Source organism: Globicephala melas, chromosome 10, assembly GCF_963455315.2.
Source record: "Globicephala melas chromosome 10, mGloMel1.2, whole genome shotgun sequence".
In the NCBI taxonomy this organism is placed as follows: domain Eukaryota; kingdom Metazoa; phylum Chordata; class Mammalia; order Artiodactyla; family Delphinidae; genus Globicephala; species Globicephala melas.
The window spans coordinates 63,598,855-63,741,005 of NC_083323.1; the positions used below are offsets into that span (position 1 = coordinate 63,598,855).

At 42.8% G+C, this 142,151-nt stretch overlaps 4 protein-coding genes and 3 non-coding genes across 19 annotated transcripts; 6 read left to right on the forward strand and 1 right to left on the reverse strand.

The window, feature by feature from the left end:
- Nucleotides 1-8,664: 8,664 nt before the first annotated feature.
- ADCY6 (adenylate cyclase 6) lies at nt 8,665-30,087 on the forward strand. Of its 7 annotated transcripts, XM_060305834.2 has the most exons (23): nt 11,653-12,008; nt 12,753-12,804; nt 14,347-15,208; nt 18,789-18,938; nt 19,317-19,438; nt 19,533-19,644; nt 19,807-19,934; nt 20,451-20,609; nt 20,686-20,827; nt 20,942-21,070; nt 21,342-21,367; nt 21,566-21,752; nt 21,956-22,053; nt 22,231-22,318; nt 22,473-22,589; nt 22,855-23,013; nt 23,309-23,487; nt 24,370-24,405; nt 24,488-24,617; nt 24,926-25,189; nt 26,007-26,211; nt 27,064-27,188; nt 27,415-30,087. In XM_060305834.2, exons 3-23 carry the CDS (start codon nt 14,351-14,353, stop codon nt 27,538-27,540), a joined length of 3,540 nt encoding a protein of 1,179 aa, XP_060161817.1. In that variant the 5' UTR covers nt 11,653-12,008; nt 12,753-12,804; nt 14,347-14,350; the 3' UTR covers nt 27,541-30,087. The 7 variants fall into 7 exon arrangements, with proteins under 7 accessions (XP_060161818.1, XP_060161819.1, XP_030691091.1 ...); XM_060305835.2 differs by lacking the exons at nt 11,653-12,008; nt 12,753-12,804 and adding an exon at nt 8,665-8,767; XM_060305836.1 differs by lacking the exons at nt 11,653-12,008; nt 12,753-12,804 and adding an exon at nt 8,972-8,994 and having other exon boundaries at nt 14,350-15,208.
- A 570-nt stretch (nt 30,088-30,657) lies between these two features.
- SPMIP11 (sperm microtubule inner protein 11) lies at nt 30,658-53,850 on the reverse strand. Its single transcript, XM_030835012.2, has 4 exons — nt 53,772-53,850; nt 33,351-33,473; nt 31,136-31,280; nt 30,658-30,706 (listed from the first exon to the last, which is right to left on the reverse strand). Exons 1-4 carry the CDS (start codon nt 53,848-53,850, stop codon nt 30,658-30,660), a joined length of 396 nt encoding a protein of 131 aa, XP_030690872.2.
- A 6,256-nt stretch (nt 53,851-60,106) lies between these two features.
- On the forward strand, nt 60,107-88,682 carry CCNT1 (cyclin T1). Of its 2 annotated transcripts, none has more exons than XM_030835240.2 (9): nt 60,107-60,395; nt 63,925-64,006; nt 70,400-70,528; nt 72,637-72,697; nt 74,316-74,378; nt 76,151-76,196; nt 77,360-77,523; nt 77,686-77,756; nt 87,220-88,682. In XM_030835240.2, exons 1-9 carry the CDS (start codon nt 60,235-60,237, stop codon nt 88,624-88,626), a joined length of 2,184 nt encoding a protein of 727 aa, XP_030691100.1. In that variant the 5' UTR covers nt 60,107-60,234; the 3' UTR covers nt 88,627-88,682. The 2 variants fall into 2 exon arrangements, with proteins under 2 accessions (XP_030691100.1, XP_060161729.1); XM_060305746.1 differs by lacking the exon at nt 60,107-60,395 and adding an exon at nt 60,471-60,620.
- An 8,937-nt stretch (nt 88,683-97,619) lies between these two features.
- KANSL2 (KAT8 regulatory NSL complex subunit 2) lies at nt 97,620-117,069 on the forward strand. 6 transcript variants are annotated; one of them, XM_060306237.1, is made up of 10 exons: nt 97,620-97,693; nt 98,253-98,511; nt 99,309-99,487; nt 99,998-100,112; nt 104,660-104,827; nt 105,039-105,201; nt 106,534-106,630; nt 110,562-110,815; nt 115,554-115,673; nt 116,363-117,069. In XM_060306237.1, the coding sequence occupies exons 2-10, from the start codon at nt 98,261-98,263 to the stop codon at nt 116,492-116,494; spliced, it is 1,479 nt and encodes a 492-aa protein (XP_060162220.1). In that variant the 5' UTR covers nt 97,620-97,693; nt 98,253-98,260; the 3' UTR covers nt 116,495-117,069. The 6 variants fall into 6 exon arrangements, with proteins under 6 accessions (XP_060162220.1, XP_060162223.1, XP_060162224.1 ...); XM_060306240.1 differs by having other exon boundaries at nt 110,562-110,713; XM_060306241.2 differs by having other exon boundaries at nt 97,641-97,693; nt 98,253-98,322.
- LOC115841455 (small nucleolar RNA SNORA2/SNORA34 family) lies at nt 106,721-106,857 on the forward strand. The gene has a single exon (XR_004034826.2). It is a non-coding gene; the product is annotated as a small nucleolar RNA SNORA2/SNORA34 family (small nucleolar RNA).
- Nucleotides 114,242-114,373, forward strand: LOC115841448 (small nucleolar RNA SNORA2/SNORA34 family). Its single transcript, XR_004034820.1, has one exon. It is a non-coding gene; the product is annotated as a small nucleolar RNA SNORA2/SNORA34 family (small nucleolar RNA).
- LOC115841447 (small nucleolar RNA SNORA2/SNORA34 family) lies at nt 116,006-116,142 on the forward strand. Its single transcript, XR_004034819.1, has one exon. It is a non-coding gene; the product is annotated as a small nucleolar RNA SNORA2/SNORA34 family (small nucleolar RNA).
- Nucleotides 117,070-142,151: the final 25,082 nt, after the last annotated feature.

Genomic DNA, 142,151 nt, shown 5'->3' on the forward strand with positions numbered 1-142,151 from the left:
ATATAGCTTTCACCTAGATTCAGTGGTTGTTACAGTTTCCCCACATTTGTTATGTAGCATGTGTTTTTGCTGAACCATTTGAGTTAGTTGCAGACAGCAACTTCATTCCTAAATAATTCATCACGTATTTACCAAGAACAGAGACATTTCTACATAACCGCAAAACATTGTCACACTCAGGAAATTTAACATTGTTACAATATTATCTAATATATAGTCTGTTGAAAATTTCCCTAATTGTCCCAACAATGTCCTCATGACTAAAACAAACAAACAAACAGACTTCCCTGGTGGCGCAGTGGTTAAGAATCGCCTGCTACTGCAGGGAACACAGGTTTGATCCCTGATCCAGGAAGATCCCACATGCTGCGGAGCAACTAAGCCCGTGCGCCACGACTACTGAGCCTGTGCTCTAGAGCCGGCGGGCCACAACTACTGAGCCCGCGTGCCACAACTACTGAAGCCAGCGTGCCTAGAGCCTCTACTCCGCAACAAGAGAAGCCACCACGATGGGAAGCCTGTGCACCGCAACGAACAGTGGCCCCCTCTCGATGCAACCAGAGAAAGCCCGCTTGCAGCAACAAAGACCCAACACAACCAAAAATAAAATAAAGAAAGAAAATTTTAAAAACAAACAAGCAAACAAAAAACCCCAAAACCCCTGGGATCCAATCAAGCATCATGCATTACATTTAGTTATGTCTCTCTAGTTTCCTTAAAACTGTAACATTTTCTCGGCTGCACTTTTTTTTTTCTGGCATAACATTGATATTTTTGAACAGTACAGGCCAATTGTTTTAGAAATATACCTCAATTTGTCTCCTTGGGATCAGATTCAGTTTAAACATTTTTGGTAGGAATACGACAGGTGACATAGTGTCCTTAGTGCATCCCGTGGGGGACGAGTGATGTCAGTTTGTCCCATTTTTGGTGGTCACCTGGTTAAGGTGGCGTTCATGGCATTTTTCTTAATCAAGGAGGATGTTACCTTAGAGAGGAGGAGAGGAATGAGGAGAGCTGGAGGGAAGAGTGAGGAGACCAAAGAGAAGAGGCCCAGAAAGGAAGGGCCATGATTGGTCATCATTTTTCCTGGGGCCAAGACTGGGCAGAGACTCGGTGCTTCCTGCTCTCTGCTGCGGAGCCTTGGAGCCAGCCGGAGCCAAGCCAGCAGTGACTGAAGTGACTTTCTCCCATCCCTTCCCTTAAGCCCAAGTCCGGAACTAAGGGCTGAGATTCACCTGGGTCAAAACCAAGTTAGAAGAGAATCCCTGTCTTGAGTATCTGCCCCCCCCATGTGTATGACGGTGCTGGCAATGAGCAGAGCAATAACTGATTCCTGGGAGTTGGTTCTCCGTCCTGGGCTTTCTCTGGGATCGTTTCTTTTGATCTTGATCTGATCTGAAGGATCAAGCACAATACAGAAGGGGAAATGCCGTATGATAAACACCACCTTTTTTTTTTTTAATTGATGACAATATCTATAAGTCAATGACAACCACCTCTACCCCACATCCTTCTGTTCAGGGTTGATAGAAGAATTTGAATGAATTTGTATATATCTATGTACATATATTTACAGCCCGAAAATGGGAGCCCCCGGAGGCTTATGAGATGAGGAAGTTTGATATTTATTAAGCATTGTTCCTTTTAGTCCGTCTTACCTCTTATACACATATATTGTATTGGCCAAAAAGTTCATTCGGAGTTTTCCATATGATGTTACGGAAAAACCCGAATGAGATTTTTGACCAACCTAATATAAAGCTGACTTCCTGGACCGTTTTTGGCAAGAGCAAAGGCAACTTTTTCCATAGTAACTACTTAGACAGGGATTTTGGGAAAAAATGGGAGAATGGCCTATGACTCTCTCCTTACTACTCTAGATTATTTTAAAGAAAAGTGTGGGCATAATGATATTCTACCACTAAAAATTTCAGTAGTATTTGTCAAAAGAACATTTTCTTATTTTATAACACCAAAATAACATTATCTTCCCAAAACAACTAAAACTATTCCATGTAATACGCAGTATATCAAGCTTCCTCATTTGTAAGAAAGGTTGATTTTGAAGAGCTTGGGTTGAGGAGGGACTTGAAAAGCCCTCAAGAAGGAAGTGGGATTCTGGGACTTCCCTGGCGGTCCAGTGGTTAGGACTCTGCACTTTCACTGCCGTGGGCCTGGGTTCAATACCTGGTCAGGGAACTAAGATCCCACAAGTCGTGTAGTGCGACCCACTGCCCCCCCACCCCCCGAAAAAAAAATAAGGAAGTGGGATTCTGAAAAAGGACTGGAATTATACCTAACAGCTGTCTCATTATGGCAGGCCAACTCCAAGCAGACCCCAAATGATCTCCGTCTTCTGGTATTCATGCCCTTGGGTAATCCACTCCTATGGCTATGGGCTGACCTAATGACTTGCTTCTAGTTCATAGAACACAGTAAAAGTAATGAGATGGCCCTTCTGTGATTAGGCTACTGGAGCCTGTGACTTGCATCTTGCTAGCAGACTCTCTTCCTCAGGCTTTGATGAAGTAAGCTGCCATGTTGGAGAGATCCATGTGGTAAGGAGCTGAGACCTTCAGTCCAACAACCTGCAGGAACTGAGTTCTGTCAATAACCACCTGAACTTGGAATTAGAGTCTTCTTCATTCAAGCCTCAGATGAGACACAGCTAAGCCACGCCCAGAGTTCTGATCTACAGAAACTATGAAATAGTAAACATGTGCTGTTTAAGATGTTAAATGTGTAGTAGTTTGTTTTGCAGCAAGAGACTAATAAACTTATGTAGTAAAACAGCCTTGCATATGAAATTCATTATCATCCCTTTTTACCAAGGAGGAAACTAAGTCTGAGAGACGCTTGATCAATTGTCCAGTGTACCTGTCATCTTCTTGGTTGCAAAAGCAGAAACAGACTCCAACTACTGTGAACAGAAGAGACATTTATTGGGAGGGTAGGGAATTACTTGCTCATAGAATTGATGGAAAGGCCAGAGGACCAGGCTTAAAAAACAGGCGGGAACAAAGGGAAATTAGGCAGTAGGAGCCATGGAAGAGTCCGGTTCGGGGGGGGGGGTCCTGCCACTGTCACTGGCTGCACTGTCACTGACAGAAGAATGAATTCTCGAGTGCTCTCGCTTCTTCACATCACCAGCTCCAGACTCACAGCCCTTGGTGGGAGTGCCTGATCATCTGAGCTTGGGTCAACTCTGCACATCTTGGTGGCTGGATAAGCACACAGATGTTCAAAAATAGTGTGTTCAACTCATAAACAAAAGATGAATCTGGCAATAGATGGAGGGCGCCTCATGTCTCTGAGTCTCAGAAACTGACGTGGCCCTTTGCCTTAATGCAATGACATTCCCAGCCCTTCCCAGAATTTTTAAATTTCCCATACTGGCCCCTGCCCCGCCCCCAGCTTGGGTTGTAGATTGTAAAGCGACAAGCCGGGGAGATTAACTATGGGCTGCAGTATCAGGAACATGACACCAGAGGGCACAAGAGACTCAGAAATCTAAGGGAGACTGAGGGTATTGGGGCAGCAGAACCGGGTGGTAGAGAAGACTGAGAAGTCTGGCTTGATGGCGGCTCTGGTAGGTTGGGCTCTGGGAACTCTGAGAATGATGAGCAGTGGTGTGGGCACCAACAGGTTTCTCTTGTCTTCATGGCCCTGGCTGCATCCTCTCCCCACTGTTGGAGCTTTGGGCTCTCCTAGTCTTTGCTCTGAGATCTTGGGAGGACTTTGGACTCTTTTTTTATGGCATCAATTGTCCAACTGTAAACACCCCCCCCCCCCATCAACTCCAGCTTAGCATTGGAGTAGAGTGCAGGGGTGGGGTGAGGGATGTGCCTATGGCCCTGAAAATGGGGCAGGGTTAGGGATGGGCAGTAGCTTCCCCAACCCAGAGCTGGCTATGGCAGTAGGACAGGAGAAGGTGGGTTTGTCTTCTCTGGATGGTAACTTCCAGGCACAGTGCCTGGCATGTAGTAGCTGCTCAATACATATTTGTCAGTTTTGGATTATTATTTGTTGCAGATAAACCATGGAGAAGGAACCAAGGCAGGTCATTAGGGTACTCCAACTCCAAAACATTTTCTGAGTCCTTCCACTTCTCAGTAGCCCACTATGACCATCCTTGTCTAAGGCACGGATCTTTTCCACCTGAACCACTATAATAGCGTCCTAAGTGGTTTCCCTTGCATCCCTTGATCCCTTGATTTATTCTCCATCCGGCAGCCAACATGATCTCTTAAAAGCATAAATCAGATCATGCCGCTTCCAAGCATAACATCTTCCAAAGGTGCTCATTACACTTTGAATGAAATCCAAACTCCTCACCCTGGCTTACGAGCTTCTGCACCAGCTAGGGCATAGCTCCCTCCCTGATGTCATCTTTAGGCTCTTCCTCCAACACACTGGGCTTCAGCCTCCCTGACTTGCTTGCTGTTTCTTGAACACAGTGAGCTTGCTTTTGCCCTAGGACTTTTGCATTAGTTGTCCCCTCTGCCTGGATGCTCTTTACTCATATATTTTGCATGGCTGATTTCTTGTCATTCAGGTCTCTATGTAAACATCACTTCCTCAGAGAGGAAGTTGCTTCCTATCTGTCCCCTTTTCTAATTGCCATCATCGCACCTATCACCATCAACTATCTTCTCATGTATTCATTTGTTTTTTGTCTCCTCCCACTAGAAGGAAAGCTCCATGAGAATAGGGATCCAGTCTGCTGCGACTGTATCCCCAGCACCTACGAAGAGAACAGTACCTGGCCTTAGTAGGCACTTGCTAAATATTTGTGGAAAGAAAGAACGAATGAATGAATGATGGGGAGCTAAGGGGCTTCCCTGGTGGCGCAGTAGTTAAGAATCCACCTCCCAGTGCAGGGGACACGGGTTCGAGCCCTGGTCCGGGAAGATCCCACATGCTGCGGAGCAACTAAACCCCTGTGCCACAACTACTGAGCCTGCTCTCCTGAGCCCTTGAGCCACAACTACTGAGCCCACATGCCACAACTACTGAATCCTGCGTGCCTAGAGCCCACGCACCGCAACGAAGAGTAGCCCCCGCTCGCTGAAACTAGAGAAAGCCTATGTGCAGCAACGAAGACCCAGTGCAACCAAAAATAAAATAATATTAAAAAAATTAAAAAAAATAAAATGGTTAATTAAAAAAAAAAAGATGGGGAGCTAAGGAATGAGGAAGTTTGTATCCATCTGGAGTTTAGAGTCAATCATTTCATTCCCATGGGTGATAGTGGTTCTGGGACTCGTGGTGGCCAAGGCCTCCTCCAACCTGGGACCTAGAGGAAGCCAAGAGTCTCGGGGTAGTGGTGGTGTCAGCAGCCATGTTAGGAGTGGTGAAGTGGACAGGGGATATACAAATGTGGGTTGTCTTTACACATTTTTCTTACTTTCCAAAAATGAAATGCACAGAAATCTGATCTTTAAGACAGAAAAGTCAGGGAATGATTATTTGCACCGTAAAAGGAATCTTTACCTTGTAAAAGGGAGTAAGAAAAGTGTTGCTTAACTGTTTCCCGAACAACCCAGGGAAGGCTCAGGGGACTCAAGCCCATCCATTAGTTATGTTCCAGGATGTTTCAAGCATTGTCCAGATACACTTATGGGTATATAGAAGTTGCACTTACATATAATGCATTCTTCTCCTAGGAATTTCCTCTTTCTGAAAAATGAGAGGTTGATAATACCTGTGACCGTGACTGTGGTCTGTATGAGAAAAACCACAGTCATTGAGATCAAGCTAGACTTGGAGCAATAGAAACAGCTCATGCCAGCTGCCTCCCTCTCTCTCTTTTTTTCTTCTCTTTGTCAGGGTTAAAACCTTCCAGCTGATCCCTGACTTGCTGTTTATTGTCCAGCCTGGGATAGGAGGTCCTTTCTGAATACTTCATTTATTGTAGTGGTTCTCAAACCAGGTTCAGCAGGGCTGGTGTTCCCCCAGCTGGATCAAGGTGTTCTGCCATGAAAATTGAGTAATAGCCATCTTATTGTGGTTCAAAGAAAAATAAAATAAAATAAAATTTTCTCAATTTTAAAGTTTTCCCAATATTTTTTTCTAAAACGTTGGTGCCTGTGATTCTAGAATCTGTTAGATCTGGTATAGTACAACACTATGGTTTTTTTCTTTTCGTTATTTATTTATTTTTTTTGGCGGTACGCGGGTCTCTCACTGCTGTGGCCTCTCCCGTTGTGGAGCACAGGCTCCCGACGCGCAGGCTCAGCGGCCATGGCTCACGGGCCCAGCCGCTCCGCGGCATGTGGGATCTTCCCGGACCGGGGCACGAACCCGTGTCCCCTGCATCAGCAGGCGGACTCAACCACTGCGCCACCAGGGAAGCCCCCAACACTATGTATTTTAATATATTAATATTTCACCATTAATATATTAATATTTCATCATATTCTGCTAAGAGTACCATTTCTTCTAGGAGCTCAGGGGAAGTGTGAGAACCACCGTCTCCGAGATTCCATGTTTCCTACCAAGCTGCTCACCCACAAGCTCTTTTAAACAGCCTTGGTGCATTTCAGAGGGACGTGATCTGACTGAAAAATGTACCGCACGTGCAACCTTCTCTCACGAAGGTGCTGGTGGAAGGCCCATACTCTAACCCATGGTCTAACCTGGAGTCCCTGGCCCTCTACAGTTGGTCACTAGAGGCAGGTCTCACTCTTTTTGGGTCAGAAGCTACAGATTAAGGGCCCACTGTCCCTATCCTTTAATGTACTCCCCACAGCCAAAGGGGAGAAGAATGTTGCCACCTGTCAGCAGAAGAATGTCTGCTTCTGAGGGAACATCAGGGAAGGACAGGCACAACTCACATCTGTGATACATACAGACAGAACCATAGTGAAGCTGAGTGGAAAGAGAAACAAATTGGGTTTCTGATCCACCTTCCATCATCAATCTGCTGCGTGATCGTGGCCAAGTCAATTCCCATCTCAGGCGCTTGGTTTTCCATAGTCAGTAGAGCACAGTGGTGACACACACAGACTCTGAAGCCAGAGAGCATGTGTTCAGAATCTGGACCTACCACTTTCTGACGCTGGAATTATTGACCCTCTCTGTGTCTCATTTTTCATGGGAAAAGTGAGGTACATCCTCACTCCAAGGTGAGGACGATAACAATAGCATCATGAAGTTATGAGGATTAAATGAATTATTTTATGTCAAGGGCTTAGATGACTACTCAGCACCGAGTAAATGATATATAAGTGCTTGCTTTTTAAAAATTAATTAATTAATTAATTAATTTCTGGCTGCGTTGTCTTTGTTGCTGTGCGTGGGCTTTCTCTAGTTGCGGCGAGTGAGGGCTACTCTTCGTTGAGGTGTGCGGGCTTCTCATTGCGGTGGCTTCTCTTGTTGCAGAGCACGGGCTCTAGGCGCGTGGGCTTCAGTAATTGTGGCCCTCGGGCTCAGTAGTTGTGGAACGCGGGCTCTAGAGCGCAGGCTCAGTTGTTGTGGCATACTGCGCGGCATGTGGGATCTTTCCGGACCAGGGCTCGAACCCGTGTGCCCCACATTGGCAGGCAGATCCTTAACCACTGCGCCACCAGGGAAGTCCCAGTGCTTGCTATTTTGATTACTAAAAGTATAGCAGCTGAATTAGATAATCTTTATGACTTCTTCCTACTCTAATATCCTATAGATTAAAATTTTAATAACTGAATATTCCCCATGTGCCTAGCAGTAGGTCATGTTTCCTATCTGTAAAATAAAGGGCTGGAATCATTTTTAAGGCCCCAATAGTGCTAGAAACAGACCCTCAGTGTAAGGTGCTGATGGTGGGGATCAAAGAAAGGTGATGATGGCAGCCCTGCCCTCCAGGAACCAGAAATGGAATTCAGGAGGCCAGACTAACACACCAGCCATACACTAGGGTAGAGGAGGCCAGTATGACTTAAAGCACCCAGAGATGGATCCCTAGCGTATTTCTTCGGCTTACTTGGTTGGTGTCCAAATTTTTTTTTTATTCCAAAATAAAATGAAGGACAAAGACTTCCATTCCAGAATATAAAATTTCATAACACACCCATTTCTTTTCCTCAATTATCTTTTGTATTTTCCCCTTACAGCCCATAAACATATTATTCTAAGAGATAAATGGTACATAATGGTTTCAGACTGGAAAGGAAATTTTGCCTGGCTACCTGAAGGGAGAAATCAGGCAAAAAGGCCCCAAAGTTAAAATTACAGGCCACGCCTGCACAACTGAGACTCATACATGGCAGAATAAACTATCCATTTTTCATTTTCATTTCCCATTTTCAAACATTTTAACCAACATTTTTCTAGCTCATCCTGAAAATCCTGTAAGAAAGACAAGACAGATAGTTTTATCCCTATTTTATAGATGAGGCTCCAAGAGAGTGAGTGATGATTTAGCCAAGGTGGATAGTTTGCAATCATATATGCCTGATAAGGGATTGAAATGGATTTTCTTAATTCTTCCCCTCACTTCCCTGCCTCCAGCTCTGGCCTGGGCTTAGGAGTCCCAGTAGGGGCTTGGCGTGGACCAGAGCTGGGCCTTGAAGGACTAGAATACCGGCAAGGCTGGGTTTGAGGGAGCAGCCTCAGCTATCTAGGCTGTGGGACCTTGGGTGGGGAAGGGGCTGCCAAAGGAAGGAGGAGCTACAGGTCTGGATGAGGCGACAGGGAGCGCACCTCCAAGGGAAGCCAGATAAGCTGCCCTCTTCCCAGCTCTGAAGGACTGGCATCCCCTCTAAAGTCAGAATCACTTGCATCCTGGGTGAGTTTATTAACCTTCTTCTCCTTTCTGGCTACACCATCTTTCTAACCCTCAAAGGGTTAAAGCAGCTTCCACGAGATTTTCCCATCACCCAGGTAACTGGGGCCGCAGCTCCGTGCTTGAAAACGTGGGAAGTAAAAGCCCCAAACAATTTCTCGGTACCCTAGCAATGCACCCTCTCTCCACCCTCCACACTCCGCAGGGAAGCACAACCCTTTGGGTAAAAGGTGCGGGGGGTGGGGTGGGGGGGAGGAGACAGGGAGGGACTCTACACGTGGGCAGGTGCTGGAGGAGTTCCCCAGAGAGAGAGGGGCCGGTGGGCAGCGTGGAGAGTGCCCCTTCCCTCAGGCCCCCTTCTGGGCTCAGGGTGTAGGAGGTTTGCTTGGGGCCAGCGCCCCGGAGGGTTGGGGGAGGAGGGAAAAAGCGGTGTGTGGGGAAGCAGGCCGCACACACCTGGCGCCTTGTGGAATGAAATCTTAATTAATTATTAAACTGAGTTCCCTCGTGGCGGGGGGGAGCAGGGCCGTGGCAGGCGGGGCGGGAATGGCAGGGTGGGGGCTGGGGGAGGGAGATGGGGAGATGGGGGTGAGGAGTGGGTGCTGGGCACCGGTTCAGCTTAGGGGACCCCGCCAGGAAGGAAGCCGACCCTCGGTGTGCTGGGCGGGAGGGGGGTGGTAATCGCTGCTAGAGGGTGGGTTTGCCCGGCGCCTTTGGGGACCCCTGGGGTGAGGGTGGGAAGAGAATGCTGGAGAACGCAGCCCGGGGGTGGAGAGAAGGGGGAGCGGGCTGGACGGCCCGCTCCTTCCCGGGGTCTTGATCCCAGAACAGTAGCCGCTTGTTTTCCCAAGACTGGGGGAGGGAGCGGCCGGAGGAGAGGAGGGGGCGCGCGGAGGGAGGGGTTCCATTCTTCGGTCTCCCCCACCCCTACCCCGTTCCTTCGAAGGGGAGCCGGCCACCCTGCCCGGCGTCCGGGGAGGGGGAGGGGGTGTCCAGACAAAAGGAGCTTGTGCCTTTAAGGCGGGGAGTCCGGGAGCCGGCGGGGAGGGGACTTCTGGATCCGGGGTAGAGGGCGGCTGCGCTGGACAACAAGGGAGGGGGCGAGGGCCGGGCGGACTGCGGACGGCGGGAGGGGCGGCCGGGACGCGCGGGCACGGAGCAGGACCGCGGGACGGCCGGCCGGCCGGCCGGAGCCCGCGGCTGCGGCGCGGCGGAGGCCCCGGGGAGGCGCCGACCCCAGCCGGCAGGTGAGACAGCGCGGAGGAGCGTCTGGGGAGGCGGCGGCGCCCGGCGCTCGGCGCTCGGGTCTCCGTGCGGCTGGCAGACTCCCGCGCGGCTCCCAGGAGTTTTGTGGTCCGGGCGGGGAAGCCGGCGCGGGGGGAGCCCGAGGCCGTCGAGGCTGGCGGGGGGAAGTCCGGGAGGTGATGGGGGATCGAGGAGTCCTGGGTCCGGGGCTCAAGGCTCCCACCCTCACTCCCTGCCCTGTGCTTCCCTTCCTCCACCCGGGGCGAGTTCCCGGCTTGCTGGGAAGAGGGGGAGAGGCATGTACTGGGGGAGGGGCTGTCCTGAGGTTTTTGCAGCGGGGCTGTGGGTGAGCCTCCGAGTTTGAGGTAGAGTGTGATTGTGTTTCGGGGAAGGGGAGGCAGCCTGGGCGGAGGGAGGGATGCCCTCTGTCTGCAGGAGTCCCCCTCCCCTCACCCCAGACCTTGGGAATGAAAGGGCTGGTGTCCAGGCCCGCTGCAGGGTGGGCAGGGTGGGCAGACTTTATTCAGAACAGGCTCTGGGGCCTGACTGAAAAACTAGAGGTGGAATCAGGCTGTGGACTCTTTTCCTATACCCTCTGCTTACCGGAGTACCCCTGTGACTGGAGGGCCCTGGTGGGGTTTGTATGGTTGGGGTGGAGGTGGGACCTCAGTGCAGTCTTTAGGGAGACCAAGGGCTGGGGAAGGGAGGAGAAGGGTTGATGGACCTCCAGATACAGGTCCTGGGGAGGTTTCTCTACATCTGGACAGGCCTGGAATTGAGGCCCACGTCCCAGCCTGGTGGGCGGTGCTGGCACTGAAGTGCCCTGCCTGGGCAGTGCCTTCTTCCATGAACTTTCTGAAGTCCTTTTAAATCCCCTGGAGCCTCCTTTTGCCACCTTTTGGGAACAGGAGGTGACTAGGAAGAGGGTTTGGGCAAAGCAGCGCGCAGAGCCATCCTTGCGGCTGGGCCCTGGCCTGCTTCAGACTCTGGGTCTCAGGCTGGAGGATCCAGGTTCAGGAGGGACCTGGGGTCTGAGAGACACTGGACCTCGGTCTGCCAGGCTGAATGGACATGGTTCCATCCTTGGGAGCCGGTGGTGCCTGGAGTAGCAGATCTGTGAGAGAGAGCAAAGAAACCAGGACCCAGGGAAGGAGGGGGTCGGAGGCACAAGCTCAGGAGCCTATCTCTGGGGAGGAAGGAGGTGGTCTGTGGTTCATAGTGATGGGTTCCTGGACAGGGAGGGTTGGGGCCCCATATAGGGAAGTTTTGTGGCTTTGAACAGTGCCCTGCCCTGTTCCCTGCCGTACCAGCCTGGCGTGGGGTGCCAGGAGTAAGTTCTCCAAGATGGGCAGTGCCTGGAATGGAGCCCAGGGTGGGATGGTTGCAGTTGGTTGGACAATTACAGATCTCTGAAGCTATCCACTTGTGGGGTCAGAGTGTTCTTGGGAGGGTCATGCATTCCCCTGGACAGTGTACGCGCCTTCCTCTGCGGGTACGAGCCACGTGCTAGGCTGTGCTTCCAGGGAGCTGGGAGCATGGCCAGAAACAGGTCCTTTGGGAACAGAGGTCTGGCCAGTGGGGTGGGGGCGTGGTGAGGACAGGTCAGGGGACTGGCGAGGGGGAGGAGGCTGAAGCAAAATGTCATGGGGGGCAGTGAAGAAACCTGCTTACTCTGGGCTCTGTCTCACGCAGCTCTCGGGACTGACAGCCGAGGACACAGGGACTGATAGGGCCAGGCGTCTGACTGGCTGGGGAGGTGTGGGTTTTTGCTCACAATTTTCCTGTCTTTTCATCTCTTGGACGCTGGCAGGGTTTTTGGGTTCAAAGTGGTGTAGAGTGAGGAGAAGAGCTAGTGTTTATTGAGTGCGTACTACACGCCTGACAGGGGCTGTTACCTTCTTTCCTCGCAACTCTTATTGTTCCCATTTTACAGGTGAAGAAAGTGACATAGAGAGGTGAAGTAACTTGTCCAAGGCTGCGAGGCTAGCAAAGAATCACAGTAAGGTTTGAAACGTGGTCTCGCTCCAAAGATCTTGTTTCTAATGAAGTGTTTTGAAGAGCCAGACTTTCTCTGGTGACTTTTGCCAAATGTCAGCCTGACCAAAAGTCTTGGATTTTTGATCTGGCCCTCCAGATGGTACCGTTGGTGACGTTAAGGGGTTGAAGGGCCTGCTGCTCCGTGGGATATAGGAGAAGGGATGCCAAGAGAACTTAGTGGAGGGTGTACCAGAGATGGGGGTTTCCCATGTGCAGAGAGATCCCCAGTCCGCCTTCTGCTTGGTGGGCCCCTGGGTGTCTGCTTGGAGCACTGCTTCTGTGGCTTGAGCGTCTGGTCCTGTGGCCACCCGGGGCAAGCTCTGGATACTCTCCCCCTTGTCCCCTAGTGAGTACAAATGTCAGTGCTGCTAGCTCTGCAGGTTTAAGTACGAGGAGCCCCTCAGGGTGCCCCGTGGGCATGGAGGAGGGTGGCCCTGGTGGGGATGCAGGCATCCATGGGTGGCAGTGCTCTCACCCTCACCTCCTCCTGAGCTGGGCTCAGCTGGGAGACACATTGAGGGTGTTGTCATGGAGTCCTCCCCTTCCCCCAGGTCAAGACACTTCCCTCCTGGAGACGTGAGATTATGGGGCTGACTTGATTACTTGTGTTCTCTAGAACTTGGGCCAGCTGTATAAAATTACCGTGGACCTCAGTTCTTCTTCTTCTTTTTTTTTTTTTTGCTGTCAAATCTGTCCTGTGCCCCAGATGGCCACAGGACGAGCCTCACAGGGTTCTGGTGAAGATCAGATGGACTTAGGTATGTGAAAGGACCTCGAAAAGTTTCAAGCAGAGGGAAAGTGCATGGGAGTGTTATCCATCCATCCACCCACCTACCTGCCTATCTACTCAGCGAACATTTATTTAGACCCTACCAGTTGTTGCAGATGTAGCAGTGAGCAAAGCACGCCAAAATCCTTGCCCTCATGAAGTTGACATTCCAGTTAGGAGAGACAGACAATGAACAAATAAGAAAAATATATAGAATGGTAGCTGCTGATAAGAGCTGTGGAGAAAAATAAAGCATAAAGCTCGGAAGAGAGATACGGAGCTCCAGGAAAGGGGGTTGCTATTTTAATAGAGTGGTCAGGGAAAGCGCACTGATAAGGGGACACAAGAGCTGTGACCTGGAGGAGCTCTTATTCTAGGCAGAGGGAACAGCAAGCCCCGAGGTCCCAGGCTGTCCCGTGCACGGTGTGTTGGGGAGCAGCAAAGAGGTTAAGAGGACTGGAGTGCAGTGAGAAAGATGAAGAGTCATATCGTTATTATTATTTCACGTTAGCTTCTTTATACCAGTGCTCTTGAGCTTGATTTCTTTCTCTCTTTTCAACTCATAAATTGGTTGAGTTCCTACTGTGAGCCAGGCTCAGTATTGGGGGTACCTGGGGTGGGGATAAAGCGCTGAGCAAAATAGATACCATCCCTTCCCTCCTAACATTTATAGTCCGAGGGGCAGAGTCACACATTAAACAAGGGATGATTTAATGATAATGGTGGTCAGTACCATGGAGGAAATGTATGGAGAGTGAACAGGGGACCAAACTTAGTCTGGGTGGGGGAGCTGGGACACCTTCCTGAGGAAGTTTTGTTGAAGCTGTAACCGGAGGGACGAGTTGAATTGAACTCTGTGAAGTGTGCACAGTGTGTGAGTGTGATGGGGACGGATGTGGAAAGAGATTCCCTGTGGTACAGAGGTCACCGATTGGCAGCTCACAGGCTGAATTCATTCCGTAGATGTGATTTATTTGGCTTGCAGTGTTGAAAAATGTGAATTACTTGCCAACGTTTAAAAGTCAGGAGATGTCATGTTAAAGCCTCCATTTTTTAGAATTCAGCTTCTGTTGAAAACTCAGAGGATCAGGTTCCACTGGGACACCAGTGGCAACACTCTGCCGGTGCGGGGTGGTGCTTGCCCCTGCCTGGGCTGTGCTGTCTCTCTCCTGAGCTGGGCGGCTTTTCTCATTGACAGGCACTCGAGTGGGTCTGTAGCCACCAGGAAATCAGTGCCTGTTAGGGAAGAGGTGAATGTTTAACTGAATCGCTTTGGAGTCAGACACATCTGGGTTAGAATTTTGGTTCTCACACTTGTATGGCTGCTTGATCTCGGGCAAGTGACTTCACCTCCCTCTGCCTCAGTTTCCTCACCTGGTGGCTGGGGATACCCTGGTCTTTCTCAGAGTCATTTCAGGAGGAGGATGTGTCTGAGGTGCTCAGCTTGGTAGCGGGAAGTGCTCGGTTAATGAAAGCTGCTGGTGGCGGCAGTAACGGTGGTATTGACACCACCCCATTCCTTTCCTCCCAGCAGGATGTCATGGTTTAGTGGCCTCCTGGTCCCCAAAGTGGATGAACGGAAAACAGCCTGGGGCGAGCGCAATGGGCAGAAGCGTCCACGCCGCGGGACTCGCTCCAGCGGCTTCTGCACACCCCGTTATATGAGCTGCTTTCAGGGTGCACAGCCACCCAGCCCGACCCCCGCAGCCACGCCTCGGTGCCCCTGGCAGGATGAGGCCTTCATCCGGAGGGGTGGCCCAGGCAAGGGCCTGGAGCTGGGGCTGCGGGCCGTGGCCCTGGGCTTCGAGGACGCTGAGGCGACCGTGGCGGTCGGGGCCGCTGAGGGGGCCCCCAATGCAGCCGCCAGGAGCAGGCGAGCGTGCTGGCGCCGGCTGGTGCAGGTGTTCCAGTCGAAGCAGTTCCGCTCGGCCAAGCTGGAGCGCTTGTACCAGAGGTACTTTTTCCAGATGAACCAGAGCAGCCTGACCTTGCTGATGGCGGTGCTCGTGCTGCTCACGGCCGTGCTGCTGGCCTTCCACGCCGCGCCTGCCCACCCTCAGCCTGCCTACGTGGCCCTGCTGGCCTGCGCTGCCGTCCTCTTCGTGGCGCTCATGGTGGTGTGCAATCGACACAGCTTCCGCCAGGACTCCATGTGGCTGGTGAGCTACGTGGTGCTGGGCATCCTGGCAGCCGTGCAGGTCGGCGGCGCCCTGACAGCCAGCCCCCGCAGCCCTTCCGTAGGCCTCTGGTGCCCCGTGTTCTTCGTCTACATCACCTACACGCTTCTCCCCATCCGCATGCGGGCCGCTGTCTTCAGTGGCCTGGGCCTCTCCACCCTGCACTTGATCTTGGCCTGGCAACTCAACCGTGGTGACGCCTTCCTCTGGAAGCAGGTGGGTGGTCGGGGAGGTAGGCGTGGGGGCACCAGTGCGGGCATGAGAAGGGGTCTGCTAATCGAGGGTGGGAGAGTCACGGGTGGACACGGGAGAGGGACGTCTGGCTGTATCTGCGAGGAGGGGTGGGTCTCCATTTGGGATCTGAGGCAGAAGGCACTGCTAAGGGAAGGGAAGGCTCCAGAACCTAAAGCCTGTGCTCTGTCCCCGTGGGCTGCAGTCTACAGCTCTTTAGCCTGAGGCCCTTGAAATAGCATAATCTGTAGAGACCCAACGTGAGGCTGGAGGTGGGCAGGTGACGTTCAGCCCCGGGGTTGGGGCAGGGCTGAGGGGGCTGGGTAGGCTACATCCAGACTTCGGCACCTCTGGCCCCAAGTTGACACTTGAGACTCAGGGCCTGGTGCCTTCCCTGCAGGGCAGCTCTAGGTGGCGATCTGGAGGGATCGAGTAGGTTTTGGATGCAGTTAGCAAGGGAGGAGTTGCCTCTCTCCTGGACTGAGGCCAGCTCCGGGAGGACAGGGAAGGCGATGAGTGGGTCAGTTCTGTCCTGGGCCGGGAGTAGTTTGGGGCTGGACTGTTGACGAGAGGGGCTTTAGGCTCCGACCGCATCCCGCCCTCTTCCCACTGGGCACCAGGGCTCTGGCAGCCTGCCTTGAGGCTCTCTGCCCCTGTGGGCTTCCACCTCTGGCTTCAGAGTGGTGTGTGAGGTGAGGCTGTCGCAGAGACTTGGCTGCAGGCAGCCCTGGTTGTCCAGTGGGCTGCATTCTTCTCTGTGAGATCCTAGACAGCTAACCTTGCCTCTCCCAGCCTTCGTTTTCCAGTCTGTAAAACTGGGATAAAAATAGTAGCTACCTCATGATGCTGCTCTCAGGGCCCCACCCTCTCTGAGTGGAGTAAAACCCGACAGGGTACCGCTCTCACCTGGAGGCAGGGAGCTGCGGGGATGCTGTGGGGATGGTTCCCAGTGAAGGGACTTCCGGATGTCCCTTGCAGAGAGATGTGAGCTGGTGGTGTTGGCTGTCTTGTGTCATCCCCCTGACCAGGGACAGGGGCTCTTGCCCAGCTGATCCTTTAGGGGCGGCTGTAGGCACAGCCGCCCGGCCAGCACACCTCGAGATCCCTCCATTGGCACCCTGGTTGAGATGGTGCTGTCCTCTGTCTCGCTCCAGGTTTGAGGGAGCCAGCCTCTGCCTTGCCCAGGGCTTATGGCCTATAGCCCACCCCAGCCCCACCTACAAAGAGGAAGTTGCCTGGGGCTCCCAGGGTTCGAAGCTGGGTGCTCTGGCGTGATGCCCTTCCCTGCCCAGCCTGTGGAACAGAATGTACCTTTTTAAGAGTAACCTTATAGCCAGTTTGTTTGTGGAGCACATACCCGCAGGGCACTGTCAGATCTCTTAAAGGGCCAGGGTCCTTCTGCCACTGCTAGCCCCCAATTTCTCTCCAGGGTAGCTGTCACACTGGGCTTTGGAGCTGGACTGCCCTCTTGGGGAAGGAGGAGCTTGGAGATGGTGCCTCCCTTCCCCTATCCTCTCTGGCTGGCTGGGGTAGGTGGGTGTCTCTTCCCCGGTCTCAGCTGGCATGGTGCCCAGAGCCAAGCCCAGGGCCTGACTGGGGACGCGCAGTCCCATGGAGGCCAGGACGATACCAGTCTCCTGCCTCTCCGGGGCACCCTGCTGCAGCCTCACTCAGTGGGCGAGTGGAGAAAGGGGCCCCTGCCCTGTGCCAGTCCTTGGGGCCGGGGAGGCCCCGTACCACTTCTCTGAGCTGAGAACATGCCTCGATTCTACATCCAGTTGGCGTACAGGCTCTCTGCACCCAGCTGGCTTACAGGTTTCTGGGTAGGGTGGGGCTGTGGCCTCCTTTCTAGGCTCCTTGGTCAGCCCCTTCCCGGATCCAGCCCCTTCATCCTCCTATGACCTGCTCACTCAGACACACTGAGCAGTTTCACCCAGTGCCCCAGCCCAGCCTGGAGTCTCCTCCAGTGCCCTGACATCCATTTTTTCTCACAGTCGGATAGGGGTCTGTGTACAGATCTATTTCAGTCTCTTGTCCCCCTTCCCCTTCCCTCCACCATGACTCACATTTTCCTCTTGGGCTCCTGGGGCCAGGAAGGGAAGTTGCCTGGTTTGCCCCCCTTTCCTTCTCCCCCACTGGGGACTATTCTTAGAAACCCCCGGGGGAGATAGTGTGCCCCCCTCTTCACCCCTGCTGCTGGGAGGGGGGCCCCTTGTGAGCTGGACTGAGAAGGGAAGCTGGGAGGCCAATCCTAGAGGACGGGAGCTGGAGTTGGCTGGGGGTTCGCCGGACCCCTCCATCTTACCCAAGGAAAATGAAACCAAGGTCCCAGAGACTGAGTGACATGCCCAAGTTTGCAGGACTAGTTCTGGTTCCGGGAAGAGCCCAGAACTCCTGGCTTCCAGTTGGTGCTCTTGCCCTCCCTTCTCCCCAAACCAGAGCCCTGCCCCAGCCAACTCTGGGGTGGAGCCACAAGTTCCAGGTTAACCCCTGAATTTCCAGAAACACTGAGGTCAGCTTCCCTTAGACTTGCTCTCCAGCCAGTGCTGCTGCTGACGACTGAGGGCGGAACATCCTAGGATCGGGGTCCTAGGGCTTGGGGCCTGGCTGGGCCGAGTGTCGGGGCTGGCCAGGCACGGTGGCACCCCATCCCAGTTCCGAAGCGTTCTTTGTGTCAGTAGAATTGATGATTCCCGAGCCTGGGTTCTGAGGCTGGGCCTCAAGAGCTTAGGTGAGTGGAGTGAGTAGGAATCCTGGGAACCTGGAATGTAGTTTACCGTAGGGTTAGGACACAGCTTGGGAGTCGACTCTCCTGGACTCAAGCCCCACACTGGCTGCTACCAGCTGTGTGATCTTGGGCAAGTTACATAGCTTCTCTGTGCCTGAGTCCCTCACCTTTCAAATGAGATAGTGCTACTGATTTCATAGAGTTGTAAGAAGTACATTCGTTAACATACGGAGGACACCTATAGAATCTAGGCACATTTGTAGGCAGCCAACAAATTAGCTCCAGTAATGATAATAATAACATTATTATGTTAATTTATGTGAGGGCAGGGAGGGACCTTGGAGATCTTATTCTCCCTCTCCAGGTTCTAGATGAGCAAACAGGCCCCTAGAGACGAGGTGACGTGTCCTGGGCACTCACAGGAAGATGTAGAGCTCAGATCTCCTGGGTGTCGTCCTGTAAGGAGAACCACGTATGCAGAAGGAGCATCATTTGTCTTTTTTTATTTTTTCTCATCATTGGTCTTTTGTTTGGGGTGTTTGTGGAGCAGGGAATCATAGTGTGCTGGGCCCAGGCCCTGTGACCTACCTGGCCCTGGTGGGTGCTTCTGCTCCCAGGAGCTGTGAGAAGATCACATTTCTAGCCATAGAGTGATCCAGGCAGGGAGCTGGAGTCCTGTGGGGATGGGGAGGTATTGCAGGGGTGGGGACAGCTTGGGAAAGACAGGGCACAGGATCCTGGCTTCCTCCCCAAAGCAGTGCATCTGCAGAGAGCCTAGCTAGTTGCACCTGTGTGTGTTGGGGGTGGTCACCGTTTGCCTCTGCCACCCCTCTGCAGCTCGGTGCCAACATGCTGCTGTTCCTCTGCACCAATGTCATTGGCATCTGCACACACTACCCGGCTGAGGTGTCTCAGCGCCAGGCCTTTCAGGAGACCCGTGGTTACATCCAGGCCCGGCTGCACCTGCAGCATGAGAATCGGCAGCAGGTGGGGCTGCCCCCCCTGATCACGGCCTTCCCCCATCTCACCTGCGCATAGCTTGCAGATTGGATCTGCCCCCTCATGCAACTCCATGGAATAGCGTGAATGGTTCCCCCTGATTGTGTATCACAGAGGCCCTTTGACACTGGGGTTCCTGTCCTGTCTGAGGGTGGGAGGGAGTAGATGGAGTGCATCTGAGGGGTTGAGTGGGGTGTAGTCAGAGAAGGCTGAGGACTCTAATGGGGGAGAGTCAGGCCACGGTCCAGAAGGGAAGCTCAGGTCTCCAGAGAGGTCTGGGAGGGTTTGGGGGATGTGGAGGGACCAGGAGGGATTAAAATGTGAGGCCAAGAAGATAGGGGTCCTCTGTTGAAACCACTGGTCTAGGAGCGGCTGCTGCTGTCCGTGTTGCCCCAACATGTTGCCATGGAGATGAAAGAAGACATCAACGCAAAGAAAGAGGACATGATGTTTCACAGGATCTACATCCAGAAGCATGACAATGTCAGGTAGGGTGGGGGTGGGGAGGATGCCGGGAGAGGTGCGGGATCTGGGAGTCTTTGAGGGCCACATCGCCCTTCCATCTTCTGCCGTCGTCCTCAGCATCCTGTTTGCGGACATTGAAGGCTTCACCAGCCTGGCATCCCAGTGCACGGCGCAGGAGCTGGTCATGACCCTGAACGAGCTCTTTGCCCGGTTTGACAAGCTGGCTGCGGTGAGGGTGCTAGGGCTTGGGGGTGGGGCCGACGGGGTGAGGGCAAGCCTCATTGGCAGCGGCCTTGGGGGATGGGGGCCGATGGAATCTGCAGTGAGGGTAGTGGGCCAGGCAGGCTGGGCCGGAGTAAAGGTGGCTCTCCCCCGACTCTTTCTCCTTTAGGAAAATCACTGCCTGAGGATCAAGATCTTAGGGGACTGTTACTATTGTGTGTCAGGGCTGCCGGAGGCCCGGGCAGACCATGCCCACTGCTGCGTGGAGATGGGGGTGGACATGATCGAGGCCATCTCGTGAGCACCGTCCCCTCCCAGGCTTCCTGGAACTGAGGGTGCCCCAACCTGCTCCTGCCCTTTGATGTGTCCTCGGGACTTTTTCTCAGTCTTGGCTGTCTCCCTGTCTTGGAGATCCATCACTGGGGAGGGGAAAGGGTCTTTCTTCAGCCTGTGTGAAGACCCATGTGCACCTTAGACTACAGCCAGCTGGGATGGGGCAGGGGGAGCCAGGATGAGGGGGATTTGGGCTGGAGAAGATGCCAGCTGAGTAGGCCCAAAGGGAGGGTAGTGATTCCTCCTCTCCTGGCTCAGTCCCATGAGATGCTGCTGGGCCCCTGCTGGTGAACAGGGCTCCCAAACATTTGTCCTTGGGCCCCATGCAGCCTCTTGCCCGTGTCCTGCTGAGGGGGTGCCGTGTGCCCTGCGACTGGGTCTGTCCTTGCCCACTTGGCTCCAAGGCGAGCACAGGGCCGGGCTCTGGGCTGGGAGTGGGGAGGACCGTGCCGGGAGCTAAGCCAGGCCGCCTCCTCCCAGGCTGGTGCGCGAGGTGACAGGTGTGAACGTGAACATGCGCGTGGGCATCCACAGCGGGCGCGTGCACTGCGGCGTCCTTGGCCTGCGGAAATGGCAGTTCGACGTGTGGTCCAACGACGTGACTCTGGCCAATCACATGGAGGCCGGGGGCCGGGCCGGGTGAGCGTGCGTCCAGGGGGCGAGGGACGGGAGCGCCCCCGGCAGAGCAGGGGTCTCACCCTCCTGTCCCGCGCAGCCGCATCCACATCACTCGGGCCACGCTGCAGTACCTGAACGGGGACTACGAGGTGGAGCCGGGCCGTGGCGGGGAGCGCAACGCCTACCTCAAGGAGCAGCACATCGAGACCTTCCTCATCCTGGGAGCCAGCCAGAAGCGGGTCAGGGCCGGGGCGGGGCGGGGGTGGGCAGACGGGGGGGGGGCCGATGGGGGGAGCTGGCAGAGGCCTTCTCCGGGCCACTCTTCCCAGCCTGTGCCCATGCTGCCCACACAGAAAGAGGAGAAGGCCATGCTGGCCAAGCTGCAGCGGGCGCGGGCCAACTCCGTGGAGGGGCTGATGCCACGCTGGGTGCCCGACCGCACCTTCTCCCGGACCAAGGACTCCAAGGCTTTCCGGCAGATGGTGAGGGGCCCACGGCGCTGGGACCTGGGGCCTCGCTTTCCTGTCTCCCTCAGCACTCTGTGTCCTCCTTGCCTCTTCTGCCTTCCTCGTCATGGCTGCCGTCTCCATAGTTTCTGGAATTGGGGATAGAGGGATGATTTCACCCCAGAGGTCCCAATCCCCCCAGAGTCTATGGGGAGAGCCGTCAGCGCAGTGCTGGGTGGGGAAGGGATTGTAGAGGTGAAGGTCGCCTGCCCTTCACCTCACTCGCACACTCTGTCCCTTTCTCCAGGGCATTGATGATTCCAGCAAAGACAAGTAAGTCAGGTTGTTGAGTAGGGAAGAAGGGCTGGGTGAAGGCATTTGCACCCTGGGGCGGGGTTGCGGGGAGCCAAGATCCCCCTCTTCCCTGGACCTTAGATGTGTCTTACGGGAGCGGGTGCCACCCACCCTGCTCACACTCCTTCTTTGAGTGCTTCCTGTGCCCCTCCCTTCTCATCGCCTGTCACATGGCAGTGCTCAGGCACCTGGTGAAGCCATGTCCCCTGCCCTCAGCCGGGGTGCCCAGGACGCCCTGAACCCTGAGGATGAGGTAGACGAGTTCCTGGGCCGTGCCATCGATGCCCGCAGCATCGATCAGCTGCGCAAGGACCACGTGCGCCGGTTCCTGCTCACCTTCCAGAGAGAGGATCTTGAAAAGAAGGTTTGGGGGATGCAAGGGCAGAAGGAGGAGGGCTGGGGGAGGAGGGGAGGCCCTGGCAGGGAAGTCTGAGCACAGGTGAGGTTTCTGGGGAGTGGGGAGGTGACCACAGGGCACAGCGGGGATTCATATCAACTGGGCCAACTGGTAGTGCCCTGCCTTCCCCAGGGCGGAGCCAGCGCCCAGCTCAGTCTCCTCTCCCCCAGTACTCGCGAAAGGTGGACCCCCGCTTCGGAGCCTACGTGGCCTGTGCCCTGTTGGTCTTCTGCTTCATCTGCTTCATCCAGCTCCTCGTCTTCCCACCGTGAGAGCCCTGTCCCTCCTTGCTTGGCTTCTCTTCCCGCTACCACTTCCCACAACCTTCCTAAACGTCCTCGCAAGCACACAGTCCCTGGGGCCCACGTCCTGCCTGCCCAGGGGATGGGATGAGGATGTCCAGATCTCCCGGAGTAACATTTTCCCTGGCCCTCTTCTGCCCCAGCTCAGCCCTGATGCTTGGGATCTATGCCAGTATCTTCCTGCTGTTGCTGGTCACCGTGCTGACCTGCGCCGTGTACTCCTGTGGCTCTGTACGTGGGGGGCCTTCCAGGGCTGGTGGGGGAGGCCAGGCCAAGGGCGGGGAGGGAGGAGAAGGCCGCACCTCTGCCATTGGGCCCCATCCCTGGGGGACCTTACCCGTTGGCTGACGTGGCCTCCGTCTCTCTGTCTCCCGCCTCCCGGCAGCTGTTCCCTCGGGCCCTGCGACGTCTGTCTCGCAGCATCGTCCGCTCGCGGGCACATAGCACTGCGGTTGGCATCTTTTCCGTCCTGCTTGTGTTCGTCTCTGCCATCGCCAACATGGTAAAGTTCCAGTGGGAATTTTTCTGCCCCTCCTCTGTTCCAAGCACTCTGGGTGCTGGGGGTACAGAGAGGAATGAGATGCATTTCCTGCCCAAAGCAAGGGTGAGGTTAACCCCTGTCCTCTCTCCTTGCTCCCCCCTACCTCTTGTCATCCCTCAGTGAGAAGTTGGGCCCCTGGGGTATAGGGCCCCTGGGTTATAAGGCACGGCCCTTGTAACCCCTCCGCTCCCCAGTTACCCTGATACACCTCCCCCGACTTTTGCAGTTCACCTGTAACCACACCCCCATACGGACTTGCGCAGCCCGGATGCTGAATTTAACACCCGCTGACATCACCGCCTGCCACCTGCAGCAGCTCAACTACTCACTGGGCCTGGATGCTCCCCTGTGTGAGGGCACCGCACCCACTTGCAGCTTCCCTGAGGTGTCCAAGTGGCGCTCGGAAGGGGTGGGGGGGGTCCTGATCAGTTCCGGTTATCGACTCTTCTGTGCCAGGCCTGGTGATGGGCACTGGGGACCCAGGATCTCACCAGAGTCTCCAACTCCAGGAGCAGCCCGGGGCCCTGGTGTGCTTTAGGGGTGTGTGGAGGGTGAAGGAGGTTTGGGTTTGAGGTTGTGGAGGGGAGCTTGGGTCAGGCGGGGGCGTGCAGTGTTCTCCCTGCACGGGAGCGCCACGGCCTCTGCCTTCACCCAACACTGCCTCTGCCGTTGCTCCCCAGTACTTCGTCGGGAGCGTGTTGCTGAGTCTCTTGGCCAGCTCTGTCTTCCTGCACATCAGCAGCATCGGGAAGCTGGCCATGATCTTTGTCCTGGGGCTCATCTATTTGGTGCTGCTTCTGCTGGGTCCCCCGGCCACCATCTTTGACAACTATGACCTACTGCTTGGCGTCCATGGCTTGTGAGTTTATCTGCAGCCCCTTTAGTCCCCCAGGAGCCTCTTGACCCTGCTGGGTCACCGTGAGCCCCCTGTGCCCTTGGAATGCTACCACTCACCCATCACATGTGGGGGGAAAGGAGGCAGCAGATGACCCCCAACAGTCACCTCAGGGAAACCCCAGTCCTGGGAAGTCCCTTGGTCTTTAGGCTAGACATTAAAAAAAAATTCCCTCTTGCATTTGCATGTTGCTTTCATATCCACTCTTAACTACCTGTAGGTCACACAGCTGCTTGGTGGTAGAGCCCTGGCTAGGAAAGGAACCAAAACTCTGACTCCCGCTTGAGGGCTTTGCCTGGGACAACACACTGGCTTTTCCTCTGCAAAACCTCACCCCTCGGGGTATGTGGTAGAAATATATGGTGCGGTAGAAAAAGCCTCTGGAGTCTGCTGCTGTTTGAATTCCTACTCTGCCACTTATTAGCTGTGTGTCTTTGGATCGGTGAATTAACTTCTCTGAGCCTCAGCTTCCTCATCTGTAAAACGGCAATGCTATCTATATCACAAGGTAGTTGTAAAGATTATTATAAGTAACGTTTATCGAAGGCTTGCTGATGCCAAGCGCTCTGCTAAGCCTTCTGCATGCATTATTTAGATCTGATCACTCATCAATTGATGAGGAAGCCGAGGCTTAGAGAGTTAAGCAACTTGTTCCAGGTCACATAGCTGGTGAGTAGAGGAGCCAGGAGTGGAACCTCTGCTCTTAATGAGTTAATAGAAGGAAAAGCCTTGGCCTAATGCCTGATTTATGGTGCTCAGTAAATGCAGTTTCTGTCTCCCCTTCCATGCCCCGACCCGGCAACCCAGGAAGAACCGATGACTCTGTCTCTTGTGTCTTCCTGCCAGGGCTTCTTCCAACGAGACCTTCAGCGCGCTGGACTGGTGAGTGAGGGCTCTAGGGCAGCAAAGGGTGGGGCTGCCAGATGCCTCCTTCAGACACTGAGCTTGCCTCTGCTTCCCTCAGCTCAGCCGCAGGGAGGGTGGCACTCAAATATATGACCCCTGTGATTCTGCTGGTGTTCGCACTGGCGCTCTATCTGCATGCCCAGCAGGTGGAATCAACTGCCCGCCTGGACTTCCTCTGGAAACTGCAGGTGACTGGGTGGGCCTCGGGGGTGGGGGAAGATCCTAGGGGCAGAGCCTGGGCCACGCCAGGCATCTCTTAGGCTGGCCAGGGCTCAGGCTGCCCCGAGCCCACCCTGGCTCCATGCCTTCTCTGTGCCCGTCCCCTATCCCCCGCCTCATCCTGTCCCTGCCCCCTCTACTTCTTTGCCTGTTCTTTAGGCCTGTCCATGCCTTTCTTCTTCCACGTGGTTCCCTCTGATGCCCGTCTCCAGGTGTTGGCCGCTGCACCCACGCCTTGTGAATGTTGGGCAGTGGGTGATGGGTGTGGTGTCCACAGGCAACAGGGGAGAAGGAGGAGATGGAGGAGCTCCAGGCATACAACCGGCGGCTGCTACATAACATTCTGCCCAAGGACGTGGCCGCCCACTTCCTTGCCCGGGAGCGCCGGAATGATGAGCTCTACTATCAGTCCTGTGAGTGCGTGGCCGTCATGTTCGCCTCCATTGCCAACTTCTCTGAGTTCTACGTGGAGCTGGAGGCCAACAACGAGGGTGTCGAGTGCCTGCGGCTGCTCAACGAGATCATCGCCGACTTCGATGAGGTGCTTGTCCAGCCGGCTGGTTGGTGCTGGCGGAGGGTGGGGAGACTTGGGCACCAGAGGAGTGGGGAGAACTATGGATAAGAAGGCCAGGCTTGCAGGGGATGGTTGGTACTGGGAGGAGGAAGGGAGATCTGATGGGACCCAGAGATGTCAGGGGTAGGAGTAAAGGTAGGTACAGTGGAGTCAGGGACAGGTGCTCACGAAGGTGTCACAGGCAGCAGGCTCAGCCCCAGTGGGGCAGGGTCATCACTGTTGGGGAGCAGAGGGGGACGTGAGGATCTGTGGAGGGGCCAGGATAGGTGGCAGGTGGGGGTCATTGAAGAAGCCGGTAATCTGTAGATTATGGCCCCATGAGGCCAAGTAAGCAAGGTGATCCCCTGAATAGAGAAAATGGAAGCAAAATATGAAGAAGTGACCTGAACATCCAGGTCAGGAATGGGTTGTTCCCTGTTCTGGAGGGAAGGCACTTTCTCAGCCTGGGACTCAGTTTCCCCAAAGGTGAGAGTTGGAATCACTGATGCCTGATAGCCCTCCTGTGGTTCTGGGTTCTGCAGCAAGCTGTCGAAGTTGACCTGGAGCTGTGCGCTCCAGTCCTGGCTTGGGTTTTGACGGCTGCCCGGTGAGGGAGGCCGTTTTCCCGGCTCCTTAGTCCTGCACTGAGAGCAGCGGCTGGAAGCGGGGCTCACTTACCCAAAGGAGGGGAGTGTTGAGCCAGGGAAGTGGAGAAGGGGGCCAGGGCATGGCAAGGATTGAGGCTTGAGGCAGGGCTGGGTTTGGCCTGTCTGCCTTGACAGCCAGGTCCCCCTGTGCTGTCCAGATCATCAGCGAGGAGCGGTTCCGGCAGCTGGAGAAGATCAAGACGATTGGTAGCACCTACATGGCTGCCTCTGGGCTGAATGCCAGCACCTATGATCAGGTGGGCCGCTCCCACATCACTGCCCTTGCCGACTACGCCATGCAGCTCATGGAGCAGATGAAGTACATCAATGAGCACTCCTTCAACAATTTCCAGATGAAGATCGGTGAGAGGGCCCGGGTGATGGCAGGTTCTCCCAGGGCCGTTTCTGGGTGAAGCTGAGGCAGCAGGCTGGGGATGGCGTCTCATATTCCCCGTCGGGAGTCCTGTGGGGCTTTCCTTTTCTCCCACCTCCTATATTGTCCGATAGTAAGAACAGAGATCATTTATTGAAGGCCTGCTCTGTGCTAAGCACTGTCCCAGGCTTTTTTTTTTTTTTTAAAAACACATATAAATCGTCACGTTATTATTCCCTTTTACAGATAAAGAGATGGACTCTCAGAGAGAGTAAATAACTCAGCCAAGGTCATACAACTAGTAAATGGCTGAACTGGGATTCAAGACCGGGTTTAGCTACGCTCCAGTACCCGTGTCCTTTTCTGTGGCCAGTCTGATAAGAGGCGCTTCCTCTCAGATGAACTGGTGGATGGGAATGGTTAATAGCATGGGTTCTGGAGTCAGACTGTCTGCTTTGAATTCTGGCTGTTCCACTTAACTGGCTTATTTAGCAAGTTGTCTAACTTCTCTAAACTTCAGGTATCTTTTCTGTGAGGTGGGAATGATGGTACCTACCTTTTGGGGCCGTTGAGAGGATGAGATAGTGTAAAACGCTTACAGGGTGGTTGGCACAGAGCACGCATTGGTAGATTAGATGCTGTGCTAGCATAGCCGCCTTGCCTCAGGGGAGCTCCTCAGCTGATATGCCCGCATCTTCCATTCTTTATGACTAGGAGGCTTGTCCCTTTTCCAGTTTCTTCCCTGGGTCCTTCTGAAGGTGCCAGGAGGGGGGTGCCTCCCTGGGCCGACTGCGGAATAGCCACTGCTCTCGATTTCTTACTGCTGTCCCCACCTACCCCAGGGCTGAACATGGGCCCAGTTGTGGCAGGCGTCATTGGGGCTCGGAAGCCGCAGTATGACATCTGGGGGAACACAGTGAACGTCTCTAGCCGCATGGACAGCACGGGGGTCCCCGACCGAATCCAGGTGAGGGGGATGTGAGCAGAGGCTGGGAGGGGTATGGTCCAGAGGGCTTCCGCAGGGCCCTCTCTGCAGTCAGCTAGGACAGGGGAAGGGTGGTGCTGTTCTCTGGTTGGTGGAGTCGGGGTTGGGGGAGGGGAGCTGGCATGAGCAGAACACCCCTGGACTCCTGCAAATGTAGCAGGAAGGATCCTGGGCTAAGCAGGTTCCCCTCCCCCCCCCACCCCCCCAGGTGACCACGGACCTGTACCAGGTTCTAGCGGCCAAGGGCTACCAGCTGGAGTGTCGAGGGGTGGTCAAGGTGAAGGGCAAGGGGGAGATGACCACCTACTTCCTCAATGGGGGCCCCAGCAGTTAGCAGGGCCCAGCTACAAATTCGGCTGAAAGGACCAAGGTGGGCATTTGAGTGGACTCTGTGCTCGCTGGGGGAGGCTGAGCCTGCAGACCCTGCTGACCGCAAGAGGGAACACCCCAGCAGGCTGTACTTGGACCGCGCTCGTCTGCCCTCAGGCTGGTGAATGAGGGGATACCAAGAGGATTATGCAAGTGGCTTTCTTTCTTAACTGGGGTAGGGCTGTTTTCTCTCCTTTTCCCCAGCTTTTGGGAGCAGGGGAGGGGGCAGCAGCAGAGGCAGGGGGACGTCTCCTGCCTCAGAGATTGAAATGGAAGCTTGCCACGCCCGCCCTTTCCCTGTCTGTCTGGGCACTTGGCTCAGGGCTGGGCCCTTCCTTTCCCTCTTTTTCCTGGGAACATTTTTATAAAGACTGGGGCAGGCTTGAAGAGTGCCTATTCCATCCTTGCCTTCCTTTGCTATGCCTGCATCCCCAGCATGGGTCCTGGGCACTCCCTACCCCAGCCAGGTCTCCCTCACAGACACAGGGCACGGGAGGGAGATGTTCTGGGGACCCAGCTCTGTCCAAATTTCAGGGGAATGTTTCCATTTGCCAAATCCTAGTCCCATGATCTGTCCCCAAAGGGGAACAAAGGGACTTCTGCCAGCTCAGATTAGCCCCGTTTCCTGCACACCTCCAGGGAAAGGGGCATCTGGTCTCACTGGTACTGTGAAAATGCCCAGCCGGACAGCAAGCGTGTGCGTGGGGATGTCAGAAGATCAGGAGCTGGATGTTCGCCTGCAGGTGCCAGAGAGCGCAGGCCGGCCAGGGACGGGGGTGGTGCCAGACCGAGAAGGTCAGGATCAGGCCACTCTGCCCCAGTGCTCTCTTGCTGTCTGATGCAAGGGGGCACGGAGCATCTCTACCCTTTCTGTTGGCAAATAGGAAAGGGCCAGGGCATGGAGGAAGGTGGCCCTGATCCCAAACCTGTCCTCCCACGCCTCTGGCACTGGGGAGGGCCTGCGTGTGTGTGTAACCGTGCGTGCGCGGTGGTCTGCGTGTGTGTGTAACCATGCGTGCGCGGTGGTCTGCGTGTGTGTGTAACCGTGCGTGCGCGGTGGTCTGCACGTGTGTGTAACCGTGCGTGTGCGGTGGTCTGCGTGTGTGTGTAACCGTGCGTGCGTGGTGGTCTGCGTGTGTGTGTAACCGTGGGTGCGTGGTGGTCTGCGTGTCTGTGTAAGCGTACGTGCGTGGTGGTCTGTGTGTGTCTGTTTTCCCGGTCTGTGTGTCTCTGTGGTCCTGCTCCTTGGCTCTCCACCCTGGGTTGCCTCTTTCCTGTGGGCCTCTGTCTTCTGGGAATAAGGCAGGATTTCTGATTTCAAGGGATGGAGAGAGATGCCCCTGTTGCACAGGAGTGGGATGGGGTGTGGTAGCAAGAGGGTGGCCCTGGGGAGAGGAGTCCTTTTTGTGCCAAATCCCTAAGTGCCGTTTGGGGGCCACGTGTGCAGCACGACTGTCTCCCTGCCTGGGGCAGGGACCCAAGCGCCTGCTTGAGGCCCACAGTGCTCCTTGCACTTGAACTGTCTGGGCTTTGGTGGGCAGAGGCTCAGGAGTTGCCTGGGCTCCCCAGCTGGTGTCCTGGGATGTGGTATGCTTTGGGGCTGGGGTAGCATGGGATCCCTCTGAGGACCCAGATTCTGGTACTAAGGGCTAAGGGAGGGGAACCTGGACCTCAGCCTTCCCCAGCCTTCAGCTTGAGCCTAGCGTGCTCCGGGCTCCCCAGTCCACACGAAGCCTGCAAAAGCTGGCAGGAGGGTTAGGAGGGCTGGACCCTAGATTCCCTTCCTGTCCCTGCCTGCCTTTTACCCACTTCCCTGCAACCTCCTTGCCTCTGGACTGAATTAGTTGGTGCCTTGGTTTCTCTGTCTGTACCTATTTAAGCCAGAGGCATTAGCCAGGATTTTGCTTGAAGGTCGCTTTGTCTTTGAGGCGTTAGAGAGGCAGAGGAGAGGGTCCCAGAGTTGCTGGGTTTGGGGTTGGAAGGGGCAGGTCTTGCCCTTTCTCGTGTCCTTTCTGACTCTAGCTCCTCGCAGAAGCCTGGTTTCTGGCTCGTACTGCCTGCTTTGGGGGATCTTCATGCATCACCCAAATGGGCCATCGGTCACTTCATTAGCCAAGGCAGGAGAAGGGGAAAAGACTAGTTGGTCCAGGCAGAAAGTCAACTCCCCTTCCCTCAGCCACATCCCTGGACAGGAAGGTTCTGCGTGGGGTCCTGGGGTGGGGATGAGGCTGTAAGGAGACCAGAGTGGGAAGACTGCAGTCTTGGGTGACTTGTCTCTGCTTCTTGCCAGGTGGGAGGGACCTGTCCACACCCTGGCTCCCTGTACCGCAGTGCCAGCCGTGTGCTTCCCCCGGGCTGACGTTGCCCCCTTCCTCGCCAGTTGGGGTGGGGGAGTCAGTGGATGGGAGGCCCATGGACTTTGGTTTTATAATGTAGCCAGTGTGTGTTTGTAGGGGGGGAGGGTGTGTATACCATGTATTTCAGTGAAATATTTAATATATTTAAATATCAATAAAAGTCAAACTCTTTGTAAAATTCCCTGTTCTCTGCAGCTGTTCTGGGCTGTGGGTTGGGTCAGAAGTGGCAGAGCCTGGCGTAGGAGGCAGGCCCCAGTCTGGGGGCTCTGTGGACCTCTCTCGTCTGTGGTCAGAGGGCTCCCTCTGGTTTTCTTCTTGCCAAGGTGAAACGGCAGCGTCTTCACAGAGCATGACTACTCCAAGACCTGTCAGCATCACGAGGGGCAGGGTGTCTTCCGAGATTTGTCACTCCGACCCCTGCCATGCATGAGCTCAGGAACCCCTGTGGTGGTCTTTCCAGTGCCCTGGCCCCTCCCAAGCCAAACACCAAGTTCTGGCTCCTTCAGGAATCTCACACAATCCTGATCTCCCAGGAATTTGGGTATTGGAATAATTTCCCTCCCCCTCACTTGCAGTGCACACGAGTGACTTCTAGTCCAATCTGTTTATTCCGTGTTCTCAATCCCCTCCTCCCATTAGGCAGCCATTGGAACCAGCACACCTCCCTCTTTCCCTCTTTGCCCTCCATCCAGAGTTTATCTTGTCCTTCTGCAAACACATCCTGCTCAATATAGACTGAAGTTTCTGTCATTGAGAATAGAGTGATCTATAAACCTGGAAAAGAGAGGTAGGGTCTCAGATTCAGCCAGGTTAGGCTGGATGGGGGCGGGGGTGCTCAAACCTAGAATGGGCAGAGGTGGTGATGAAGAAGTGGGGCTACTGCCAATGGATGGTGGTTAGAGGGGTGCGAGGTGGCAATGAAGGGAGCTGAAACACCCCGGGCCTCCCACAGGAGTGCTGTAGATCCTTGTGTCTATTCAGAAGTCATATCCGTAAGGCAAAACGCAAAGACACAGACCAATCTTTAGTTCCTTTGAATGCCAGCACTGCCCAGATTCTGGGGCCAGTTGTCCCTGGTAAGACCAAAACTTCCTATTCCATTTCCCAACTCTGACTAGAAATGCAAGAGTCTCCCAAGGATTTCAGTGAGGGGAAGGAGTAATACTTCCCTTGATCTCCCCACCCTCACCCTTCCAGCCTAACCTGGTCATTGGGCTTCTGATGAGGCAGTGGCGGGGGCTCCGGATCCATGGCATGGTGTCCTCTGGGCGCACTCCTGGACTGTGGGACCGCCAGAAGCTGAAGTTCTGAGCATCAGTCAGGGGGACTCTGAAGACCTGATTGGGGACTGAATGGTTGGGGGAAGGGCAGGTTATCCAATTTCTTAGAGTTGTTTGCTCCCTTTTGCGCCTCAGGGCATCACAAGCCCAGCCTAGCAACTGGGCCTGACCAGGTGCTGAGAAGTCCTGGAAATGTGGTCACCACACTGAGTTCCACTTCTGGATTCCAGCATCTCTCCAGCATCTCGCACCCTTCATGGTCAGTGGAATCAGTCTTGGTTCTTCCTGCTTCTGCTATAAGCCCATCTCCAAGAGAGCTTTCCCCAAGTGCTAAGGTGGTGGAAAAACAAGTGGTCAACCCACTTGGTTTGTTTTCTTTCTTTCTTTGACCGTGCTACACGGCTTGTGGGATCTTAGTTCCCCGACCAGGGATTGAACCCGGGCCCTCGGCAGTGAGAGCACAGAGTTCTAACCACCCAACACACTTGGAAAATGTGCAAGGTGAGTCTACTGGTTCTTTTTTTTTCCCTCTTTGCTCATTTCAGGTAATTCTCTGAAATTTAGCAGTGATACTACCTCATGTTTGGATATTACTAATAGATATCATTTATCAAGCACCTGTTATGTTCTAAATGTTGTATTAGGTATTAAGTGTTTTTAAAATTTTGAAATAATACCAGACTTACCTAGATTTTCTTTTTTTTTGGATTTTCACTTTTTATTTATTTGAATAAATCTATACCAGTGTATAAAAATTATATATATATATATATATATATTTTATTCTTTTTTGCTGTACGTGGGCCTCTCACTGTTGTGGCCTCTCCCGTTGTGGAGCACAGGCTCCGGACGCGCAGGCTCAGTGGCCATGGCTCACGGGCCCAGCCGCTCCGCGGCATGTGGGATCTTCCCGGACCGGGGCACGAACCTGTGTCCCCTGCATCGGCAGGCGGACTCTCAACCACTGCGCCACCAGGGAAGCCCATAAAATTTGTATATTTTTAAAACAAAAAATTATAGCCTAATATTCTAGCTGTATGGTCTTTATAATCATTATTATTTTTTAAATCCCTAATATGCTATTGAGTAGATGTTATATTTTTCACTTGTTTTCCTATTAATCGATAAAAAGCTTTTAAAAAGTTTTGCTCGTAGAAATAACAGATATTCCTCTTCATGCGTATCTTTTTTAGTTTCTGAAAGTATTTGTTTTTTTAAATTAAACTTTAATTTTGAGATAACGATAGATTCACATACAGTTGTAAGAAGTGAAAGACAGAGATCTTGTGTACCCTTTAGCCATGTCCTCCCAGCCCCCACCGAGGTAACATCTTGTAAAATTATAGCACTTTATTACAACCAGGGTATTAACATATTGATACAGAACGGTTCTACCACCACAGAATCCTGGAGTTGCCCTTTTATAACCACATCCTCCTCCCTCCACTCCTTGGTAATCAATAATGTGCTCTTCAGTTCTATAATTTTGTCATTTTAAGAATGTTATGTAAATGGCATCATACAGTATGGGATCTTTTTTGGGATTGGCTTTCTTTACATAGTAGAATTCCCTGGAGATTCCTCAGTATTTGCATGTTTCAGTAGGTTGTCCTAGGTGCTTTTTTAAATGTACATTTTCTCTAACTTTCACAAAAAATGCGGCAGTATAATTCCGATTTTCAGATGATCCAGAGAGATTAAGTGGTTGAAGGAATTTCCCCAAGGTCACACGGCTTATTTGGAGTTTAAACTCAGTTCAAATTCCAAAGCTTTGATCCTCACAACAATTCTGTAAGATTGGTAGAGTAGGCATTTTCTGGTTTTTTGTTTTGTTTTTTTAAATAAACGAGGAAGCAGGTTACAAAAGGATAAGTGATTGCCCAAGGTGAGACACTTAAAAGAGACAGAAATAGTACTCACACCTGGATCTTCTGCTTCCAAGTCTGATTCAGTTTTTATTTTATCTTTCTTACCCCACCATTCAAGTCTACTTTCTCCTTCTTCTTCTCAGTCTCTTCTTGGCTCTTTTTGCCCCCATCCCCTGCTCTATAACAATGCCCCACCACATCCCAGCCATTCTTTACGAACTCAGACACATCATTTCTGCCCCTAGCAGGTGACAAATCCCAGATACTTACATGTCTTTAACAACACCTTCCGTACAGCTTCCTGGTACCTTGTGTGGCTATTCTGGTGCACGGAATGATTCCCATCTTCTGAGATAATAGGGGGAAGCCTAGTGGGCTCTGGTTCTTTCTGGTCTGAAACGAGAGCAGACTTGCTCTGAGTACTTAGCAAATGGGGTTATTTGACTTTCTGAGTCTCTGGTCTCCATGCCAACCAGGCACAGGGCAGGGATCTCTCCAAGCCACTCACATCCGATTCTCAGGATCTCAGGAGTCAAATCAAAATGCCTGTGACAGAGGGGAGGGAGGGAGAACAGGGATCAGACCTTCCTCACTACTCTCTTGCTCCTCCCTGACTCCTGGTTTTGAGTGGCCTCCTGCTAGAATCAGGATATTGACAAATACTTAGGGTTAGTGTAGGTGAAAAAGGCCCCTTGTCTGGATGGATATTCCTTTCCTGAGATTGGCATATTTGCAGAGCTTCAGTTGGTCTAACTGGAAGTTATGTTTAAGCTAAGTATTGGAGGATAAGAAGGGATTCATGGGACATAGTAGTATCAGGAAGAGCATTTCGGGCAGCAAGATATCAAGTGCGTTAGAAGCGCTAGAGAGGTCTCAGCTTGCTGTTGACTTAGAGCTGGACTAGTGCTGGGTAAAGTGGAGAGGGACGGGGCCGGCAGCTGGAAAGGCAGTGTAAAGTAGGGTAGTGTAGACTTAGCATTCTTATGGGAGTTTAGGAATCTCCTCTGAGGCAAAATCTGTATCTTACAGTGACTGAAAAAACCAGACCTTCCTTCCTCAGTGCTATGGTCTGAATGTTCCCATCCCCCCCAAATTCACTTGATGAAAACTTAATGCCCAAGGTAATCGTATTTGGAGGTGGGGCCTTTGGGATGTGATTCATGAAGGCAGAGCCCTCATGAATGGAATTAGTGCCCTTGTAAAAGAGACCTGAGAGAGCTTCCTTGCCCCTTCTGCCATGTGAGGAAACAATAAGAAGTGTGCAACCTGGAAGAGGGCCCTCACCTGGCATCCTGATCCTGGACTTCCAGCCTCCAGAAATGTGAGAAATAAATTGCTGTTGTTTATCAGCCACCCAGTCTATGGTATTTTGTTACAGCAGCCTGAATGGACCAAGACACCCAGCCTCTTGTGTAGCGAGGCCATGGGCAAAGAGTTTTGGTAGGCCAATCAACACATCTTCTCCAGATTTTGAATCAAAGATTGGGGTTGCAAAGAAGCTGGGACCATGTAAAGTCTTTTTCTGTTGATGGAAGTTGGGGCAGTGAAGCTGCATCTTGTTTCGAGCAGCAGTATCCGGGGCCCAGTGTCCTTGGTGTCAGCAGTGCCCACCACAGCATCGAATGCAGTGGCGTCTGTGCCCAGCCAGGTCTGCAGCATGATTCTGAACATTGTTTCTGGTTACCCTCTGCCAAGCTTTGTTCCCTGTTCCTTCTACAATTTTTATATGTTTCCCAATATTCCTTTTTTTATAAACTACTTCATTGTATAACAGAAAAAGTTGTATATATTTAATATATACAGCTTAATGAGTTGGGAGATAAGTATACACCTGTGAAACCATCACCACAATCTATGCCACAGACATATACATCACCTCCAAAAATCTCCTCCCACCTTCTTTGTTTATTGTTGTTATTATTTTTTTGACAAGAACATCTAACGTAAGCTCTAACCTCTTAGCGAAGTTTTAAGTATATAACACAGTATTAACTATAGGCTCTGTGCTGTATAATAGATCTCTAGGACTTATTCATCTTGCATAACTGAAATTTTATACCCTTTGATTACTACCTCCCTGTTTCTTCCTCCCCCCAGCCTCTGGCAACCACCATTTTATTCTCTGCTTCTATGAGTTTGATTATTTTAGATTCCTCATACAAGTGGTATCATGTAGTATTTGTCCTGTGTCTGGCTTATTTCACTTAGCATAATGTCTTCCAGATTCATCCATGTTGTTGCAAATGGCAGGATTTCCTTTTTTTAAGGCTGAATAATATTCCATTGTATGCATATACCACATTTTAAAAATTCAGGGACTTCCCTGATGGTCCAGTGGTTAAGACTCCGCCCTCCCAATGCAGGGGGCCAGGGTTCAATTACCTGGTCAGGGAACTAGATCCCTCACGCCGCAACTAAGAGCCTGCATGCCACAACTAAAAAAGATCCCGCATGCCGCAACGAAGATCTCGCGTATAGCAACGAAGACCCCGCGTGCTGCAACTAAGACCTGGCGCAGCCAAATAAACAAACCAACATTTTAAAAAATAATAAAATTAAAAAAAATAAAAAACCCATTCATGCGTTGATGGACATTTATGTTGCTTCCATGTCTTGGCTGTTGTGAATAATGCTGCAACGAATATGACAGTGCAGATATCTCTTTGAGGTCGTGATATCAGTTCCTTTCAGGATATCTATTAGAAGTGGGATTGCTGGATTATATGGTAGTTCTATTAATTTCTTGAGAAATCACCTTACTGTTTTCTATACTGGCTGCACCCATTTGCTTTCCCACCACAGTGCACATGGGTTCCCTTTTTTCCTCACCAATGCTGGTTATCTCTTGTGGGTTTTTTTGATTATAGCCACTTTAACAGGTGTGGGGTGACATTGCGGTTTTAATTTGCATTTCCCTCATGATTAGATGTTGAGCATCTTTTCATATACCTGTTGGCCATTTGTGTGTCTTCTTTGGAGAAATGTCTTTTCAGATCCTCTGCCCATTTTTTGTTGGATTTTCTTTTTTTTTTTGCTGTTGAGTTACAGGAATTCCGTATATATTTTGGATATTAACCCTTTATCAAATACATGGTTTGCAAGTATTTTCCCCCGTACTATAGGCTGCCTTTTCATTTTGCTGATTGTTTCCTTTGCTGTGCAGAAGCTTTTTAGTTTGATGTAATCCCACCAATATTCTTTTAATAAATTCATGTTCTGCTTAAGTAGGCTAGATTTGGCTTGCATCTCAGAATCCTGGGCTTGTCAGGAACTGGGTCAAAATTTGCCATTCTCTCTTGAAATTGTTAAGATAGCTGACTCACCTCTGGTGGATGGTGGGGATGCCCCCTCTGTTTTAATTAATTAATTAATTAATTTTTGGCTGTGTTGGGTCTTCGTTGCAGTGCGCGGGCTTCTCATTGCAGTGGCTTCTCTTGTTGCGGAGCAGAGGCTGTAGGCTCGCGGGCTTCAGTAGTTGTGGCTCACGGGCTCAGTAGTTGTGGCTCGTGGGCTCTAGAGCGCAGGCTCAGTAGGTGTGGTGCACGGGCTTAGTTGCCCCGCGGCATGCGGGATGTTCCTGGACCAGGGCTCGAACTCGTGTCCCCTGCATTGGCAGGCAGATTCTTAACCGCTGTGCCACCAGGGAAGCCCCCCCACCTCTGTTTTATAGTCCTTCCCCAGCTCCTGCCTTTCCCCCTTCATCCTGCTTGGCCCCACGCATTCGTCATCATCTGTCCCTCCACACTCCCTTTTGCACTCTAGTGGAAATCTCCTTTAACATTCTCTGAGACAATGACATTACCAGAGTGGGACACTGTTTGAATCCCCTCCCTTGACAGTTGAGGGCTTGGGCAGGTGGAAGCCTGGACTGAACCAGGGGCTGAACTTACTTCATCACAGTTTATAGCAATGAGGGGCCATTTCCTAGAAGCAGTGTCATTTGAGTTTGGTCGTTTGACTTTGGGCTAAGTGAAGGTGTCACAATGTCTATGGCCAAGTAAGTGTAGACTGAGGAGAAAGAGCAAGAGCATATTCCTAGTAGGCAGTGGGACCTGGACTACAAGTAATTATTGGTCTGGGTGCAGGTGACAGTGGGAGCTCTTTATCGGGTCCCGAGGCCTCAGACTGTTCTTTAGGGTACAGCCAGATGATGCTCTCTATTATCTCAGTTTCCAAGTGGTAGTCTTCCAGCTTCCTGTATGGGTTACTGTGTGCTTGGAGGTGTATTGGACAGCATCACCCACTTGGATGCCTTCCTCTCGACTCAAGCACCAGTTGGCATATTCCTCGGATCAGTATTTGGTGAGCTGGAAGATATTTTTGGTAACCCGTAGCTTCTGCAAGCTGCCAAGTTTTGGAAGCCACTTGAGGTGAAGGGTGGTGCGGGGTAGGTGAGAATCATGCCACAGCTACTTGTGAAAGGGCATGTTCTGGGTAGAGGGATGCAATGAACTCTTTATAACTCCACCATGGCAAGGTAGATGAATCCATCATTTTGTTGGTAGATGGTATAACACAGGTTCTTCGCTCACCCAGTTAATACTATACTCCATATGTTTTTTTGTGATAAATAGATACGAAGGAAGGGCCCTGACAATTTCTTCTAGAGCCAGGCCATAAATTAGGAGTTGCCATAAGACCAGATTTAATGCTTTGAATGGACCATGAAGGACATACGGGGTAGTGCAGAAGTACTTGGGTGGACCTTCTACTTTTCCAAATTTATGTTGCAGATTTCTCAATAGTATAAGCTTCCCAGAGCCACTGGGATGGTCACAAAATCTTAGTTTTCCACTGCTTTGCCCATTGCCTCTGTTCGCTGGAACTGGGGCTGATTGGCCGCAATGTTTTCAGGCTGAAGAATTTTTAGAATGGGTCTACCTCAGTGGCTCCCAGGATTCTGACTTTCAGGTTAGGGTGTTTGCCTGTCTGTTCCAGATTCTGAGTACATGGTGGTGATAATATCTAACAGACATTACTTGCAGTTGTCTTGAAGTTGGTGTCACTGCAAGCAGAGTAATACCACCCTGACTAGAAATTTATACAAGATCAGTTTGAGAGAAAATGTTGTGGTACTGTACATAAAATATGACTCCTGTCTAAGAGGTCGTATCAGCTGTGGGGCATTAATCCCTCAAAGTTGAGTGGCGCGTTAACATGGATTGAAATTGGCTAAAGTATGTTTTGAAGGCTATCTTGCACTTATTGTCTTTCCTGAGATAAGGAAATAGTCAGTGCTTTGGGAGGAAGTGGACAAGAGCATAAACCCAGAGAGCCAGACCAATTCCCAGGGCACATTTTACACATGGGGACAGTTCCTTTGCCTCCAAAAATATCTTCCTCAAAGTGGTGCACTTGTTACACAGGGGAGGTGGAGGGGGCATGAGATAACAGAGAGGCTTACTGCTGGTTGCAGACTGCTGATGTAAAATGGACTACACGGATATTCTAGAGATAACAACAATAAAAAGGGCTAATAATTAGTGAATGTGCTCAGCACAACTATAAAAGGTAGGTACTGTTACTATCTTATTTTGTAAATGGAGAAACAGAGGCCCAGAGAAGTTAAGTGATTTGCCCAAGGTCACATAACCAGCGTATGGCAGAGACATGAGTTTAACCCAAGCAGTTTGGCTCCAGAGCCCATGCTCTTAACCACCGCATTAAACTGGCTCTTGAAATCATCTCATCAGGCCTTCCAGGAAAGACCAAGGACTAAGGAAAAACATGAACTGATAGAACTAGCCTCTTAATGGGCTCCCCTGTGTACAGCTCAACGGGGGCCCTGTCAAGGGTGTCTGCTCAACTTGGAGAAGCCTTGAGTTGGGAGAGAGACATGATGATATCACCTTGTTCTAGAGGCAGATCCCTGCCTCCCTGAGATTCACTGAATTGTGGAATATCGTTTCCTATGGCCAGCATCGAGGGAGCAGAGAGGACTGGAACCTGGGGCGCCAGTCTTCAGTGGATTAGATCAGTCCCAGTGAGGACAACCAGTGGGGAAATGCCAAGCCCCTGTGGAAAATGTGGTCTATCTGCTGCAATACAGACACAGTCATCCACCTTGGAGGTGCCCACTCCCTAGGCTTTGACAGATTGTAGCTGTGAGTAGCTTGAGTACCTTCTCCCTTCTGGTTTCAGGTGGATGGGGATGATGGTCTATAGCAGCTATGAGACATATGAGTGTTTCCAAAATACATTTCTGTAACTTCAGTATGTTTATCCATTTAGAAAGGCAGAGGGGCTCCGAGGTTTTGGCCAGTTCACTCTTGGCTGAATTGTGCCATTCATGCTCCTGTTTGAAAAGCCAGAACTACAGTGCCCTCTGCTGGAGTCTAAGTGGCATCTCCAGCTGTCTCCTAATAGCGGGTCACCAAACAGGCAGCCAGGAGAGGTCAGGAGAACTAGGAGACTGAGCAGAGGACATTCCAATCAGGGTGGGAAAAACCACCTATGGGACCCCTTTGACACGATCCAGAAAATGAGAGTACAAGTGATATATGCTCGGCTTTTACCAAAAATGTGAGATTTACTTTTTCTTTGAAGAGATTCATTTGGAAGTAAGAGCAACTTGGAGGACTCATTAGTGAATTCCTCTGGGAGAAGGAATGATAAAGGCAGCAGTGGAGGAAGATGGAGTGAGGCCCTTTGGATGTGCGGAGCTTGGAGGTCATCGTGTCTGTGGCTGGAGGGCAGTCACTAGAGAGTCTGGCAGGGAGAGGTCATTCGTTTCAAGCCAAGAATAAGCATAAGCACTCTTAACCACCCACCCCCATCGATTTGCCTCTGAGACACCTGTCAGTGGGCAACGCCCTGAGTGTAGATTTGTGTTAGGATGATGCCTAGCTTGACCACGGGTTTTCATATAACGAGGCAAGGGAGTTAGTTGTCTCAGCAAAGGGCCAGAAAAAAGGGAATTTTTCTGAAATTCTGACACTCCTGGACCAAGAGGAGTGTCCAGGTATGACGCTAAGAGTAGGTGGGAGGACAGGGTTCAAAGCAGGTGGTGAGACAGATTCAGCAAAGAAAAAGACAGATATATGGCCATGCTCCCCTGGGCAGGACAGAGAAGGGAAAGCTTAGGCACTCAAGGTGAATGAACACAGGAAGCTGGGCTGAACCTGCAGAGGCAACTAGTAGTATTATCAGGAAGGGTGAGTCTGGGAGGGGCAGGAATCTACGGATTAGTAGACAAGAGAGTTCTGGTCACTGGTCAGGGATGCTCTTCTGTGGGTGGCTGCAATTGACCAGGCTCTTTCAGGGCCTGGATGAGCTATCCTTTGAAGCCAGCTAGCATTTGTTGCTTCTCAAGGAATCTTATGGTTAAAAATATTGCTTTCCATGGGAATTCCCTGGCGATCCAGTGGTTAGGATCATCACTTTCACTGCCAAGGGCCCAGGTTCAATTCCAGGTTGGGGAACTAAGATCCCACAAGCTGTGCGACCAAAAAAAAAAAATGTACGTATATATGTGTGTGTGTATATGTGTGTGTGTGTGTGTGTATTGCTTTTCAGGTACCCTGTCCTGGCAAGTATGTTTTGAGTAGCAGGACAAAGATATTCCAGTCAGAGGAAAGGTATATATTCCATATGTAAATAATAACTTACTTATTATGATTTATCACTTTTCTTCCAATCATCTGTTGTACAGTTTTATGTGCTAGGTCTTAGCTGTATTACATACATTATATAATTTAATCTCCACAACAAATCTATAAGGAAGGCATTATTATCTCCATTTACAAGTGAGGAAACAGGCACTCTGAATTTGCTTAGCGAGTTAGCTCCATGAATCTGAATAACTTTGAGTACCTGATAAAAATGAGTTTCTGAAGTCAAGGATAGACCAAGGTATGCTCTCCACACTCAGTTTTCCTCCTTGGTTTTTCTATTTTGGTTCTTTATCAGGAGGAAAAGAAAGGAAGGAGGCAGAGACTGGCAGAATAGTTACCTGTGTTGACTCATGTCTATGAGTTTTCATTATGACTATAATAAGGAAAGCTTGAGTGGACCCTCACATCTACTAGAAGGGAAAAAAAACTTTCTTCAAAGAAAAATTGTGAATGACTTAAAAATATTATAGTATGTGTTAAGAATGAGAAGTGTTCATAAGTTCATTTTAATGGTTGCTGTTAAAACCCTCATTGAAGGGCCAATTAAGAGTGCGGTTGATTTGAGCATGGAGAACAGGTTGAAGTGCTAGTACAGGGGGACAGAAAAAGGTCAAGCCACTTGAGTGAATGTATTAACAAGGTGAAATCAGCCAGAAAGAGAGCAGGGCCAGAGAATCATTCTGAAGACAAGTGTGAATGACAAATTAGAGTCCTGCAAGATCACATGGAACTAAGGGTGAGCACAGTCAGGAACTGTGTGTTCCTTGAATTAATGAATGTAGAAATAGGGATTAGAAAGACTTGGGTAAGCAAGGTGGATGGATGTTGTTTTCTAAGAGTCAAACAGAATGCTGTATTTTCTCCATACATACTTTCCCAAACCAGTTCTGAAGTAATAGGAAGGTATGAGCCAAGTTCCCCGTTACGGTGGTCCACATTCCCAAATCTCTGCCAGCTGACATATTTCAAGCAACCTCAGCAGCACCAGGATTCAGAACCAGGTGAGCTCTGTTGCACTTTCCTGTTGATATGTTAAATAAGATGAGAGCTAAGAGCCTCAGTGACGCAACTACTGAAGCCTGTGCGCCTGAAGCCCGTGATCCGCAACAAGAGAAGCCACTGCAATAAGAAGCCCGCACACCGCAACTAGGGAAAGCCCACGCACAGCAACGGAGACCTAACGCAGCCAAAAATAAATAAAGAGGATATTACACTTGTTAACATATATGCACCCAATATAGGAGCACCTAAATATAAAACAAATACTAACAGACAATAAAGGGAGAAATTGACAGGAATACAACAATAGTAGGAGACTTTAATACCTCACTGACATCAATGGACAGATCTTCTAGACAGAAAATCAATAATGCAACAGAGATACTAAATGACACAATAAAACAGTTGGACTTAATTTATATCTACAAGACACTACATCCAAAACAAAACAAAAACAAACAAACAAAACAAACCCAGAATACACATTCTTTTCAAGTCACATGGAACATTCTCTAGGATAGACTATATAAAGGACACAAAACAAGACTCAACAAATTTAAGAGGAGAGAAACTATTTCAAGCATCTCTTCTGACCATAACAGTATGAAACTAGAAATCAACCACAGAAGGAAAAATGAGAAAAAATGGCTTGTCAGAAATGGGAGATGAGTTACAGGGTTCTGGCCGGGATGCAGTGAAAGCAGTCTGTGATCAAAGTGGGAGTTGGAAGTGCTTTGTTATGGTTTTAGCCTTGAATTCCTTCTAGATTTTGAAATTTGCTCTTATGAGGATGAAGCTCTTGCCTCAGCTCTACACATGGCTGGCTCATTCTCATTCTTCACGGTGTGGCTCAAACATTACCTCCTTGATTACTGTCTAAAGTGGGCCTCTCAGGCTTCCCTGGTGGCACAGTGCTTAAGGATCTGCCTGCCAATGCAGGGGACATGGGTTTGAGTCCTGGTCCGGGAAGATCCCACATGCCCCGGAGCAACTAAGCCCATGCACCACAACTGCTGAGCCTGCACTCTAGAGCCTGCGAGCCGCAACTACTGAGCCTGCATGCCACAACTACTGAAACCTGCGTGCCTAAGAGCCCATGCTCTGCAACAACAGAAGCCACCACAGTGAGAAGCCTGTGCACTGCAATGAAGAGTAGCCCCCGCTCGCCTCAACTAGAGAAAGTCTGCGTGCAGCAGTGAAGACCCAACGCAGCCAAAAAAAAATAATAATAATAAATAAATAAATAAAGTGGGCCTCTCCAAGTTACTCTCCATCATGGGATCTGCAAACTCAGTTGCCTATAAGAGTCAGGCAGATAATGTTTATGAGTAAAACAACTAAGAAACCTGTCCCATCTAAAGGGGCAGCTGCTACTTTGCTCTGGTCAGCTGTGGTCATGTGGGAATTTAGGGCCAGTGTGGCCAGTTCTAATTTTTAAGAGAAGTCAGAAATGTGGATTTTACATAAAACCTCCTGATTTTTAGATGTGCGTCCAAATTTTTTAAGAAATCACTCTGCAGGCTGAGTCCGGCCCTCTGGCCAGCAGTTTATAACTTCTGATCCATTGCATCAACTCTCCCACCCTATATCCTTCCCAGTACTTGTTATATTCTGTGAATATCTTGTTTGTTTATTTACCTGTTTATTGTCTGTGTTAGTCACTGTTGTATTCCTAGTGCCTGACACAGTGCCTGGCACCATCAGTTCCCAATAAATAATTATCTGATGTTGGATGAGAAGGGGAGTCTGGATTGGTGCCTTACTTGGGAGGTTTCTATGTATTCTGAAATTATATATATAAATTATAAATATGAATATATATATGTGTGTGTTTATATAGAGGTGTGTGTATATATGTATATACGTAAATATATGTGTATACACACACACACACACACACACACACAAACACCTGTATATGGCAAATCTTTTCTCTTAGTCTCTCTTTTATTTATCTATTTATTTTGGCAGTGCTGCACGGCTTGTGGGATCTTAGTTCCCAGACCAGGGATCAAACCCAGGTCCTTGGCAATGATAGCACAGAGTCCTAACCCCTGGACTGCCAGGGAATTCACCTCTTAAGTCTCTTTCTTGCCTTTTAACTTTATGATGTCTTTCGATACAGAATTATAACTTTTATTTAGGAAAAATTGTCAATCTTTTCTCTTAGGCTTCTGGGGCTATGTCCTATGGGAAAGTTTTCCAAATTAACTTACAAAGTGTTCTCTTTTTTTTTTTAATTTTTAATTTTATTTTTGGTTGCATTGGGTCTTCATTGCTGTGTGCGGGCTTTCTCTAGCTGTGGCGAGCGGGTGCTATTGTTTGTTGAGGTGCGTGGGCTTCTCATTGTGTTGGCTTCTCTTGTTGCGGAGCACGGGCTCTAGGGTGCACAGGCTTCAGCAGTAGTGGCACACGGGCTCAGCAGTTGTGGCATATGGGCTTAGTTGCTCCGCAGCATGTGGGATCTTCCCGGACCAGGAATTGAACCCGTGTCCCCTGCATTGGCAGGAGGATTCTTAACACCTGTGCCACAAGGGAAGTCCCTATACTTATTTATTTTAAATCTGCCTTGTAATCCAAACATTTACCAAAAAATCTTCTTTTCACTTACTTGATAGTGACCTTTTTTTTTTTTTTTTTTTTTTTTTTTTTGCGGTATGCGGTCTTCTCACTGTTGTGGCCTCTCCCATTGCGGAGCACAGGCTCCGGACGCGCAGGCTCAGCAGCCATGGCTCACGGGCCCAGCCGCTCCACGGCATGTAGGATCTTCCCGGACCGGGGCACGAACCTGTGTCCCCTGCATCGGCAGGCGGACTCTCAACCACTGCGCCACCAGGGAAGCCTGATAGTGAACTTTGAAGCACAAAAGTTTTAAATTTTGATGGAATCCAATTTATCTGTCTTTCCTTCTGTCACTTACGCTTTTGTTGTCTTTTCTTAGAAACCACTGCCTAATCCCAAGGTCATGAAGATTTTTCTCCTAAGAGTTTTAAAGTTTTAGCTCTTACATTTATGTCTATGGTCCATTTTGAGTAAATTTTTGTATATGGTGTGAGGTGGGGTCCAATTTCATTCTTTTGCATGTGATTATCCAGTTTTTGCCGCACAATTTGTTGAAACGACTATTCTCTCCCATTGAATTGTCTTGGCATTCTTGTTGAAAATCAATTGACCATAAATTAAGGGTTTATTTCTGGACTCTCAATTCTGTTTCACTGATCTATATGGCAATTCTTATGCCAATATAACACGGTCTTGATTATAGCAGCTTTGTAGAAGATATGAAATTGGGAAGTATGTCCTCCAACATTGTTATTCTTCAAGATTGCTTTGGTTATTCTGGGTCCCATATATTTCCATATGAATTTTACGATATCTTGTCAATTTCTACCAGATATCATTATCTTTGGGAGATATTTCTTTTTCAAAAAAAATTGATATATAGTTTACATAAAATATTATGTTAGTTTCATTTGGGTGATATTTCACTACAAGGAATTCTAAGCATCTAAAATGTGTCTGGAAAGGGATCTCACATTTATTCCCCCCCTGCATCCTAACTCACATACTGAATTTGGCAAATATTCAGGAATCTCCAACTTGGTCCGGGACACTTATCTATGTTTTTATCAGTAATCCTTTAAGGTACCCTAGTTTCTTTTTGTTTTTTTGGCCGTACTGTGCAGCATGCGGGATCCTAGTTCCCCCACCAGGGATCGAACCCATGCCCCCTGCGTTGGGAACGCGGAGTCTTAACCACTGGACCACCAGGGAAGTCCAAGGTGCCCTAGTTTCTTGATGTATTTTAGACTATTAAGTGTGAATAGCTCAATATTATATATATAGTAGAAGCTCTTCTAAGGAAGCTCCATTGAGGGTACTTCCCTGGTGGTCCAGTGGGTAAGACTCTGGGCTCCCAATGCAGGGGGCCCAGGTTCAATCCCTGGTTGGAGAACTAGATCCCACATGCATGCTGCAACTAAGAGCTCGCATGCCGCAATGAAGATCCCTCATGCCACAGTGAAGATCCTGCATGTTGCAACTAAAGATCCTGCATGCCGCAGATAACATCTAGCGCAGCCTAAATAAGTAATAAATAAATAAATAATAAATATTAAATAAAAGAAACTCCATTGAATAGACTTGCTAGATTAATTAATGTTCTCCATTTCCTCTGAAAAACATATTAAAAAATGCCTGCAACACTCCAGTTGCAGCCAAGAGCTACTCTAGAGTACACCTGCACACTTACGCTCCCACTGGAGTTGTGTGCACACCAAGGGCCAGCTGTGGTTCTCCTCCCCATACAATTCATGCCAGGTTTATTCTGTAATTGCAATATTGCAATTTAATGATATATTATTTCAACTAATAGAATATGTATTTTTCAAAAAAGAGCAGTGAGTGCCTCCATGAGATTTACCAGGGGCACCCAACGCAAACAGTCCCAACCTTTCTACATAAAATGTAACAAGCAAGCATGAAATAAATTTATGAGATATTAAAAAAAAAGAGCAGTGGTTTGTATAAAAATGAAATTGAATGCTTTGGAAAAACTCAAACTTCAAAAAATTACACTTTAAATTCAAATGGATGTGATTTAGAAAAGTACCATTTTGCAACTATCATAGAAATAATTGAACCATCACTATATACTAAAACTAGTAAGCGAGAGTTTGATGAAGAATAGGGTATTTACATTTTTTCAAAGTATCTTCCTGGTAATTATTACTAATTACAAAACAAAGATAGTAACTTGACAGTGGAGAAAACTGGAAAACACCACCTTAATCAAATGGTCAAAGTTAACATCACCAATAATGGGACAAAATGACATCACAAGCCTCCTGATGTGATGTATTGAAGACATGATATTGCTTAGTCCTGCCAAAAATATTTAAACCTAATCTAATCTTGAGAAACATCAGACAAACCCAAATTAAGAAAAATTCTATAAAATATCTTGCCTGTACTCTTAAAATTGTCAATGTCATGAAACAAAGCATCAGAGGAATTGTTCCAGATTAAAGGAGACTAAAGAGACCTGCCAACTAAATGCAATCCTTATTGGATTGATTTATCAATAATTAATTAATTTAATTGGTTAATTAACCAATCAAATAATTGATTAACCAATTATTTCTATTTCTATGATCAGTCTTATCCTTAATTTTATCCTAGAAGGAAAAATTTTGTTCTAAAGGACATTAATGGGACAATTGGCAAAATTGGAATATAGACTATAGATAATTAAATAGTATTGTATTGGTGTTAAAATTGCTGAGTTTGATACCTATACTGTGGGTTGTTATCTAAGAAAATGTTCTTATTCTTAGGAAATACAAACTGAAATATTTGAGAGTAAAGGGTATAATATGAGCAGCTTATTCTCAACTAGCTGAGAAAAAAAGAGATGTTTATATATAGATATGTAAATATATAAATTATATATATATGGAGAGAGAGAGAGCAAGCAAATGTGGCCAAATATTAACAATTGACTAATTTGGGTTAAGGGTATAGGGAATTTCTTTTGTACCAGTCTTACAACTTTTCTATAATTAAAAAATATTTATTTATTTATTTTTGGCTGCATTGGGTCTTTCTCTAGTTGCCGTGGCTTCTCCTGTTGCAAAGCATGGGCTATAGGTGCATGGGCTTCAATAGTTGTGGCAGGCAAGCTCTAGAGCACAGGCTCAGTAGTTGTGGTGCACAGGCTTTGTTGCTCCGTGGCATGTGGGATCTTCCCAGACCAGGGCTCGAACCTGTGTCCCCTGCATTGGCAGGCGGATTCTCAACCACTGCACCCCCAGGGAAGCCCTCTATAATTTTGAAATTATATCATGAAAATACATTATTTATTTATTTATTTTCAGCTGCGTTGGCTCTTCGTTGCTGCACGCGGGTTTTGTCTAGTTGCGTTGAGCAGGGGCTACTCTTCATTGGGGTGTGCAGGCTTCTCATTGCAGTGGCTTCTCTTGTTGCGGATCACGGGCTTCAGGCGCATGGGCTTCAGTAGTTGTGGCTCGTGGGCTCTAGAGTGCAGACTCAGCAGTTGTGGCACACAGGCTTAGTTGCTCCACAGCATGTGAGATCTTCCTGGACCAGGGCCCAAACCCCTGTCCCCCGCATTGAAAGGCGGATTCTCAACCACTGCGCCATCAGGGAAGCACTCTATAATTTTGAAATTATGTCATGAAAATACATTTTAAAGATGGTTAATTAACCATAAAGTTTATTTCCTTTCCCTCCTAAATTTGCTAAAATCACATCAAAATAACAACAACAATAATGGCATTAACCTTCAAGGTCAAAGAGAGAGCAAGGATACAATAGCAAGATGATATATTTCAGTGGAAATATCTTTTGAAAAATGGAAAGTAGAGAGAGGGGTAGTAACAAATTTATCAGAATAGGAAAAGTTTTAACTTAAGTTTCTGCAGTGAAGGATACATGCAGAATTGAGCTAATTCATTTGGGAGGCTCAAACCTTAGAACGTAGCAGGTACCACAGAAGGTACAGGTAAAGACTAGGTCCGAAAACAGGAAGGTGGTCACTGAAACTCTGTCTACAGGGCATGTGGCACAACCAGGCAAACCACCATGCCCCAACAAGGAGATAAAAGATTTCTCTGTCCAGCAATCCCACTTCTGGCTATATATCCAAAGGAAGTGAAAACAGGGTCTTGAAGAGGTATCTTCACTCTCATGTTCATTGCAGCATTATTCACAATAGCCAAGATATGGAAACCTAAGTGTCTGTCAATGGATGAATGGATAAAGAAGATGTGATGTATATATATATATATATATATATATATATATATATATATATATATATATATATGCCATGAAATATTATTCAGTCATGAGAAAGAAGGAAACCCTGTCATTTGCAACAACATGGATGAAACTTGAGGGCATTATGCTAAGTAAGATATGTCAGACAGAAGAAGACAAATACTGTATGATCTCACTTAGACGTGCCATCTAAAAAAGCGGAACTCAGAAACAGAGTAGAATGGTGGTTGGGGGGTGAGGGGATGAGATGTTGGCCAAAGGGTATAAACTTCCAGTTATAAGATGAATAAGTTCTGGGGATCTAATGTACAGCATGGTGATTATAGGTAATTATACTGCATTATATACTTGAAAGGTACTGAGAGAGTAGATCTTGAATGTTCTTCAAGAAATGGCAATTACGTGACGTGATGGAGGTATTAGAGCTAATACTTGGGTAGTTATCATCTTGCAATATATTTTAAGCGTATCAAATCAACATATTGTACACCTTAAACTTACACAATGTTATACGTCAATTATATCTCAATAAAACTGGGGAAAAAGAGAAAGATTTCTCTGGAGGAACTGAATCTTGGGGGCACTGCACTCCTGCACAAGATTTACTGTGAGGGACGGCATATGGTGCAAGACTAAAAATACGATGAATAAGTGAAAATCGAGATCCTCAAAGGTGAGACTCAGTGCCCCCTTCACCTGTCTTGATCCCAGTATGCTAGCAGACAAACATGTAACCAATCCCCAGAGAAGCAATTATAGTGTTCTTCCCTGGAGAAAATGTAGAGATCCAGAGGAAAGCTCCCAGTGAAGCCCACAGTGGCTAACTACCCCTGCCCTCCAGGCTTCTAGTCAGCTTTTCAGTTCCTCACTCTTAACTTACAATGGAGAGCCAAGGATCACCAGTTATTTGACAATAGTTATCAATGAGGAAAATAGAGATCAAAATAAACTCATAGGAAAAAGGGTGCAGAGGAAACAGAGCTAATGCAGAGAACAGAAGAGAATTTCAAATAAAGTATAATATCCCTAAAGAAAAAAGAAGACATGGAAAAGGAAAACCAGAGGACCAAAAACAGCCCTTGGAAATTAAAACTATAGTAACCAAAATAAAATGTTATGATACAAAGGTATGGTGATTTTCCTGTAGGTCCACAACTTCTTTATTACCCCTCCCCTTGAGTGTGGGCTAGATTTAGTAATTCTCTTCTAACAAACAGAATAAGGTGGAAGTCACAGTCACTTCTGGGACTGTCATAAAAAGGCATTGCGGCTTCCTTCCTCCTCCCACTCTCTCTCACTCTCTGATCACCTGCTCTGAGGAAAGTTAGCTGCCAAGTGAGAACACTCAGGCAGCTTATTGGAAGGCCCACGTGGTGAGAAACTGAGGTGTCTTGTCAATAGCCAGAGAGGAACTGAGGCCTCCAGCTATGAGATGACTGCAGCCCCTGCTGACATCCTGTCTGCAACCACAAGAGAAACCCTGAGCCAGAACGAACCAGCTAAACTGCTCCTGGATGCCTGATTCACAGAAACTATAAGGTAATAAATGTTCGTTGTTTTAAGCCTCTATGTTTTAGGGTAATTTGTTACACAGAAATAGATAATTAACACAGAAGGTTGGAAGATAAAAGTGAGGAACGTCCCAAAGAGTAAATGTTTTAAAACCCAAGGGAAGCATAGAGAAAGTTTAATTAAGTTACAGGACCAGTTCAGAAGGTTTTAGAGCTGACAAATGGAAGTTCCAAAAAGAGAGGAGAGAAAATAGAGAATAAATTAATAAAGAAATAATAAAGGAAAATTTGTCAGAAATAGAGTGCACAAATTTCCAGATTGAAAAAGCTCAGGGAATGCCTATCACAGTGAAGGAAAAAAGATCTACAGCAAATTCCAACATTATGAAATTTCAGAACACTAGGGAACAAAAAGAAAATCAAAAGTTTCTGGAGAGAAATACATCATACACAAAAGAATCCAACTGGAAGTTAGAGGACAATGAAGGTATAACTTCAAAATTCTCAGAAAATGATTTTCGACCTAGAATTTCATATCTGGAAAAACTTGACAATCAAGTGTGAGGGTAGGGCTTCCCTGGTGGCACGGTGCTTAAGAATCCTCCTGCCAATGCAGGGGACACGGGTTTGAACCCTGGTCCAGGAAGATCCCACATGCTGCGGAGCAACTAAGCCCGTGGCCACAACTACTGAGCCTGTGCTCTAGAGCCCGCATGCCACAACTACTGAAGCCTGTGCGCCTGAAGCCCGTGATCCGCAACAAGAGAAGCCACTGCAATAAGAAGCCCGCACACCGCAACTAGGGAAAGCCCACGCACAGCAACGGAGACCTAACGCAGCCAAAAATAAATAAATAAATAAATTCATTAAAAAAAATGTGTGAGGGTAGAATAAAATCATTCTTCACTCAAAAATATACCTCTTACACATTCCTAGAAAACTATTCAAGGATATATTCCAGGAAAGGGAGAGAGTAAACCAAGAAAGAAAACATGGGATCCAGGAAATAGGGAATAAAACTTTGGAGAGAGGCAAAAGCAAGTTTCAGGACAAGAGCTATGCGCCAGGAGTAGGAGAAGGCAGAGTATAGGAGTAGGAGAGAGAAAGTTTGGGAAAAAAGGAATTGGTAGATTATTTGTTGTGTTTTGGTAGATTGTTTGTTGTGTTTTGAGTGATTGGAAAAAATATCATTGGGCATTTAATAGAGCTGTTGAAGTAATTTGTGGAAAAAAGTAACAGTAGTTACCTGGAGAGCTAAGCAAGTGAAAAAATGGTGGCAATCCTTAACTCTAGGGATGAACAAAAAATTGAACAAAAAAGTTATTATAGTGACATTATTTGGCTTAGCAGTGAACAATTTTTACATATTTGTAAGACTACAAGACTATAGATTTAAACTTGTATGTTCTATTGTTACATCCCAAATCATCAAATTTAGTGGCTTAAAACAACATCCACAGGCTTCCCTGGTGGTGCAGTGGTTAAGAATCTGCCTGCCAATGCAGGGGATGTGGGTTCGAGCCCTGGTCCAGGAAGATCCCATATGCCATGAAGCAGCTAAGCCTGTGCACCACAACTACTGAGCCACAACTACTGAGCCCGCGAGCCACAACTACTGAAGCCCGCATGCCTAGAGTCCATGCTCTGCAACAAGAGAAGCCACTGCAATGAGAAGCCTGCGCACCGCAACAAAGAGTAGCCCCCGCTCACCACAACTAGAGAAAGGCCGCGCGCAGCAATGAAGACCCAACGCAGCCAAAAATAGTAAAAAAAAAAACCCCAAAACAAAAAAACAACATCCACTTACTATCTCACAGTTCTGTAAGTCTGGTAGTCTCTGCTTAGTCTCACAAGGCTGAAATCAAGATGTTGGCTGGGCTGGGGTCTTATGTGGAGACTCTAGGGAAGAATCCATTTTCAGGTTCATTCAGGTTATTGGCAGAATTCAGGTTTTTCTGGTTATAGGACTGATGCCTTGCTGACTGTCAGCTGGGACACTCTCAGCTCCTAACTGCCACCCACATTGGCATGGAGGCCCCCTGCATCTTCAAAACTGCACATGCTTCCAATCTCTGAATTCCTCTTTTGCTGTTAACTGGAAAAAACCACTCTGCTTTTAAAAGGCTTGTGTGATTAGATTAGGCCCACTCACATAATCTCCTTTTTTCCATGTAAAGTAACAATCACCAGAGTGTTATCCATCATATTCTGAGGTTCTGCCCACATTCAAAGGGGAGGGGATTATATAAGGGCAAAGTTCATTGAGGGTCATTCTTAGAATTTTGCTTACCACAAACCTAAAACTGTGACATAACTATACTGGAAAAACTAGGATGAGAGAGGGGAAGCACACAGTATAGTATAAGAAAGCTAAATTTTCAACTCTCGTAACAGGAGGGCAGTATGTAATAACCCAAAATGGAAGAAGGGAAATTTGTGGGTTAGGCCAAGTGTGTTTCTCTGAGAGAGGGTGAAGAACTCCTAATTTGGAGACAATAGCATCCCTGTGGCATAATGCCAGGACCCAGCTGGGTGGGGGCAAGCAGGGGAGGGCTGGTGTAGGCCTATTAAGGGATTCCTAGTGTCCATTAGTGGGAATGTGTGAAACAGAGCTGAATACGTGAAACAGAGCTTCTCTGAAGGTATTAGAAAGAGAACAGAGTGTGCCCAATGGAGGCCTGTACAAGATCAGTCCTTCTCAATCTTAACGTTACTTTATTTTTTCCCAGTTATCTCCTCCCTTTACCCCAACGCAACTTTTGCTTTAGTACCTGCCCACGCTTAGTTTCCTTCACATGGGTTCTCCATTCTGCCTAGAATACCCTTTCTCCTTCATTTCTGTGCTTTCAAGCAATTCATCTTTTAAGACCTTAATCTTGTCACATTTCCTGTAAACCCTCCCTTTAGAATTAGTTTTGTCACTCAGTATCACTTATTCATTCACTCACCCTACAAATATATTTGTCAAACCTCTATTATGTGAGGTACTGCTAGGTATTGTGGATATAATACAGGTCTGATACATACTCACTGCCTACTAAAACTCCTTCAATGGTTCCCTATAAAGTTAAAAGGTTTAGCATGGCTAACAGTATACTCAGTTATCTGGCCCCTGCCTAGCTTTCAAGGCCTGCTTCTCACCTCCTGTCTATGCTTTATGTGTACCCAAGGACTTGGAGTTCACTTAATAAGGTTCTCTCGATTCTCTGTTCCTTTGTCTGTGCTGTATTCCCTTGTCATCTACTTGGTGAACTCCAATCATCCTTTAATGCTCAGTCCTGGAAGCATTTCCTGTGTGAGGTCTTCTCTAAAGGATCCCCCTATTCTCATTTCAAATCCAGTAGCATCAGGTACTTCCTCTTTTGTGGTTCCATAGCATTCCATATTTAATTGACTCATACACCATATTGCAAATTTTTTTGTTTGCATGCTTATCTTCATCTGATGGTCAGCTACTTTATGGCAGAGAGAGGTCTAATCCTATCCATCTTTGTAACGCTAGTCACCAACATAAAGCCTGACACATAGTTGGTGCTTAATAAATGTTGACTAAATGAGCAAATGAATAAGAATACACTTATTCGGTTGAACAAATTGGGTGTCTTAATAAGGATATTAAATGACAGGAAAGGGAATGGATATCTTCCGTATGCCATAATTTTAACTAGTATAATTGTTAATCTTGGGGGATAAAACTCTAACCCAAAGTAGGAAAAGAAATGGCTAAGAAGTGGCCCTTCTAACCCTCTATTCTATGTTCCCCTTACATGTTTCTTCAGTTGTGTCCCTTTTCTTGTTCCGAAAGGCATTTTGATATCCTAATAGATATAAGTTGAAGAAGGCCATCTTGGGTCCTCCCTGTCCTCTTCTGGAATGTTCAGGTGGGAGCTCTGGAGTCTGTTTGGTAACCATGGTAATGTCCTGAAGAATCACTATGACTGACACTCCCTTTGTCTAAGGAGGCACAGGATTTATGAGTTCACAGTGGGGCTGGAGTGGGCTGGAGTGGCACAGGAAACAAGAGCCAGTCACCCTTTTGCTTGCCCTAGTCTTTTTTTATTTTTTAAAAATGTATCTATTTATTTATCTATGGCTGTGTTGGGTCTTCGTTTCTGTGCAAGGGCTTTCTCTAGTTGTGGCAAGCGGGGGCCACTCTTCATCGCGGTGCACGGGCCTCTCACTATTGCGGCCTCTCCTGTTGCGGAGCACAGGCTTCAGACGCGCAGGCTCGGCAGTTGTGGCTCACGGGCCCAGTTGCTCCGCGGCATGTGCGATCCTCCCAGACCAGGGCTCGAACCCGTGTCCCCTACATTGGCAGGCAGATTCTCAACCACTGCGCCACCAGGGAAGCCCTGCCCTAGTCTTATTTGCAGAAAGCAGTGAGTAGAAAGAGCAATGACCTGGGCTTAAATCTTAGTTTTGCCATACTCTAAGTGTCTGACTTTGAATTGATTAAGCTTCAGTTTCTTAATTTAAAAAAAAGGGCGGATATCTAGTTCATAGAGTTATGAGAATTAAATGAGATAATGTGTGCAGATTTCCTCAGCATAGTGTTCTGCATATAATGGAACCTTATATATGTATATAATGCATATAATAAATCTGAATATGGTACTTTCAAAGTTATTTCAAGCAGCAGTGTGCTGAGCCAGTTCATACTGACTTTTGAGAGCTACTTGCTAAATTTTCAGGCATTTTGCAAGCTGGTTGTTAAGCCATTATTATTATTATTACAGATAATTTGTCTAAACTTACAATTGAATAAAATATATTTATTAAAAATAAAGGTAGTGAATACTAAAAACTCATCTTTTCCTAATTATTTTTATTACATTTTACTATTATCTATGTTCACGAGGTTATTTACATCTTTGTATCTAGATATTCTGTTCTGCTGTTTTCATTATTTTTCCTCTTTGCTTTTCAGTTTGGGAAGTTTCTATTGACATATCTTCAACCTCACTTATTCTTTCCTTCATCATGTCCAGGGTACTGATAAGCCCCTCAGAGGCATTTTTCATTTCTGTTACAGTGTTTTTGATTTCTAGCATTTCCTTTTGCTTCTTATCGAGTTTTCATCTCTCCGCTTCCATCACTCATTTATTCTTGCATGTTATCCACTTTTTCCATTTGAGTCCTTAGCATATTAATCATAGTTTAATTCCTAGTTTTATAATCCCAAAGTGTTTGCCATATATGAGTCTGGTTCTAATGCTTGCTTTGTCTCTTTAGACTGTGTTTTTTGCCTTTTAGCATGCCTTGTAATTTTTTTATAGAAAGTGAGACATGATATATTGGGTAAAAGGAACTGAGGTTCTATGTTTATCTGGCTGGGAGTTAGGCTGTGTTTCCTGTTTGTTATAGCTGTAGGTGTCAGAGGCTAAAATTTCCTCTGATGTCCTTGTCTTTGTCTTCCCTGTTGTCTTTGGGTTTCCCAAGAAACTCCTTCTTTAAAAAAAAAAAAAAAAAAATTAATTAATTATATTTTTGGCTGCATTGGGTCTTCGTCACTGCACGTGGGCTCTCTCTAGTTGCATCATGTGGAGGCCACTCCCACGTTGGTTAGGCTCTGTTAAATAGTTTCCCTTGAGGGAAGGTCTTTGTTAAGGAGAATGGAATGCTGTGGTATATTTCAAAATGGCTACTTTTTCCCTCTCCCTGCTGGAAGGATGAAGGGATTTTTCTCCAATCTTCATAGTAAGACCTGTGGGGCTCCTAGAGGTAAAACTCATGAAAATGTGGGCAACCCCTTAGGCTGGGCCTCCAGGAGTTTTTAAAAAAAATCTTTCAATCTAGTTCAGTCTCCACCAATTAGTCAATTGCCCTTTAAGTATTCCTGTCAGTTGCTGGTTCCAGTAGTAGTTTTTGCTCCTAGTAAGCCATGATTCTGTGTTCTGCCTGTTCTGATATTGCCTGTCTCTCTAGTTTTTGTGGTGGAGATTTGCCCTGTCACTTCAATTCTCTGATGGATCTAAGAAGGGTTATTGATTTTCAGTTTGTTCAGTTTTTTTGTTGTTGTGAGAACAGGAGTGATAATTTCCAAGCTCTTTACATGTCAGATGGGAAACCAGAAGTCCCTGCCTATTGCACCTGTATGGAGGAAATACTATGTGATGGTATGTTCATCTCTTCCCAATTTCATGATCACTGATGTCATATTGGTAGTTTGAAATTTACCACGGTGGGAGAGTTTACACTATAGAAATTGGCAAATACTACAAACAAGGTCTTAATTTGTTTTGTTGATTGTCAAGAAAGTGATCAAGAAAATGTTAATAATGTAGATTAAGTTTAAAAGTGTATCATATCTGTAGCCATTACATTGTCAAAAGCACAAAAAATTGAAATATTTTTGCAGTATTCAAAAACTGTTATCCAATTCAGCAAAGATGTTGCTCAAGTCACTAACAAATAAGTGAAGTTCCAACATAAGTCTCATTGTTTCACTTTCATCTTATTAATGCAAATGAAAATGTCAACCAGAAATCAAAGCTATACAGGCATCCCTCATTTTACTGAACTTTGCCTTACTGCACTTTGCAGATACTGTTTTTTACAAATTGAAGGTTTGTGACAACACTGCATTGAGCAAGTCTACTGGCTCAGACTTTTTTCCAACAGCATCTGCTCACTTTGTGTTTCTGTGTCACATTTTGGTAATTCTCGCAATATTTCTTTTTCATTATTATTATATTTGTTATAGTGATCTGTGGTCAGTGATGCTACTATTGCAAAAAGATTACAACTCACTGAAGGCTCAGATGGTGGTTAGCATTTTTTAGCAACAAAATATATATATATATATATATTTTTAATGAAATCCTTTAGTTTATTTATTTATTTTTGCTGTGTTGGGTCTCCGTTTCTGTGCGAGGGCTTTCTCTAGCTGCGGCAAGCGCCACTCTTCATCGCGGTGCACGGGCCTCTCACTATCACGGCCTCTCTCGTTGCGGAGCACAGGCTCCAGACGCGCAGGCTCAGTAGCTGTGGCTCACGGGCCCAGTTGCTCCGCAGCATGTGGGATCCTCCCAGACCAGGGCTTGAACCCGTGTCCCCTGCACTAGCAGGCAGACCCTCAACCACTGCGCCACCAGGGAAGCCCCCCAAATATTTTTTAATTAAGATGGTAGTTTGCATTTTTTTAGCAACAAACTATTTTTTAATTAAGGTATGTATATTGTTTTCTAGACATAATGCTATTGCACACTTAATAGACTACAGTACACATAACTTCTTATGACTGGGAAACCAAAATATTCGTGTGACTCACTTTATTGCAATATTCGCTTTATTGTGGTGGTCTGGAACTGAACCCACAATATCTTCAAGGTATGCCTGTATTCATTTGTCAAATGGCATCATAGGTTGGTTCTTGATTCAAGAGTTTGGCAAAAGTCAATGAAAGCATTCTGTGAGAATCAGTTGGCTATGAGAAATTTACGATAAAGAATATTGTATATTTTAATTTTTGTAAATTGCATGCTATACATCCTTTCTATCAGTAAATTTTACAATAAACTTATGTAAATATACACATCACTGAACATGGAGTTGGGGATAGTTATGAATAGCACACCATCCTTTCATATTTTAGTTTGGAGACTATATGAATGTTGGGGAGAAACTGTTTTAAAAGTAGTAAATGGTAATGTGTGACATGACTGAAATATGACATTCACAAGCACAAAACAAAAAAGATCAAACCATGGAATATCATCCTGTACCCAGAATAAGTAGCCTTACAAGTGTGAGTTACAGGGAATGGAGTCCTATTTAAAATTTTAAAAAAGGACAGGAAAGTTCCTCTGGTCTAAGATTTTGTCAATTGTTCTTTAAGGGCAATGTATCTGAAAGCTAACATCTTTTACAATAAGCATGTATTGAACACCCACCATACGTCAGATGGTGTTCTGTTCGGGATGACCCTTATGATCACACAGCTAGTTAATACAGTAACTGGGAAATTTTAGGACATTATACTAAGTGAAATAATCCAGTCACAGAAAGACAAATACTGTATGATTCCACTTATACGAAATATCTAAAGTAGTCAAACTCAAAGAAACAGAAAGCAGAATGGGAGTTGTCAGGGCTGGGGGTAGGCGGAAATGGGGAGTTCAATGGGTATAGAGTTTCAGTTTTGCAAAAAGAAAAAGTTGTAGATACCTGTTGCCTAACAATGTGAATATAGTTGACACTACTGAACCATACACTTAAAAGTGGTTGAGATAGTTTAAAAAAAAAAAAAAGAATAGCTGGGCTTTGAAACCAGACCTGAATCAAAAACTCATGTTTAGCAATTATGTAATCACAGCTGCCTACTTTCAAATAATTTCATCTTCAGTCAAAGAATATTTCCTTTCTCTGATTTACACAGGTCCCCCTTTTCTGTATGGCAGGGTAGCAAGCCATTGGCTAGCAGCTGCATTGCCTGAAGCCTGTCAGATACCAGAACGTTTTCTTGGAAGATTGGTACACAGCCACCATCGCAAATTCAAAATGGGGTCATCAATCCAAGAGATTTAGTGGAGAAACAAACACAGGTCAGAGAAATAGGCAAGAGGAGTCTGGGAGAAATAATTTTGGCTGTTTAAAAGACAAAATTCATGATGACATAACTGAGAACGTGCTTTTCTATTAAAAGAAAAAAGTCTGTCATGGAAGAGGTTTGAAATCATAATATTTTTAATGTTATAACTTGAAGTATTTTTTCCTGAATTCTTACAGAGTAAAACAGAGCTAAAGCTAATTATAGGCAGTATATGGCAGAGGAGGGCCTGGAGTGGAAGAAAATACTTCTGAGAATGAATTAGAATCAAACTGAGTGGGAACAGCCATGTCTAGAAGTGACAAAACTCAAAATATTTATTATAAAAGACAAAAGATTCTAATATTACCCAAATTTAATCAAGGTGAATAGACTGTTCCAGAAAAGCAAGAGTACAGCTTGCTAGAATGGAAAGAACAATGGAATCAGACTTGATTTTAAAATCTACACTGATAAGTGGTGTAGTGTAGGACAAACTACTTAATCTTCCCAAGGTTGTTTCTCTACTGTAGGTTGTTGTGAGCAGTTGTTTGACAAACACTTATTGACTACTAGGGCCAGGACTGACTGCGTAGGTGCTAGGGATACAAAAATGAAGATAGTATTGTACTTGCCGTCAACTTCAATATAATATAATAAATATTATGAGAAAATCTACTGAATGTTTTCTACGTGCCCAGTACTAATATAAATGCTTTAAACTCATTAAATCTTCATTTAAACCTTTTCAGAAACTAAACCACATGTACTACACCATTTACAAGAGGCACAGAGAAGTTAAGTATCTTGCCTAGGATCAAACAGCCCTCAAAACAGCTGGGATTCATCTTGACAGGTGGCAGGAATTTACAAATCTGTGCATGCGCAGGGTGGGAGTGGAAGCTTTCCACCCGTAAGGAGTTCACCCGTTCGTAAAATAGGGATTAAAATATCACTACCTCTTGGGGTTGTATCAATTAAATGAGATAGTATATTTGAGTCAGCATTGTGGTAAGCACTAAATTATTTCCATTAATTTCATTTTATTCCTTTAAGTTGTCCACCGTGGCGAAGGAATGTTTTCAAGGCTTTAGCTACATATTGCAACGCGGCTTTTCAAATGGGTAATTTATACTGCTACCAACAGTGCGAGAGCTTTCCAGTTGCTTTATGTTCTAATATACGGTAGGGCTACTCTCTTTGATTACTTTTCTCAGTTTTTGACAGTCTCACCCCTTTTCTCTGTTAAGTTCGCCATCTGCCCAGTTTTATACCGTCACCTACGTCACAAGCGAAGTTCTCCGAGGAACCGCCCAGCGGCGCGTGAGCGGACGCCGCATTCAGCTCTGCTCAGCGCGCGAAGGCAGAACCCAGTTCTCGCGGGAAGAGCCGTGGTTTATTTTTGAACGAGAACTCCTAACCGCACCTTGCCTCTCAAGGGTCACATGACTGGCGCCTGTGTCCTCGACGCAAGGTGTTTCCTGCTGCCTGTTAACTCGGCTGCAGAGTGACCCGAGGTCCGTTCCGGAAGTGGATTCTTTAACTTAGCAACCCGTCGGCGGAAGCGTGTCACAATCCAGCCGTCCTCCCCTGGCGGAAGTTTGTCACGTCGCAGTTGTCTCCGTACAGCGGAAGTGTGTCGCCGCTTAGGTGACGCTGGGAAGTGCTTGCAGCCGCCGCCGCTGCCTTTTGGTTGAAGCACTATGGAGGGAGAGAGAAAGAACAACAATAAACGGTGGTATTTTACTCGAGAACAGCTGGAAAATAGCCCATCCCGTCGTTTTGGCCTGGACCCCGATAAAGAACTTTCTTATCGCCAGCAGGCGGCCAATCTGCTCCAGGACATGGGCCAACGTCTTAACGTGTATCCTTGCGGCCTAGGCCTTCGGCCTTGGAGTAGGTCCCGCCCTGTTTGGGCGTCCAGGCTTCAAGGTCTGTCAGACAGAAGGGAAGAGGGTGGGCAGGGACTGGATGTCTAGTTAGGAGAGCCTACGATGGGGCGAACTGAAGTTAAGTGTTCGCTGGAGGGAAGCGAGGCCGAGTTAATTTCCCGCTCGCTCACCCGTGCCATCAGCCTTGCTGGGAACGCGTATCCTTTCCGCTTTGTGTTTTAACTCCTCTTCCTCGTAGTCTGTTTTCGGTGTGTTCTGATCTCCTACTCCGGTGACTTCGAGATTCTGCTTTTCTACTATGCCCTAGGGATCTGGTGGAGATTTCACTGTTGATGGCTGCCTCTTGAACTTAGTGTGTAAAGAGAGTTTTGAGAAATTTCGATACCTGAAGGTCTTATAAAGAGAGTGGTCTAGAATTAATGCCCCAGCTTTGGCTTAAAATCCGTTCCTTCCCCTTACTAGTTGTTTAAGAAACCTGTCGAATTCTTGGTTTTCTTGTCTGTAAAATGGGGGCGATAACTCATGAATTTGATTTCTGTGCCCAACACAGTGCTTGGCACTCATATGTTAAAGTAGCTACTGTTAAGAGTTTTATAGCATTTCAGAGGAAGGAAGGATGTCAGTGTAGATTTGTAGGGATGTAGACCTACAGATCTAATGTTCTAAAAAACCTTTTATAAAATACTGTGTTTTAAAGTTACTCAGAGTGCTAATGTATATTCGTTTTCCTCATATTTCAAAGATTTAGTGATTTTTTTTCCCCTTTAAGTGTTTTTGTTTGTCAGAAAACCTCATTTTGTAGCAGAGAAAGCTATATAAAGTTCTTTCCACTCAGGAAATGAAAACTTATTCTTGGGTGCAGCTTCCATTTAAATGTGTTGCTGGCTGTATGTTTGTGTCTTAAGGTTGTGCTCACTTCAAAAGTGGTGTCCTCTTTGGTGCCTGTATCCAGTTTGTTTCCTAAGCATCCAGTCAGTACTGAGTTAAACCTTTTTTTAAAAAATTCTGTTTCAGTGCATCCTAGCACTTTCCTTTTTACATGTGTGTTATTAAGGTTGTTGCCATTGTGGTACTGTCTCATCTCTGTATATCCCACATTGTTTTCTGAGGTCTTTATAATAAGACATTCAAAAGTTTCTCTTTTCAAGGGAACCCTTGTACACTGTTGGTGGGAGTGTAGCTTGGTGCAGTCACTGTGGAAAACAGTATGGAGGTTTCTCAAAAAGCTAAAAATAGAACTGCTGTTTGACCCAGCAATTCCACACCTGGGTATATATCTGAAAAAAACAAAAACACATATTTGAAAATATACATGCACCCCAGTGTTCATAGCAGCATTATTTATAATTGCCAAGGTATGGAAGCAACCTGAATGTTCATTGAAGGATGAATGGATAAGGAAGATGTATATATACACAATGGAATACTACTCAGCCATAAAAAAGAGTGAAATAATGCCATTTGCAGCAACATGGATGGGCCTAGAGATTATCATACTAAGTGAAGTAGTCAGAGAAAGACAAATATCGTGTGATATCATTTATATGTGGAACCTAAGAAATACAACAAACTAGTGAAAACAAAAAGGCATATTCACAGATATAGAGAACAGACTAGTGGTTACCAGTGGGGAGAGAAGGGAGGGGCAAACTACTGGCTGTAAGTTAGGCTATAAGGATTTATTGCACAACAAGGGACTGTAGCCAATATTTTGTAATAACTGGAAATGGAGCTCTTTAAAAATTAAAAGCAGAAAAAATGTTTTTCTTTTTAGTGAGTATCAAATAACTCACTGAATGAATATCAAATCATAGTGTTTCTGGTCCCAGGGATCACCTTATGAGTGCCAGAGAGAAGTAGAACTGAAAAGGTAATTGCTGGAGCTTAGAAGGTGAGGAGATAAGTGGAGACATACCTAGGGGGCAGATCAGGGAGAGTGTTGTAAATCATTTGAAGAGATATCCTGTGCAAGTATATCGCCTTGGCAGGATTTTCAGTAGGCAAGTAACAGGTTTAGGTCTTATATAGTTTTGTTCATATTCCTTCTTGATCCACATGCTGAGAAGCTTTGCTTGTTTATTAATTCAGCAACTTTATAGTGAATATCTGTTACATATAAGACAGTGTGTTAAGTGTCAATTGGAAGTTAATTGATGAAAGAACAGATTTGCTTTTTAATTCTTAGAGGAAAGTATGATTTTCTTTCTTTTTTTTAAAGTTGAAGTATAGATGTACAACGTTATGTTAGTTTCAGGTGTACAGCAAAGTGATTCAGTTATACATATGTATACATAGTCTTTTTTTTTTTTTTTGCCACACCACACAGCTTGTGGGCACTTAGTTCCCCGACCAGTGATTGAACCCAGGCCCACGGCAGTGAAAGCACTGAGTCCTAACCACTGGACTGCCAGGGAATTCCCTACATATTCTTTTTCATATTCTTTTCCATTATGGTTTATTACAGGATATTGAATATAGTTCCCTGTGCTATACAGTAGGACCTTGTTGTTTATTATATATATAGTCATTTGTATCTGCTAATCCCAAACTTCTAATTTATCCCTTTTCCCCCTTTGCTAACCATAAGTGTGATTTTTGGGTCTGTGAGTTTGTTTCTGTTTCATAAATGAGTTCATTTGTGTCATGTTTTAGATTCCACATTTAAGTGATATCATATGGTATTTGTCATTCTCTTTCTGACTGACTTAATATGATAATCTCTAGGTCCATCCATGTTGCTGCAAATGGCATTATTTCATTCTTTTTTATGGCTGAGTAGTATTCCATTCTGTATATATACACTACATCTTTATCCATTCATCTGTTGATGGACATTTAGGTTGTTTCCATGCCTTGGCTATTGTAAATAGTGCTGCTATGAACATTGGGGTGCATGCACCTTTTCTTTCTTTTTTTTTTAAAAATTTATTTATTTATTTTTGTCTGTGTTGGGTCTTCGTTGCTGCGTGCGGGCTTTCTCTTGTTTCGGTGAGTGGGGGCTATTCTTCGTTGAGGTGTGCAGGCTTCTCATTGCGCTGGCTTCTCTTGTTGCGGAGCACGGGCTCTAGGTGCGCGGGCTTCAGTAATTGTGGTGCGTGGGCTCAGTAGCTGTGTCTCGTGGGCTCTAGAGCGCAGGCTCAGTAGTTGTGGCACACGGGCTTAATTGCTTCACGGCATGTGGGAATCTTCCTGGACCAGGGCTCGAACCAGTGTCCTCTGCATTGGGAGGCAGATTCTTAACCACTGCTCCACCAGGGAAGTCCCTATTTTTAGTTTTTTAAGGAACCTCCATACTATTTTTCATAGCGGCTGCATCAATTTGCATTTCCACTAAGAGTGTAGGAGGTGTCCCTTTCTCCACACCCCTGAGAGGTAAGTATGATTTTCATTTAGGGGCATCCACTGTGCTTGGCTGCATGGTCCTTTTGGGAGGATATAGAGGTTGTATTTTTGGGAATTGTACTGCCTGTCTGTTTTGGGACCTTAACTTGAACATTTTAGCTCACAATTGACCATCAACACTGCTATAGTATACATGCATCGATTCTACATGATTCAGTCCTTTACACAGTTCCATCGAAATGTAAGTATAATTTTTATATATGGTGTAATCCTTTTGTGATTAATCTCAACTTCATATTTCTTTTATGGTTGATCTTTGCTGCTGAACTGGGATTTGAAGTTTAGAGTTTATGATTGATCACTTTCATTGTGTGTCACACTGCTGTTCTGAATCCAGCCTTCTAGTTTTCCTGTGAAGTGTCTAGCTAGTTGTTTAGCTTTAGTGCATCCTTAGAGTAGGTGGATTCTCTAATAAAATAGATTATTGAACATTTAAACTTAACGTCTTTGGATTGGGAGAGTAGCATTAAAGGGGGGTAGCATTACACTTAATTTAAGTGTGATTTTTGAAATGTTTAATAATAATATGGGCACAAGAAAACAAGTGAATGTTAAGTCATTTACATTTTCTAAAAACCTTTGATAAAATTCCCATCAATGACCAGTTCGAAGGGGAAGGTGTGTTATGTGATAACTGGGGGATGACTTTTAAGACAGAAAAAAGAAAATAATAGTAATAAAGGGATTTTTTTTTTTCTGGACAGAATTGTAAATAGTGCTATTTTCAGTTTTGCTACCTGAAATGGTCCTATTTAACATTATTGTAAATGACTTGGAAGCGAGTGCATAGTGATATCCCAGTTGCAGGTAAGCTTATATTTGTTTAATAAAATCACAAGGTAATAGGGCTAAACTTGAACACTTCATATGGATTTGTGAGTCAAATATTTCATTATTTTTTTAAGAAAAGGTTACGTTTTGAGAAAAGGTGTTTCAGACTTTTCCTTAGGATGATAGTTTTTTTTTTTTTTAATAAATTTATTTATTTTTGGCTGCATTGGGTCTTCATTGCTGCGCTCAGGCTTTCTCTAGTTGTGGCGAGCGGGGGCTACTCTTCGTTACGGTGTGTGGGCTTCTCGTTGCGATGGCTTCTCTTGTTGTGGAGCACGGGCTCTAGGTGCCCAGGCTTCAGTAGTTGTGGCTCGTGGGCTCTAGAGCACAGGCTCAGTAGTTGTGCACGGGCTTAGTTGCTCCACGGCATGTGGGATCTTCCCGGACCAGGGCTCAAGCCCATGACCCCTGCATTGGCAGGCAGATTCTTAACCACTGTGCCACCAGGGAAGTCCCAGGATGATAGGTTTTGAATTTTTATGCCATAGGAAGAGAAACTGGAAAGTTAGATATTGCTCTTGTAGGATATTGGTGGACTCAGTATTGGGAATAATTGCACAGGAAACCCTTTAGAGTGTGGATTAACTATTCCCAATTTTTGCTGATTATTCAATCAGTTGGGCTGTCTCCTACCCTTAACCTCCCTACCTCCTCTGATTGCAAGGAACACACTCTTAATAAGAGAGAGAGAAGCATTTAATGAGGCTGTCTGATAGCTCTAGAATAGAAAGTAGTGGATAAAGAACGGAATTTGAAGAGGAAGTCCATAGTTGTCTTGCCCATTATGAAAGTTTTCTACATTTCTTTTATTATGGTAAAGGTTTGAAATCCAGGGTGAACTACATCTCAAATCAATTTGTCCACTCTATGCATATGTATGTGTGTGTGTATGTATATTTCCCCTATTTTTACCTTTTAAATTATATCTTGTTTTATTTTCTATGCATTTATCTTAGCAAGGACAGAGACTCACTTTTCTGTGTATCCTCTAAAGCACTTTCAGTAAACTTGTTGAATGAATGAATGATCTGGTAATTATCCAATATAAAGAGATTCTTCTGGAGTTTATGACCTTTTCCAAAATCCAATGATTTTTTTTTTTTTTTTTTTTTTTGCGGTACGCGGGCCTCTCACTGTTGTGGCCTCTCCCGTTGCGGAGCACAGGCTCTGGACGCGCAGGCTCAGCGGCCATGGCTCATGGGCCCAGGTGCTCCGCGGCATGTGGGATCTTCTTGGACCGGGGCACGAACCTGCGTCCCCTGCATCGGCAGGCGGACTCTAAACCACTGCGCCACCAGGGAAGCCCCAGTGATTCTTTTAGTTTGAGGTTATTGGTCCTCTTTAGAGAATTGATTTTAGGTACATTCTGGAATTAACAGATGAAAAATATCACTCCTTTAGTATGTTAATTCTAAGGGTTTAGCTGTGATGAGTCCAAATTCAAATTTGAAGGGACTTAATACATTGTTGTGGCATTGAAATGTAGTATGTAGTGTGAAGTGCTCATACATTTTTCTTGTTATTTTTTCTTATTACAAAGGTAGTAAGTGCTCATGGTAAAAACTAAAACAGTACAGTAATGTGTAAGGCAGAAAGTGAAAGCTCTTCTGTAATCCCATCCTCCAGAAGTAGTAACCTTTGATAAACATTTTGGTAATAGTGTCTCAGACATTTTTCTGTGCATATAGTACCAGCATTTATGTATTTCTATAAAATCACTTCTTACTGTACCACTCTTACACAATTGCCTTTATTGCTTAACAGTATGTATGTATTGGACATTTTCTTATTGTTTTCTCATTTTAAGTGGCCACATAGTATTTATTTGAGTAGTTACTATAATTTATTTTACCAGCTCTCTATTGGTGGATATTGGGGTTGTTTATAGTTTATTGTATTATAAATAATGTTACATAAGTTAGTCTGGTACATATATCATGCATTTATATGACTATTTTATAAATTCCTATAGGTGGAATTGCTGTGTCCAAGGGTATGCATTTAAAAGTTTTTTTGTGTCAGTTTGCTCTACTGAAAGATTATATCAACATACATTGTTTCTAGCACTGTGGGGGAGGGTTCTTTCCTCTGCATCCTCACTAACAACAAATACTCATTACTTCAAGAAATATTAAGTTCTAACTACTTGTCAAGCACTAGGGCTAGAGTGGTGAGCAAGATAGTGGAAGCCCTAAGTTATTTTCTTAATTTACATTTCTTCAATTAGTGAAGTTGAACTTCTGATGCCTATTGGTCATTGTTCTTGTGAAATTGAAGAATTATCTGTTGTTTCTTTTTGCCCCTGTTTTATTTTTTTTGATTTTCTCATTTAAATGAGCTCTTTATATATCAGAACCGTATGTCATGTGCTGTGAATACTTTTTTCGTTTTGTTGTAACTCTTCGTTTATAGTGTTTTCAAGCCTAGAGTTCTTGCCTTTTTAAAAAAATTTTAAAATTTTTGTTGAGGTATAACATAAAGTAAAGCCCAAAAGTCTGAGGTTTGCAGCATGATTACTTTTTGCATTATATATACATAACCATCATTCATTTCCAATACCTTGGAAGGTAGAGAAGCTGTCTTTTGATTGAAATAAACTTTATTTCTTAGCAGACATGATTAAATGACTGGTTTATTCTCACTTAAATCCTGGCATTGCATTTACTCTCTTTTTGAGAAGAAATTCAACCTCATTAATTGAATTTCTGTAGGTACTGTCCTAAAAGTTTTCAAGTGGGGGAATGTAAAAGTAGTGGTGAGCAACTTGGTGTGTGTGTATTTATTCTGTATTTTATAATATTTGATATACAGGTGTTGTCTTTTAATAGCTGACAAATTTGGGTGTATATTATTCTCATTAGCTGACTCTTAAAAGGTCAAGTTTAGTGGTTAAGAGGATGGGCTCTGGAGTCAGACTTGTCTGGATGCAGATCCTTGCTGCACTGCCTACCAGCTATATGCCTTTGAGCAAGTTACCATACGCCTCAGTTTTCTCATCTCTTTGGGGTCAATAATAGTGCCTACCTCATAGAGTAGTTAGTAGGATATAGGTGAATTAATTTACAAAGTGTCTGCATATAGCAAACAAATAAGTATTAGCTAGCATTATTATTGTTCTTTTAAAATGGAGAAAATCTTATACTCCTACCTGGAATTCCTCTGGGAAACTGCCTTTGATGGGAAAATAGTTTGATAAGCTAGCTTGGTATATGATTCCATGAGGAGCTATGAGTATTTATATGGTTGATTGGACAAAAAGGAGGTTGAAATTTATCTCTTGTGGTCTTTCACTTAACAGATATTATCTTGCCTTGTAAGCCATTGTTTGTATATCATATTTTAGTTAGATTCTTTCAAATATATTTTTAGCCTCTTGAAAGCAAAGTTGTAGGCTTAAAATCTTAAGTGTTGTCTCTGAGTTGTCCTTTTCCTTTTCCCCTGTGTCCAATCAGTTATAAAGTCCCGTTAATTTTTATAGTGGTACCATTTTTTCTTCCCCTGTAAATATATATTGTCATCATAAAGTTAAAAGAGGACAGGGACTTCCCTGGTGGTGCAGTGGTTTAGAATCCACCTTCCAATGCAGGGGATGTGGGTTCGATCCCTGGCCTGGAAGATCCCACATTGCCACGGAGCAACTAAGCCTGTGCGCCACAACTAGTGAGCCCATGCACCACAACTACTGAAGCCCGTGCGCCTAGAGCCCATGCTCCACAACAAGAGAAGCCAGCGCAATGAGAAGCCTGTGCACCGCAACGAAGAGTAGCCCTTGCTCACCACAACTAGAGAAAAAAGCCCATGTGCAGCCACAAAGACCCAATGCAGCCAAAAAAAAAAAAAAAATTGAAAGAGGACAGATTAAAGGAGAAAGTGATGGTTTCCCTATAACTCGGTGTTCAGAGATAATCCTGTTAACGTTTTGGTGTATATTCCATTAGAATTTTTTTCTCTGTATGCAAATACATATATTTACTGAAAACCTATTTGTTTTCCAAGGTGAAAGCTGGGTTTCTTTTTTACTTTATTTCTACTGCTAGTGCCTACTCTAAACTTTATTTCCTAATGCCTGTGTTATCATTATTGTTGTTTTAATATTTATTTGTTTATTTTATTCATTTATTTGGTTGTGCCGGGTCTTACTTAGTTGTGGCAGGCAGCCTCCTTAGTTGGGGCATGCATGTGGGCTCTAGTTCCCCGACAAGGGATCGAACCTGGGCCCATTGCATTGGGAGCACGGAGTCTTAACTACTGTGCCACCAGGGAAGTCCCTGCCTGTATTATTAAAATTTTCTCTTTAATAAAATTAACTTTTAATGTATCTATCCTTTCCTTTTAGTACCACCTACCACTGGATTAACCTTTCCAAATATTTCTTAAACTCTGCATTTTTTAATCTAAAATCTGTAGTGTCACTCTCTTCTTAAAAATCTTTTGTGTCCCACATCACTTTATATCTTTTAACTAAACTACTCAGTTTAGTGTTCAAAATGTGCTTTATGCCCCGATTTCTCACACATTTGTTCGTGCCCATTTTCCTCTGGTTTTTCTTTGTTTATCCTAAGGTCTAGTAGAATATATGTAGCAAGCTCCATATATAACTGCAACAAATATGAAGGAAGAGAATTGTTATTCTGAATTGAATTTGTGGAGAAAAATCTATTCTAGCAAAGTATAACAGATAACTGCAGGGATACAAATAAGTGTTAGAATGCATGTCAGTTCTACTCAGTAAATAGATATTTCACTTTTATAAAATTATTTGTTGCTTTCTTTAACTCCTGGTGAATTGTAGTTCATGCCATTGCCATCTTTGATTCACTGAAATATTCTTAAGGTTCTAGAGACGTTGTGCTTCCTGAGGTTTCCCAGATCACCAGGCTATGTTTATGTCCTATTGCTCTAATTTCTTGTTTAGTGTCTGAGTTTTCTGTCTGCTTGTGTATTGGCTTGACTTTTTTATTTTGGCTGTGCTTCGAGGCTTACAGTATCTTAGTTCCCCAACCAGGGATGGAACCCCGGTCCTGGCAGTGAGAGTGCCAAGTCCTAACCACTGGACCGCCAGGGAATTCCCTGGCTTGACTTTTTTTTCCCCCCTCTAAGTACCTTCTACTTATAAGCTGTTGAATATAATACTATACTTTGAATTCTTTTTTAAAGATTTGTGCTCCTCTCCATATGTAAGTATAATTGAGGTAATTCGCATACAATAAATTTCCTCCTTTGGGTGTACAATTCACTGGTTCTTAGTATATTCAGAGTTGGGCAACCATCACCATGATCTAATTTCAGAGCATTTACATCACCCCAGAAAGAAACCCCTCATGCTTTAGCAGTCACTCCCATTCCTCTCTTCTCCCAGCCCCTGGCAACCACTAATCTACTTCTGTCTCCATGGATTTGCTGATTCTGGACATTTCAGTTTACTCCTTTAAAAAAAGTATATAGAGTGCTTTGATAAAACTTAATAATCTCATTTTAAATAGAAAGCTGTCTATTTACATCTAGTGGTTTCTTGAATAGGTAGCTTTTAATGAGAGTTTGTTGAAGGATTGGTTTTCAGAAGTGGACGTGGTTAATGGATAGGAGAGGAGAAGATAATTAAGTAGAGGAGGAGAAAGCATAAACAAGAGGTGACGAAGTTGAGGTAAGCAAAGAAGTTGGTTTAAGACTTAGTTCTTTTTTAGATCTACCTTACTCTAGAAATAAACAAATAATAAATGTGATTTATTTTCTCTTCATCCAGTCTGTGGCTCCAGCAGCCTTATTTTTAGCAGCCAAAGTAGAGGAGCAGCCCAAAAAATTGGAACACGTCATCAAGGTAGCACATGCTTGTCTCCATCCACAGGAATCACTTCCTGATACTAGGAGTGAGGTAGGGGATTAATTACACACATCTGTTTTTCTTAATTTATTTTGATCATAACTTAGTTTTTTAACTTTGATTTACTGAAGTCTGAATTGGGGCTGTTAAAGCAACTTTTAGTGTTTGTTTTTTCCTTAACAAAAACATCACAGAAATTTATGGCAAAAGTTAATTGTATTCATTCTGGTAAAATTGGAAAATGCAGAAAAAGAAGAAAATATATTACCTAGATGTAATTTGTACCACAGATATATAAATGAACCAGTATTTCCAGCTTCTTTTCTATGAGTAGCTACACATGTATATATTTTATACCTGCTTTTTTCACTTACTGTATGCCAAATATTTTCCCATCAATTCTCTGCTTCCTTTAAATATTGATATCGTATTTTGTCATATACATACATATATTTTAACCATTTTCTCTTAAGATAATTTCCAGCTTTTAACCACTATAATATCACTATGAAGAAAATTCTTTTAGATTTTTTGTTAATGAATTTTTTTTAAGTGAATCTTGTCACTGGTGCATGTGTGCTTAACTTTTTAAGAAATTACAAGTATGCTCATTATAAAAGAACCCAAACACTAAAGAATCATTTAAAGTCAAAGGTAAAGCTCATCTCCCCTCCTTCTCCTAGGAGGATACTGCTGATTACAGTTCAGATATATATTCTTCCACACCTTTATCCTATGTGTATACATACAGCTTTTTTCCCTTTCCATCCTTCCTTGACCTTCTAAAGAAGGGAAACTCTCCTGGCTTTAGAAATCAGTGATTGGGGAATGATGAGTTTGGAGAAAAATTATGGATTTCTGTTACTAGATTATTTGTCTGTTACAGTGGGTGCATGAGTCATCCATTATCAAATTAAGTGGAATTGTGTGTTCTTCTGATCATATTGGGCAAAGTGGTTGTGGGGACGGTTTGTTTTGATAATAGCCCTTTATTATGTAAATTAAGTGTTTTGCATAGTAGTGTCTTGACTTACTTTGTTTTCTCTTTGGGCTGCACCAGTAGTTTTGTTGAAGAGCTGTTGGTCTGGACTTTTATTTACGTTAGAGACTAGTAACTGCCACTGGTCTATAGAATTGACCAAATAAAATTTTATTTTAACAAAATAAAGCAAAAAATAAAATCCCTACTTTATTTTTTTTTCTTTCAAGTATATTTACATGACTTCTCACCTGAGTCTCTCTTATGAGGTGACTAGGAGAATATACTTTCTTCACTATATGGAAAGGGGAACTAGCATAGTTTAAGTCCTTACTGGACTTATTCAAGATCATAAAGTTCAGTGGAAAGTTAGCAGCAACATAAGTCTCTTAACTCCTGGCTCAAATCTCATTCTCCTAGAGTTCTAGACCAGTGCTGTCCAATAGAAATATAGGGGAAGTCACATATGTAATTAAATATTTTAAACTTTTCATTAAGCTTTATATAAAAATCTTTACTTAAAAAAATTAAGATTAATTTTAATATGTTATATTTTATATATTATTTTCTTTAACACCAAAATATAGTCATTTCAGCATATAATCAATTTTAAAACATTATTAATGAAGTGGTTTACATTATTATTTCTTAACTAAGTCTTCACAATTCAGTGTGTATTCTACACTCATAACACATTTCAAGTGCTCGATAGCCATGTGTGGATAGTGGCTACAGTAATGGCCAGTACAAATCTGAAAGAATTTTTTGTTTGTCCCCTTTTCCTTTGAACCCATTTATGAATTGTAAAAATCTAGCATTACTCCAAAAGGAAGGTTTAACAGGAGTCAAATGTTTGAGATTGCCTATTGCCTGTAGGATTCTGTCTACATCATATGAACTTTAGAACCTAAAATGTCAGTCTGAAAATGAACTAGATCTCTGGTGCTTTTTCTGTAGCCATTTATAAATAAAGTGACATCTCTCACTATACCACTTTTTTTTTTTTTTTTTAAGGAGAATCTGTTAGGAATAAGGGTTAATTTCAGTTCCTACTCTCCCTCATAACCCCACCCTTGCCTTTTGAGGCTTTCATTTCCCTTGGAGGTTGTTAGAATTTGCCTACACTTTATATATTATATATTGTATCTTTTTGGGGAATAATTTGTCTTCTCACCTGCAGGCTTACCTGCAACAAGTTCAAGATCTGGTGATATTAGAAAGCATAATTCTGCAGACTTTAGGTAAGTTTATTTTCCTTTAAAACATTAAAGAAATATGTACATAATGTAATGATTTTAAAATTTGCAAAATAGGAAATAGGAAGAGAATTTCTTGGGAAGGTTTTTGCACATTTTAGAGGTCATTTAACCCTGGCTTATACCACAGAGAGAATGCAGGCACGGCTGACCTTTGAAATAGCAGTTAGCAGGGGTTTTTTGTTTGTTTGTTTTATATTCTAGGATTCATGATTTGCTTGTTAAGATTTGGCAGTTTTTAACTTTCTGATAAATAATGGCAGAAACTATCTAAACAACTTTTTTTTCTTCCATGGATTTTTATAGTCTGCTTGTCATTATATTTAGATAACAGCATTTGTTTTTAAAATTGATAATCAGTGTTCAGAACAGTGGAGTGGAGGTGGAGGAATTCAAGCTATAGCAGTTGATGGGCTAAAGATCTGATGATGTTCTGCTATTATCTATTATTTTCATCAAAGAGACTGCCTTTAAAAGCTTAGCAAATATGGAAAATAAAGATTTTCTAGTTCTTTTGGGCTATCATTTTTCTCTTTAGGTAGGGGAGTATTTCGTGAGTTATGTTGGAAAGTTACTGGTAGGGCTGTATTTTTGCATGTACAAAACATACAGTGAATTCTTCAAAGTTTGTCTCTGAAGTTAGTTTCTGCAAATTTTTACTTTAAATTAGTTTTCTTCAAGGTAACCATATTTTAGGGGACAATGATATTTTTCTGGTGGAGTAAATTTTTATTAATATTTTAATGTGGAAACCAGTAAGATCTAATTAGCAAGAATCAATTATACTTTTAGAATAATTTGCATCAAGTAAATTTCTCAATAGAATTTTTTTTCTTTCTTTTTTTTTTTAATCAGTTTGTCTCAGACTTTATTTTTATTTTTTAAATTTTTTGGCTGTGGCACGCAACTTGTGGGATTCTGGTTCCCCGATCAGGGATTGAACCCAGGCCCTCTGTAGAAGAAAGTGCCAAGTCCTAACCACTGGACAGCCAGGGAATTCCCTAGAATTTCCTTACTTGTACTGGAAAATTTTATTTGCATACTCGAAAAGAGAAATTTCATTGAAAAATTTAATTTATATACTCAGAAAGAGAAACTTCATTGAAAATTTTTGTAGACATACCGATCTTCCTTAAGTAATTTTGGTAAAGATCATTTAGAGTTAGATAAAATGATCAGTACTTACAGTAATTGAGATGATGAAAAGGGACAAAACTGAGGTAAGAGAGGAATAGGTTTCAAAATGTTTTCTCAAGGTCAAGCTTTCGAAGATAATTATTACATGAGTAATTGCTTCTTCCAACCATGTATTATATTCTGTTGTCCCTAAGAAAATGTTTTGTGTTTAGAAGTTTTTGGTAGCTCAGGGATCTTGAGACTGCATTAGCTTTATTATCTGAGTGGTGCCTTCTAGCTCAAAACATAAGCACCTTTGAAGATAATCTTAAAGAAGAGTGTGCTCCATACTTTGACTCTCTTAGCCTCTAAACGGCAGGTTTGGGACCAGAAAATGAGGGAGGCCTTCAATGATGACTCGGATAAAAGAAATATAAGATATTTTGAGTATCTTTAGCTTTTTAACCAGTTACCTTTTTTTTTTTAGGCTTTGAACTAACAATTGATCACCCACATACACATGTGGTAAAGTGCACTCAACTTGTTCGAGGTAAGGAATCCCAACTTGAGATGCTGTCTTAAATTGTTTTACCATTTAGAGGCTAAGATTTGCCCTGGACAAATACAGAACACAGCTGCTTTGGCCAAAATTTAAACTAAAAAACCTACCTGGCTTAAATCAAAATGAGTGGTTGGAGTTTTTCTGTTGGGTTCTTACAATGTTTTTAGGTGATCTCCAGATAAAGAGAGTTAGTTTCTTATGGATGTTTGTCAAAGCTGGGGGCAGATTTTGAAATGTCATCAAATCATAAGTATCTAACAGCAATTTTAAGGATGTCTTGGGGGTTAATTTGATTCTAGGGTTGATTGTCCTAGGCACTCTTAAGGCCACCCAGAGGGTCATCTAGAATTTATTTGAACTTATTTTCATCTTTGTTAATTCCCTGGCAGGACTTTTTTTTTTTTTTTTTTTGTGGTACGCGGGCCTCTCACTATTGTGGCCTCTTCCATTGTGGAGCACAGGCTCCGGACACGAAGGCTCAGCGGCCATGGCTCACAGGCCCAGCCGGTCCGCGGCATGTGGGATCTTCCCAGACGGGGGCACGAACCCGTGTCCCCTGCATCGGCAGGCGGACTCTCAACCACTGCGCCACCAGGGAAGCCCAGGACTTGGTTTTTATTCCGATTTAACTTTAGTAGCTGTAATTGCACAAAACCTAGCTCTTATTTATTTAAATAGTAGTATCAAGGCTATCTAGACACCATTGTGCGTTTAAATGCCACTTTTCGTTTCGTAGACTTAACTGATTGACAATTGGCCTTATTTGTGTGTTTCATTTGAAAACTCAATTTTCCCCGAGTTCTTATATTTTGAAAGGTTTACACTAACAGAGATGGATAAATGCTAATATTTAATCTAAGGAAGGTTAAAATTTGCTTTGTTACCCAGAGCATTTTTTTTTTGAAGGAGGAATTTTTATTTGTTTATTTATTTTTAATTTATTTTATTTTTTGGGCTGCATTGGGTCTTTGTTGCTGTGTGCGGGCTTTCTCTAGTTGCGGTGAGCGAGGGCTACTCTTCGTTGCGGTGTGTGGGCTTCTCATTGCGGTAGCTTCTCTTGTTGCAGAGCACGGGCTCTAGGTGGCCGGGCTTCAGGAATTGTGGCTCGCGGGCTCTGGACCACAGGCTCAGTAGCTGTGGCGCGTGGGCTTAGTTGCTCCGCGGCATGTGGGAACTTCCCAGACCAGGGCTCGAATCCGTGTCCCCTGCATCGGCAGGCGATTCTTAACCACTACGCCACCAGGGAAGCCCGAAGGAGGAATTTTTAAAATTGTAATATATATGAATAATTTATGTTATTTGCTAATTTTTTCCAGATATAGCAAGGTCTTCTGGATTCTGATCTTGCCTCCAAATTAGTTCATCCCCTAGCTTAGAATTTCTCAGTGAACCCTTGTATCAGGATCTCTGAGTTACTAACAAGTAAAAATGTTTGTTACATTCTTCTCCAAATGTGTTGAGTCAGACTCTAGGGAGGATGCCCAGGAATTGCATTTTAAACATGTACCCCTTATACCTGGTGTGCAGAATAAAGCTTAGGTCCCTAAGTCGGGAAGCAGCATAATTATTAATAGTATAATTAAAAATCACTCAAACTGTTTTCTTTGACAGTAGAATGTAAACATCACGTGGTCAGGGACCATGCCTGCCTCATTTACCACTATATTCTCTGCCTTGCAAATATTACATGCTTACTAAATACTTGTTTAGAATGAATGGAACTAATAACCTTCTCCCCCTCCCCCCTTTCTTTTTTTTAGCAAGCAAGGACTTAGCACAGACTTCTTACTTCATGGCAACCAACAGGTTTATATTTTAGTATTTTTCTCTTCTGTTTTTGGGATAGTACTTTACTTGCATTAGAATTGTCACTTTTTGATGGGTATATGGAAAGATGACAGGTCTTGCACTTAGTAAACTAGAAGCCAAAGATCTAGGCAAGGATCTCTGATACAATGTGTTATAGACAATTCTATGGTAAAGGTTGATTTTTCTGCAGTTTTCATGTGTACCTTAAAATTTCCATGCTGCTCTTTTAATTTGTTAAAGTGATATATTTATTTATTGCTGATCGTTTGATAGCCTACTTAATTCTGCATTTGTTACTTTGCTTTAACATATCCAAGAGCATAATTCTGAAAGTTTGTTTAAACTTGGGGTCCATTGACAGTGACTAAAATCTAATTTGGAGGATTCTGCTGTTACTATATTTTAAAAGACTCTGTTTTTCTTCACCCACGCCCAGATAAATGGGCATGTATATGTGTAAAGAGTTGTGATACTTTTTCTTTCTCCTTCCTTTTTTAAAGAAAAAAATTAATACATAACTTGTATTACCAAATGACTTGCTTATTCTCATCTCCAGTCTACTGGTTGTTCATGGAAACCAAAGATACTCCTAATGACTGTCAGGGCTAAGAAGTTCATTTTTATAGCCTGGTGGGAAAAATTTTAAAAGTAAACTGTCAAGTATATTGACACTTGAGAGAATGATTGTCTGTTCATTATTTTAAAGAGACCAGACCTATGATTGGCATGAGACAAGATAATTTTTAGAATATTTCCTTAGGTATTTGACTTAGGGATTATACATATCAAAAATCTTATAATTTTCCTTAAGTTCTGAGCTTATTCTCAGGATAATTAATCCTTATTTTAAAAAACTGAATGCTCAGTCTTTTACTTTTGTTTTTATTTTTTCCAGTCCTTCATTAGTGTGTGGATTAAATGATGTGTAGTCAGAAAAATTAGAAAAGTTGTTACCTGAGCCAGTGGGTTAATGGAAAAAATCATGTTGGGTGCTGGGTCAGAGCACTGGATATTTCTTGCCCTTCTTGCTCTCCAGTGGGTTTTTTATTTTTTTAACTTTTTTTTTTTTAACTTTTTTTTTAAAGTAATGGAGAGTTTTAACTTTGGGTTCAGAATTGAGAGCTCATGACACTCTCTTGTTTCCTTCCCTCTGATGTCAGCCTGCATTTGACCACATTTAGCCTGCAGTACACACCTCCTGTGGTGGCCTGTGTCTGCATTCATCTGGCTTGCAAGTGGTCCAACTGGGAGATCCCAGTCTCAACTGATGGGAAGCACTGGTGGGAGTATGTTGACGCCACTGTGACCTTGGAACTTTTAGATGGTAAGTTTTAGAGTAAGGGACCTTGAATAGCACTTGCTCTTGATCTGTCACATATCTGGCCAAAGGTGACTTGATTTCAGATGAATATAGTTAGTTGAGGTTATTCTTATTTCATTACTTCTGCCTCTGAGTTTTTCTTAAATGTTCTAATTTCATTTGTAGAACTGACACATGAATTTCTACAGATTCTGGAGAAAACCCCCAACAGGCTCAAACGAATTCGGAATTGGAGGGTAAGAATTATTGCTGTCAGTTTGTGGAACAAACCATTTTCTTCTTTTGACCAAACCAGTGAAAATACCAGATATGGATATGTACCCTCGGTTTGGAATTTCCCTTTTTGTAGTTATGCAATAGTCATAATTTCAACTTCATAGCTTGGCTTCTGGCCCAGAAATCCATTGCTGTAGGCGACAGTGAGATTTATTTGGTGTTTTGCAACTCTTGTGATTTAGTCATTTGGTCAGCAACATTGGTTATTTTCTTGTGTGGAGAGTGTTAAGGGGAAAAATTTGGCTTTTCTGAGTCACAGAATGTTGGCTTCTGGTATAGGAAAGATTCAGAGTTAGGAGATTAGAACTGGTATTATAATTTTGTCTTTGACATTACCTGCTTTTAAATGGATTTTAGAATTTTGTTTTTATATAGATTGCAGTCTAAAGTTGTATTTCAGATATTTTTCAAAGTCTTATTTATGAATAGTGGAATTAGCACCATTTGTTGAGAAGACTGTCCTTTCCCCATTGAATGGTCTTGGCACCCTTGTCAAAAATCATTTGACCATGTATGTGAAGGTTTATTTCTGGGCTTTCTATTCTGTTCCATTCATCTATCTATATGTCTGTATGTCAGTACCCCACTGTTTTGATTACTGTGGCTTTGTAGTAAGTTTTGGAATCAGGAAGTGTGAGTCTTTCTGTTTTGTTCTTCATTTTCAAGATTGTTTTGACTATTCAGGGTCCTTTGAGATTCCATATGAATTCTAGGATTTTTTCTTTTTTTAAATTTATTTTGGCTGTGCAGGGTCTTAGTTGCAGCACACGGGATCTTTGTTGCGGCATGTAGGCTTCTTAGTTGCAGCATGTGGACTCTTAGTTGCAGCATGCAGACTCTTAGTTGTGGCATGCATGCGGGATCTAGTTCTCTGACCAGGGATCGAACCCGGGCCCCCTGCATTGGGAGTGTGGAGTCTTAACCACTGGACCACCAGGGAAGTCCCCCCACATTTTAACAGTATTAATGTTTGAATTAATGTTTGGATCCAGAACATAGGTGAGTTTCCAGTTATGTTTTACTTAATTTTTTTCAGCAGTGTTTTGCAGTTTTCATTGTACAAGTCTTTTACTTCCTTGGTTAATTCCCAAGTATTTTATTCTTTTTGGTGCTGTTGTAAATGGAATTGTTTTCATAATTTCCTTTTTAGATTGTTTATTCATGTAGAGAAATGTAACTGAATTTTATTTGTTGACTTTGTATCCTGTTACTTTGCCCAATTCATTTATTAATTCTAATAAAATCAGAAAAAATAAATTCTTTTTGGTTGAGTCTTTAGAGTTATCTACATATAAGTTCATGTCATCTGCAAACAGAGATAATTTTACTTCTTCTTTTCCAATTTGATGCTGTTTCTTTTTCTTGCCTGATTGCTGTGGCTAGAACTTCCAATACAGTGTTGAATGGAAGTGGTGAAAGTGAACATCTTTTCCTTATTCCTGGTCTTAAAGAAAACTTTCAGTCTTTCACCATTGAATATGATGTTCACTGTGGGTTTTTTATATGTGACTTTTATTATGTTGAGGTAGTTTCCTCTTTATGTTCCTAGTTTGTTGAGTGTTTTTATCATGAAAGTGTGTTGAATTTTGTCAAACGCTTTCTCTGCACAAATTGAGATGATCATGTGATTTGTTTCCTTCATTCTGTTTGTGTGACATATTACATCAGTTGATTTCCATATTTTGAACCCTCCTTATATTCCAGGAATAAATTCCACTTGGTCATGCATGATATGTAATTTTTTTTAAATGCCACCAAATTCATCTTGCTAGTATTTTGTTGATGATTTTTGCATCCGTGGTTATAAGGGATATTGGCCTGTAGTTTTCCTTTCTTGTAGTGTTTTCTTCTAGCTTTGGTATCAGGGTAATGCTTGCCTCATAGAATGAGTTGAGAAGTGTTTCCTTCTCTTCAAATTTTTGGAAAGTTTGAAAAGGAGTGGCATTACTTTGTTAAATGATTGATAGGATTAACCAGTAAGTCTTTTTTTCCTTTGGAGATTTTTGATTACTAATTCAATTTTATTTATTTATTTTTTAAAATTTATTTATTTATTTTGGGCTGTGTTGGGTCTTCATTGCTGCACACAGGCTTTCTCTAGTTGCGGGGAGCGGGGGCTACTCTTTGTTGCAGTGGGCAGGCTTCTCATTGCAGTGGCTTCTCTTGTTGCGGAGCATGGGCTCTAGGCGCGTGTGGGCTCAGTAGTTGTGGCTCGCAGGTTCTAGAGTGCAGGCTCAGTAGTTGTGGCACATGGGCTTAGTTGCTCCGCAGCATGTGGGATCTTCCCGGACCAGGGCTCGAACCCGTGTCCCTTGCATTGGCAGGCGGATTCTTAACCACTGGGCCACCAGGGAAGTCCTGATTCAATTTTATTACTAGCTGTAAGTCTATTCAGATTTTCTGTTTCTTCATGATTTAGTCTTGATAGGTTTTGTGTTTCTAGGAATTTGTCCCTTTTGTCTGGGTTATTCAATTTGTTGATATACAGTTTGTTCTGTTAGAATGGTAGCAATGTCTCCACTTTTATTTCTGATTTTAGTAGTTTGAGTCTTCCCTCTTTTTTTCTTAGTCTGTCTAGCTAAAGATTTGTCAATTTTGTTGATGTTCTCAAGGAACCAATTTTTGTTTTGGTTTTTCTCTAGTTTATTTTATCTCTGCTCTAATCTTTATTATATCTTTCCTTCTGCTAGCTTTGTGTTCAGTTCTTTTTCTAGTTCCTTAAGTTATAAAGTTAGTTTGTTCTTTTGAGATGTTTCTTGGTTGTTTTTTTTTTTTTTGGCCACACTGCACAGCTTGTGGGATTTTTAGTTCCCTGACCAGGGATTGAACCCAGGCCCCCCAGGCAGTGAGCGCACGGAGTCCTAACCACTGGGCTGCTAGGGAATTCCCAGTTTCTTGTTTTTTTATTAAGTACTTTTTACTTTTTAAATTTTTATTTTTTTGGCTACTCTGTGTGGCATACTGGATCTTAGTTCCTCAACCAGGGACTGAACTCATAGCTCCTGCATTGGGAGTGCAGAGTCTTAACCATTGGACTGCCAGGGAAGTCCCTGGTTTTTTTAATGTAGTGTTTATAGCTATAAATTTCTTCCTTAGCACCACTTTTGCTGCATACCTTAAGTTTGATATGTTGTGTTTTGTTTTTCTTGGTCTCTAAGTATTTTCTAATTTCCCTTTTGATTTCTTTGATCCATTGGTTTAATTTCTACAATTTTGTGATTTTTTTTTTTTCCCCGATTTTCTTTCTGATACTGATTTCTAACTTTATCTTGTTGTGGTCAGAAAAAATACATGGTATGATATGTATCTTTTAAAATCTATTGACTAAGTTTGCAGCCTAACATATGGTCTGTCCTGGATAATGTCCCATATGCACTTGAAGAATGTATGTGCTGCTGTTTTTGGGGAGAGTGTTCTGTGTATGTCTGTAGATCTAGTTAGTTTATTAAGTCCTACTTCTTTATCTTCTGCTTGATCTATTATTGTGAGTGGGGTATTGAAGTCTCCAACTATTACTGTAAAGCTGTCTATTTCTCTTTAATTCTGTTAGGTTTTGGCCTCATATATTTTGATGGCCTGTCATTAGGTGTGTAAATGTTTATAATTGCTATGTCTAATTTCTGTAGCTAGCCTTTTAAAATATATAATGCTCTTTTTTGTCTCTTGAAATCTTTTTTATTTCAAGTCTGTTTTGTCTGCTATTAGTATAGCCATGCATGCTCTCTTTTGGTTACCGTTTGCATTGTATACCTTTTTCCATCCTTTCCCTTTCAGCCCGTTTGGGTCTTTGGATCTCAGCCTCTTGTAGATAGCATATAGTTGGATCATATATTTTTATCCATTCTACAAATCTGTCTTTTCCTTAAGAGTTTAATCCATTTACACTTAAAGTAATTACATATAAGGAGAGATTTACTTCTGTCACTTAATGCTATTTGATTTTTAGACAGGCATACCTTGTTTTATTAAACTTTACGGATATTGCATTTTTTATATTGAAGGTTTGTGGCAGCCCTGCGTCAAGCAAGTCTGTTGACGCCATTTTCCCAACAGTATTTGCTTACTTCGTGTCTCTGTTACACATTGGTAATTATGGCAGTATGCTGAACTTTTTCATTATCATTATATCTGTTATGGTGATATGTGATCAGTAATCTTTAGTATTACTACTACAGCTCACTGAAGGCTCAAATGATGGTTAGCATTTTTTAGCAATAAGGTATTTTAAATTAAGGTATGTCCATTTTTTTTTAGACATAATGCTATTGCACATTTAATAGACTGTAGTGTAAACACAATTTTTTTTTTTGCGGTACATGGGCCTCTCACTGCTGTGGCCTCTCCCGTTGCGGAGCACAGGCTCCGGACGCGCAGGCTCAGTGGCCGTGGCGCATGGGCCCAGCCGCTCCGCGGCATGTGGGATCTTCCCGGACCAGGGCACAAACCCGCATCCCCTGCATCGGCAGGCAGACTCTCAACCACTGCGCCACCAGGGAAGCCCTAAACACAATTTTTATATGCACTGGGAAACCAAAACATTTGTGTGGCTCACTTTATTGTGATATTTGCTTTACTGAGATGGTCTGGAACGGAACCCACAGTATCTCCAAGGTATGCCTACTGTATGCCTTACGGCTTTTTTGTCCCTCATTTCCTGCATTATACTGTCTTTTGTGCTTAGTTGATTTTTCATAGTGAAAAATTTTAAATTCCTTTTTCATTCATTTTTTGTATTAACATACAAAATTTGTCTCCTTTATAGCTGCATCCTCATCCCTTTTGGTTGTTGATGTTACAAAATTAAATAATTGTGTGCCCCCTGAAAACTAATAATTCTTTTAGATGCATTAGGCTCTTATACGATATAAAAAATAAGATTTGGAATTATAAGACAAAGTTATAGTAATACTAGGTTTTACACTAATTTTTTTTTTCCCTGAGAATGTGTTAGTCTCCTAAATCATGTAGAAAGCAAAATGTGCAATTACAAACCATTGTTACAATACCAGCTTTTATAATTGCCCATGTATTTACTTTTATTGAGGTCTTTATTTCTCCATGTGGCTTGAAGTTACTGTCTTGGAGGACTCCCTTGAGCCTTTCTTGTATGGCTGGTCTAGTGGTCACGAATCCCCTCAGCTTTTTTTTTTTTTTTTTTTTTTTGCGGTACACAGGCCTCTCACTGTTGTGGCCTCTCCCGTTGCGGAGCACAGGCTCCAGACGCGCAGGCTCAGCGGCCATGGCTCACGGGCCCAGCTGCTCTGTGGCATGTGGGATCCTCCCGGACCGGGGCACGAACCCGTGTCCCCTGCATCGGCAGGCGACTCTCAACCACTGCGCCACCAGGGAAGCCCCCCTCAGCTATTGTTTATCTGGAGATAATTAATTTCTCCTTCACTTTTTTGAAGGACATTCTTACTGGATATAGGATGCTTGGCCGACAATTTTTTTCTTTTAGTACTTGGGATGTATCAGCTCACTATCTTGTGGCCTCCAAAGTTTCTGTTGAGAAATCTCATGATCTTATTGAGGATCCCTTGTATGTGACAGTTTGCTTCTTGCTGCTTTCAAAATTCTGTCTTTGGCTTTTGAAAGTTTGAGTATGATATGTCTTTTTTTTTTTGATACCATGATTTTAAGAATTGAGGTATAGTTGATGTACAATATTATATAAATTTCAGGTGTATAACAAAATGATTCACAATTTTTAAAGGTTATATTCCATTTATACTTATTATAAAATATTGGCTATATTCCCTGTGTTGTACTATATATCCTCGTAGCTTATTTATTTTATACATAGTAGTTTGTACCTCTTAATCCCCTACCCTTATCTTGCCCCTTCCCCCTTCCCTCTCCCCACTGGTAACCACTAGTTTGTTGCCTATACCTGTGAGTCTGTATCTATTTTGTTATATTCATTAATTTTATTTTTTAAATTCCACATATAAGTGGTAACATACAGTATTTAGCCTAATACCCTCCAAGTTCATCTATGTTGTTGCAAATGGAAAAATTTCCTTCTTTTTTATGACTGAGTTGTATTCCATCGTATATATACCACATCTTCTTTACCCATTCATCTGTTTTTTTTTTTTAATTGAAGTATAGTTGGGGAGTTACCTGGTGGTCTAGTGGTTAGAATTTGGCGCTTTCACTGCCACGGCCTGGGTTCAATCCCTGGTCAGGGAACAGATCCTGCAAGCTGTGTGGTGTGGCAAAAAAAAGAAAAAAAAAAATAGAAGTGTAGTTGATTTACAATGTTGTGTTAATTTCTGCTGTACATCAAAGTGGTTCATTTATACACATATATACATTCTTTTTCATATTCTTTTCCATTATAGTTTATCAGAGGATATTGAATATAGTTCCTTGTGCTATATAGTAGGACCTTGTTGTTTATCAATTCTATATATAATAGTTTGCATCTGCTAACCCCAAACTCCCACTCCATCCCTCCCTCATCCCCCTCCCCCTTGGCAACCCTAAGTCTGTTCTTTATGTCTGTGAGTCTGTTTCTGTTTCGTAGGTAAGTTCATTTGTGTCATATTTTAGATTCCATGTATAAATGATATCATATGATATTTGTCTTTGTCTAACTTTAACTTCACTTAGTATGATAATCTCTAGGTCCATCCATGTTGCTGCAAATGACATTATTTTGTTCTTTTTTAATGGCTGAGTAGTATTCCATTGTATATATGTACCACATCTTCTTATCCATTCATCTGTCAATGGACATTTAGGTTGTTTCCACGTTTTGGCTATTGTGAATAGTGCTGCTATGAACATTGGGGTGCATGTATCTTTTTGAACTATAGTTTTGTCCAGATGTATGCCCAGGAGTGGGATTGCTGGATGATATGGCAACTCTATTTTTAGCTTTTTGAGGAACCTCCATACTGCTTTCCATAGTGGCTGCACCATCTTACATTCCCACCAACAGTGTAGGAGGGTTCCCTTTTCTCCATACCCTTTCTAGCATTTGTTATTTGTAGACTTTTTAATGATGGCCATTCTGACTGGTATGAGGTGGTACCTCTTTGTAGTTTTATTTGCATTTCTCTGATAAGTAGTGATGTTGAGCATCTTTTCATGTGCCTGTTGGCCATCTGTATATCTTCTTTGGAGAAATGTGTATTTAGGTCTTCTTCCCATGTTTTTTGGATTGGGTTGTTTGTTTTTTTGTTGTTGAGTTGTATGAGCTGTTTTTATATTTTGGAAATTAAGCCCTTATCAGTCACATGATTTGCAAATATTTTCTCCTAGTCCATAGGTTATCTTTTCGTTTTGTTTACTGTTTGCTATGCAAAAGCTTGTATTTGATTAGGTCCATTTGTTTATTTTTGCTTTTATTTCTATTGCCTTGGGAGACTGACCTAAGAAAACCTTGGTACATTTATGTCAGGATGTTTTGCTTATGTTCTCATCTAGAAGTTTTATGGTGTCATGTCTTATGTTTAAGTCTTTAAGCCATTTTGAGTTTATTTTTGTGTATGGTGTGAGGGTGTGTTCTAACTTCATTGAATTACATGTGGCTATCCAACTTTCCCAACACCACTTGTTGAGGAGACTGTATATTCTTGCCTCCTTTGCCAAAGATTAATTGACTGTAGGCATGTGTGTTTATTTATGGGCTCTCTATTCTGTTCCATTGATCCAGATGTCTGATTTTGTGCCAGTACCACACTGATTACTGATAGCTTTGTAGTACTCTCTGAAGTCTGGGAGGGTTAAGTATGATATGTCTTGATGTGAGTCTCTTTGAGTTCATCCTGGAGTTCACTGAGCTTCTTGGATATCTATGTTCATGTTTTTTCATCAGATTTGGAGAGTTCTGAGCTGCTGTATCTTCACATATTCTCTGCCTCTTTCTCTTTCTTTTCATTTTCTGGAATTCCCACAATGCATACATTGGTCTATTTGATGGTGTCCCATAGGTCCCTTAGGCTCTGTTCACTTGCTTCAGTCTTTTTTCTTTCTGTTCCTCAGACTTGATAATTTCCATTGTCCTATTTTCAAGTTTGCTGATTCTTCTGCCTGTTCAGATCTGCCTTTGAATCCCTCCAGTGCATTTTTCATTTCAGTTATTGTACTTTTCAGCTCCAGGATTTCTTTCTGGTTTCTTTTAAAGTTTTTAATCTCTTTTTTGATACTTTAATTTTGTTCACATGTTGTTTTCTTGACTTTTTGACATTTTCATTTCCTTGAGTATCTTTAAGGCAGTTAATGTCTTTGCCTAGTAGATCTGCCATTGGGTCTTTTTCAGGGACAGTTTCTGTTGATTTTTTTTTTCCTTTGAATGGGCTATACTTTTCGTGTTTATGTGCCTTGTGATTTTTTTGTTGAAGACTGGACATTTGAATCTAATAACATGGTAACTCTGGAAATCAGATTCTCTCCCTTTCCTGGAGTTTGCTGGGATTTTTTTTTTTTTTTTTTTTGTATATTTGGGGTGGGGGCTTGATTTTGAAGGATATTTCTGTGCTGAGGATCAGCTTGATGTATAAAATTAATGTCTTCTCAGTTCTTATCTGAGCCTTTTCCTGGACATTTCTGTAGGGACAGTGTTTTTTTTTATGTTCTACTCTAATATCTGGCTCCCAAAGGGAGAAAAAGCAAAAAATGAAGTGGGGGAGGAAGGGGGCTGGCCCTTTATATCCAGGGAAGTCACTTCAGCCAGAGGGGGAGGGGATTACAACAATGGAGGGAGGTGCAACAACAATGGCTACCTTTCTCTTTGTATCTCTGTGATTGAAAGCAGCAGTCAGCCATCAGACCACAGATCTCCAGTATTTGGAAAATAGAGCTCTTTTTGCCTAACCAGCATCCCCCAAGCTGTGTGCAAGCGACTCCAGGAACAGCTGCACAGCTGACTGGGGCTGAGAGCTGAAATTGAGGGAAATTAACTTCAGTTTATTGTCCAGGGCTTACCCTGGCAGCTGCAAGCCTTCAACAGACTGCAAAGTTCCAAAATAGTTATGTCAGACAGATTCTGCCTTTGCAGTTGTTGTCTAGGTGGGACAGATTCCTGGTGCTTCCTACTCTGCTGTCTTCACAGAATCTTCCTCCTTTTTTAAGGCTAAATGGTATTTCATTGTATATATAGACCACATTTTTTTAAATACATTCATTTATTGATGGACACTTGGGTTGCTTTCATACCTTAGGTATTGTGAAAAGTGCCGCAACGAACATGGGAGTTCAGATACCTCTTTGAGATCTTGTGATGCTTGATTTAAGGTTTAAAAAATCGTATCTCTCCTGATGGTAATAATTATCAGTCTCATGTTATAGTAACCTCCTGGTTATGGGCTATCCCAAACTCCCAATGTCACAGCAAACACAGTCTACTCATTTCAGTGTTTTTTTTCCATTTGATAAATTACCTGAAGTGAAAAGATGCTATTTGCTTCATTCTAGGCATGCCAGGCTGCCAAGAAAACAAAAACGGATGACCGAGGAGCAGATGAAAACACTTCGGAGCAGACAATCCTTAATATGATTTCCCAGAGCTCTTCAGATACAACTATTGCAGGTTTAATGAGTATGTCAGCTTCTTCTACCACAAGTGCAGTGCCTTCCCTTCCAGCCACTGAAGAGTCAACCAGTAACTTAAGCAATGTGGAGATGTTGCCGAGTGAGCGTTGGCTGTCCTCCCACCCTCCTTTTAAGGTAGAACCTGCTCAGGGTCATCGGACTAGTGAGAATTTAGCACTTATAGGAGTTGATCATTCCTTGCAACAGGATGGTTCAAATGCATTTGTTTCCCAGAAGCAGACTAGTAAGAGTGTGCCATCAGCTAAAGTATCACTGAAAGAATACCGTGCAAAGCATGCAGAAGAGTTGGCTGCCCAGAAGAGGCAACTGGAGAACATGGAGGCCAATGTGAAGTCACAGTATGCCTTCGCTGCCCAGAATCTTCTGGCTCACCATGATAGCCATTCTTCCCTCCTTCTGAAAATGCCCACAGAGGGCTCAGAAAACCCTGAGCGGCCTTTTCTGGAAAAGACTGACAAAACGGCTCTCAAAATGAGAATCCCAATGACAAGTGGAGATAAAGCTGCCACTTCAAAACCAGAGGAGATAAAAATGCGCATCAAAGTTCACACTGCCGCTGACAAGCACAATTCTGTAGATGACAGTGTCACAAAGAGCCGTGAGCACAAAGAAAAGCACAAGACTCACCCATCTAATCATCATCATCATCATAATCACCACTCACACAAACACTCTCACTCACAGCTTCCAGCTAGTACTGGGAACAAACGTCCAGGTGATCCAAAACATAGTAGCCAGACAAGCACCTTAGCACACAAACCCTATAGCTTGTCTAGCTCTTTCTCCTCTTCCAGTTCTTCTCGTAAAAGGCCCTTCCCTGAAGAGACTGGAGGGGCAGTGTTTGATCATTCAGCTAAGACTGCCAAGAATACTAAATCCTCTTCCATAAATTTCTCCTTCCCTCCTCTTCCTGCAATGGCCCAGTTGCCTGGGCATAGCTCAGACACAAGTGGCCTTACTTTTTCACAGCCCAGCTGTAAAACTCGAGTTCCTCACATGAAATTGGATAAAGGCTCCACTGGGGCCAATGGTCACAATGCAACCCAGACCATAGACTATCAAGATACTGTGAATATGCTTCACTCCCTTCTCCATGCCCAAGGCGTTCAGCCCACTCAGCCACCTGCGTTTGAATATGTTCATTCTTATGGAGAATATCTGAATCCACGGGCTGGTGGAATGTCCTCCAGACCTGGCAATACAGACAAACCCCGGCTACCACCTCTACCATCAGAACCTCCTCCACCACTTCCACCCCTTCCCAAGTAAAAAAGAAAAAGAGGAGAAAAAAACTTTAAAAACACATCTTTTTTTTTTTTTTTAAACTACTGATTCTGGACTAAGAAAATTACTTCCCTTATGAAACATGTCACCCTTGTTGGACTAGAAATAAATTTATATTGAGACATGGGAAGGTGGTAGAGGGCCCTGGTTATTATATCGCCTGCCTCAGAAATTTAACTATTTTATTATAGTTTTTACTGAGAGGTGAGAATGTGTTAAAGCTGTGAAAGATTCAGAATACTTTCTCTGTTCTTGGCCTCTCCACTTCCTAATTAGGTCGATTAGAGTTGATATCTTCCCTCTTCTTGCCAGGACTGAAGTATGGAGGGTTTGTTTTATCAAACAGTTGTGGATCCTTTTGGTGTTTAATATATCAGAAGAGAGGAAGTATTTAAATGTCAAAATCTTTTAAGAGACTTTAAAAAAATAATTTAAAGAAAGTAAATTATCTGTTTAGTTTTTTTATATAATTGGGGAAGGGATAGGGATTTTGCTGTGTGTATGAGATACACGGCAGTGAGTCCTGGGGGGTGGGATTGGAGGGTGGGGGGTGTGTGTGTAGTGGGGATGGGAGGATAGGATTTTGGCCGTGAGTTCTGAGATCGGCTCTGGCCACTTGAAGTGTTTCGACCTTTAAGTGTGTATGTAAGTGTGGGTATGTGTGTTTTAAAATCATGTTTTATCTTTCCTTCCCTGTACTTCACCATTTTTACTTCCTAACAGTCTACTAGAGAGAACACGGTGTGGCCTTTAAAACATAAAGGAAGGAAGAGGCCTGTATTTGACATTTCTCTTTCTTTATGTTGTAATTGAGGGTAGCCTTCTAAATTCTAGTTTGGGCAGGTGCAGCCAATGGTCTGACTCTGGACTCCATTATAAAAACTTCCTTTTTACCCCCTTTTTCCTTTTGATACAGAACAAAGGTGGGGTTGAGGAAGAAGGCTGGAGAGCTAGGCTGGCTTCTGCCCTACAGAATTGGGTGTCCTTTTTTTCATATTGGGCTTTGGGAAAGTGTTCAAGTAAGAGCAGTCTCAGGGTCTCTGAAGGGTAGGGGGATGTACTATCCTTCCTGTGAAAGCCCAGACCATATGTGAGAATAGATCTGGGAGAAGCCATGGAGCTAAAGGATACTGAAAACAATGAAAACTGTGATTGGGAATTTTTAGGACATTGTATTTTAAATTATATTATGAATGTAAGACTTGATTTTTATCTGTATATCTGAAGGGAGGCAGCTGCATCCTCAATTTTTGCAGCCTATATGACTTCAGAGATTGGAGCTTATGAATTTAACAGTGCTGGTGCCATGAAGGTGAGCAAGCCTAGCCTTCAGATACTGTTATGTTTAGATTGTGCATCTTTGGTGGTTTTAGCTTCTAGGCAGAAGTTCTTCTGTAGATTTCTAAGAGTCCTTTAGAAAAATGGATCAGGAGTCCTATTCTAATGGGTGCTTAATTATCCCATATTTTAGGAGTGAACATTTTTGTTGAGGAAAGAAATCTTTCAAGGGGCCAGAAAGAATTCTAAGCCAAGTTGTCCAGCTGAAAATGCCACCTAGCCACAGATTATTTAATGTGATATTTTTTCAGTTTTCATGGTGGTTTTTGCCATGGAAAAGGTGATGCAATTTGAATTTGTCTTCTTGATTTTAATGCAGCGTCTTTCACACCAAATATTCTTTGTAGATAAATTGAATTTTTTCATTGGTAGTCATAGGGAGATAGGAGTTGTACATGTGCTGCTGCTTGCCAGGAACAGGTTGGGGAGAAAACTGAGACAGTTGGAATTGATGATGCACTGGCCTAATATAGGAGGGAATTCATTCAGTAAGCCTTAACTGAAGGTGAATTAGTGTCCTGCACTTCTGCATATTTGAACTGTCTGGAGTGCCTGCCATTGCTGTGTAAAGTGAGCTCTGTGCTGATTGATACACCAGTAATACTTTTGACTTGGAATGTCACTTTACTTTTATGGATGACATTTTCCTCTTTCTCCTTGATATTTTCTGTGTTGTGCTAGGTAATTGGTAATTGGTAGATGCGTGGTGTGTTTACTAAATTTAGGCTATTTGTTTAGATTTTGTTTGGCGGAGTCAGCTTTCCTTTCTGACCTTCCCAAAAGGTTATTTAGTTTGCATCTGTATCTTGTGGAATTGATGATCACTGATTTATGAAAATGTCTTTTACAGCTTTCAGTTTTTCTCATCAAATGTCACATATTTTCTAACCACATTCACTTTCTCACCACAGAGATACATATCCACTTGGCCTCAGCAGTTCTCCATGGCAGTCTGTAGTTCCTTAGAACTTTGTCAGGAGTGACCTTGCAAAAGTGCTTACTGGAGCCTAAGAGCTGCTTTACGCTGCATAGTCTGGCCCTTGCACTAGTAGATCATTGCTGATATAGGTCAATTTAGAGACTTTTTTATATTAGTGCCTCCTGATACTGTTTTAAGATACCTACAGTGTCCGCTTTTATATCTATGCATATGTCATGAAACTTCTTATGGGCTCTGCATGAAGCTGTTTACTGCATTGTCTTTGGGTTAACAGATGTGCCTGTCAGCTAGCATGCATGTTGTCCAGATTCCATAAGCTTAGGCTTCAGAAGATTGTGTGGTTTCTAAATGCTGTGTCTTCTCTTACCCTCACCACTTCAAAGGGTGAGAAACAGGATTTATACATGCAAAGTTAGTCTAGTAAACAGGGCTTTTTCCCCCCTCCTTTTAACCTTATCAAGGGTAAGTGGTGGTAAGCAGGCCTGGAGCCTCAAGTTCTGTAAATTTCATTCCTATAACTTTGCTTGAATCTCATGTTGGCAAAAACAAATACCTGTGAATTGTCATTAGGGCTTTTAATCAGATACCTGTGTTGCTGTTAGCTGAACTCTAGTGAAGCATTAATCTAAAGCTACATTGGTCTTCTGAAGTATCAGTTATGCGTTTTGGGTTTAGAAAATATGTAGGAATTAGTCTAGTCTTTTCACTTGAATCAATGTGTTTCCATATCTGAGACCCTCAGCTTCCTCTTTTTTTTTTTTTAAATGATTTTAGTGTTTTGATTTAATGTATCCTTTTACATAGTTCTGTATTATTGGCTTCACCAGTATTGATAGAAAAATTTAAATCTCCAGTTGGAAACAGCAATGGATTAGGATATAGAAACAAAATCATGGTAACATCAGTGCTGGATTTACTTAAGCCTCTGCTACTTAATTCCCCATATTGAAAATCCATACCCCTTATGCCTTGTTTCTGGACAAAGGCAATTAGAGGAGTCTTATCCCAGTATGGTTGGATTTTAAACATATCTGTGTTTCCCCCGCAGAAACACAGGACTGTGGGAACTTGGGAACTGATTAAATTTTAAAAGGATTAGTCCTTTGTTGATGATCTGTTTTGATACTAATGCCAGGAAAAGGGATTCTAGGACATCTTGAAGTTGGAATACAAATATTATTCTCTTGGGTTTGGGAGAATTTAAGCAGTCTATGCAACCCTTCACATGGTGAGAAATAAGCCCTCTGCAGTCCCACGAAACTTTCAATGACTTTGATGCCTCCCCAAATTTCTTGTGTTGCTGCTTGTTAACACCCAGCTTTTAACTGAGTGTTTGTTCCTGGTGGTTTAAAAAATGTTCATGTTTTATCACACTGTCAAGTTTTATCTTTTTATCCCTCTGTGGGATAAAAAGCATGGTACTATAATCCTGCCTGATAGAGTGGTCTGGAGTGAGAATTATTTTTTAAGTGGGAGACCATTCCATTTTAATGTTTCTAAAGTTTTTAGCATGAACTTGGCATTGGAAAAGGGAGGGCAAAAAAGGAACGTTTACTAAAAAGTGGTGTCTACTCTTCCCCTTTATGAGTGTGTATTCGTGGTGAATGAAGAGAAGAGAAAGACTTGAGAGCATGCTAATTGAAGCCAGAGCAAGTATGTCTTCATCAGGTTATCAGGAACTCTTCAGTTGAAAGCTGAGGCCTTAACTGATTAGTGGTTGATCACATTGGAATTGGTTATAAGATGGAAGTGCTGGCTGGGTTAAGCACCCAAAGAAAAGAATGCAGCCCACTAACTTAGTGTTAACCTAGGTTTCTGGATTTGAAACTGACCTCCCCACCCTACTCCACACACCTAAAACTGTTTTCTTATCAGACCAAAGAGCAAAGAAGGAAAAAAAAAAAGTAAAACACTTTTCCAATCTATGTCACTCAGGTACAATTTTGTGGTGATATTTTTGTCTGTTTTCTTTGTATTGCTCTTAAGAGCCCTTTCTCAGCATATTATTCTGTTCTTGCCTCTGTCCTCCTTGGGGCACCTCAGTTCTGGATGCTACCCCTGGGATCTCTACTGCTGTTATGTGAATGGTAAGATATAAGTGACCATTATAGTAAGGGCTCTTTGTAAAACATTAAAAAAATTTTTTTAAAAATTTAAAAAAGGATGTTGTATACATTTTATAGTCTGGCTATCAGTTTGATATCTTGCTGTCAAGTATGTTTCTCAATCTGTATTTATCCATCCCATCAATAAATGTTAATGATAAAACAATCATCTGATTATTGTTTATGTGTACTGAGTCTTCAAGTTAGTTTTTAACTGTCATTTGATATGATAATAGTTTTGTTTTAGTTTTGGTAATATAGTATGTACTTTCTTACTGCACAAGATCCTATGGGAATTGAGTTCATTGGAAATAGCTAACTAAGATTTGATCATTACAGTGAACCTGATGGTATATAAAGTATGATGTGGCAGAGGGGGAAAACCCCTCATTCTGTATTGTCGCATGGATACCTGGAAGGGTGACTGGTACACAGAAAAATATATAGCTCTAACAGATGATAGCAACATGTACTGCTTATCTAGCAAGCACTATCAATGATTCATAATTGTACATTTGGTTCTTTGAAAACTGAAATGTTGGTATAGACAGCAGTGCTTTTGGAAGAAAAAATTAATAGCCTTCTTGGTGGTGCCTGGAAAAGCTGATAGGGAATACTCACCCTTTTCTTGGGACATAATAAAACCACACACACAAGGTAAATCTTGCAAATTGCCCATTTAAATGGAAAGAATTTTTATGCTATAATGCTCAAATTATATAAAAAATGTTAGGAGTAGCTATAGTTTAAAAACTCTAAAAGGAACAAAATATAAATTTAACAGAATGTTCAACACTTCTGAAAAAAAAATCACTTGAGTCTTGAGTTCTGTTCATTCCGTCCTTCCATTTTCTGAAATAAGACAACTTAAGATTTTTGTTTGCTGTGCCTCTCCTGAAACTTTTGTGGAAGCTGCCGATGTTTTAGGAATTTTGGTCTGGTTTGAATGGAAGAATAGAGAAGTAGTAAGTGAACGATGTGAGAATGGATGATACTATAAATTTATTATAAAGTCATAAATAGTGATTTGCTTTTGTTAAAAGAGATATCAACTGTGTTATCCTTGGCAATAGATGAGGTATAAATCAATGTAAACTTCCAAACAGCTGGATCCCCAATTATAGAGGTTTGTTAAACTAACTGGGATAGAGCTAAGTTTCATCTTATGATCAGTGCCTAAATCATCCTGGTCTCTCAGACACTTTTGAGAGCCAATAAGATTGGCTTGATCTCTGTCATTCAACTTTCTGTAGGAAGTTTGAAGCCCTTTCTATGACTTCTGTGGATTCCCTTAGAGACTTGTATTTATTGTAATCTCTAGCTCTGGCACCTACTTCTGCTGAATTGATTTGGGGGGCCTACTTCTGTTGAATTGATTTGATTTGTGGATTGTCACATGTCTTACTTGTGCTACCTTTTTTGCATTGTGGAATCTTAACCCCTTTTCTTAATTTCACATAACACTCAAAACCAACAGGTAACCAAAAAATCACAGTGATGAAAACAAGTTAAAATTGAAAACTAGATCCATCTTTCCTGAAAAGTAGTTTCAGGCATTTCCCTGCTTTTCATTTATCCCTTCATTAGAAAATAGTATCTACCAAGTACTATATACTGTTTACAGATGATAATATGGCAGTAAACAAAGCAAGCATCTTGCCCTCATAGAACTTACATTCTAGTTGTAGGGGAGAAAAGTAAAACATAATATGCTAGATGATAAGTACTTTGGAGAATGTAAAGCAGGGAAGGAGGGACAGGGATTTTGTGTGTGCATGTAGGTAAGTAGGATTGTTGAAATTGGAAATAAGATGGCTAGGGAGGAAGGCCTTACGAAATCATAGTTCAGCAAAGACCTGAAAGAGGTGAGAGAGCAAGCCACAGGAATATTTGTGGGTAAGATCATTCCAGGAAACAAGTGCAAAGGTTCTGAGGTGAGAAGATACCAGCACGTTTGAGAAAGAGCAAGGAGGCCAGTGTAGCTAGTATAGAATTGAGTGAGGAGGAGAGAGTAAGTAGTAGGATAATGTGGTTAGAGAAGCAGCAAAAGGCTAGATACAGTAGGGCCTTGTAAGCCATTAGGAAGACAGTGAAATGGAGCACCATTGACAAGTGTTGAGTAGAGAAGTAACATGATCTAGCTTGGGTTTTAAAATGATCATTTGGCGGGGAATTCCCTGGCAGTCCAGTGGTTAGGACTTGGCGCTTTCACTGCCAGGGCCCGGGTTCAATCCCAGGTCGGGGAACTAAGATACTGCACCATTGCAAGCAGCGAGGCATGGCCAAAAAAAAATGTTCATTTGGCTTCTGTGTTGAAAAATGGACTATATAGAGTCAAGGGTAAGGAGACTCTCACAATAATTAAGGGAACAGATGCAAGTGGCTTGGACCAGGTTGGAAGCGCTGAAGGTAATGAGAAGTTACATATCTTGAAGTTGGAGCCAGTAGGATCTGCTATAAGGTTGGAAGAGAAGTCGAGGATGACTCCCAGTGTTTGGCCCAAGAAACTGGAAGGAAAAAAGATGAGGATGACTATAGAAAGTGCAGGATTTGGGCATTTATTTATCTCCACTCTCACACACAAACACACTTTTTCTCTGGGATTAGCCCCCAAAAGTCCGAATTAAAAATTCTCTTTCCTTTAAGAATTCATCTTTCCTAACCGCTATTTACGAACAGCCTCAGGTCTACTTTAACCTATTCAGTAGCTAGCAAAGTGTTAATTGGATTAAAAACAGCCATCTACTTTGTTAAAAAGCACAAAGAATTTGCTAATATCTTGACCATTTAATATCTCTCCCCCACTTAGAAGGAAGTGGGGTTTTTTTTGGCTGCTTTGGGCCTTCGTTGCGCACAGGCTTTCCCTAGTTGCGGCGAGCGGGGGCTACTCTTCGTTGTAGTGCGAGGGCTTCTCATTGCAGTGGCTTCTCTTGTGGAGCACGGGCTCTAGGCGTGTGGGCTTCAGTAGTTGTGGCTCATGGGCTCTAGAGCGCAGGCCCAGTAGTTGTGGCACCTGGGCTTAGTCGCTCTGCGGCATATGGGATCAAACTCGTGTCCCCTGCATTGGCAGGCGGATTCTTAACCACTGCGCAACTAGGGAAGCCCAGAAGTGGTTCTAAATAGCGTTTTTTGGTCTGTTTTGGGCTTAGCAGAAAGATTTTTTTTTCCCCCAAGACCTTCAGTAGACGCTCTAATTAAAGCCTTTGTTGCATCTCTAGTCCCTAATGCCTCTTTACATTGTTCCCTATAGTAGCTTTAATATTCCTTTTTGATTTCACTGCATTTGGTTGAAAATTCCCATATTTTCTGTAATGTGGCTTCCTTTCCTAGTTTTGAGTTACAGAGTGTTTATAACAAATGTCTTTGTACCTCTTCTGAGGGTTGGAGTGTTTGCTTATGTATATAACTCATAGCTGCTATTTAATGGCTGTATTGCATCTACAATTCCAAACTACTCTAGAATGTTTACTCCAAAAGAGCAGGTTTATTGTTCTTGTTCTCCCTGTATCCCCAGTGCCTGGCATTTAGGTGCTCAATAAATGAATGAATCTCATGAAATGGCCTTCTAGGACTGCCCTAATCTCTGGGAAACGGGAGGTATAAGCTCTCTACCCATTTCGGTTTTAATCACTTCTTATGCCTAAACTGCTGTTCTCCAGCTTTGTAGATTCTCTACGCTCACTACTGAACCACGCTCACCTGCTCATTGGTAATGGAGAAACAGCTTACTTAAATGAAACTGACAGCAGGTGAGAGCTTGGGAAGGATGGGATGCAAAAAAGATCCAGAAGGGTTATGGGGAGAAAATGTTGGTTCGTGTCTACCAGAGGCGTGGTGGAGATGGAAGAAGGGAGAGATGCTTTTAACTAAAGATGCTTAGAGGATGATAAAATTGGGATTGTGTCTGCCATTTCTATATGGCTGCATTATTTAGCACGGAATTGTAGAGAATTTTAGAGAATCAAGGCCGCAACGAGAACTCATATTTCCTAATTCTCAATCCAATGCTCTTCACTATATGAGAGGGAATAAAAGGGATAAAAAATGAGGGCTGGGTTCAAATTCGCCTTCTTCCCCTAATTACTAGATATGGGCTCATTCTGTTTCTCTATTATCTGTAAAATGGAGATTATAGCTTCTTCCTCTTAGGATTGTTCTGAAAATTAAATGTTTATATATGTAATTTCCCAGACTTAATAAGCATTCAAAAAATGTTTCCATCAGTGAACTGTTCACAAAACTAAAGCCTTTTCCTGTAAACACTGAGAGTCAAATGTACAGTGATCCTTTGGCCTCTATATGTCGATTTTGTACCTACTGTTTAGGGGTGGTGAGGTAGCCGCGGCCTAGGACCACAGACAAGAGAGGCCAAATGCGGCCTGAACACCAGCGATGATGGGAGATGGAAAGTCATCGTTTTCAGCGAGCGCGTTCCACAGCCCGCGCTCCCTCCGCCTCACTCTCTCTGGAGCTGAGTTACCGACAGACAGCTCTTCTAGCCACCCAGCCGCGCCTTTTCTCAGCGCCCCGCCCTCCCAGGCTTGATAGGTAGCCAATGGTGACACAGAGTTGTAGGCGCAGTAGCCAATCAGCGGTTGGGAGCCCGGAAAGGAATGGTTAGAAGCGACTGGCGCTGCCAGACCGTAAGCAGCGTGGCGTGGCTGCACAGGTAAGATGGCGGCGGCGCTTGCTCTTCGCCTTTGCAGTTAAGCTGCTGCTTGCCCCGTCTGTCCGTTCCGAGCTGCTACTCTGCCTCAAGTCAGCGTCAGAGTCAGTCTCCTCTAGGCTCCCAGAACCCAGATTCTCCGGTGCCCGGAGCTTTAGGACAAAATGGCGCTTGCACGGGCCGCCGAGGATGGGCAGGGCCCAGCCGTGAGCTCTGAGGCGGGCCGGGACAAAGGCGGCGTGCGCGGAGGCGGGGGTGGCGGGTGGCCCTGCGGGTTTGCCGCGCCGCGTGGGGCCGGCGCTGGCGCTTCGCCCTCGTGCCGCGGCTCTGCGAGCCCTTAAGATGCTTTCAGCCTGGCGGTGGTCGGGGTGGGGGGCGGGCTTGGACTGGGAAGTTGAGGTGAGGCAAATTCACTAACGCTTGGGGGGACCTGGACGGAGGGGAGTTAAGGAGCGTGACTTCCGCTTGTCTTTTAGAAGCCATGCGCAGTCTGCCCAGATATCGTGGAGCAGGAATTTTCGGGAAGGGTAAGGGCTTTTTGATCTTTTGTGTGACCCTGCAGGTTTTGGTATGAACAGGATTCGGATCCACGTCTTGCCGACCAGTCGGGGGAGGATCACCCCAGTGCCCAGGTCTCAGGAGCCCCTATCTTGTTCGTTTACTCATCGCCCATGCTCGCAACCTCGTCTGGAGGGGCAGGAGTTTTGCATTAAGCATATACTTGAAGACAAGAATGCCCCTTTCAAGCAGTGTAGTTATATATCTACGAAGAATGGAAAAAGATGTCCCAGTGCTGCCCCAAAGCCTGAGAAGAAAGATGGGTATATATGTATAGATATCTGTCGTTTGTACTTTCAGTTTTTAAGTGAGAGGAGGATGTGGCATGATGTGGGTTGGGAATAGCTGCCTAGTTTTTTATGTCACGTGCTTGTAAAATTGAGGTTATGGATATATCCTTCGAAAATTTAAAAAAATGGTGAAAACTGTAAGGAGACAACTCCCAGTTGGGTCACTTTGTTATCTCTTTGGATCTTTTCCCTTATCTGTAAAATAAGGATTATTCTTAACCCTAGGTTCCACGACTCTTGGCTGTCCTTGAGCCTTAGGTAATAATGCAAAATCATATTAATATATATGTATTTTTCTGGGAAAAACTTCATAGCTTTCATCATTTAAGCAAAAGTATCTATGCAGAAACATAACTTGACTAGATAATTCTGCATATATCATTTGGTTTTAAAATTGTGTCCTACATCTTATTACCTACAGTGGATTGATACTGAAGTAAAATGTTGTCTCCCAGAACCAATTTTGAAAGATGAAAGTGAATCTCTTTGATTTGTTGTGAAATGATGTCAGCATTTTTAGAGATGGAATGTTTTGTTTGATGGATAGAGCACTACTAGGTTATGCTCCCTGCATTTCCCATTAGTAATACCAAATGAGTTGACCTTGGGCCAGTTAAATTATTTAGCTTTACTGGCATTTTTAATTTATAAATGAAGATAATAGTCATTTTAGTTTCCTGAAAATGATCTAAAGATCAGTGTCTGTGAAAATAGTTGAACTCTTTTAAGAGAGAACCAGAGTATAAAATGTTAATATTTTGTCTCCTTAGGGTGTCCTTCTGTGCTGAACATGCCCGTAGGAATGCCCTTGCACTTCATGCTCAAATGAAGAAGACCAATACAGGGCCTGTGGGTGAAACACTCTTATGCCAGCTGAGCTCATATGCCAAGTCAGAGCTGGGTCCTCAGACTCCAGAAAGTAGCCGCAGTGAAGCCAGCCGAATTCTGGGTAAGGGTCTTCTCTCCCAGAAAGAAAAAGGAGGAAAAAAGTTAACAAAGAACTTAATTTGGTTTAGCACAGTGCCTTGAACATACGTGCCACTTGATAGTACAATATTATTGTTAATTCATAGGCAGTTTGGTGAGAAGTCAGGATTGCCATGTTGTTCACTGTTCTTTTTGGTTTTAAGTAGTGGGTGCTTAGGTTTACTACCCTGAGTTTGACTCTTTCCTTCAATGCTGTTTTTATACTTACCATCTTTGCTAGGTAAGGTAATTTCAGGAAACAGAATAATTTTGAGTTGGCCTTTCTGTCCCTTTGAGGGCATGGTTAACTCATTTGTGTTACAAGTACTCATACTTGGGATGTATTTTCTTAAGCCATTTTTGTTTGTCAGTGCCTCTGTACTAAGCTTTTTTAATTTTAAGATTTGGGTTGATGTGTTAAGTAATCTAGTTTTGTGTGGTGGAGTTACAGAGGTGGGAAGTCTTAATGGCTGCTCTCCCTTCCTTGCCTCAGATGAAGACAGCTGGAGTGATGGGGAGCAGGAACCCATTACTGTGGATCAGACATGGAGAGGTGACCCTGACAGTGAAGCTGATAGCATAGACAGTGATCAAGAAGATCCCCTAAAGTAAGTTGTAACTCCACATAGGGCTTTTAAATATTTTAGTAGTTAGAATGTGGAATGTAGTACTGCATGCTGTTTAGTAGATTAATAACCTAGGAGGGTTGAAGATAGCTATTTGTGAGCAGTAATAAATAGCTTCTGCATATTAAAGTGTCATTGTTCATCACCATCTTGCTTCAGGGTAGGATTTGATTCTTTTTTTAGAAGTCTTGTAATTTGGGAAAATTTTGGGACATCAGATTCTACACATGAGAAAGTGTAGGGGAGAAAATAGATTTCTTGGACATAGGAGTGGGAGGTGGGTGGAGATCAGTTAGAGAAGAGAAAATTGATGTGAATTGGTTCTTGGCTTAAACCTCAGGAATAATAAAGTGATTATATTTGAATAACTACTTTTTTTTGCAAAGTTCTGTCTGATTAATTTATTTGTTTAAGAAAAATTAAAAGGTGTTCAGGAGCTTCCTTTGGTTTCATGCCTAAGAAAGAGAAACTGATTTAGAAACCCAGAAGTGAGTAATCAACCTAATTATATCTTACTAAGGTTCTGCTCGTTACTTAACCCATGTTTGCTTTGGAGTTGTAGACATATTGCCACTCAGAAGTGTCATGTTTCTATGTGTCATGGTTTGGGTTTAGTTTTTGTTTTCTTTCTGATTTCTGTCTCATGACACTTCTCACTGACAGTTCAGGTGGAAGAACTCTGAATAGTGGGAGGGGTAATGGATTTCTAGACTTGACTGTGTTTGACAAATTCTTAGAATAGCATTTTCTTCGTTCCTTGGATTCTGAAGTTTATAAGAGGTCATTTACGATTACACTTTCTGAGTAGAATAATTTCATCTATTTAAGTAATCTCGATGTAGTAAGCTATTCAGGAAGTACTTGTTTGGAGAGTCCATCTAAGTAGTTTGAGAAGGAATGTTTGTTTCAGGATTCTTTTACAGTAGAAGCTTTATACCAAGCAACATATATGTTGTTTTCTTCCCCCCCTCCTCCATTGTGCTTCTAGAAATGCCGAACTTGCTTCTTTGAGGAGGTGTACACACTGTAGGGTCACAGAATGACTGTCTTTTGGTGTGGTAAACGCTCAGTTTTGAAGGTCCAGAAACTCGATTTTGTCAGTAGTAATCTAGAGTGGATCAGTCTCTAGCGGACACATTCATTCTAATCTGACTTAACAAGAGATTGCTATATAAACCGAAATACCAGTTAATTTTATGAGAAGTATAAATGTTAAGAGGACTAGGTACTTGATGTTAGTTTCCTTTAAAAGAAACATTCAAAGGGGAAAATAAAGCCTCAGATGGGCTCAACTATTAGGTAACTAAATATAAGGCTTTCCTTAATTCTCCCAGTGATACTATTTAAAAAAATTTTTGACCAACTAAAATCCAGTTGTCCCTCATACTTTGAGGGGGATTGGTTCCAGGATCTGACCCGGGTACCAAAATGCAAGGATGCTCAAGTCCCATAGTTGGTCCTCCATACCTGGAGATACCCACCAGCGGGAGTAAATAGTACTATACGTATATGCATTTTTAGAGATGTAAATAGAGTTGTTAATTGTCTGCTTACAATATTTAATTCATTAATGTGGTTACATATTATATTTAATATAAGTAATGAAATTCTTTTAATTAAGAATTTTCATCTTTGGTGCTAATTTTTATTTATTTATTTATTTTTGGCTGCGTTGGGTCTTTGTTACTGCATGCGGGCTTTCTCTACTGCGTCAAGTGGGGGTTACTTTCGTTGCGGTGTGTGGGCTTCTTATTGCGGAGCCCGGGCTCTAGGCACACGGGTTTCAGTAGTTGTGGTTGGTGGGCTCTAGAGCACAGGCTCAGTAGTTGTAGCGCATGGGCTTAATTGCTCCGTGGCATGTAGGATCTTCCCAGACTAGGGATCGAACTCGTGTCCCCTGCATTGGCAGGTGGATTCTTAACCACGGTGCCACCAGGGAAGTCCCGGTGCCAGTGTTTTTGTCATCATTTTTGAATCATTAACAGTTTATAGCATATATCTTCACTTGCTTGTTTCAGAAAGGGTTCTTTTTGAATTGTTTATGATGATGTCATTAGAGATTTTATCCTAACTAGAATTATTGTTGGCATATTTTTCCCCATTGTAGGTACATATATGTGATTTCTCTCAAAATAATCATTTACTTAATTGCTTTGTAAAAAGTAATCTTTAAAAGCTTGTTTCCAGGATCATCCAACACTGGTGAAATTTTAGCTTAAGAGTAATTGTTAAATCTTTCCCTATTTAAAAAGTAAGTTTTATCATGTGACCTCTACACGCATCCAGAACTTGTTTTGGTAAAGGTCATTTCAGGTTATTGAGTCTTCATCATTGTTATCAAAATGAAGACATTTGAGAAAATGCACTTTTAAGAAGAGACACTGTTTAATAGAATATAAGGTGACTCTCTTTTTTGAAGTTGAATTCTAATAATAAATCCTAGATTTATATTTGTGTATATCAGAGCAAGAAGAATTAGTACATGACTTTAATAACTAGCTGTGAATGTCTGGGACATCCATCTTTAAATAAATGATCCATTTTTCACATGAACTAGGCATTCATATTAGTTAGGGTGCTCATCCTCTCCCACCCCCGCCCCAAATGATTTGTAGTAAATTCTAATTTTAGTGGCTTCCCATTTATAAATTATAGTCCCCAGATCATTGGTTAAATTCTCTTCTGACAGGGTACAATGAAATTAATTTCATTTTAACAAACTTGGTACTAGGTTAAGGCCTCAGTATTTTAGGGGGTACAGACATATTAATGCAGACATGCCCCATTTTCCTGAATATGAATAATCTAGTCACCTTTTTTAGACCTTAGATATTTTTAAAACCTTTTCACATTTTCTGATAGTCTTAGATTTTGTCATTTCTGTAATTTTCTGGGTTTTTTTTCATGTTTTGGTTCTTAATTTCTTTTCACTTATTTTTATCAGAGTACTTTGTAGTTGTAGTTCTCTTATACACAGGTAGTTTTGTCTCCTGTTTATATTTAGGAAAAGTTTTTGGCAGGGATTACTTGCTTTCAGTCCTAAAGTTAATAATTTTATTCTGTGTATTTCAGTGATTTAAGAGTTAAATTTTAAAGAGCACATATTTTTGGATTCAAAATTAGTATGTAATTTGTGTGTATTGCCTTTTAAATAACAGAAATAATTTTTACTCAGTCAGAATATGAAAATAGCAAGTCAGGGTATATATCTAGCTTGTTCTTTCTGTTTATATAATGATCACATAAGACAAATGGAACCAAAAATCTTTTAAATTTGCAGTTAATCCCTTAAACTTTGAGTTAAATCAGAGGCAGGAACCAGTCTTTAATTAAACTGACATTTAAACTGATTTGCTTATGCGACCTCATTAATCACTAGAATACTTTTTTTTTAAAGTTCTGTTGATTCATATAGTTGGTGGCAAAACTTAATAAAGTTGGGCTTCCCTGGTGGTGCAGTGGTTGGGAATCCACCTGCCAAGGCAGGGGACACGGGTTCAAGCCCTGGTTGGGGAATATCCCGCGTGCCGCAGACCAACTAAGCCTGTGAGCCACAACTACTGAAGCCCGTGCGCCTAGAGCCCGTGCTCCGCAACAAAGAGAGGCCACCGCAATGAGAAGCCCATGCACTGCAACGAAGAGTGGCCCCCGCTCGCCGCAACTAGAGAAAGCCCGCGCGCAACAAGGAAGACCCAACGCAGCCAAAAATAAATAATAAATAAATTTATTTAAAAAAAAAACTTAATAAAGTTGCTGTGGATCTAGATCTTTGGCAAAGGGTTACTCCAGGGTACGATATTTTGAGAATATTGTCAAAATGAGCTGAGGACATTGACTAGCCATTGTGACCAGTGTTTTGAGGGCCTGTGTAAACTCCAAAATACAAGTGTATTTTTATTTTTTATTTCTATTTAATTTTAATTAATTAATTTATTTTTGGCCGTGTGGCTTGTGGGATCTTAGTTCCTGGACCAGGGGTTGAACCCGGGCCCTCAGCAGTGAGAGCATGGAGTCCTGACCACTGGACCGCCAGTGTATTTCCCTACGAGTATATTTTTAAATTAGAAGTCATAATTGTTTGTTATCTTTTGTGCTTTAATTAAAATGTATTGAGATACATGCTGCTAAATTAAACACTCTTAAGCTGTCCTGACTGTGATTTTTCTGTATTAAATTATTAAATGGAACAAGAATGTAGATTAATAAAAATTTTGAGTATTCTATATCTTTACTCCTATTAAAACATAATGCAAATAACTGGGGAAAATAATGAAACATTTCCTTTTTCCCATATTGTGATATCGTACATTAGTATCCATTCTTGGGAATTTTCTTTTTTAGTTTTGTTTTTGAGTAACAACTTGAATGGTAAAATGCTGTGTGAAAACATTCCTGTTTAATAAGGTGATTGTCTCAGCACTGACTGTTGAATAGCAAATCTAAGTCTCACCTTCACTCCTTTTTCCTTCTAAGCTTGGGTTTTATTGTTGTGCTTTCTTATCCTTTTTGAATTGTCTCTTTTATTTTAGGCATGCTGGTGTCTACACAGCGGAAGAAGTGGCCCTGATTATGCGTGAGAAGCTTATTCGTTTGCAGTCTTTGTACATTGACCAGTTTAAACGACTTCAGCATCTACTCAAAGAGAAGAAGCGACGTTACTTACACAATCGCAAAGTGGAACATGAAGCTCTAGGCAAGTTTTATGCCAGTTCCGATAAGCTGTTGTGGGTTCAACATGTGAATTTCGTAGTAGTTAGACTTCTGTCTTGTTACCTGGACTGGAGAAGGATTTGCTTTTGAAGCTGTTGTATGGGCAGATTTCTCTGTTTTCTTCTTGTTAGTTTGGGGACGCATCCTTGATTGGTTGCTTGGCAGATAACATCTTGACTGTTGTGACGTTCTAGGTAGTAGTCTCCTGACTGGCCCAGAGGGACTTCTTGCCAAAGAACGAGAGAACTTAAAGCGTCTAAAATGTCTTCGGCGGTATCGTCAGCGCTATGGAGTGGAAGCCTTACTACATAGGCAGCTGAAGGAGCGCAGAATGCTGGCCACAGATGGTGCCGCCCAACAGGTAATTTTTGTATATACCTCTAAGGTGTTACATTTGTTTTATTTACAGAGTTAGGGTAATTGTCAAAACACTGTTGTACAGTCTTGGTTCTGAAATCTAACTTACTGGACGTGGGGTTTATTGAAAAGAGCACTTATCTGGAAGTGCAGAGACATGGGTTTTGGATCCCTTCTGATCAATTCTGTACCTGCACTGATAACTGAACTCTGTTTTCATCTGCATATTGAAGGGTTGCCATAGATTTCTAAGTTATTTGGTTCAGAAATGCTTCAGAAACAGGCACAGAATGCCTAATAGATTGGGACTCTTGTTTTAGAAGGCAGAATAATAGGAGCAGTGAAGGTCAGGAAGTAAGGTTGACAAGCAGAGTTAAGCGATTATTCTTAAATTTGTTCCTCAAGCCCCTGGTCTCTGCATCAGTAAGAGTAAGTCCATTTTTGGGCTTCTCTGGTGGCACAGTGGTTGAGAATCCGCCTGCCAATGCAGGAGACACAGGTTCGAAACCTGGTCCCAGAAGATCCCACATGCTGTGGAGCAACCAAGCCTGTGTGCCTCAACTACTGAGCCTGTACTCTAGAGGCCTTGAGACACTACTACTGAGCCCGTGCACCACAACTACTGAAGCCGGTGAGCCTAGAGCCCGTACTCCGCAACGAGAGGAGCCACTGCAATGAGAAGCCCGTACACTGCAACAAAGAGTAGCCCACTCTCGATGCAACTAGAGAAAGCCAGCAACATAGACCAAATGCAGCCAAAAATAAAACAAAATTAATAAATTAAAAAAAAGAGTAATTCCATTTATTTATTTTATTTTATTTATTGATTTTTTTTGCGGTACGTGGGCCTCTCACTGTTGTGGCCTCTCCCGTTGCAGAGCACAGGCTCCGGACGCGCAGGCTCAGCGGCCATGGCTCACGGGCCCAGCCGCTCCGCGGCATGTGGGATCTTCCCGGACTGGGGCACAAACCCGTGTCCCCTGCATCGGCAGGCGGACTCTCAACTACTGCGCCACCAGGGAAGCCCTATCTTTTCTATTTTTTGAGGCTCGACGTAAGATTACGATTTAAAAAGGGTTCTGCTAAAAGACAAAATAGTTTGAAAACCATTAGGCTGTGTATCACACACTTTTGTAATACGGAGGAATTGTATTTCGAATTATGGTTGATTCATTATTTGGACATGAGGTTTACATTTTTTTTTTCCTTTTGCATAGTATTGGTGAATAAATTTGTTAAATGTTCAAGTTTCTAGGCTTTAAGGATACAGTTTTCTTATATAAGTAAGTGTTTTCATAGATAATTTGTTTTGACTGACCTGTTTTCTCCATTTTAGGCCCATACCACTCGTTCCAGTCAGAGGTGCTTGGCCTTTGTGGATGATGTTCGTTGTTCCAATCAGTCTCTTCCAATGACCAGACACTGCCTTACCCGTATCTTTTTGCTCTGTTCAGTTTGCTAGCTAGACTGAAGGCTAGTGGGGATCTGTGATAGTTTAGTTAATTGAAGGTCTTTGTTTTCCTTTGGCCCTGAATCAAGGCCAGCAGTTTGCTGAAGCTGTTGGTTTCAAGCAGGAGCCTAAAGAAATCTCTTTCTGTGGTCTGTTGGCCATTTCAGAACTTTGGAAATGTAATGGTCAATTCATTAGAAAGAAACATCTGTCATTGGTGATAGATACGGGCTAATACTCACTTGTAGTTGATTAATATTGGGATTCCAAAATTTAGAGATCCCTGATTTATTAACTCATTCATTAGAATTATAATACTGTTAAATCCAATTACTACAAAAAAATTGCTGAGGATCCAAAAACAGTTGGATGATTCTGAAATGTGATCTTTCTTTGAATATTATCCTTTTATGGTCAGGGCCCTGACTTGTGTATTTTAGACTTCATTCAGATAGGAAACTTACATTTACTAGTGGGCTGTAAAAGTTTTTGAGCTGTATATTGAATTGTGAAAGTGCATCTATATGGTGGACATTGAGAAAGTTACTTTCACAGTAAACGCACTATTTAAATATGGTGATCTTCATTATATAAAAGGCATAAATCTTGCTGGATTTCATTTGCCTGGCAAGATATACAAATATTTGGAAAGTAAAATGTATTTTCTTTAATAAGAAGGGAAGGAAGACTTTCTTGCTCTTTTGAAAGGAAAACTGATTTTTTCTCTATTCTGCTTATTAAATATTTTACCAATTTATTAATTATTGTAACAAATGTCTGGTAAAGGATTACTGTCCTTAATATATAAAATTCTTGTGCAGAGTAATTAAAAACTAAAGATAAATGCTCAAAACATAATTGGGCAAAGGCTATCTATGGACAGATTAAAAGTGGAAGTGGCTGATAGTTGAAAAGTATTTACCTTTACTATAAATAAGTGAAATAAGAAATAAAACAAGGAAGTTTTTTTAATCCATACTTATTTTTTTTTGGCTGTGCCGCACGGCTTGTGGGATCTTAGTTTCCGGACCAGGGGTTAAACTTGGGCCCTGGCAGTGAGAGCCCTGAGTCCTAACCACTGCACTGCCAGGGAATTCCCTAATCTATAAATTTGAGACTTATCTATGTATGAGATTTAATGAGAAAGTTTCAAAAGTTTGTGAGGGAATGGTGAAATGGGCCCTTCTAAACTCTGCCAGTGGGACTGTAAAGTGGCACGGGCTTTTAGAAAGCAGTTTGAGAATATTCATATTCTTTGATATGATAACGTCACCTCTGAGAATTTATTTTAAGACGATAATCAAATACAGACGATTATGTTACACAGAATTCCTCCAACCGGAGAGAGCCTTAAAATTTTCAGAGATGGGGAATAGAGAGGAAAATTGTGACACAGCATAGTATGGAATATGTTCAGGAATTAAACATTGTATTTAACAAAATTTATGAATGACATAGGAAAATGTTTGATAGTGACAAAAATAGAGTATGGAATTCAGTAGAGTATGTTTTAACTACATGGAACTAATACTAGGAGGGAATGTAACAGAAATGTGACTATTTTTGGATGGTGGGGTTATGAATGCCCTTTTTCCCTCTGCTTTGTACTTTTCAGGTTTTCTTCAGTGACCTTGAATTACTTTATAAGGCAAAAAACCCAGTTTATGGATATTGAGTATTTTAGACTTACAGCACTATACTCAAGATAGTTTATTAGAATATTAAGATTTTAAAAAGCAAAGTTGAAAATGTATGTGAAAAGAGAAGGGAAGTATTATTTTTCTCTTTTATGCTCTTTTCCTTTCCACTCTGTAGTTGCCTAAGTCACTTACCCTTCCTTAAGTCCTTATCCCAGAGAAAGATGCGACTGCCATTGGTGACCTGTTAACTCTTTACTCTGGTCTAATGGAGACACCACTGGACTGAAAGTGAAGGACCCAGACTCTAGTTGTAGGTCAACCATTCCCTTCTTTGTCTGTTGTCCCTATCTGAAAGGAAAGGGGGTGGAGGAGGATGGGGGAGGGCTTTTCAAGGATACCGTGATATTAAATAAATAAGAGACTTGTGAAAATCCTTCGAATTACGTGAAAAAGGTTCCAATTGAAACAATTTAATGGATTCACATTTAAAATTTTAATAATTTAAATAAGATTGAGCTTCTTAAGCATAGAGATTGCAAATCTGATTGTTCCCATCAGATTCATGTTTGTTCATTTGAGCGCTGATTTTCATTGAATAATTATTTGTTTACTTTGAGCTATATACTGTTCCTTTAGAGTAGTGGTTCTCAACCGGGGCCACTTTGTACCCCATTTGGCAGTGTGTGGAGACATTTTTGTTTTGTCTTAACTCTGATGGGGGTGCTACTGACATCTAGTGGCCAGAGGCCAGGAATGCTGCTAATAAACATTCTACACTGCACAGATAGCCGTAATGCCAGTGGTGGCAATGCTATGAAACTCTAATTTAGAGTTTATCAAGTTCTAAGGAATGGATTGAAAAAAATGGCTTTTGTTCAAGAGGGTTTATTAGGTTTAAAATTTATAATGTACATTAGATTTTTTAACTTCAAAAAACTACCTTAAAATTTGGGGGATAAAAATTACCCATTCTTCCATAATCCTGGGTACAGTTTACAGAAAATTTTGCTTTCTGGTTTAAAAAATAGGCCCAAGTTTGAAATAATAGTTGTCTATTAATCTAGGGAAAATAACCATGTAGTTAGGATTTCAGGAAATGATAAAACTTGAGTAAAATATTTTGTAGAGTGACTCGAATCAGAATTTTGTTATCTGATCATGATTTCAATGTTGATTCATCCCACAGAACATCTTTGCCAACTTGGAAATATAGCCTTTTTCTGCTTCTACCCTTAAGTTGTTAGGGCTCCTGGAGCATTCCTGGACTACTTCTTTCCATGCACCATAAGCAGTTATTTTCTTCTTCCCTTTCTTTTTTAAAAATTTTTTTTTTTTTTTTTTGGCTGCATTGGGTCTTTGTTGCTGTGCGCGGGCTTTCTCTGGTTGCGGCGAGCGGGGGCTACTCTTCCTTGCGGTGCGGTGGCTTTTCTTGTTGCGAAGCATGGGCTCTAGGCACGCGGGCTTCTGTAGTTGTGGCACGTGAGCTCTAGAGCGCAGGCTCAGTAGTTGTGGTGCACGAGCTTAGTTGCTCTGCGGCACGTGGGATCTTCCCGGGCCAGGGCTTGAATCCGTGTCCGCTGCATTGGCAGGCGGATTCTTAACCACTGTGCCACCAGGGAAGTGCTCTTCTTCCCTTTGTTTTTGGGATCATAACAGGACTCCAGTGATACCACCCCCCTGAAAAAGGGTGTGTGTGTGGAAATTTAATTTTATTTCCTGTCAGGATAGGATACCTAGTTACTATTACTGGAGCTTCTATTTTCCCCAGCACCCTGCTTCTTTAAACAAATGTATCATGTAAACATTTTGGAAACAAGGTTCAAAAAGTTTTGAGGAAGTTTTTGCCCCTCTGCTTAACAGCAGAAACAACATTGTATCTCTTGACTCTTGAAGGGGTTGCTAGGGGCCTCTGCAAGCTATTTGCATTTACCATGACATGTTTCTTCTGAATAGGTACAGTTTTCTAGGATTGTTAACTGCTGTTTGCTTAGCACTATGTTTTGAAATGTTTTTCATTTGACTCATAGGGAGAACAAGATTAGTGTCTCTACTTTAAATGGAGGTTGGGGACTAGTTTTACATTACTGGTAGAGCTAGAGTTATGCTAGTAAATGACAATTTGAGAAGTAACTTTAAAAATTGCTACCTGCATTTGGTTCTGTATCACATGTAACCAAATATCATGTGTTGTCCAGACCTTGAATTTTACATGGCAGACACCTCCTTTGTGCCTCCGATAGATCCATTTTATTTCCCTTGACCATTTTTCTACAGATATTTGTCAGGACACGAATCAGGTTCTCTTCAAATGCTGCCAGGGGTCTGAAGAGGTACCCTGCAACAAACCAGTTCCTGTAAGCCTCTCTGAGGATCCCTGCTGCCCACTGCATTTCCAGTTGCCTCCTCAGATGTATAAGCCCGAGCAGGTACTGTCTGTGCCAGACGATCTGGAAGCCGGCCCCATGGATCTGTACTTGAGTGCTGCTGAGCTTCAGCCCACTGAGAGTTTACCTCTGGAGTTCAGTGATGTAAGTTAGAGAAGCTCTGCTCTGGTTGGCCCTTGAGGCAAGGCCTTATTTATTAATGGTGAGAATAGGTTAGTCTTTTGTGGTTTAAAAAAAAAGAAAAAAAAGAAAAGTTTGATAAGTTTTTTGAAATGATATGTGTGTATGGTTGTATTTGTATGTTAACATATTCATTTAGAGACAGTTTAAATTTACAGAAGTTTTTTTTTCTGAGGGAATGATAAGGGAAATTTTAAACTAAGGGAAATTGGAAAGTCAAGATTATGGTTGGATTTGTGTCGCTGGGAAATTTGGTGCCCATCCACAAGGTAAGTAATTCACTTGAATCTTAATAATACAAATGAATTCTGATATCTACTTGACAATGTAAATTTGTGTTTTGGCCCTATAAGAGTTCTCATTTTCAGATTAATGTGTCCTCCCCTAAGAATGACTCTAAACTTAGCTCTGCATACTGTTTTTCATTTTTGATATGTTATTAAAGATTCTGTTGTGAATGGACCAGAACAACAGTGATCTCCCTAAATATTTACTTTTATAGCCTTCTAAGTGTGTACACTACTCTACCTTTTTCAGTCTGCTCCTTGATTGGTCCCAGCGCATAAACCCATCTCTGATTGCATTTGTTTCCTTAATTAGCACTACCCTACTATATCATTCACTTCAGGGATCAGTTGACATTCCATCTTTTTTTTGGCAGTTTGCTTAATCTTTAGCCTTTTGGATAAAGGTCTTCATTATTTATTCTGAAGATAATTCTTCTGAATTTCATAATAAAGGTGTCTTGTATCAATATATAACCATGACATATTTAAAGTGATAAATCTAAATGGAAAATTCAGTATAGGTTACAAGATTGTTTGCCTAGGGGTAGAAGCAGGATTTGGGTGGCCTCGAGTGTTGCTCACTAAAGAAGATATATCAGGACAGGCTAATATCTGAAAAAGTGGCACTAAGAGTAAACTGATTCCAGGGAATTCCCTGACAGTCCAGTGGTTAGGACCCGGCGCTTTCACTGCTGTGGCCTGGGTTCAGTCCCTGGTGGGGGAACTAAGATCCCACAAGCTGTGCAGAGTGGCCCCCAAAAAGAGTAAACTGATGCCAATTAACTACGCCCCCTCCTTTTGTGGCTGTATACTGTTTGTAGGATTAGTGAACTTGATTTTTGTCACTTCATTTATAACAAACTTATAATTTTTGTTATAATCCTGATTATAATTGCTTTTTAAAAAGTTTCTTTCAAACAGATTCATAGAATATGAGAACCTTAGAGATTATGTACTCCAGTGCTTCCCAGAGTTTTCCAATGAGATTATGTTGAAGAGAGTAAATGAATAGATAGCCCTAGATTGATACAGATTTTTGTCCACTTCCCTTCATTTTACATGTGAAGAAAACCCAAAGAGGTGCTATCTTTCCTTTTTTTTTTAACTTAGTAACGAGCAGATTTATAGGGTCTAAAAAATAACCTAATCACTACATTGCCGAATTCCCTTCAAATATTAATGTACATATGTAATAACTAGCACATGGATTTTACATAGATGTACTAGGTTATTAACTTTTATTTCATCTGATTGTTAATTTCTAGAGCCATTGCTATTTTGACCTTTTTGCTTTTCCCCTTTCACATGTTTTTGCATTAGTTTTAAACAGTGTTTTCTTAAACTTCTGATGACCTAGAGCTAAGAAAATATGACTGTTCCAGTATGTTTGAAGATTATGTTCTTGTTTGCTCTTTGGAGAATAGTAACACAAAACATTAGAGATTATAAGATGTGATCATAGCCTAAAAGTGACATTTAAGGAATCTTAATTTTTAAACATTTAAAAATATATTGTCAGATCGTTTAATATTTATTTTATGGTGTGAATTTTGTAAAGAATGTATGAGAAGTAAGTTGATTTTTGAGAATCTCATGGGTTTTTAAGATGGACCTTTGTTAGAGGTTTAAAAATGATAATCAGCTATTTGTACTTGATCATCTGTTATGTTTGAATTAATGTACTTTAGATGAACCACGTTGGTCGTTAAAAAGTAGTTTTATTCTTAATCTTTGGAGGTAGAAATTCTCCAGAAAATGTTGAAACAGTTCTGTTTTAGAAAAGAGTTTTTGTCCTCCCGTAAATTCTGGATATATTTAACTAGTCTTTTGCTGGGTAAAAATAATTTCTTAATTATGTGAATTCCACCCAGCAATCTTACCTATGTTCTTTCTTAGATATCATTTCTGTTATACTTATTAATAATTTCTGGTAACTTTACTTGTGGGAGGACCAGGTATCAGATATTCATATGGGTAAAAGTTCAGCCTTTCATTCTGGATATTAACACTTGCCTGTTTTCTGTCCTTTGATCCGAGGATATTTGACAAATAAGAATTTAATACCTTAATCCTATTACTTTGAGCTTGCTCTCTTTTTGTGTTTGTTTTTTGAGCTCTGTTTTTGACATAGAACAAAATGTGGATTCTGTCTTTGTGTCCTGATTCATTCCTCTTAGGATAGGCATTTCTGCTGATCCTTTCTTCTTCTCTTATTTTAGGTTCCTGTTCCCAATTTTAATTCTTATAAAAGACAACACTGAATATGTGAGGAAAGCCTTTTCAGTATCTGTTTTTGTTTGAAAAATTTCTGTACCACTGTTATCTTGAGACTTGGAAACCTTTTGCCACACTGCTTAAATGGGTTCTTTTAAATTTCAAGTTAATTATTTATACAGTTGACCCTTGAATAACACGGGCTTGAACTGTGCAGGTCCACTTATACACAGCTTTTTTTCCCAGTAAATTCTTACTACAGTCTACATGATCCACAGTTGGTTGAATCTGAGGGTATAGAACCATGGACAGAGAGGGCTGACTGAAGTTATACACGGATTTCTGACTGTGGGCATCAGTGCCCCTAACCACGGCGTTGTTCAAGGATCAAGTGCATAATAATTGTGCATACTAAAAGAATCGGAGAAAACAGTTCACAGTCTTACTTAACAGTGTGAGAACATGGTGGTTTCTGTGGATAGTACAGAAGTTTCTAACACATCTGATGTAGATGTTAGGTAGCCAGCTGTATCCTTTTCCTTATGTTTCTGCTTAAGTTGAGCAGCTTTAAGTCCAGCACATCCTTTAATTGTGTTCTTTTCTTTACCTTAATTATCTTGAGGATGTGATTCTTGTTTTCGGTGATCAGCACAGCAAAGAAAGGGAAAGGATTTCAAACTCTTAGACTTATTTTAAAAGCACAGAACTTAGCTTTTCTCTAGAAGCTCAATTACTGGAAACATAGAGCCTCTATAAAGTAGCTTGGACACAGAAGAGTACAAACCCTTGGGTAGTTTTCACTCTTGGGAAGCAGAGTTTAGCAGTAGATGCTTAGACAGCAGAGGGATGAAAGTCAGTTTGACATATTGTCTGAGCCTTTATAGTGCTTTAGACCCTGAATCAAGACCAGTAGTTTGCTGTAGCTATTGGTTTCACGCAGGAGCCAAGAGCAGTGTCTTCCTATGGTCTGTTGGCTTCAGCCCCTCTGCGGGAATGGCCAGTTCAGTTGGAAGAAACATAGTCTGTAGAATACAATGTTTTGTGCGTGTGTGTGTGTGTGTGTGTGTGTGTGTGTGTGTTTTATTATTTATTTGGCTGTGCCGGGTCTTAGTTGTGGCACTCGGGATCTTCCTCACTGCGTGTGGGATCTTAGTTGCGGCACATGGGATCTAGTTCCCTGACCAGGGATTGAACCCGGGTCCCCTGCATTGGGAGCTCAGAGTCTTAACCACTGGACCACCAGGGAAGTCCCCCTGTGTGTGGGTGTTTTAAAGAGCAATTGGATATATTAGGTTTAAGAATCAGGGGCTTTTCTCTGTGGGGATAGGGACTTAACTAAAATATTTCCTGGCCATTCGGAAGGACTTTGAGTTTTTCATCTTCCTTCTTTCTTCCCCCATCCCTTTTCCTCTTTTGCTCCCTGGCTCGCTTTGTGGCCATTAGAATATTAATCAAGTGGTCTCATATTGTCCAATCTATTAAGTCAGTATTTCATGTTAATTTGCATGTATGCTGATTGTCCATATTAGATTCATCGCTGGTGAACTTAGATGCCGACTACAGTTAGTCTTAGAAGTATATGCTTTTTTTTTTTTTTTTTTTTGGTCACGTGGATCCTAGTTTCCCAACCAGGGATTGAACCTGTGCCCTTGGCAGTGAAAGTGCAGAGTCCTAACCACTGGACCACCAGGGAGTTCCAGTATATGCTTTTTAAAAATATTTCTTTTTGTGGTAAGATATTTGTAATGTAAGATTTACCATTTTAAAGTGTACAGTTCAGTGGTATGAAGTACACTCAAAACATTGTGCAACCATCACCACTGTCAATTTCCAGGGCTTTTCTGGCAGTGCAGACAGAGACTGGACTCATTAAACTGTAACTCCCACTGCCCCTCTATCTCCAGCCCCTGGTAGCTCCTGTTCTACCTTCGCCTCTGAATTTTTCTGTTCAAAAAAGATATGCTTTTTAAAGCTACTATAGTGGTCTGTGCTTTATATTTGGCAGCAAGGAAAAAATTCTCAGTGCTTTTCAATCTTATCCCATTTGTTGCACACTCTGGGGAACTCGTTATTTGTTTTAAAGGTAGGCGAGGGGTGAGGGAAGTAAGGGAGAATTCTTCGAGGTTCGCTGAAAAATGCCAGCTTTAGCTTATTGGTCCCCTTGATATTGCTGATAGGCTTTTTTCTCTTTCCTTTCCTAGGACTTGGATGTTGTGGGTGACGGTATGCAGTGCCCTCCTTCACCCTTGCTTTTTGATCCTTCAGTAACCCTTGAAGATCATCCTGTAAAAGAAATTGCTGAAGGCCCAGTGGATATTTTGGCAAGTGAAGAATACCTCCAGCCAGGCAGAGGGTCCCCTGCTGGCTGTGGCCAGCATGTACTCCTGGGGGTCAGGGTTGTCATCACTAGCTGTGCATGTGCTCCAGATGGCACTTCTCCAGATGGGCCTTAGAGAGAACACTTACTAGCTCCTGGTCCCCGTATCTGGGAGAGCAGGACAAATTTATTTAGTTAACTAGAAAAGGTTGAGACAAGGAGTGTAAGAAAATTGTTGCTTTAAGGGAGAGTTCAGCCCTGGAATTGTTTTCATCATAGAGTTAAGCACAAGCAGCACGATTTGGCTTCTTTCTTTGAGCTTTGGGTGGGACACTCATGGCTCTGACTGAAGACCTGCAGTTATACTATAGCTGTTGGTTTCAAACAGAGGCCCAGAGGACTGTCTTCCTGTGATCTGTTGGCTGTTCTGGAAACTCAGCAGAGAATGGCTATTTCATTTGGAAGAAACAACCCACAGCTCTCCTTTCCATTGGGAGGGCCTCGGGAATGCTACAAGTAATGACTTCTGACTCCGAGGGTCAGGGATAGTTAAGTATGGGGAAGAGCAACCGCATAGAGTTATATCTGCTGTCTTGTTCTTGTTGCTACTATACATGGGCATTATATAAGTCAGATTCATGCTTCAGACCACAGTTAATGAGTTTGTAACCACAGTGACTTTTCTTTTAACAGGGCCAGATGCAGATGGCTGGAGATGGGTGCAGATCACAGGGATCCCGAAATTCTGAGAAAGCCTCTGCGCCATTGCCTCAGAGTGGAGTGGCTACTGCAAACGGAAAGCCAGAACCCGCTTCTGTCAGTTGATAGTTTGCTTTGGGAACCAGTTGACTTTGGAGGATTTGTATTTCCCATTTAAACAAGTATTTCTGACCGTCTCTCACTAAAGGACAACCTGGACTACCTTGTTTTTCTTCTGGGTTACTGAGTGCTATAGTCAAACCACATGTTGGGGGAAGGGACCAATAGTGTCTAAAAATTGTGGATGTCTTCCCACTCTAGGCAAGGAAGAGAGACAGGTGATTCCCATCGGAGCTGCTGAGATTGAGAGTATTTTGGGACTGTGCCTAAGGGGAGAGAGAGTTTTGTAATGCTGTTTCCCAAGTCTAGGGATGTTGATGGACCCAATGGCTGTTTATCTCTGTCTAGCAGCCTGTTTTAGCCTTTCCTCACTTCTCACCTAATTGGGTAATCTGAAGCCCCTCCCCTCAGTGAACTCTGACCTATAGCCTCTGAGAAAATAGCCCACAGGACTGGGCCCTCCTTAACCATCCATCTTGCTTCTAACCTATGTAAATTTCTGTAGTGGCTATCTTATGTAAGATACAATAAAAAATTATCGTACATAGTTTCTATTAAATGTTAAAATGTTATGAAAACAATCACTTGAATGCATGTTTTGTTTGTGTTTGAGAGAGAGTGTGTCTGTGTGTGTATTTTGGGTTTTCAGGGAGCTGCCTCTGATGGAAAAGGGAAAACAGGACACATACTTCCATCCCAAGAAGTAAATACATTTTCAGTAACTTAATTTGCTTTTGGTTTTGGTTGGGAGGATAAGTTAAAAACCATGTAAGAAGTAAATGGAAAGGGTGTGGGACTTCCTTATTAAGGAAGCCTACCTACCCAGAGTTATGTTATTTCTGCAAATATCTCCCAAATGTCTTCTTTTTACCCTCTGTGCCGCACCCCTCCTCCCAATCCCATTTCTTTCTCACAATTAATGCCTGATTATTGTTGCAAAATTCTCTAAGGCTAGGAATGTGTGTATAAAACCTCTAGAGAAATTGGGCCTGATGCTGGATCACAGACATAAACTGTCAAGATTATTCTGATGATGAATCTAAGGGTAGGGTTAAAACAGACGTTCAGGTAGGGTTAATTTACCTATGCTAGAAGTTGTCTGTCTATAATGCAATATGACAAGAGGCCAAAGATTACCTTTTATAAGAACTGAACTGAGGAACAGAGAAGGGTTGTACAGTTAACACCATCACCACCATCACCTTGGCTTTAGTTTAAATATTTACTTCCAGGGAATGGTTAGGAAATGACTCAGAAGACCCATCAGGTGAATCCTGACATCACCTGTAATAGGGCTTGCAGTATACTTTTTTACACTGTATCCACAAAGACAGATATTACTTCTTAAGCAGCTTGAACATACCTGCTTCTGCAACAGGATTAAGATTAAAACATCCTCTTCCCATTGTTTTATTTTTTTCTTCCCATTGTTTTATTTATTTGTTTATTTTTGGCCACTCTGTGTGGCATCCAGGATCTTAGTTCCCCGACCAGGGATCAAACCTGTGCCACCTGCAGTGGAAGCATGGAGTCCGAACCGCTGGACCACCAGGGAAGTCCCATCTTCCCATTGTTTTTAAAGGTAACCTGCAAACCACTAGCATCCACATCACCCAGTGTGATTGTTTTGTAAACTCCAGTTTCTCTGGAGTTCAACTCTTACTAAGTCCCCAGCATGCTCCTCAGCGGAGTCTGCTCTTATGCTGCAGGTGATAAGGGACCCCTTTTAAGGAACCCCTCTGTCTCTCTCACCCTTCAGCTATCTTTAAAAATTAACTGTACATTACATCCCCAGAATGTATTAATCTTATAACCGGAAGTTTGTATCTTTTGACTACCTTCACCCATTCCCCCTATCCCCACCCCTCCATCCCCCTTCACCTCTGGCAACCACAAATCTGCTTTCTGTTTCTATGAGTTTGGGTTTTTTTTAGATTCCACATTTAAGTGAGATAAGGTGTTTATTTTTCTCTGTCTCACTTATTTCACTTGGCATAATGCTGTCAAGGTCCATTGTTGCAAATGGCAAGATTTCCTTCTTACAGGAAGCTTTGTAAACAGTATGTGGCTGGGATAAAGATAGGTTGATGCCTTCAGAATCCAGCAACCAGGATAGTATAATGGGCAAGAGGTCATAGTTTCAATCTTCTTTGAATCTAGCTTCCTCTAAGTGGAGACAGTATTTTCTGGATTCCCTGTTCTTTTATTTTCCTAACACTTTGGGGTCCCCAGCTGGCTCGGCTGCCCAAATCCTACAACCTGCAATGATTGGCCACCCTGGTTGTAACCCCAGGTCATCAAGACTGTCACTATCCTGGCATCATCAGGCAATACCAACTGGCCTCACTGTTCAGCCCCTGTGGATGGCTGCATTTGAACAGTGTATCTAACCAAAGTCCCTCGGATCTAGTCTGCTGGTTCTAGTGCCCTCCTGCTTTGATCAGGTGTCACTTATGCAGCTGAGTCGAAGATGTAGGGATGGGAGTGATGAGTAGAGAATTGAGGGCTACGGTTTGAAAAATGACTTCTATTCCCTCCCCCAGCCCTATATTTGTGCTGCCGATTAGCGATAGCTACCTGAATGTCCTTTAAACCTCCTCTACCTATGTCTCATGACTTAGTGAATGGCATACCATCCTCTCTGCCTAAACTGGAAGCCTAGCAGTCATCCATTGTCCTTCCTCTACTCTATAGCCCACATCTGATTGATTACTATCTGGTTGATTCTTCCTTCATAATATCCCCTGAGTTTGTCCCCTTTATCTCTACTGACATTACCTTATTTTGAACCACAGGTTGCAAACTGGTGACGTTTGCACCAGATTTGGCCATTTGATTGGGTTTAGTTTTGCACAATTTTAAAAATAAAAAAGTTACATTGAAATTTTCTTGAAAATTTGTAAGATCTAGCAATACCGGGCAGTATTCTTGCATGAAAACTTATTAATTGGAGCTGAATAGTGGCTATCTTTTTAGAGAAGTTATGTGCTTTTGATTTTTCACAGTTCCCACCATTCCCTATTGTCTTTAGGACCTGCCTGCTTCACTCGTTTTTGTTACATGTCTGGCTCCTGCAGGGACTGGAATCTGTGACCCCTTGTTTTCTCTCAAGAGAAAACCTTCTAACTGGTTTCGCAGCCTGAAGTTTTACCCTTCTTTAACCCATACTGCAGCCAGAATGATCTTGGAAAGAAACTTTATCCAGTCACTCCACTGCTTATGCCAACCTCTAGCCTTCAGTTGTATCTCACTGTTGTCAGGAACAAACAGCTCTTTAGTATGATGACATTTAAGACCCTTCATGATCTGACCTTACTTATCTAATGTCAGCTCAAGGAAATGTTCCTTCTCTTACACATTACTCTCCAGCCATATTCAACTTCTTGGATTTATTTGAAAAGAAAGCATTAAAATGTGGCCATGTGTCTGGGGTTTGGATTCAGAAGGATATGGACTTAAAAAATTTGCTGCAGGTTTTTTTTGGCAGATACTATCAGGTTAGCAAGTTTCCTGTCTATTCCTGGTTTGCTAAATTGAAAAAAAAAATCACACTGAAATTTTTCAGAAGAATTCTGCGTCTATTGAGATGACTATGATTTTTCTTTTTTTATGTCTAATATGTTGAAAAATTTATTTCTAATTATAAGCATATTTTTTTATTCCTCATATAAACCCTACTGGTCATATTTTATTATTCTTTTTAGACATTCTTGGATTTAAGCACTGTCTCTCCTCTCTCTGTGTTTATATATGTATGTTTTGGAAATTTTGCATCTGGGCTTATAAATGAAATTGGTTGGTAATTTTTTTGTTTTGCTATCATGGTTATGCTACTCATAAAGTGAGTTGGGCTTGTATCCTTTTTTCACATTCTTTGGAATAGTTTGTGTAAGATTTGAATTATTTTTTTTTCCTTGAATATTTAGTCGAACTTGCCTATGGAGCCATATGAGGCTAAAGTTTTCTTTGTGGAAAGACTTGTTTTCTGATTCAATTTATCTACTGATACATGATTACTAAAATTTACTGTTTCTCCTTGTGTTGGTTTTGGTAAGTTATGTATTTTCTAGGAATCTGCCCATTTCACATAAGTCTTCAAACTTATTACAGTTATTTATAATATAATCTTATCTATTTTAAGACTGAGTAACATTTAGTGATTCTCTTTGTTTCATTCCTGTTATTGACTGTCAGTGCATTCTCCCTTTTTTTTCTTAGTCTCTCCAGATATTTATCAATTTCATTAGTTTTTCATTAGACTTTTGGTTGAGTTGTCCTTTTCTAATGGATTTTTGTTTTCTATTTTATGTAATTGTGCTCTTTATTATTTCTTCCTACTTTCTGCCTCAAATAATCTATTATTTTTACATCTAGTAGTGCTTTTGCCTAAAAGTACAGGCATATCTCATTTTGTTTTACTTTGCTTTATTGTGCTTTGCATGTACTGGTTTTTTAAAAACAAATTAAAGGTTTGTGGCAACCCCGTGTCAAGCAAATCTATTGGCACCATTTTTTCCAACAGCATTTGCTCCCTTTGTGTCTCTGTCACATTTTGATAATTTTCACAATATTTCAAACTTTTTCGAGGCGAGACCCTCCACCAACAAAGAGATTACGACTTGCTGAAGGCTCAGATGATGGTTAGCATTTTTTAGCAATAAAGTATTTTTAAAGTATGTACATTGTTTTTTTAGGCATACTGCGGTTACATACTTAATAGACTATAGTATAATGTAAACTAAACTTTTATATGCATTGGGAAACCGAAAAATTTGTGTGACTCACTATTGTGATATTGGCTTTAATGTGGTGGTCTGGAACTGAACGTGCAATATCTCTGAGGTATGCCTGTTTATTTGGCCTCACATTAACATGTGTATATCAGCTTTCCTGCTCTCTCTTAAAAAAAATTTTTTTTAACTTTTACGTTTTGAAATAATTATAGATTTTTCTCAGAAAGTTGCAAAGATTGTACAGAGAGATCCTGTGTATACTCTAACCAGTTCTCCCCAGTGGTTACATCTTATATAACTATAGTACAATATCAAAATCAGGAATTTGACATTGGTACAATGTGTGTGTATAGTTCTTTTTCATCTTATCACATGTATGTATAGATTTGTGTAACGACCACTGCAGTCAAGATATAGAACTGTTCTATCACCACAAGATCTCTTTCATGCTGCCCCTTTTATAGTCACATCCACCCTCTCCTTCCCATCATACTTAACTTTGGGCAAGTACTAATTTGTTCTCTGCCTTTATAGTTTTGTAATTTAAAAATGTTGTATAAATGGAATCATACAGTCCGTGACCTTTTGAGATTGTTTTCATTCTGCAAAATGCCCTTGAGATCCATCTAATTTAATTTGCCTGTATCGGTAGTTGGTTCCTTTTATTGCTGAGTAGTATTTCATCACATTGATGTGTTCTATAGTTTAAATGTTCACTTAATTTTTTAAATTGAAATATGGTTGATTTACAATATTATATTAGTTTCAGGGGTATATCAGAGGTGAAGCAGTTCTAGGTGATGGCAAGATTCAAGATGAGGCCATGGGAATGGGTGACTGAAGTGGAGCAGAGGTGAGGCTTATTGTGTTGAGGAGGCTAGGTTTTGGAGAGGACACTCATGGATGTTTGAATCACTTGGGGGTAGGAGTAGATCTTGGGTTGGAGAGGAATTCTATGAAGTAAGTTCCAGTGTTCTCAAGGAATGAGGGAGAGTAACCAAAGGGAGATGGTAGACATATGGCCAAAATACATAAACCTCAAAGAAACAAGAGACTTTAAAAGAAGGTGGAGTTAGTGATGGTCTTAAAGTGCCAGGAGTAGCTTTTGCACAGCAAAGTAAACTATAAACAAAATGAAAAGACAACCTACGGATTGGGAGAAAATATTTGCAAACAATGTGACTGACAAGAGCTTAATTTTGAAAATACGCAAATAGCTCACACAGCTCAATAACAAAATGAAACAAACAAAAAAGAAAAACAAGCAACCCAATAAAAAAATGGGCAGAAGGCCTAAAAAGACATTTCTCCAAAGAAGATAACCAGATGCCAGTAAGCACATGAAAAGATGTTCAACATCGCTAATTATTAGAGAAATGCAAATCAGAACTACAATGAGGTACCACCTCACACTAGTCAGGATGGCCATCATCAAAAAGTCTACCAATTATAAATGCTGGAGAGGGTGTGGAGAAAAGGGAACCCTCGTACACTGTTGGTGGGAATGCAAATTGGTGCAGCCACTGTGGAGAACAGTATGGAGGTTCCTCAGAAAACTAAAAACAGTTCCCATGTGATCCAGCAGTCCCACTCCTGGGCATACATCTGGACAAAACTCTAATTTGAAAAGACATGTGCACCCCATCAGCAGCACTATTTACAACAGTCAAGATATGGAAGCAACCTAAATGTCCATTGACAGATGAATGGATAAAGAAGATGTGGTATATATATATACACACAGTGGAATATTAGCCATAAAAAAGAATGCAATAATGCCATTTGCAGCAACAAGTGGACCTAGAGATTATCATACTAAGTGAAGTAAGTCAGAAAGAGAAAGACAAATACCATATATTACTTATATGTGGAATCTAAAAAATTATACAAATGAACTTATTATGAAACAGAAAGAGATTCACATAGAAAACAAACTTATGGTTACCAAAGGAGAAAGGTGGCGGGGGGAGAGATAAATTAGGAATTAGCAGATACAAACTACTATACATAAAATAGATAAACAGCAAGGTCCTACTGTATAGCTCAAGGAAGTATATTCAATGTCTTGTAATAAACTATAATGGAAAAGAATCTGAAAAAGAATATTTTATATATATATATGTATATAACTGAATCACTTTGCTGTACACCAGAAACTAATAAAACATTGTAAATCATCTATATTTCAATTTTAAAAAAAGTGCCAGGAGTGAGATTCATTACTTCTAGATCCAGATATACCTGGGTTTGGGAGAATAAATAGTCTCTACTTGAGGCTATTTTTACAGAGGATTTTGAATTTGTGTGTATTATTTCTATGCAGATTTTCATGTCTTTATTATACATGTATATACCCACAACAATATATGTATTGTTTTGTATGGTTTTAAACTTTAAACAAATGACATAATACTCTGCATATTATTCTGTACCTTGTTTTTCATTCAATTTGTTTTAAAGTTTATTCACGTTGATACTTGCTCTCACTCACATTAACTACAATAGTTAATGGTATTGCTACCTGTTTTGTATTCATTCTTCTGTTGGAGTATGATTGTTTTACAATTTTGTGTTAGTTTCTGCTGTATAACAAAGTGAATCAGCTATACATATATCTATATCCCCATATCTCCTCCCTCTTGGGTCTCCCTCTCACCCTCCCTATCCCACTCCTCTAGGTGGTCACAAAGCACCGAGCTGATCTCCCTGTGCTATGCAGCTGTTTCCCACTAGCTATCTATCTTACATTTGGTAGTGTATATATGTCAGTGCTACTCTCTCACTTCGTCTCAGCTTACCCTTCCCCTCCCGTGTCCTCAAGTCCATTTTCTACGTCTGCATCTTTATTCCTGCCCTGCCCCTAGGTTCGTCAGAACCATTTTTTTTCCCTTTAGATTCCATATATATGCGTTAGCATACAGTATTTGTTTTTCTCTTTCTTTCTTTTTTTTTTTTTTTTGTGGTACGTGGGCCTCTCACTGTTGTGGCCTCTCCCGTTGCGGAGTACAGGCTCCTGACGCACAGGCTCAGCGGCCATGGCTCACGGGCCCAGACGCTCCACGGCATGTGGGATCTTCCCGGACCAGGGCACGAACCCGTGTCCCCTGCATCGGCAGGCGGACTCTCAACCACCGCGCCACCAGGGAAGCCCTGTTTGTTTTTTGATATTGAGCTGCATGAGCTGCTTGTATATTTTGGAGAGTAATCCTTTGTCATTTGCTTCCTTTGGAAATATTTCTCCCAGCCTGAGGGTTGTCTTTTCGTCTTGTTTATGGTTTCCTTTGCTGTGCAAAAGCTTTGAAGTTTCATTAGGTCCCATTTGTTTATTTTTGTTTTTATTTCTTGTTTTATTTCTCTAGGAGGTGGGTCAAAAAGGATCTTGCTGTGATTTATGTCATAGAGTGTTCTGCCTATGTTTTCCTCTAAGAGTTTTGAAGAGACTGTCTTTCCTCCTTTATTTAGCTCATGCTTTTTGTTTAAGCAAGAAGGGAGATTTATTAGAAGAAGACTAAGAACAAGTTATGGAACCATAAAAGACCCAGAATTGCCAAAGCAATCCTGAGGAAAAAAAAACAAAGTAGGAGGCATAACTCTCCCAGACTTCATACAATACTACAAAGCTACAGTAATAAAAACAGTGTGGTATTGGTACAAAAACAGACATATGGATCAATGGAACAGAATAAAGAGCCCAGAAATAAACCCCCACACCTATGGTCAATTAATCTTTGACAAAGGAGGCAAGAATATAAAATGGGAAAAAGTCTCTTCAGCAAGTGGTGCTGGGAAAGTTGGATAGCTGCATGTAAATCAGTGAAGTTAGAATACACCTTGACACCATGCACAAAAACAAACTCAAAATGGCTTAAAGACTTAAACATAAGACATGACACCATAAAACTCCTAGAAGAGAGCATAGCAAAACATTCTCTGACATAAACCATACCAGTGTTTTCTTAGATCAGTCTCCCAAGGCAATAGATATAAAAACAAAAATATACAAATGGGACTTAATCAAACTTACCAAGTTTTGCACAGCAAGGAAACCATAGAAAAATAAAAATAAAAAGACTACCTACAGAATGGGAGAAAATATTTGAAAATGATGTGACAGACAAGGGTTTAACCTCCAAAATATACAAACAGCTCATACAACTCAACAACAGAAAACCAAACAACCCGACTGAAAAATGGGCAGAAGACCTTAATAGACATTTCTCCAAAAAAGACATACAGATGGCCAGTAGGCACAAGAAAAGATGCTCAATGTCACTAATTATTTGAGAAATGCAAATCAAAACTACAATGAGGTACCACCTCACAGCAGTCAGAATGGCCATCATTAAAAAGTCTACAAATAACAAATACTGGAGAGGCTGTGGAGAAAAGGGAACCTTCCTACACTGTTGGTGGGAATGTAAATTGGTGCAGCCACTATGGAAAACAGTGTGGAGGTTCCTTATAAAACTAAAAATAGAATTACATTATGATCCAAAAATACCACTCCTGGGCATATACCTGGACAAAACTATAAAAAAAGACACACGCACCCTGTACGTTCATAGCAGCACTATTCACAATAGCCAAAACATGGAAACAATCTAAATGTCCATCGACAGATGAATAGTTAAAGAAGATGTGGTACATATATACCATGGAATACTACTCAGCCATAAAAAAGAGTGAAATAATGCCGTTTGCAGCAACATGGATGTACCTAGATGTTATCATACTAAGTGAAGTAAGTTGGAAAGAGAAAGACAAATAACATACGATATCACTTATATGTGGAATCTAAAATATGGCACAAATGAACCTATCTACAAAACTGAAACAGACTCATAGACATAGCGAACAGACTAGTGGTTGCCAAGGTGGGGAGTGGGGGAGGGAAGGACTGGGAATTTGGGATTAGCAGATGTAAGCTATTATATATAGTATAGATAAACAACAAAGTCCTACTGTATGATACAGGGAACTATCTTCAACATCCTGTGATAAACCAGAATGGAAAAGTATATATATATAAAAATGTCAATATGTGTGTAACCGAGTCACTTTGTTGTACAGCAGAGATTGGCACAACACGTAAATCAAGTTTACTTCAATAATAAAAAAAAAGATAACATCATCATGGTTTCATAGTGATGCTTCTAGTTCAAATGCAGAACTATATAGGATTTTAATTTAACCTCATCAATCTTATACTTGCTTCTCCTTTTCACACGCTGAAATTTTCAGGGTCGGACTTTCCTGGTGGCACACGGGTTAAGAATCTGCCTGCCAAGGCAGGGGACATGGTTCGATCCCTGGTTGGGGAATATCCCACACGCCATGGAGCAGCTAAGCCCGTGCGCCACAACTACGGAGCCTGAGCCCTAGAGCCCACCAGCCACAACTACTGAGCCCGTGAACCACAACTACTGAAGCCTGTGAACCTAGAGCCCGTGCACCACAACAAGAGAAGCCACCGCAATGAGAAGCCCGCGCACCACAACGAAGAGTAGCCCCCACTCACCGCAACTAAAGAAAGCCTGTGCACAGCAATGAAGACTCAATGCACACACCATACACAAAAATAAACTCAAAATGGATTAAAGACCTAAATGTAAGGCCAGACACTATAAAACTCTTAGGGGAAAACATAGGCAGAACACACTATGACATAAATCACAGCAAGATCCTTTTTGACCCACCTCCTAGAGTAATGGAAATAAAAACAAAAATAAATAAATGGGACCTAATGAAACGTAAAAGCTTTTGCAAAGCAAAGGAAACCATAAACAAGACAAAAAGACAACCCTCGAATGGGAGAAAATATTTGCAAAGGAAGCAAATGACAAAGGATTACTCTCCAAAATATACAAGCAGCTCATGCAGCTCAATATCAAAAAAACAAACAACCCAATCCAAAAATGGGCAGAAGACCTAAATAGACATTTCTCCAAAGAAGATATACAGATTGCCAACAAACACATGAAAGGATGCTCAACATCACTAATCATTAGAGAAATTCAAATCAAAACTACAGTGAGGTATCACCTCACACCAGTCAGAATGGCCATCATCAAAAAATCAACAAACAATAAATGCTGGAGAGGGTTTGGAGAAAAGGGAACCCTCTTGCACTGTTGGTGGGAATGTAAATTGATACAGCCACTATGGAGAACAGTATGGAGGTTCCTTAAAACCTAAAAATAGAACTACCATACGACCCAGCAATCCCACTACTGGGCATATACCCAGAGAAAACCATAATTCAAAAAGGGTCATGGACCACAATATTCATTGTAGCACTCTGTACAATAGCCAGGACATGGAATCAACCTAAGTGTCCATCGACAGATGAATGGATAAAGAAGATGTGGCACATTTATACAATGGAATATTACTCAGCCATAAAAAAGAAACGAAACTGAGTTATTTGTAGTGAGGTGGATGGACCTAGAGTCTGTCATACAGAGTGAAGTAAGTCAGAAAGAGAAAGACAAATACCATGTATTGTCACATATATATGGAATCTAAAAAAAAAAAAAGGTTCTGAAAAACCTAGGGGCAAGACAGGAATAAAGACGCAGACGTAGAGAATGGACTTGAGGACACAGGGAGGGGGAAGGGTAAGCTGGGACGAAGCGAGAGAGAGGCATGGACATATATACACTACCAAATGTAAAATAGACAGCTAGTGGGAAGCAGCCACATAGTACAGGGAGATCAGCTGGGTACTTTGTGACCACCTAGAGGGGTGGGATAGGGAGGGTGGGAGGGAGACATAAGAGGGAGGGGATATGGGGATATATGTATACGTATAGCTGATTCACTTTGTTATACAGCAGAAACTAACACACCATTGTAAAACAATTATACTCCAGTAAAGATGTTAAAGAAAAAAGTAAGATCTGTAAAATATGAAAATGATTGGTTCAGACAGTCAGGCCTTCTGCTATCTGGAGAAAGAAGACATGACTGTGTCTGGGATGTTAAAGTGATGCTTCCTTAAAGAGGTTGAACGGCAATTCGAGGTTGGTGAAAGAGTAAACAAGAGTCTGGAAGACAGAGGACGGATGATCCTTCAGCCCATGGTCAGAAGAAGTTTAGCAGAAGCAGAGTTCATGGCAAAGAGCAGTAAGAAATAAGGTTGGAAAGTAAAAATGGGGAAAACTGTGAAGGAAACGAAATGTGATGTTGGGAATTTTTCTTGAAGGCTTCTCAGGCTTTAGTGTGCATGTGAATAACCAGGAGAGATTAATTAAGGCACAAAATGCAGGGCTCCATTTCCTGAATTTCTGATTCAATAGGTCTGAGGCGGGGCTCCAGATACTTCATTTGTAACAAGTGCTATGGACTGAATTGTGTCCCCCCAAATTCATATGTTGAAGTCCTAATCCCCAATGTGACTGTATTTGAGATAGGGCTTTTAGGAATTAATTAAGGTTAAATGATGTCATATGGCTGCATTCCTAAGTTGATTGGATTGGTGGCTTATAAAAAGAGGAAGAGCCAGGAAGAGAGCTCTCACCAGAAAGCAAACCGGCCAACACCTTGATCTTGGACTTCTAGCCTCCAGAACTGTAAGTAAACAAACGTCTGCTGTTTACTCCACCCATCCTGAGGTATTTTGTTGTGGCAGCCTGAGCAGACTAGTAGAGAGTTCCCAGGTGATGATGAAATTGCTGGTCTAGAGACCACTCTGAGAACCATGGCTGTGGGCAATGGAAATCCATTAAGGTCCCTACAACTGTTTTTCTGTTGACCTTCACTTATCACAGCCTTTTATTTTTTTTAATTAAAAATTTTTTTTTATTTTTTAAAAACTGGATCCTGTTTCCAGTTCCAGAAAAGTCAACCAAAGATTATAGAAAATCTGGGGCATTAGGCACAATTAATGAGTCCCGTCAGCTTGTCTGCATGTAGTTTCATGGAGTAAGGGCTCCTTGTTGAAGTTCATTCCAAAGATTTCAGTCAGTCACTCCCCAGTCCTGGAGGGTATGGCGGTGAGGGAAAATTGCTAGCCAGAAAAGTAGCTTGGTACCATCAGCTTTATTTTCTATATTTTCTTCCATTTTTCTATTAAACTCCAAAGTCAACTTTTACTGTTTGAATTTTACTCTGGTGGTTAAAAAACAAATGCAACTTCCAAATAAGTTTAACTCCCAGTTTGGGCACCAGGAGAATTAGGTTGGAGGTAAGAGAAACAATTTGCCTTTAGTGCTCTGGTCTTGTAGTTCATTTCTTCCCTTTCCTCATTGGTACCCTTTGCCTCTTCTTCCCCCAGCCACCCTGCAGCCTCACACACATACTACCCTCCTATTGAAAACACAGGATGTCCAAAACCTGTGTTTGGACCTGTGTTTTGGATGCCAGAGGGAATAACTAGAGCAGCCCACTCTGCAGTTCTGTCCAGCCAGACTGTTGATTATATTTAGTATCTCACAATTTTCATAAAAGCATATTAATCTAGTGAGCTCAAATGTTAAGATCAATTAGTCTTTCTTCTTAGAAGGTAGCTTTGTAAAGGTCTCTAGAAACCAAAATTTTAATTTTGTTTCATGTCAAAACTTCAAAATGATAAGGTGGTCAGAGCAACGAAGTCATGAGGACCAATATTATGAGGTGCTCAAGTCTACTAAATGAAGCTTAGCACATAACAGTGGACAGACAGAGGTTTCAGCTCTCTTAACCAGCTATGCATTTGCATAAAGAGAACTGATAGAATACAGTAAGTCCCCTACATATGAATGAGTTCCGTTCCTGGAGCGTGTTCGTAAGTACAATTTGTTCTTAAGTCCAACAAAGTTAGCCGAGGTACCAAACTAACACAATCGGCTATATAATACTGTACTGTAATATATAGGTTTATAATAGTTTTCACACAAATAATACACACAAAGCAAACACAAAAAATAAGGAAAACATTTTTAATCTTATAGTACAGTACCTTGAAAAGTACAGTAGTATAGTATAACAGCTGGCATACAGGGGCTGGCTTTGAGTGAACAGGGAAGAAGAGTTACTGACTGGAGGAGGGAGAGAAGAAGTGGGAGATGGTAGAGCTGAAGGATCTTCAGCATTAGGAGATGGAGGGCAAGCTGCACTTTCACTCATGCGTGACGTTGATGGAACGCATGCTCGCATCTTTGAAGGTTCACAACTTGAAGGTTTGTGTGTAGGGGACTTACTGTAATTTATAAGGTTTTCATGTTAACATAGGAAGTATTAAGGAAATAATGCCAACTAGAGCAGAGAAAAAAATGTGTCCTTCCTGAATGGTCATTGCACATAGATCTCCTAAACTGGCACAAAGCTTTAAAATTGGGCATCACTACACATACATTATCCAAACTAACAAAAGGTGGCAAAAAGGTGAATGAATGTAGTAGATGATTTTAAAATGAATATTTGGCTTTGGAATGTTTTAACATAATTCTTAGATATGAGTACCCAATATCTAAAAATGTACTCTAAACGTGATACTGAAGTTACAGGATATTCAATGGCAATGACTTCTTCCTCCTTCTGTCCCTAGGCAATTTATTCTTCTTCTTTCCAATCTCGGAATAGATATTGTTCAGATTAAGCAAAGCACCCACAGTGTCTGTCTGTCTGTCTCTATTTTTTTTCACCCATTGGGGCAGGTACCAGTGCATATGTCTCTGTCTCTATAATAAAGTGTCTATATGTGTTTTAAATACATAAATAACACACACACACACACACACACACACAAACATACACACAACCTCCATGGTTCCAAAAATAACCTAGTCAAATTGAACTCTTCTATCAAACTGTCCCTGAAATGAGAAACTGGTTAGTTCTGATAGGTTTCCATACTATATGTCACAGACTTTTTTTCTTTAAAAAAAAAAAAAATCAAGGAATTAATTAATTAATTAATTAAGCTGCGCACAGGCTTTCTCTAGTTGTGGCAAGTGGGGGCTACTCTCCGTTGTGGTGCGCGGGCTTCTCATAGCAGTGGCTTCTCTTGTTGCGGAGCACGGGCTCTAGGCGCGCGGGCTTAGTTGCTCCACAGCATGTGGGATCTTCGCAGACCAGGGCTTGAACCCATGTCCCCTGCATTGGCAGGCAGATTCTTAACCACTGCGCCACCAGGGAAGTCCCTATGGCACAGACTTCTTGAAAGTAACAATACACAGAGCATATTTGAAACGCAAATGAATCAAATTACGTATATGGAATAGGTGTCTGCTATTAAAGTTGACAATGACATTTGTGGGGAGAATAATCAGGCTGATTGGCTGTAATTAATTTACTAAATTGATAATTATAAGTGAATTTAAATTAAAAGTGACAGAGGTGGAAAAAATTAAAACTAAATGTTACCTGATACCATACATCTGAAACCAGAGTATTTTACCAACAGAGATATATTCAGTGGGGAGGGGTTGGCTTTGGTCAAATATGAGAGATAAATATCTAAAGTAACATAGACCAAATATAAATTTAAAAATCAGCCGGGATAAGAATAGTGTGAAAATGTATAACCAAAAAAATTTTAATCAGTTTTTCTACTACCACTCAGAATTGCTCTTATCCTGTCGTGAGTATCAGCTCAAGATAGGAACAATGCAACTCAGGCAAAATGTAGAAAATACGTGCAGGCGTGGTTCAGAGAAATAAAAGGAAGCATAAATGACCTGAGGAGGAGAGATATAAGTGGAGTTTTACATGTAGGAGAAAGGTCTATAAAAATGAAGCTCTTGAGAAAATAAAAATGTTGAACCACCTTGGAAATTTCACTTTTAATGAGAAAGCAGAAAAACAAAGAAACCGGGCTTCGCTTATATTAGAAAGGATTTAGTAGAGATTTTTCTCTGAAGCAACTTCTTAGGATAGTACAGTATAGACGAAATGCTTGCCTATGCATAGAAGTTTCAGAAAGGAAAAGAAATTTAGCTTGCTGCATCAAATTCTGGGAGCTGAAATTAGATCACATGGAGATGTCTCAAAGGCTGTCTCTCAAGATATCTGACATTACCTTAATGAGTTTTCTACGATTCAAAGTCAGATTCTTATGATAGAACTTGATTTATCAGCACGCTGTAGTTTGATCTCAAATATAATCCGTGTCTGTAACACTGAGATCTAAAATCAAAAGGCCAATATATTAATTTACAATGAGAAGAGTAAATGCTGAAGGGATAGGATTGACTAGCCAGCACATTCTATGCAGGCAAGGAATGTGGAGAGCCAAACTATAAACTCTACTCAATGCTCTGTGGTGACCTAAATGGGAAGGAAATCCAAAAAGGAGGGTATATATGTATACATATAGCTGATTCACTTTGCTGTACAGCAGAAACTAACACAACATTGTAAAGCAACTATACTCTAATAAAAATTAAAAAAAATAAAGATGTGAGTACTTATATCCAGACCTCTGTCTTCAAGGGTCTGCTTCCCTGCTTGTGGTTGTTATAAACCTATTCTAAACCAATTTCCTAATGATGAATGTGTCTATCCTGGGCCCCTTTCCTGTACTTTCTTGCCCTCCTCTCCCAGCCGTATCTTAGATAAAATGCACCTGTTAACCCAGCCCCAAACTTTAATAGTTTCATTATTTTCCCTTCCTTTGTCTCAAGAACTCAAATATTTTTTATTGCATATTTGATGTAATTTTTAGAGAATATAATGTCATTTTCTTTCTGTAACTCTTCTCACATTCTTGCATTTTAACTTTAAGCTGTATATTTTTATTTCTGGAAACAGAATTTTGGCCAAAGAAATGTTTAACCCAGTTCAGTAAAGGTCAGTTCCCTACTCTAAGCCGTAGTCCATGCTGACTACAGCAACCTCACTGAGTTCTTTTTTTTTTTTTTTTTAACATCTTTATTGGGGTACAATTGCTTTACAATGGTGTGTTAGTTTCTGCTTTATAACAAAGTGAATCAGTTATACATATACATATGTTCCCATATCTCTTCCCTCTTGCGTCTCCCTCCCTCCCACCCTCCCTATCCCACCCCTCCAGGCTGTCACAAAGCACCGAGCCAATATCCCTGTGCCATGCGGCTGCTTCCCACTAGCTATCTACCTTACTACGTTTGTTAGTGTGTATATGTCCATGACTCTCTCTCGCCCTGTCACAGCTCACCCTTCCCCCGCCCCATAACCTCAAGTCACTGAGTTCTTTAATAGTGGAATTTGGTAGTGGTGTGCTACTACAAGGCTTTGGTGAAAATTCCTCTGTTCTGACCTTCCAAATTCAGCTGCTTCCCCGGTGATTGCTTTTTTTTTAAAAAAAAAATTTATTTATTTATTTAGCTGCATCAGGTCTTAGTCGTGGCATGCGGGATCTTCATTGTGGCATGCAGGCTCTTTGTTGCGGTGCACGGGCTTTTCTCTAGCTGTGAGGTGCAGACTCCAGAGCGCGAGGGCTCAGTAGCTGCGGTGCATGGGTTTAGTTGTCTCCCGGCATGTGGGATCTTAGTTCTCCAACCAGGGATTGAACCCACGTTTCCTGTGTTGGAAAGCAGATTCGTAACCACTGGACTGCCAGGGAAGTCCCCCTGGTGATTGCTTTTTGATCTGAAGCGATCACCCTCTAGTCTACCAGCTTGCACCATTCTGTAACACTACCCTAGTAGTAGGTTTGACTTATATTCCAGTCACCAAAGCCATTTGCCCTTCACACCTATGTCACTAATAAAAGTACCAAGGCCCTCTCCTTAAGTGGTCCATCATCTTACCTCTCAGGAGATACTAATAAAAGTACCAAGGCCCTCTCCTTAAGTGGTCCATCATCTTACCTCTCAGGAGATACACTTAATCTTGGTGCTCTTGTAGCCTTGCAAGAAAGGCCAGTCAATCCTTTCTTCGTAAATTCAATACTAATTTTCAACTTATTTTCTATAATGGCCATATATTAATCAAATACACCCTCCCCCAATCTGATTTCTATAACGTAAATGCAGTATCAGACACTTCGCACAATAAATTTAACCCTCCCCTCTTCAGGGACCCTTTGTCCTTTACAAACCAGTTCCAGATTCTCCATCTCCATCGCTGCTTAGAGGATAACATCCCAGTGTTGTCAGGAGTCATTTAGCCCACGGATGGGATGGCGCAGCCACTACATCTGTTCCCAGATCAAGGGGTGGGTTAACTGTACCTTCTAGCTCTTGGCAAGAGTTAGAGTAGATAATAAAATTAGTTAGAGTAGATAATAAAATTAGAGTAGATAATAAAATAAAATAAAATAGGGGTCAGGCAGGAAATTTAGATAAAACTGCTTGGGAAATGTAGCTAAGCAAGATCATCTAACTTATAATTAGTCCAGAACCTCAGGCCTACCATCCCTAAAGGCTGCTTTTTTTGCAGAGATAAGTGATACCATCCAATAGCAGATGGTACTCTTGTACGAGTGCGAGTGAGTGATGGACACTTCTTACCTTAAGAGTAGCCTGCTCAGGGCTTCCCTGGTGGTGCAGTGGTTGAGAGTCCGCCTGTCGATGCGGGGGACGCGGGTTCTGTGCCCCGATCTGGGAGGATCCCACGTGCCGCGGAGCGGCTGGGCCCGTGAGCCATGGCCGCTGAGCCTGCGCGTCCGGAGCTTGTGCTCCGCAACAGGAGAGGCCACAGCAGTGATGAGGCCCGCGTACCGCAAAAAAAAGAGTAGCCTGCTCAGAGTTTGGTTTAGAAATTCCTATTGACGCTAACTCGCCCACTTAATAGTTCATTATTTCTGGATGTCATCTATTCCTTTGGGCTAGTGCAATTATTACATTTAAAAAAAAGAGTTCTGGAAAATCTCAGTAATATCTCTATAGGCCTATTGGCCTCTATCATCTGATTACCTAAAACTACCTAGCAAATTAACACAACCTAGGAAAGTCAAAACTCGATTCATTTGAATATGACTCCAACAATTTTTGCTACATTTCAATTTTATTCCTTAAAAATTCTATTGCTATGCTTCATTTTGTAGAAAAGAGAAAATTATTCAAGTCTAGAAGTGTGATTTTCGCCCCACTGAATGCTCCTGCTTCAAAGGCCCTTGCATGTGGCTCTGGAAGCAGCCCTGTAATTACAACGTTGTTTTAAAAAAAAGCTAAATGATATCCCCTAGGTTCAAGAAATGTACTGTGGAGAGAGGGTGACCCAGTACCACAAAGGGTTTATGGCTTCTGTTTACATAATAGGCAAGGTTAAATATGATGGAAGTTCTAGTTTGTTCTTTCCTTTGTTCTATAATAGGCATTTTAGAGGCATCTTAGATTGCAGAAAGTAAGCTGGCCAAAAGCCTGCTGTCTGTAAGAAATGGTTTTCAGTTTTGTTTCTCACATGAAGTGGTGTCCTGGAATTACTAGTTTGTATACTCTTGGTATGTATAACCACAAAGGAGTTTAGCTTTTAAAACCCTTTATTTCTAAATGTAGACTTGTCATTTATTTACCCTTTCATCTATCCTGCAACTCTTTTATTCTTTGTACCAAGATGTACTGAATATCTATGCTATGTAAGTTATTGATTTTTTTCTAAGTCCGTGGAGAATAAAGTCCAGTTTTCTGATAGCAAAATCCGTTTAATTGCTAAGACATCAAGAGAATATTAAACTGATATAAAATTTCCATTTTATTTCAGAGGTAGAAAGACATAGTAGTGAAATAATTTAAAACAGAAAAGGTTTTGTACAATCACATGTATACACAAATATATATAATTAATATATAAGTGTGTATGTATGCATGCATAGGTAGATGTCGTTTTATATATAGATAAAATTTTAGTAGTAAACATGATTTCCCATAATCACTTTAATGATAACAACAACAAAAAATGACTCAGAAGATTTCCATTCATAAGACAATCAAGTAATCATTCATTTTTGGATACAAGGAGAACAGCCATAACAAGTTACCTTAAGCTTTAGATTAGCGCTTCCTAGCCTTTTTGGGATTGCGAATGTTAGCTCCATAAGAACAGGGCTGCTGTCTTTGTAGTTCATTACTGTATTACCAGCATTTAGAACTGTGCCCAGCATATAGTAATAAACATTACCATAATAAACATTAGTTCAGTGATTGAAGGACAGAATGCAAAACCCTTTCAATGATCTGCAAAAACACACGAAGCATCTCCACAGGGAAGTGACACGGGTCCGCACACCATTCTGTGTACATTTCAGGGAAGCAATGGGCTCTCTTAACCCTCACCCACAGCTGTCAGGTTAAGAAGCCCAGCCTTAGCTGAAAGAAAAGAAAAAAGACAAGATGTATACAAAAGAACACCAGCCCAAAGCAGAGAGCGCACCTGCTGTCACGGGCCGAGCCATCCCTGAGATGTCCATGTGATACTAGGAGGTATTTTTTTATCTACAGTAGATTTGCTGTGAAGTAATTTATTTATTAAATCAGCTGTAAGTGCTATTCCAAAATTATCCCAAATATTCAGAGTAAATGCAGTGGGAGAAGGAGAAGCTCATGCTTTGAAGGACGGGGGCAGAGATAGTGAGTGATGTTTAACATCATCTTCCACAGGCATCCTCTTTCACCTTTAATAATACTGTAGGGGAAAAAAATAATACTGTAGGGGAGAAAACTTCTCTATTAAAGTATCATTTTGTTCCTTCTTAGGATTAAAATCATTTAAATATTTGAAAATATTGAAATTTTTCCTACACCCCCCCAACAATGTAATTTGTGTCCCTCAAATTCATCTGTTGAACCTTAAACCCCAGTCCCTCAGAATGTGACTGTATTTGCAGATAGAACCCTTATAGAGGTAATTAAGGTAAGATTAAAATGAGGCTGTGGGAATGGGCTCTAATCCAGTATGACTGTTGTCTTGATAAGAAGAGGAGATTAGGACACAGAGAGACACCAGAAATGTGTACAGAGGAGGGACCACGTGAGGGCACAGCAGTGAGATGGACATCTGCAAGCCAAGGAGAGAGGCCTTGGAAAAAACAAAACTGTCATCACCTTTATCTTGGGCCTTCAGCCTCCAGAGCTGTGAGAAAATAGATTTCTGTTGTTTAAGGCAACCAGTCTGTGGAATCTTGTCATGGCAGCCCTAGCAAACGTATATATCATCTTTCATCTTATAGATCAATTAAAAAACAAGAATAAGATTTATCATCTTACTTCAAATCATGTGGCTTTAATGTCCAGTTCCTAAGACTCTACCTAGAAGAGCAGCTACTTTGAAAGTTATATTGTGAATAAATAATACCATGATATTGTTAAATTTCCTTTCCATATACAAGGGAAAGAAGGAAAATATTAAACGTATATAATATCAACTCTTTGCTAGACAACTGCATGTTATCTGTTTTATTGTTTAAAGAATGTTAGGAGGTAGATACTGTTAGTGATATTATAGGGATACGAAAAATGAGGTTCTGGTAGGTTTAGAATGTGTTAGTAGTGCCATTGAGATGCTAACTGGCAAAGCCAGTGCTCAGAGCCACACTTGGACTCTGACACCACACTGATCATTTCTCTGGGTCATCCTGTTCTAAAGTGTACCCGAGATACTTGCTTGTTAAAGTGAGATTGGAGTGTTAGTTGTCACTTAGTTTTAATGTGTGAAGTGATGACACTGGAAATGTAAAAGCAGGTTTTCTTTTCTATCTGTGATGACACCCAAAAATTAACTTTTTTCATTTTTTTCCGTATGGAGAAACATACCCAGCAATTAATGTAAAAAGAAAGAAATGTGACTATCGGATCCATTCTTGCATTTGTACTGAAAGGTCAGAGAACATGTAGTCAAGGCTAATTGATTAAATTGTTCATCTTGCCCCTAAGAAAGATGATCAGTTCAAAAAAGTCAGTTTAGCACAAGATAATTTTTACTACTTAAAAGATATAGGTTTAGCATGTTTTATCAATGTTTATATTCTTACGTACCTCACAATTACAGTAAGAATATTGTGGAATTGTTTATCATATTCTCTGAGAATATGATAAATGGCCTTATAAGTCTATAGAAGTAGAACTTAATGGGTGTTATACAAGTTCTTTTAGTTTTTTTTATTAGCACATATGTCAGAGTTCCCCAAAATCGGCATAATGGTTGGTATTCTTTTCATGTAATGCAAGCACAGCTCCAATTTTATTTCTCTGGAAAATTTTTTTATATATTTGAGGAATTTTTAAAAAAGATCTAACAGTACTCATCTGGTTGGATAAAATTTCTTGATCCATTTTATTCATTCTCCCTCAATATGGTGATCTCTCAACATATTCTAATACTTACAATTGTCAAAATCTTTATCTTGACTTTATAGGGTCTTTCGTGGTCTGGCCCATGACCGTATCTGGCCTAATCTATTGCTCTCCTTGTTGCTTATGTAGCCAGGAGCCACAAAACGGGGATTCAAATCCCGTTCTATCTGGCTCTGAGCCCAGTGCTCTTAGCCAGTGCCCTACACTACCTCTGTAAGAGCCTCACCTCTTTGCCACAGAGTGTAGGTGCCAGGTGGCCCACAGGTGTAACTCCAACTCCTGTCTCCACCTCAAAGCAGCTCTTTTCTTGAAGTCTAATTTTGTTAAAGTATAATATCCATTGAGGTGTATGTAAAAATCATAGGTGTAAAGCTTGATTACTTTTCACAAAGTAAATACACTCAGGTAACCAGGAACCAGACCAAGAGAAGAAATATTACTGTGTCCCAGCAGAGCCCATGACCACCCTTCCAGAACGTATTTCCCCCAGGGCAACCACTTTACTGAATCCTGAAACCACCAGTGTTTTCCTGTTGAACTTTATAGGACCTCTTCCTTTGCTCTCAGTAGCAAAAACTGGCCCTTCAGCTATAATCACACACCAAAGAGCTCCATTTTTCTCCATTTTTCAAATTATATCTCATAAAGTTAGTGTCCAATGATGTTCATTTGAGAATTTAAAAGTTATTTGTTCAAAATAACTAGGTTGATTTACTTTACTGTAATAAACATTTTGAATTCCTTAGAATGCAATATGGAATATGTCTTAAAATGTTTCCACAGAACAGCTAATAACAAGTGGAATACTGATATTCATCATGATATGGTGGGTGAAGCTTGACTCTGGGGATTTTCTGTGGGGTTCTCAAGAGTTCATCCTCACAGTTTATTCCTTTCCCCATTAATTAGATCTTCTGGCAGTGACCTATTCCCCACTACAGGGAAGGACAGGCTAACTCGAATGGAACGGCCCCAAGTTAATGGACCAGTGTATGCTTGTCCCTGGATATGGGCTACACATGCTTACAGGACGGGTGATTCAACCTTCCCTTCAGCTCATTAACCACAGCAGATAGTATGAAGGACCATTTAAAGGGGGCTGTTGTTTTCCCCCACATTAAGGGAAGCTCACTGTGTCTCCTTTTTTGCAGAGAATTCATTAGACAATCGGATATTGGTCTGAGGCAAATGTTGGTTTGGACACTCAAGAGATTTTGTTTTTTCCTACTAACTGAAAATTTTTTAAAAATTAAAAAAAATGGACGGATAGTTGATTTACAATATCGTGTTAGTTTCAGGTGTACAGCAAAGTGATTCAGATATATATATTCCTTTTCAGATTCTTTTCCCTTATAGGTTATTACAAAATATTGAGTAGAGTTCCCTGTGCTATACAGTAGGTCCTTGTTGGTTATCTAGTTTATATATAGTAGTGTGTATGTTAATCCCAACCTCCCTCACCCCCCTTTCCCTTTTGGTAACAATAAGTTTGTTTTCTATGTCTGTGAATCTGTGTCTGTTTTGTGAATAAGTTCATTTGTATCATTTTTTTTAGATTCCACATATAAGTGATATCATATATGTCTTTCTCTGTCTGACTTACTCCACTTAGTATGATAATCTCTAGGTCCATCCATGTTGCTGCCTATGGCATTATTTCATTCCTTTTTATGACTAATACTCCATTATATATAAAAATACCACATCTTCTTTATCCATTCCTCTGTTGATGGACACTTAGGTTGCTTCCATGTCTTGGCTATTGTAACTTGTGCTGCTAGGAACATTGGGGTGCATGTGTCTGTTCCATCCAGCAGGGGTGTGGGGACAAAAGGGAGAGGCTCAGCTGGAAAGGGAAGAAGGAAGTTTGGGGAGAACTCTCCAGAAAGAGGGCACAGGGAAGAACACAGCCTGCCCACCAAAATACCACCACTTTTACATGTTCCAAGTTCACGTCCACCATCCCTATTTTCCACATGCCACCACTCATGCAGGCCTGCAGCTTGAAAACTGCAAGCACAAGACTCAAGCCGGGTATTTCTGGGTCCAGAGTACTGCCTCTGGAGAAACAAAAGGCAGTCAGACCGCAGACAGCCTGTGAGGCTGTCTGGCCACTGGGCCACTCGACCAGGCTGGAAGTGACCCCGTCAGATGCTGAAGGAAAACTTCTGTCGCCTCTGTGAGGCGAGACAATGTGGGTCGGAGAGTCAGAGGCGTCCGGTAATCAACCCCTATCCTCTGGGCACCTCTTTGGGGTCTGCCAACCCCATCTCCGAGGCTGGAAATCAGGCCCCAGAGCCTCAGGTGGGCTCCGCCGGTGCTCTGGTGCCCTCTAGTGGCCATTCGCTAGAACGCCAGCTCTCAGGTCTTCTGCCACCCTCTCCAGCACATTTCCCTCTCCCTTTCCTGCCACATCCCAGACCAGAAGAGCTCCTGCCAAGATGTGTTGCTCCTTAGAGGTGCTGATGGGTTGGACCAGGCTCCTGAGGCCATGCCCTGGGGTGATCCCAGGCTGATGGGCACTTTTCTTTTGTCCACATCTCTAGCCAGCTGCCTGCCACTGGCCGAATGAGGAATTTGCCATGAGGTGGGCCCACGTCTGGGATGCTCCTGAGGAGGCCCACCCATGGGAGGAGGGTCCTGTCTGTCTCGCCCTCCGATGGGCCCCAGGCTCCAGGCGGGAAACTCTCAGCCAGTGTCTGAACACAGGATGCTGCGTCCTCATTCTTTGTCAACGCTTGGAGTTACCTCAATACCATTTTTAAAATGGATCTCCCAGTTGGCATATTTATGAGATAAAGAATTTCCCTCATTAAAAGTTAGGAACAACATATTATTAGAGCGAGCAGGAGGACACAGGATGCTCCCAAATGATCTATTACTTGGAGGATTTAAAAATTCTAACGAGAAGACACTCACTCTTCAGCCTCTTGGGCATCAGCACAAGGCAAGAATCGGCCGCACTCTTTATCCCTCTGATTTCTCCAGAACCTTCCCTTCGAGGAGAAATCTCTGGACTCTGCGGGGACTGTGAGTGGTGACAGTCAGCAAACTCTGAAACTGAAAAGCTGGAGGAAACGAGACAGGTGAAGGAGATGAGAAGTGGTGACAGGGAACAGCAGGGACGTCACGTTCGATCTAAGGTTGAGAGTCTGGGTTAATCTCCAGCGAAGGTAAGGGCCACCAGGAGCTGGCCCCACTGGCCTTGTCACATGGGGTGGGGATGGGGGACAGCCAAACCGCCATGGCCACTTTCAGAGAAATAAAGAAGAGTGGAAGGGCACCCCTGGGAGCCAGTTTGAAAACGGTCACTGTTGTGAAATAATAAGATGCACTTTTCAGAAAAGTGAAGACTATTCTCTTGGTTCTCAAAGACTTGCAAATACTGTGTGTTCTTCCGGAGGCATGAGGAAGCCCCCAGCCTTTGATGGCAGAAATGGGGGAAGTAATCTGGGTTCAAAACAATCCAGCACTCACTCCTTGAGGGTGTTGAGGATGACCAGTGCCCACCCCTCGGGTGCTGTGGGGCCTGAAATCCCCTTATCACCTGGGATGGGAGGGGCCACGCAGGTACCCCACTGGGCAGCAGGGGGCTTGGCTGGTGGGCTACAGACCATTATCAGATACATGATTTGCAAACATCTTGTGCCATTTTAGATGGTGGGTTATCCTTTTCTTTTCTCCAAGAGATCCTAAACCTCTGTAGGGCACTTCGTTGCACTTAGAGGGAGAGGAGGA

Excerpts from the sequence above, each read along its gene's own strand:
- KANSL2 (XM_060306237.1), top strand. The coding sequence starts at position 98,261 with ATGAACAGGATTCGGATCCACGTCTTGCCGACCAGTCGGGGGAGGATC. Across the intron at positions 100,113-104,659 it reads GATCAAGAAGATCCCCTAAA|GCATGCTGGTGTCTACACAG; the intron begins GTAAGTTGTAAC and ends CTTTTATTTTAG. Across the intron at positions 105,202-106,533 it reads CAGATGGTGCCGCCCAACAG|GCCCATACCACTCGTTCCAG; the intron begins GTAATTTTTGTA and ends TCTCCATTTTAG.
- CCNT1 (XM_030835240.2), top strand. The coding sequence starts at position 60,235 with ATGGAGGGAGAGAGAAAGAACAACAATAAACGGTGGTATTTTACTCGA. Across the intron at positions 72,698-74,315 it reads CATAATTCTGCAGACTTTAG|GCTTTGAACTAACAATTGAT; the intron begins GTAAGTTTATTT and ends TTTTTTTTTTAG. Across the intron at positions 76,197-77,359 it reads TACTTCATGGCAACCAACAG|CCTGCATTTGACCACATTTA; the intron begins GTTTATATTTTA and ends CTCTGATGTCAG.
- SPMIP11 (XM_030835012.2), bottom strand. The coding sequence starts at position 53,850 with ATGGCCTTCTTCAACTTATATCTATTAGGATATCAAAATGCCTTTCGG. Across the intron at positions 33,474-53,771 it reads GGACACAACTGAAGAAACAT|ACCAGAAAGAACCAGAGCCC; the intron begins GTAAGGGGAACA and ends CTCTCGTTTCAG. Across the intron at positions 31,281-33,350 it reads GAAGGTGTTGTTAAAGACAT|TCCCCAATCAGGTCTTCAGA; the intron begins GTAAGTATCTGG and ends CCAACCATTCAG.
- ADCY6 (XM_060305835.2), top strand. The coding sequence starts at position 14,351 with ATGTCATGGTTTAGTGGCCTCCTGGTCCCCAAAGTGGATGAACGGAAA. Across the intron at positions 15,209-18,788 it reads ACGCCTTCCTCTGGAAGCAG|CTCGGTGCCAACATGCTGCT; the intron begins GTGGGTGGTCGG and ends ACCCCTCTGCAG. Across the intron at positions 20,610-20,685 it reads GAGGCCGGGGGCCGGGCCGG|CCGCATCCACATCACTCGGG; the intron begins GTGAGCGTGCGT and ends TGTCCCGCGCAG.